We start from the raw sequence: 140,180 nt of genomic DNA on the forward strand, positions 1-140,180 counted from the left end.
TTGAGACTGAGGTGGTGCTTTCTGAGTGAGGCCACCAGGGCAGTTGTCGTGTCTCCTTTAGTCACTTTAACTTGTGTTGTCATTTTTCTGAGTGAGTGGCAGAGAGGAGGAGCTGGGAGTGCGCAGAAGGGATGGTTAGAACACTGGACGGTTAAGCTGCAGGAGGCAGGAGAGAGACATCAAGGATCAAAGGACAAAGGGTGATGAGAAGAAAGGACTAGGTCTCACGCAAGGTCCAGAGGAGGGAGCTAGAAAGATGGGTGTGGGCTCTGAAACAGAAATTAGGGAGGGGTGCAGTTGTTGAGGATGACAAAGTCTGGGGGGACCCTGGGCATCAGTGGCTGAGGTTGGGTGAAGGACGAGATAGTGGGAGGCAGGAAGATCAAGGACTCACAGACCAGGAATTAGAGGGATCATCCACGTGGAGGGTAAAACCACCCAGAATTTAGGTGTGTGTTGGACAAAGTGACAGTGAGCCGAAGCTGACGTCTTCAAGAAATAAATAATCAGGACTTCCTTGCTGGCTCGCTTGGAGCTTAGAAGCAGAGCATTCTAGAGAAGAGAGGGAGAATGATTGGGAAGTGGCCACAGGAATCAAAGAGGGGCACCTCATCCTGCCTAGAGGTCTGAAAGAAAGAGCCCCTACCTGACAGGGCTGCTGGGGAAGCGCAGTCCACAGGAATCTGTCGTCAGTGTTAGAAGGAGTGGGTGCCAGAAGACATGAGAGAATGACAAGGGAAAAGGGTGGGAGGGGGCTGGGGAGAGGAGACCCAAAGGGGCCCTGAACAGGACAGCCAGGCTGGCCCTCAGGGCAGTCAGGGATGCTGGTGAAGGGTGGGGCTGGGGACCAGGGATGGGCATGGCTGGGTAGGAGCTGGGCACCCTGTCCTTACCCCTCAGAGCCCCTCTAATCAAATAGGACAGCCAGCTGTGGTGTGGAACAAGATCACTGCTCCTCACCGCCCCCCCCACCCCGGAGCACATGGAGCTGAGACCTGATGCCAGCCACAAGGAGAATGTGCCCCCCAGGCCGGCAACCTCCCTGAGGCCAGGCAAGAGGTTCAATGAGTCTGGATCAGAGGTGGAAAGAGCAGGGGCCCCCTTGGGTAGCAGCCCAGAGCCCCTTTCACAGACAGGCCAGCCCAAGGCCTTGTTAATTCCTGAGATTAGCTGTTTGAGGTCAACTGGACCAAGACAAAGTCTTCCAGTCCAGGCTCCAAGGGAGGATCAGGAAGTCAGGACGTGAGGTGAAGAAGGGGGAAACAGGAGCCCCAGAGCTAGGTCTCTGCAGTGGTGGCTGAGGAACCCCCCTGCTCAGGTGCCTGTGGCTTCCAGAAGGCCACAGATCTGTGCAGCCAAGAGTGGGAGCAACCCAAGAACCAGTTCAGATTCCAATTCACAGGCCAGTTTCTCTGTGTTCTAGCTGTGTGACCATAGGCCAAGATACTTAACCTCTCTGAACTTTAGTTCCTGTCTGCAAACTTTCATGGCCCACTCTACGTGCCAGGCCTTCCGAGGCATCTCACCAGCACCCAAGAGGCTGGGTGGAAGGGAGGCGGGCTGGGGAGACTGGTGGCGGTGGAGCGGGGTTGCGGGGTGGTGGCTGTGGGGGGGAGGGCTCTAAGCCCCACACCCTTGGTCCCCAGAGCAGCTCCCTTTTAACTTTAATGTGTTGGGTCTTGCTTTCACTCCAGCTGTGAGCCACCCCTCACCTAGCACCTCTGCTCAAGCTGGACACCAGGGAGTCGTTCTTGATGCTTCTTTCCCCTTCACCCTCTTTCACGCCTTCACCTTCTCAGCAGATCTGATCTGCCTCCTCTCCACCCTCCTACTGCCCCCATCTCAGCCCCATCACCTCTCACCTGGGAACCCCCTCAGCAGCCTCCCTACTCTCTCCCTGCTTCCCGCTGCCCTCCTCTGAGCCCCTGCCCCATCCCCACTCTGAGTCCCTGCACTGATGCCAGGGGTGGATCCTGGCATCCATCGGTCCACTGCTTTTGGGGTGTATCCATCGGTCCACCCGGGACAATAGGTGACACAGACCTCTGGACTCTGGGCTCCCTCCCCGTCCCTCCCAAGCACTGACCACAGAGTCCTCCCCCAGTGCATAACTGTCTGTCCTTTCTTTAGAGCCACGGAGACTCCGGAAGAGCCTGGGTGTTGGCCTGGCCAGTAGACATGGCCGGTGGGTGACCGTGGGCCCAGCTGAGAGGGGAGGGCCTGCTGCCACGCCGTGCCCGGGGACAGCACTGCACCAGGAGCCTTGCCGAGTCCAGAGCAACCTGGCCAGCCCCAGCCCCAGCCCCAGCCTGGGCCTCGTCCTGAGGGACACGACCAGCCAGCTGACCAACTCAAGCTTCCAGCAGCAGGTCAACCTGCAGCCCTTGGTTGGGAGACCCCAAGACTTTGCGATCCAGCAAAGTAACTTGTGCACCAGGAAGACCCACAGGGCTGAGTGTGGATGTCTCACCAGCCCCCAGCTCTGGTCAGAGCCTCAGAAGAGCTTCTGGCCCCACCTGATGCCCCAGGGAAGCCCCCTATCCCGAGGGCCACTGGCTCACCCATCCTCCAGTCTGAGGCGGTCCTGGCTGCTGGCCACAGATACCTCTTGCCCAGACATCAGGCTTACTACACAGCTGGCTCCACTCAAAGGGCCCACATGGTCAGATCCCAGATCCCAGTGTGGCCGGGGGGGCTGGACCTCCAGGCTCGTGGGGGAACCCCTGACCCTGAAAGACCTGGCTGTCCCTACCCAGAGCCCGCCTCAGGCCCCATCCCAAGCTGCCATTCACCAGCTGCTGGTCTGTGTGCAACGCCTGGAGTGCGAGGCAGTGCGGCTCAGGTGCCGGGCATCCCGGGAACCCCCAGGCCCTGTGCTGCAGGAGCCCTGGACCAGAGCTGGCCAGACACTCCCTGTCTGCTCCCGGCCCAGCCAGCCTGTTCTTGATTCCTGGGATGAGAGGAGGAGACACTCCCGAAGCCTCAGGGGAACTCCGGGTTTCCCAGAGACACAGGAGGCCCAGGAGGGTCTCTCAGACTCTCAGGCAAGCAGCAAGCATGCATCACTGAGGACCACTCTGGAGATGCTGCCTGGGGATGCCCTTGACCCTGAGCAGGTGGTCCTTTCTGCCTGCCCACTAAGGCAAGGAGAGCAGTGCTCCCCAGGGACTACACACGGCTGGGGGCAGAGGGAGGACCCCCTGCTCCCTCCAGAGGCGGACAGCAGGGAGGCCAGATTCTGTTCTCCAACCTCGTCCAGTTCAGCCAGGGGCATCCTCCCTGGGCGGGAAGGAGGGAACAGGGCCTCAAGGGAGCGGATCGGCAGGGAGAAAGAAAGGCCAGCTTCCAGGCTGCCACACACAGCCTCCGCGAGGAGTGCCCTGCAGGTAAGGGCCAGAGGAGTCTGGGAGTTAGGGGACCCTGGGTTGGGGGCTGCCCTCCCTTCCAGGAATTCTCAGTCCAAGCTGGCTGTCACTACCCTGTCACCCTCCTTCCAAAGGGAGGCCTTGGGGAGGCAGGTTTAGCAGGGGGTATCTAGTCCTGCTTGCTTCTCGGCCTGAGAGTGTGTTGTGTTCTTTTATTTTCCAAGAACAAAGCCAGAAACACTGTGAACCTGGAGCCTGAGTTAGGCCGGTGAGGATATGTGCTGTGGCGTGGGGACCGAGGCCACGCTCTGAGAACAGCTCCTGTCCCACTTGCCTGCAGATTCGGGCCTGATGGCACTAAGGCCCGGCTGGCAAATCCCTGCAGAATTTAAGGGGGAGGGAACCTCCCAGGCCCCTAAGGACAGGAATGTGGGAGCTGCTGCTTCCTGGGATCTGAAACTTGTTAGGCTGCCCTGCACTCTTGGCAGTCAAACAGGGCATTCCCCTGCCTCCAGGAGCCCTTTTTTATGGGATTTCCAAGGCTAGCCCTCTGCAGAGGAAAGGCCTCCCGGTGTCCAGCCAGCCCTCCTGCCTCAGGGTGGAGCATCACCCTCCATGCTGGAAAGGCCATGTGGGTGGTGCTGAGCCCCCAGCTGCTCCCTGGGGCTGGGGCGCCAGGCCCACCCCTGGTCAGCCTCGTCTGTCCCCAGCTGGCAGTGGCTGTCCAGATGTTTCAGAGCATGGTGGCACTGGGCACAGCGGCGGCGGGCAGTGGCGGCGGCTGTGGCGCTGGGCCGGCGGCAGCGGTTACGCAGGGGTCTGCGGGCACTGCGGTGGGCACTGTGGCTCCGGGAGGCCCAGCTGGAGGCGGCGTGGGAGCGACACATGCAGACCCTGCTGGCCCGGACCTTCCAGAAGGTTAGGAACCTCTAGATTGGGGCATGGGGAGGTGATGAAACACTTGTGTGTCTGGGGAGGAGGCTCTCTTGGGGCACAGGTTGTTCCCCCTGAGTGATTAGCAGTAGAGCGGGCAGGCATCAGTCCAGACACGTGACTGAACTCTGCTCAAGTTCAAATCCTATTTCCACCACTTTCCTTTCCTCCACATTTTCTCACTGTGTGATCTTGGGGAAGTTACTTGACCTCTTTGTGCCTTAGTCTCTTTAGCTCTGAAATCCACTCACAATAGCACATACCTCTCAAGGTTGTTGTGAGGTTGTGCTGTGCTTATTTGCTCAGTCGTGTCTGACTCTCTGCAATCCCTCTGTCCATGGGAATTCTCCAGGCAAGAATACTGGCGTGGGTTGCCATGTCCTCCTCCAGTGGATCTTCCCATCCCAGGGATGGAACCCAGGCCTCCCACATTGCAAGTGGATTCTTTACCAGCTGAGCTACAAGGGAAGCCCCGTTGTGAGGTTAAATTAATAAATATAAGGAACTCAGAATCCTGCTTAGCACATAGCAAGCCCTCTGCTATTTAAGTGGTTGCTTTTGTTTTTTTTAAAGTAGGGGCTTCCCTGGTGGGTCAGCAGTAAAGAATCTGCCCGCCAGTGCAGGAGATGCAGTTTCGATCCCTGGGTCAGGAAGACCCCTTGGAGAAGGAAATGGCAACCCACCCCAATATTTTTGCCTGGGAAATCTTATGGACAGAGAAGCCTGGTGGGCTACAGTCCATGCTGTAGAAAGAGTTGGACACAAGTTAGCGATTAAACAACAATTTTTTACTAGAGGTTTGCTAGCCAGGACTGGGAGGGCATTTCAGTGTTTGTCCCTCCTTAGGAAAAGTGTTTTGAGAGGGTCTAGCTCCAGGTTTTGTCTCCCAAGGAAAACCTTGCCTCTTGGGCTCCATTTCTCCATCCATCCATCCATCTATCCATTCATTCCCAAAAAGGCAGGGCCATCTAATTGGTTAAGACCAGTGTCTGACTTTGTCTCTGCCCTTCCCACTCAGGGCATACTTAAGCCATCAGCCAACGTCCCTCTTCCCCTTCTCTCTTGACCTAGTGGAGACACTTGATTCAGCAGCACAAACAAGGGCAGTCTCACGTCCAGGCCGGGCCAAGACCCCTGTCCTCCAGGGTAGACCAGGACCAAGGCCCCTCAGGAAGGAAGCCAGTGATGGATGGTGCCTGGAGAAGCAGGTAGTCTGGGACACCCCAGGTTGGTCAGTGTGACCTGGACAGTGCTTGTGGCCTTGAAAACTTCAAAACAGCCTAACTATCCAACATCAAGTGAGAAAATTGTAATTTAACCATGTGATAAACATTTGGCAACCGTTCAATATGATGTTTATCAAGATTTCAAAAATTCCTCCTCATTCTTTTTTTATTTTTTGTTTCCATATCTTTATTGGTGTTTTTTCCTATTATGATAATCATAATAGGAATGCATGCTTGATTTGAAAAAACACTCAAGATAGTTGCAAGTATTTCAGTTAATTCAAAAGTTTCATCTCCCTCCTTATGTATCTTATCCTCCTTCCTAGAAGTAGCTTTATGGGTATTTGCATATGGGTATTTTTAATGGTGGGAGAGAAAAAAGAGGGTTAAAAAAACAGTACCTAATGGGCTTCCCTGGTGGCTCAGTGGTGAAGAATCCACCTGCCAATGCAGGAGACATGGGTTCAATCCCTGATTGGGAAGATCCCACCTGCTGCGGAGCAACTAAGCCTGTGTGCCACAGGTACTGAACCTCTTCTCTAGAGCCCAGGGAATCACAACTACTGAGCCCCTATGCCACAACATTGAAGCCTGTGTGCTCTGGAACCCATGCTCCACAACAAGAGAAGCCACTGCAATGAGAAGCCCGCTCAAATGCAACTAGAGAGTAGTTGCATTTAGTTGCAACTAGAACTTGCCAGAACTAGAAAAGAGCCCATGCACCAATGAAGACCCAGCACAGCTCCCCCCACCAAAATAGTACCTAAGAAGGAATTCCCCAGCAGTCCAGTGGTTAGGATTCTGCGCTTTTTTTTTTAATCTATTTTTAATTGGAGGATAGTTGCTTTACAGTATTGTGTCAGTTTCTGCCCTACATCAACATGAATCAGCCATAGGTATACATATGTCTCCTCCCTCTTGAGCCTCCCTTCCCATCCCACCCCTCTAGGTTGTCACAGAGTACCAGGTTTGAGCTCCCTGCATCATATAGCAAACTGAGACATAAGCATTACTATATGTAAAATAGACAGCCAGTGGGAATTTGCTGCAGGACTCTGCTTTCATGCCAAGGGCCTGGGTTCACTCCCTGGTTGGGGAGATTCCACAAACTGTGTGGCAAAAAAAAAGAAAAAATAGTACCCAAGATGGGCTTCCCTGATAGCTTAGTTGGTAAAGAATCCACCTGCAATGCAGGAGACCCCGGTTCGATTCCTGGGTTGGGAAGATCCCCTGGAGAAGGGATAGGCTACCCACTCCAGTATTCTTGGGCTTCCCTTGTGGCTCCGCTGGTAAAATATAATATAAAATTATATTTTATATTATAAAATATAATATAATATTTTAATATAAAATATTTAAATGTTGCATAACAATGTGAATTAGTTAACACCACTGAACTGTTCACTTAAAATGGTTATGTGTTTAAAATATTTATTTTAAAACAATTGTGTTTAAAATATTTACTTAAAATGGTTAAGATGGTAAATTTTATGTGTATTTTAATTACCACTGTTAAAACTAAAAATAAATAAATAAATCTCATTTCCCTCTGCCCCCCCAAAAATGCTAAAATGGAAATAATGGTCATTTCTGGAGCAGTGAGGTTTAAGATGGTTATTTTCAGTTCCTCAGTTTTCCATCCCAACAATGTATTGTTTTTGTTCTTTTTTTCATTTTTTTAAATTTTATTGATTTATTTGAGGCTCTGCTGGGTCTTTGTTACTGTTTGCAGGCTGTCGCTAGTTGCAGGGAGTGGGGGCTCAGGCCTCTCATTGTGGCGCTTCTCTTGTTGTGGAGCACAGGCTCTAGGCTCATGGGCTTTAGTCGTTGTGGCTCTCGGGCTCTAGAGGACAGGTTTAGTAGTCATATGCACAGGCTTAGTTGCTCCATGGCACGTGGGAGCTTCCCAGACCAGGGATTGAACCCATGTGCCCTGTTGGCAGGTGGATTCTTAACCACTGGACAGACCATCAGGGAAGTCCCATTCTTATTTTTAAACAATTGTGTTTAAAATATTTATTTAAGTAATATTTATTTTAATGCATGTTTGTCGTAAAAAAAACCCAAATGGTATTAAAGAGAATACAGCAAAAGCAGAACCCTCCCCACAGATTACTCACATATCAGGAACAGAATGTACTGTCTGGAATAGAACAGGCGGGTGGCTCAGCGCACCTTTGCTCCTGCCAGCAAATGGTCCTTCAGGACTGGGGTGGATGGGTTGGGACTGGGTGCCCTCCCTAGGCTGGGGAGGACATCAGTTTCTATCTGGGCAACTTCACTCTCAGTCCAGGGAGTCTGAGAGAGGAGGCGGGAGCCCAGCCGATTCCGTTGTGTTCTGGGCCAAGGCCAGATGGAGGAGACAGGGGAGTCCCAATCCTGCAGGCTCTGCAACATCTGGCTGGTGAGACGTGGGGTTCTGGGGAAAGGGGAAGATGGATCCAGGCAGGGCAGGGCCCGAGTCCCTTCACTGGGCAGACAGAGCCAGGCAGGGTAGGCCCAGGCCCCCACACTGGGCAGGGCAGGGGGGCAGGGGCTCCTCAGTGAGTAAGTGAGTGCTTATTGAGTATCTACCCTGGCAACTTCCCAGACAAGATCTCATTTAAGTCTCATGGTGACCTTGGCAAGGCATTGTTCCCATTTTACTGATGGGGAACTGAGGCACAGGGAAATTAAGTGACCAGCTCAAGGACACATAGTATAAGAGGGGCACATCCCGCATTTGTGTGCCGTGGAAGATGGATACAAGCCAGACAGAAGCTTGTATATTAGAACTGGGAAGTCCTTAGACATGACTCACTCATGGGGAAACTGAGGCCCAGAGATGGAGAGTGACTGACTGGTCCAAGGCCACTCAGCCTGGCATCCCAGGACTCAGTGGTCCCTCCTGACCCTGTTGCTCCCCTCCACTCACCCTCTCTTCCCACCTTCTTCCCTCCCTTAGTCTTCCTCTTGTGGTGCCATCAGAAGGAATGGGGCAGGCAGGAGAAGGGGGTCCAGGAAGAGGCCTCCCAGGCTATGCTGAGGACTCAGAGGATGGTGAGGCCCCCCCACGCCTGGCGCTCTCCTGCTGCAGGTGCAGCCTGGGTGGCCCTACGGGACCCTCAGCATTGGAGAACCTGGCTCTGCAGGTAGGGGGAAGAGAGAATGGGGACCACCTTCCCTGAAGCAGAGGGTGGGATGCAGCTGGGAGAGGCCCTTTAAATCAATTTTTTACAAAATATCTATTTATTTGGCTTCACTGGGTCTTAATCGCGGCAAGAAGGATCTTTAGTTGCAGCATGTGGGATCTAGTTCCCTGATCAGGGATCAAACCCAGGCCGCTGCACGGCAGTGTGGAGTCTTAACCACTGGACCACCAGGGAAGCCCCTTAAGTCAATTCTTGACTCCTGGTGTTGAGAGAACAATGAAAATAAGAAATCAATACATCCACCATTTAGTGAGACACTAAGACCTGCCAGATGCCACCCAGGGGCTGGGATTTAGTTATGCATGCGTGCTCAGTTGCTGAGTCCTGTCTGACTCTTTGTGACCCCATGAACTACATAGTTCATCGGGCTCCTCTGTCCATGGGATTTTCCAGGCAAGTGGAGTGGGTTGCCATTTCCTCCTCCAGAGGATCTTCCTGACTCAGGGATCAAAACACATCTCCTGTGTCTCCTGTGTTGGGAGGTGGATTCTTTTTTTTTTTTTTTAATTGGAGGATAATTACTTTACAATACTGTGATGGTTTTTGCCATACATACCGGCCACAAGTATACATGTGTTCCCCTCATTCTACCCGCCCCCACCTCCATCCTCACCCCATCTCTCCAGGTTGTCCCAGAGCACCGGTTTTGGGTACCCTGCTTCATGCATTGAACTTGCCCTGGTCATCTATTTTACGTATGGGCAATGTACATGTTTCAGTGCTATTCTCTCATATCATTCCACCCTCACATTCTCCCACTGAGTCCAAAAATCTGTTCTTTACATCTGTGTCTCCTTTGCTGCCCTGCATGTAGGATCATCAGTACTGTCTTTCTAAATTCCATAAATATGCATTAATATATAGCATTTGTCTTTCTCTTTCTGACATACTTCACTCTGTATAATAGGCTCCAGGTTCATCCACCTCATTAGAACTGACTCAAATGCATCCCTTTTTATAGCTGAGTAATATTCCATTGTGTATATGTACCATGGATTCTTTACCACTGAGCCACCTGGGAAGCCAGGGATTCAATTATAAGCAGAGCTTAAAGCCCATGGAACCCATGACTCAGTGCAGGGACAGAGAGGAAGGAAATTAACAATCACAAAGGATGTGTGCGTATGAATACCACCCAAGTTAAGTGTTGTGAAGTGAAGGAACACAGAACTACATGAAGATTTTTTTTCCCTGTTAACTATTTTATTGGAACATTTTTATCTTACACAAAAGTAGGGAAACAGAATAAACAGCTTCAATGTATCCATCAAGAAAATCACCTCCTGAGAAAACTTGTTTCATCTGTACCCTAGCTACTTCCCCCACAAAAACCCCAGGCATCGTATCATTTCATATGTAAATATTTCTGCAGCATCTCTAAAACAGAGTCTTTTAAACAACAGAGCCACCATACCATGGGCTTTCCCAGGTGGTGTTAGTGGTGAAGAACCCTCCTGCCAATGCAGGAGACACCAGAGACACCGGTTCAATCCTTGGGCTGGGAAGATCCCCTGGAGGAGGAAATGGCAACTCACTCCAGTACTCCTGCCTGGAGAATCCCAAGGACAGAGGAGCCTGGCGGGCGGCCGTCCATGGGGTCAGACAGGACTGAAGCAACTGAGCATGCGCGTACCACCATACCATGACCACACCTAAAATATGAATAATTCCTTAACACCAAGAAATAGTTGGTCAACATTCAAATTTCCGCTTCTACTATGTGTTGTTATCATCTGTTTGAATCGGGATCTAAATAAGGCCCATGTGCTGCCATGGTTGAGGAACTGTCAAAGTCTTTTCAGTCTGTGGCATTCCCTGTGAGTTTTTTGTTGTTTCTTCCTCTCAATGATCTGTTGAATAAACCAGGTTGCTTGTCTGATAGTTTCCCACAGTCTGCATTCTGTTGATTGCATCCCCTGATAGAGTTTTCTGTGAGAACTTTTTTTGCTGCATGAGTCTTCGTTGCTGCGAGGGCTTTCTCTAGTTGTGGTGAGCGGGGGCTACTCTCCAGTTGCCGTGTGTGGGTTTCTCACTCCAGTGGCTTCTCTTGTTGCGGAGCACTGACTCTAGAGGTCCCGGACTCAATAGTTGTTACACACGGGCTTAGTTGCCCCATGGCATGTGGGATCTTCCCGGACCAGAGGTTGAACCTGTGTCCCTGGCATTGGCAGGTGGATTCTTAACCACTGGACCACTAGGGAATTTCTCTGTGAGTACGTCTAACAAAGGGAGCTGACCTCAACCCGAGTTCAGCAGAGATGGGAAGGATGCATGGTTGACTGGTAGAGGGAGAGCAGACAAGAGCGCCGGGCAGAAGGAACAGCATGTTCAAAAGCCTCTGACGGGGGAACATGGGGAATTCAAAGAAGGACGGTCAAGTTGGAACCCTGTTAGTACAGGGATGGAGGCCAGGGTGGTCTGAGATGAAGTTGGAAAGGTGTGCAGTGGTGTTGGGGGGCAGATCATCAGAGAGGGCCTTGTTGGCAGTGGGGAGCAGTTGAAATTTTCATCAGAGCAGGGAGACTACTACTGGAGGATTTTTGCAAGAGAGTAAGATGCCTGCAATGCAGAAGACGCAGGTTCCATCCCTGGGTCAGGAAGAGCTTCTGGAGAAGGGAATGGCTACCCACCCTAGTATTCTTGCCTGGGAAATCCCATGGACAGAAGAGCCTGGTGGACTATAGTCTATCAGGGTCACAGAGTCAGACACAGTAGAGCGACTGCTGCTGCTGCTGCTAAGTCGCTTCAGTCGTATCCGACTCTATGCGACCCATAGACTGGACTATGCAGCCCACCAGGCTCCGTCGTCCCTGGGATTCTCCAGACAAGAACACTGGAGTGGGTTGCCATTTCCTTCTCCAATATAGGAAAGTGAAAAGTGAAAGTGAAGTTGCTCAGTCGTGTCCAACTCTTAGCGACCCCATGGATTGCAGCGCACCAGGCTCCCCCGTCCATGAGATTTTCCAGGCAGGAGTACTGGAGTGGGGTGCCATTGCCTTCTCCTAACACTTGAAAAATATTTCTCTAGGGATTTCCCTGGGGGTCCAGTGGTTAGGGCTCCACACTTTCACTGCAGGAGGTACGGGTTTGATCCCTGGTCGGGGAACTAAGATCCTATAAGCCTTGAGGCACGGCCAAAAAATAAAAATACAATTTTTTAAAAAAGAAAGAAAAATATGACTCTGGTTATGCTATAGACACTGACCAGAGGGGTGGGGGCAACAGTGGATGCGGGAGGCCAGGTAGGAGGCAGCAAAGAACTGCCAGGCACCCAGAAGTGATGGTGGTGCGGCTTGAGCAGATGGCATGCCTCACTATCCTTACAGCAGCCCCATTTTACAGATGAGAAAGCCAAGGCTCAGTGAGGCGAGTGGGTCACCCAGGGCCTCAGTGGTGTATCTGGCACATGGCAGGTGGCCTAGCTGCTGTCATTACGATGAACACCAGCACTTTCTCTTGGCTGTCCAGGTGCTTTGGGGCCTGGCAGCGTTTCGTGCAAAGAGGGACCCGGTATCGGGACTACGTGGCCAACCGCCAAGCAGGGACCCTGAGGACGTGCTTGCAGCAGTGGGTGAAGATGAAGCAGCTCCGGGCCTCAGACGGGGCGAAGGTGGCCCAGCTGTCCCTTTGTTGGCAGAAGGCAGGTGAGTGAGCGGCTGGCCAAAGGGCTTCCCCTCCCCGCACCCAGCAAACAGCGCCACTTCAGCTCCTGCAGTTGCCCTAGTTGACTTACAGATTCTCGGGATGGGAGGTGATGAGATTGGGAGCTTTCTCAAGGGTGCAGCCTGGCAGACCTGGGAGGGCAGGAGGCCTGGAGCAGCAGGCCTTGGTGGGCCCCATCCTGGCCGCTGTCATGAGCTCCTCTAGAGAAGAAACCCATTCCATCCTCTACCTCGAAGGGCTGTGTAGCGCCTATTCCTGGGAAGCCCCACATCTAAGGGGGACACACAGCCCCTGCACCTGAGACCAAATAGGATCTTTGAGGTGTCCTGATCGGGGAGGGTTTGGAGGTGGTGGGAGGGGGCAGTGCCCATGAGGAGAGAGGTCCTAAGGGACTGAGGCAGTGACCACCAATGGCTTTGAGCAGAGAGAGGTCACTGATTCATCTCTTGTCTACTTCTTAGGGAACATGGCTCTCTTCAGCTCAGTCCCTGGAGGGGCCACAGCCCATGGGCTGAGGCTGATGGCTGCGGCCCGGGTGCTGCCTCAGGAGCAAGGCCAGGGCTCCCTGCAAGAAGCCTGCCGGAAGCTGGCCCTCCAGCGGGTGCTGTTGCTCTGGAGGACACGGCTGTCCCAGCGCCAGCGGGCAGAGTAGGTGACCACAAGCTTGTGACCTGGGGTAGGGTCTGGGGGAACCTAGGGTGGGCGTGTGAGCAGTGCTCAGCACAGGATGGAGCATGCCATAAGGAACAGGTGGCATCCTGTTCCTCCCTGTAGTCTCAGCCTGGGGCCTGGCACCCAATGGTGCCCAGAGGGTATGGGGCTGTGGGAGGTGATCCAGGGACACTGAGACAGTGGCTTAGCAGAGAGCTGGTGGCAGGGGGTGGGGAGGGTGGGCAGGGCGTGCTAGGGGCACAGACGTGGAATCCCAGCAGGATGGCTGGAACATGATGGGAGGTTGGTTTAATGCTCAACTCCCTCCTCAGAACCTGAACCCACCTCTCACCCATCTCCTGGTTAAGTGGGAAACCATGTCTGTCTCCTCACCAATGCCCCCCAGTATTTTGCAGGTGCCTGGACTGCCTGTATGCACAGAGTAGATACTCTAAATGAATAAAAGCGAGCCACTTTTCCCTGCCCCCAGTTGCCTTACTGGGGCTTCCCTGGTGGCCCAGTGGTTAAGAATCCGCCTGCCAATGCAGGAGACGCAGATTTGAGCCCTGGGTTGGGAAGATCCCCCAAAGTAGAAAGTGGAAACTCACTCCAGTATTCTTGCCTGGAGAATCCCATGGACAGAGGAACCTGGTAGGCTACAGTCCATGGGGTTGAAAAGAGTCGGACACGACTGAACGACTAAGACACAACACAGTTGCCTTATTACACAGCTAGAGAAACAGGATCAGAGGGGTCAAGCACCGTGCTCTAAATCACACTGTGACTCTTTGGCAAGAAAGTCCCTATAGTGAGATCTTCTTCATGATGCTTTTATACAAGACAGGATGCTGGGATTCAGGGCCCAGGCTGATGGTTGTGGGTGAGGGGGCTGGTGGAGGTCAGGAGGGGTCAGCTTCACTAATGGGATGTCAGGAGGAATGAAAACTAGCTGTTAAGGATTCTGTCCTTAAAAGTTGTATACCTGGCATCCATCAGCCCCACACCCACTTGGTCCACTTGGACACTCAGTCTCTTTTAATGCTGGAACTCCAGGGAAACTCAATTCACCATGATCCTTCAGAATGTAGCCCTCCCTCTGCCAGGCTGTCCTCTGGCATTTGGGTACCAGGGCATGACCCATATCTCCCTGCGACATGTCTGGGGTTCCCTGTAGCCTGAGACCAGTGCTAGGATCCCAGGTCTAACACTGTTTGGCGTTTGAGGAAATGACCTTTCCTCCAGCCTCCGTTTCCCTACCTTTGTAACCAAGTGGAGGCAGAAATACTGGTGTGGGCTCTTGAGTCTTGGGTCTGTGGGCCTGGGCCTGGCTCCACCCCCCTTCCCAGGGAGTGTGGTGAGAATCAAGCAGGTGATCAGGCAGGTAGAGCTGTGCTCTTGGCCTCAGCTGCTCATGAAGGTCACCCTGGTACTTTGGGAAGCCCAGGCGGCACCCACACCATTAAAGCAGAATCTAAAGGGGTGGGGCCCCAGTGGACCCAAGTGGACATCGGTATCTCTTAGAGCCCTGGCTGGTCCCAGGGTGCAGCCAGTCTGGTGGCGCCCAGCTCTGCGCCCTTCCAGCACCCCCAGCCACGGGTGAGGTGCGACCCCGGCACTCCCCTGCCTCCTCCTATAGCTCCTTCTTCGAGGGCGTGCAGTGGCGGGCACTGCGGCACATCCTGAGGGGCTGGCGCCTGAGAGTACGGGATCCAGGCAGCGCCAGGATCGCCTCGGCCCCAGATCTGCTGGGCGGCGCCCTGGGAGGGGAGGCCCCGCCAGGCTGCAGCACACACCGGAGAAGCGCCCAGGACAAGGTGAGGGGCAGAGGGTGGGGAGGAGAACGGGGGAGGAGATGGTGGCAGGCCAGGGCACCCAGGACCCTACACCTCCTTCCCCAGGCTTCCAGGGCCCCTGCCCTCCTGAAGATGCTCCGATTGAGTTTTCTGTGGGCAGTGGGTCGGCGACAGCAGGGGCGATGTCTTCTGCTCTGGCGGGCCCGGGCCCAGCAGTCCCGGGACGCAGCGAGGTGGCACCAGAGCACGCTTCAGAGGCGGTAAGGACCCCTCCCAGGACGGGAGCCGTGCTGCCCGCCCCCACTGTGGATTTACTGTTTCCCAGCAATCCTTGCCATTCCATCTGCATCCCCTTGGGGTCTGCATCCCAGAGGGCCCCCCTCACTCCCCAGACTCAGGTACTGCCCTCCTACCCTGCCCTGCTGCGAGGCATGAGGGGGAGGGTAGGGATCATGTGAGGCAGGGTATTCATTTCTCCCAGAAATTTCATGGTTGTGGTCCACTCAGCTTTGCCCCACACTGGCTGCGTGATCTCGGGCAAGTTGCTTAACCTCTCTGTGCCTCTATCTCCCCATTTGTATGGGGTTCATACTAGGGCTCTCACTGGTGGGACTCAATGAGGTAGGGGCACGCACATCCCCTAGCAAGCACAGTGCCTGGCATTCGCAAGCACTCAGTTCACAGTGCTGTTCATCACAGCATTTGGCATCAGGGGTCTCGGGTCCCATTGTATCCTGACCACCTGTCAGCATGACCCTCAGGGTAGTGTTGAAGCCCTCCAGCCCCCAGCACCCCCCTCCTCCTCCATGATGGAAACAGGAGGAAGGGTCACCCAAGCGCCTCCTTGCTGCTGAGGGGAGGGGAGGGCAGGGCCAGGCTGGCCCAGGGTGGGAGTGACCACCTGAGGGTGGACACTCCCCTTCCCAGGACCCTCCTTGACTGGAGCCACTGGGCAACAGCCCAAGGGGCCCAGAGAAAGCTGGCTGCCCGCTGGGCCTGGGATCGGAGGGCCAGGGCTGCCCTGGGCCTGTGGCGACAGCGGCTGGTACAGCGCCAGGAGGTGGAGCGGCGGGCCCGGGAACAGGGCCAGAGACTGCAGCGACATGCCCTGAGCCAGTGGCACTGCTACTGGCAGAGTGAGCTGGGGACTGGGATGGGGCACCAGGGGTGAGGGAGGGGCCAAGATCCCGCAGGGACATCCAGGATTCAGGTCCTCTAGCACAGAGTCCAGTGATGGACTGGGTGACAGATTGGGACCGGGGTTGGGGGGGACGGGGTGTGGTGTGTGTGTGTGTGGATGCTGTTTGCTTGGGTTCACACTCCACACTCTTCCATTCCCTTGTATGGACTTTAAACAAGCTACTTAACCTGAGTCTCAGCTTATTCATCCATAAAATGGGGACAGTGGTACCCACCTGCTAGGGTAGTGGTGGGGATTCTATGAGACAATCCACATGAAGTGCTTGGCTCCGAACCCAGCTCCTTGTGGGTGTTACCATCATCATCACCATCTTCAACTGCATCCTCATCATCCTCGCCTGGCCTTTAGGAGTCAGGTGGTCCTCAGAGCCCAGCACAGAAAGCAGGGGTCAGTGGGGCCGTTTTAGAAGCTTCTCACTCCTCCAATGTCATATCAGTGGGCTGGCAGGTGGAGACTTCGCTGTTTAGAAAGTTTGTGTCCTGTCCACTGGGGACAGCAGCTTCTCTGACCCAATTGTTGCCCAGGGATATTGACCCAGTGTTGCCAGACTTCTGTTTTTACAGAAAAGCTGGAAATCTATATTTTTGTGTGAATTCTCCTGATTCCTAAACATCATCAAGAAATTAAAAAAGAACTCTATGAGTTGGTTGGCTTAGTCACCAGTAGAACACCTATAATGGGAGAATTTTAACCCAGTTAGCCATTCTCACTTGGGTAGAGGGTTGAGGCTGGCAAAGCAGGGGCCCATGGTTCCCCAGGGTCCAGGGTGAGGCTGGAATGAGCACTCAGAGGCACCTCAGCATCTCTCTGGCCATAGGACAGGCGTTCCTGCAGGAGAAGTGCCAGCGGTGGATGCAGGCCCGCCTCCAGGGCCTGCAGAGGGCCATGTTCTGGGGCTGGCAGCAGGCAGCATCTCGCCGGAGACCCGTGGTGGCCAGTCCAGAGCAGCTCCTACTGCAGAGGTGGGTGCGCGAGGGTCATCCCCACCCCAGAAGCAGCAGGGAGAGAGCCTAGGGATGGGAGGCTGGGTGGCCTCTGCAGCTTGAGAGACAGGCCAGGCTGGAGACCTGGCATCCAGGCAACAGGAGCATGAAGGGAGACCCCAGCCTGGAGTCAAAACCACCAAGCTTCCATTCTCCATGCTGTTCAGGAGGTGGGGGACGGTAAGCCCCTAACCTCTTCCAATGCCCTGACAAGCCCTGGGTCTCCACCTCCTGGCTGGGTCAGCCCTTTGGTTTCAAAGCTCACAGCTAAGATGCGGGAACCAACTCCTCAAACAGCCACTGGAACGTGTGTTCCAACTCCACGTCTTATTTAATGAATCACAGCACAGAATACCATAGTCAAAGAAGAGAGCGAAATCTGAAATAGAGATGGTCTAATGACACACGTATACAGATCATAGATGCATGTGGTTTTTGAAAAAATTATCTTTGGCCACACCCCACAGCCTGTGGGATCCTAGTTCCCCAACTAGGGATTGAACCCAGGGCCCTTGACAATGAAAGCATGGAGATCTAACCACTGGACCACCAGGGAATTACCTGGATGTGTGTTTTCCCAGGGTTGGTTCTATACAAACTCAGAGGCGTTCTCAGTGCTCCCACAGAAGCAGTGAACATTCACTGCAGAGTAGCTGGTGTTTTCTTGGCCCCTCTGACCACAGTCCCTTCACTGACCTCCTGCCCTAGAGTTGCCGTGTGAGGGTAGACGGGGTGTGTGGCTGTTCCCGATGTAGGGGACCTGGACCCACACCACCAGGCTCCCACACCGTCCCAGGCAGCCTGCCCTCAGCAGCCAGGGTGCACGCATGCCGAGGCCCCTAAATGAAAGCCAGGGCTTTCACCTGTCACACGTCAGTCCACACTTCCTTTTTTTCCTTTAAAAAAAAAAGTATTGATTTTTTTTGTTTTGGCCATGCTGCATAGCATCACATGTGGGATCTTAGTTCCCTAACCAGGAATTGAACCCAAGCCCCCTGCAGTGAGTGGAAGGCAGAGTCTTAACCACTGGACCTCCAGGGAAGTCTGGTCCAGATGTTCTTAAGGCACCGAGGCTGTGTATACAAAACTGTGTATAACCTGTGATGGTTTGTGGATGAGTTTCGGGCTTTGAATACCTGGACTGGAGTACTGCAGTCCATGGGGTTGCAGAGTTGGACACGACTGATGATTGAACTGAACTTTGAATAAATGAGACTTCTGACTGGGAAGCCACCTAGGCCCCTCCTCTGCCCCTGTTTTGCAGCCACTTCCAGGCCTGGTTTGGAGTTGTGAAAGCCTCCTGGGCCAAGCGTCCAGCCTTCCAAGATGGTCTGAGGAGACGGACACCTGGGGCCACATTTGCCAGTGAGGCCCCAGTGGTCACAGCCCAGCCTCAGGAGCTGCATGTGGCCCAGGCCTCCTGCTGGAAAAGCCGAGAGCAGGGGTGCCAGGCAGACAGGCAGCTGAGGAGGACCTGGGCCCAGCAGGCCTTCGTTGCAAGGCGAGTGGCCCCCGGCCAGTGTTGCAAGGCCCGTCGGCAGGCAAGAGAACGCTCCAGGGCCCAGGCCCTTTGCTGGATGCTGTGGGCACGTGAGACCTGCCAGCACCGGGTCATTCGAGACCATGCTGTCCTGACTCTGAGCGCCAGGTGGGTGCCCTTGACCTGAGGGCAGTCCCGTACCGTGTGGGGCCAGCTTAGACCTTGAACTTGTTTAGGGTCAGGGTACAGGGTATTTGGTGGCTAGTGGTGGGGCTCAGGGGGCTGGGGTGATAGGATAGGACATCCTGGTCATTGCAACTAGTCCTGGGGTCAAATGCCAGCTCTGTACTCTCCAGCCATGCCACTCCCTCCTTGGGCAAGTCTGACTTTGAAAGTCAAAGTAAGATAACAGCCCTGCCTTGCAGGGTGGCCCCAGGGTTATCGTGGGCATGCTCTCAGTTCAGCTCAGGCCAGACGCACACCAGGTGGGGAAAATATACAGCAGTGCTTGTGGGGGGATGGGAACAAAGGAGCAGTGGGCAGGCCTGCTTTCTCTCTGTCCCCATGTCTAATATTCTGCCGGTCTCCGTGCCCATTTGAACCTGATTTCAGCAGAAGAGGGATGAGGGAGGGGAGCATAGGCATGGGGCTTTGCCTGGACCCGCTGGAGGGTCCTGGCCCTGATAACTTCGGTGTGGGCTCCTCCTTCCCCTCAGGGTCCAAGAGACCTGGACCAAATCAGCGACTCAGGGCCATGTCCAGCGAAGTGCCGTCACCCATGTCCAGCAGGCTGGGCCCAGGTGCTTCCTGCGAACCCACTGGTCCCAGTGGCGGACAGCGCTGTTCAGAGTATGGCTAGAACCACAGGTGGAGGTCCAGGAGGCCAGCAGAGCCCACCCGGCCAGGCCCAGGGCCAGCCTCCGGCGCTGGCCTGGGCCGACCACCAGAGGGCGCCTCCTGGTGCTGATGAACCCTCCAGCCCCGAAGAGGCAGGTGAGGCCGGGCCCAGGTGGGGTGGGAGGTCCCAAATGACCCGAGGGCCAGTTGCTTCAGAATCAGCTTGATTCAGCCCAGGTGGCAAGGGTGGCTGGATGCTTCTCGAGGATCCCAGTGGCCTTGTGGACACCACCCCTACGGGTTCTTGGACAGCCTCTGGTCTGGAAGTCAGCCAACTGTGGGACCATCAGCAAACATTTACTGAGCACCAGGCCAGTGCAGTCTGCTACAAGGACACACCCTGGGTGGCAACTGTTAAGGAGCAGATGCCTGAACTCCCAAGTCAAGGTGCAGCCTAGGATCAAGACAGGTGATTGAGTTCAGTAGAAATGGTGACAAAGAGCCAGGTGGCCTAACGGGAGGGGAGAAGCCACGAGTGCATCACTCCAGGCACCAGGAGTGCCACTGCACAGCAGTCTAGGGACACCTCATTGCAGGACACACACTATTCCTCTAGATGACTGGCAGCATCAAGAATCCTATTCTAGGTTGCAGAATCTGCATTTTCACCTATGTGGGGCTATGGCAACTGCAGATTTTGAGGTCTCTGGGTATTTTCTTTCTAGATCTGTGTTTCAAGACAACTTTATTTTCAGAGTATGTTTATAAACACTTCCATTCCTGTCAGCAAAGGCAGGCAGGGATCCCTGCCTACTGATGGAGAAACTGAGGCTTGTAGAAACAAAATACAGTTAAGTGCCAGGAATGGTCAGTTGTACTAGGGTGAATTCCAGGCCTCCCCCCCCCTTTTCTACCGCATGCACACACGTGCCCAGGCAGACCTTACCTAACGAGGACAGGCTTTATGTCATCTCTTGGTGGCACAGGCTCCCTTCGAGAGCCCCCGCCTGTACAGAGCAGTCGCTGGGGGCTCCAGCCCTGGAGTCAGACCACTCTGGAGAGGTGGGGCCTCAAACGACCAACCTTTGTCACTAAGTAGGGAGAGAAATGCCCACCTCACAGGCCATACCTGACCCAGGCAGGCTCTGAGCGGTAGCTATTATTGGTCCACTCGCCTTCTGGAGTCTCCAGCCACGCGGGAGGATGGGGGAAGAGGCAGTGGCATGTACCAACGGCCACATTACTCTTGGCCCTTTTCTGTCCCCTCTGGAAGCCTTACAGGAGAACCTGAGGCAATGTGAACCATCCCACTTGTGCACACACAAACAGGAAGTCCCCTGACTGGCTGGGGTAGGACAGAAAAGGAATCCTGCCAGGTCACTGGGGTTCAGGTTTTTCTTTGTTCCTTCAGACCCACAGCTGCAGGCCATGGGCCATGGGGCCAAGCCCAACCCAGCACCGCAGCCCCGGTGGACCGATGCAGGGAGAAGCGTCCTGGGCTCAGAGTAAGGAGACCCTCCCTCTGGGGATAAACGAGGTCTGAAGTGCAGCGGTGAGTCGGTTACCAGCCATCACAGGCCTGGAAATCAGCATCAAGCTCTCTGCGAACCTGTCTTATGTATTTACTGTCTTCCCCACCCATCTCCTCTTCTGGAACATTTCCCAATGCTGGGAAAACAATGACAACTTCTCCCACCCCACCCGGTTCCTTCTCTTTTGGGCCACAGGAGACTTGGGCAGCTGTGGTGGAAGCAGGGACACTGGCTTCATTTGCTCAACACCATTTCTTATTCACCCTTCTCTTAACAGTCCAACCTCCAGAAGCATCGGGGTGGGTAAGTCTACTTCCCTGAGTGATGTGTTAGCCCCTTCCAACTCCCCTTTCCAGGTGACAGCCAGCCTTCCCTCAGCCCCACCTCCCAGCTCCAGCTGCAGGGACCCAGGTGCACCTGCTGGGCCCAGGACGAGTACCCTGCGCGGCCAGACTACAGCTCTGAAACCAGAGACCTCGAGGGCAAGACAAGGCATCTGGGGTAGGAGCAGAGGGTGTGCGTAGAGGGAGAGGTGAGGATGGGGGCCGGGCTGAAGGGTTTGCCTGATCCGTGGCCAGAGCTGGCACTCCCCGGCCAGTGCTTGTCCCACAGGATCCCAGGCCCAGGCCTGAGGCTCTGCCCTTTATCCTGACCATGAGGAAGTCATAATGGCTGTCAGGACCCACCAGGGCCTCTCCCCTCAGGAGGAAGTACCTGCAGTGCTGGCGACTTGAGGCCCGGCTGCACCAGCTACAGAGCTCCCAGCAGGCCAGGCTCCGGGCAGCCATGTGGCAGCGCTGGGTAGATGCTCAGGGAGTGGAGAGGCTGGCACGGACACTGGTGAGTAGGGGGGAACCTTCCCAACCTCACGCTGATTGCCCATCCCGTCCCTTTCCCAGCCCTAACCCCTGGACACGCTCTCTCTCCAAGTTTGGTCTTTGAACCTACCAAGCCTGAAACCTTGGGAACAGGCCCAGGGACCTGCACTGTTAGCACATCTCAGATGACATCCCCTTGTCACAGCCCCTTCCCCCGAGCTGGGGCTTTTGGCCTGGAGCAGAGGGAAGGGCCCCTCTACCCTCAGGGCTGCAGGTGGGGAGAGGCAGCAGAGAGGCTGGGGGCTGCCGGAGACAGCGGTGGCCCAGCTCAGGGCCTCCTAGCAACTGTCCCCACAGCTCAGGCAGTGGCACCTGAGATGGGCCTGGCGACTGTGGCGGCGGCGCATCCTGCGGTTGCAGGTGGCTCAGCGGTTACAGAGTCAGGAGGACGGCTGGGTCCTTTCCCAGGTACCAGCGGGCAGCCCCATCTCCTGCAGGCCCTTCCCAACAGGGCCACACCTGCACATTCCTTAGCCGCACCCTCCCTGGCAGCTGTCCCCAGAGCCTCTCCATTTTCAGGGAGGGATCAATTCAGTTAGGAGAAAACAGCCTGGATTCAGCTGGTGAGGAAGGGATCCGCCCAGTCCTAGTTACTGGTTGGAGGACAAGGCTTGGCCCGCGACACAGCTGTTGTTCACACCAGCCCATGATGGCTGTGGGTTGCTGAGCGTCACCCCTTCCTGACATGCAGAGCTCAGCTTCCCTGGTCACAAATCACATGTATCCTGAGCCAGGGCTTTTGGCCTGGGGCAGAGGGAAGGGCTCTCTCTTCCCTCAGGGACGGAAGGATCTGGGCCCAGTACTGACCACACAGACCTGGAAGGGAGCCACAGAGCTCCTCCCTCCCTGATTCCAGGCCTTTAAGAAGTGGCACCAGTGTCTGGCAGCCAGAGGCCTGAGGGCCAGAGCCAGCAGCAGCATGAGGCCCTGCAGCAAGGCAGGCCTCAGGAGGCCTGGAAGCAGGCCGGAAGCTGCCAGAGCCCCAGCACTGGGTGGACCTGGGGCGGAGAAGGGGGCCCAGCTGCAGCTGTGACTTGTTCTCATGGAAAGGAAAATAGATCGGAGCTCCACCCATCTGCGGAGCGCAGGCTCAGGCCACAGAACGCCCAGGCCAAGAGCTGTGAAGGACAATAAAACGCCCTCCTCAACCCCAGCCGCTTCTCTGTCTCTCCCCTGCCGGCCAGTCCCTGGGATCCATTTCCTCTGCCATCAGGCTGCCCTGTGGACACTCGCCCCCTCTCCTGCCCCTGAGCTGGTGAAGACTCACAAGAGGGACTGGGACAGGGACCAGCCTGTGTGCTTGTGGCAAGTCACAGCCCCTGGGCAGCGGGAAGCAGTGCCAGGCAGACAGTTTCCTAGACAGGGTGCTCCGAGGGGAGGAAGTAGCTGGCAGGAGGGGGTTCTGCCTGAAAAATAAGTCAGGAAGAAGTCAGTCAGGCTCGGCCAACCTCATCTTCACCCCGATGGTAACAGGCAGGGTATCCTTTCACCCTTCAGGGCCAGGGGAGAAATGGGAAGGCCAAGGGTACAAGGGTTCAAACACCTTTAACCCTTAAGAGGCAGTTTCTCGAGTCATGGGGATAAGTCTTTCAAACAGCAGCACTGTAGAAAGGGGAGGAACCCAGTTGAGCTCTCTGCTAAAAGGAGGCCAAAACTATTAGATTTCAGTCCAAGGTCGTCCAGGGGCCGCTGCCTGACGGGGCAGTTGGCAGGCAGGGCAGTGGCTGCCTCTTCATTTCCAAATGGGTGGCACCCGGCTGCCAATGCCTGGGTGGTGGAAGGATGAGACGTTATGACCTTGTCTCCTCTGCAGTCCCACAGGGCCTGCTGCACTGTTCACTTTGCCTGTTCTCCTGGCGCCCCAGGAGCGAGGTCACTGGCAGTCCCAGGCTGGCCCCAAGGGGCTCCGTTAGCAACAGCCCTTCTCAGGGTAGATGGCGTTTTGCCCATGGGGTCCTTGTGGAAGGGGCTGCTCCCCACCAGAGCACAGACTCCCAGATGAGCTGGAACACCAGGTTCCCATGTGGGGCGGACTCAAGTCCAGCCAGAGCCTGGGAACCTCACACCAGTCTAGCTGCCATCATTGTATCAGAGGGTGGAGGCCAGGGCTGGGGAGAAATGAAAAATAGGGGTCTCCCAGAGAGCTAGGATGGAGATGAGGAAGGCGGGACACAGTGGCCTCAAACTAAGGTTGTCAGGGTGCAGGGTCACAGCGCCTCTGTCTCCCTCTCGTCTTGGGGGGGCCTGCTGAGAAGCTCAAACGTGTCTTCCACCACCTGCCACAGGCAGTTGTCCAGCGGAAACTCGTTGTCCACCAGGTTGACCAGGAAGTAGTTGTCGTGGATGTACTGGATGATCATGCGGGAGGGGGACTCCTCCTCGTACAGCTTGCCCCACTGCTCAATCCACAGCGCGAAGGCCTCATCCTGCACGTGTGCACATGCGAGCACACAGGCACACACACAGACACATACACAGACACACACGGAGTCGCAGGCACACACGCAGAGAGAGGCAGAGGTACGCACAGTCGCACACAGAGACAGACACACGGAGACACAGGCAAACATACAGGAAAGCACAGGTACACACAGTCGCACATACAGAAACACACACACACACAGACGCAGGCACACAGGCACAGGTACACACAGTCCCACATACAGACAGACAGAGATACACAGACACAACAGCCTGGTTAACAGAGTTGCCCCTACGTTGGGGCTCCATGCTCAGCATCCCAAGGGCTTCTGCTGCTGCCCAACAGGACATATTCCAAGAACTCAGCATAGCCCATTGCCAGTACCACCCCCCTCCCCAGGCAAGAGGTAATACACTGTGAGTCAGAGTCAGGGTGCTGCCAGCCCCGGGGGTGTGGCCTCCAGCCACCTACCCAGGACCTGGTGACACCGCCCGCCCAAGGCTCTGGAGGTGGGCAGGGCAGGCCTGCTCCTGGCCCCCTTACCTTCCAGAACATGAAGCTGACCGGGTCCACCACTGTGGGCTGGATGATCTCTCGGCCAGGGAAGATGCCCCAGGTGACCGCGTTGGGCTGCAGCTCGGGGGCGTTGGTGATATTTTCACCCTGGGGGAGGTGGGCAGGAGCAGACTTGGGGTGCAGACAGCTGCAGTCCTCTCACCTAGAGCGCGCACCCCTGTTCCCCTCTCCGCCCCCCAGCTCTGCAACTCTGTGACCAGCCACAAGCCTGAAAGTCAGAAGTCATCCTGGCCTTTTCTGCCCTCCGCCCGAAGTGCCAATCAGCTCTTCTTTCAGTGGTCTGCTTACTTCCTCTGATGTTTCACCTGGTCAGGCCTCTCTTTGCTACTTAGACCACCAGGCCTGGGGACTCTTGTCTGCCCAGCCCTGTTATTCGCACAGCTGTCCACTGGGACCTGCCTCCAATCAAACACAGGGCCAAGGCTATCTCTTGCCTATAAGGGAAACCTCAAATGCCAAGCAGGACAATTGAGACCCCTAAGGACCTGGGCCTGGCTAACACTTCAGCCTCCCTCTGACCCCATTCAGCAGTGAGGCCTTTGCACACCCTCAGCCCTTTCTCCTTTCCCTTTACTCCTCATCCTTAAAGATTCAGGTTACACAAGATCCCTCCCATCGCCTCCTCTGACCTCTCAAGTTAGACATCCCTCTCGCATCTCCAGCTTCCTCTGCTGAAATTCACGGTTACAAAGTGCAGCTGCTTGCACCCATTCATAATTATCCACTGATGGCCTCCTCGCTAGGCTGGGAGCTCTGGGAGAGTGAGGCCTGGCTCTGTCTGCTAATTCACTTGGCATAATGCCTGGCCCAGTCGGGTGCTCTGTGATTGCTGAATGGCAGAGTAAATGTGGTGCCCCTGGCCCTGGGGCTCTGGCCCTGTCAGACACCCTTCGAGCCAGGGCTGGCCTACCTTCACATCCACGATGTGGTAATTCACCCGGAGCTCATACTTCTTCAGCACCTGCAGAAGCGCCTCCACCGTCTCTCGGGAAGTAAAGAACTCTAAGTAGGCCTGCGGGAGGGAGACGGGCACTGTCACGTAACCTGCAGGCCTCGCTGGACACCTTCCATGGGCGCTGCTGAGCGAGCTCTGTGCTCTGAAACACGGGACGCTTGTCCTGCTGACCGTGCTGGGGAGGCATTCATGAGGACACATGTGGCAGGACACTTAAGGTGTCGGGATGAACAGTGGCCACTAGCTGGAGTTAGCAAATACATGAATGACAGGGAGGGGAGCAGGTATGTGCAGTTTCTTGGTCTTGACGGGTCTGAGGGCTATCTGGCACCCTTCCATCCAGTGGAGAAAGTGTCCACAGAGAAACCATTTCAAAAGCCATACACGGAGCCCAGTTTGGCAAGAGAGGCCTGACACACGCTATCCCTTGTCTGCTGGGTGGAGGGCTTTTCCAGCACTACCTGGCCATCAGGAATTAAGCTGGGTTTATTTATTTATTTAAATTTTGGCCACACCATATGGCATGTGGGATCTTAGGTCCCTGACTGAGGGATCTAACCCATCCACCTGCATTGGAAGTGTGGAGTCTTAATCACTGGATGCCAGGGAACCCCGAAGCTGGGTTTATCTAAATTCACTTGCTATAATACTCATAAAACTGCAAGGTCGGGGCTGTTAGCTCCATTTTACAGATGAGGAAACTTAGGTTCAGGGAAGGTAAGGAACTTGTCTGCACTGACTGTACACAGCAGAGCTGGTATTCAAACGCAAGCCTGTCTAACCCCTGAGCCTTCAGGCTTTAGTTTAGAATGTAATTTTGACTCTAGCAGCCCCTGGAGAAAGGGATCCACAGGGAACAGTAATAACAGCTCCCATTTAGGGGACGTTTCCACGTGCTAAGCACTTTACGTGCTTTGTTGTGGTTCATTCCCAGAACACCTGGCATATCCCCATTTTACAGAAGGGAAAGCTGAGGCTCAGAGCGGCCAAGTGACCATTCTACCCAGGTCTGTCCGACTCCAAGCCTGAGCTCCCGTCCACTTTGATTCACTGCTGCTCAGAATAAAAAGTCCCCGAGAGGAAGGCCACTCTGTCCTCAGCCCCGGAGAACCCCTGCATGCAGGTCAAGGGGTAGGTAGCTCTGTGGGTCCCTGCCACACCTTCTGGAAGACATAGCCCCCACTGGGGCCCCAGCCCACGATGGGGTCAGAAGACGGCTTCCCGTTGATGTTGGGCTGGGAGTTGATGGTGAGGATGCCCCGCCGGTTCACTCTCAGCAGCTCCTCCTTCATCAGGCTGGTCTCGGCCGCCAGGGGCTCATCATTCCAGGGCAGGCAAGTCACCTGAGGAGGGTGAGCCCAGCTGGGGCAACAACCCGACCTGGCACCCTGGGTCCCTCCCTGTTACAGTCCCCATCAGAGACCTAGCCTGTCTCTGCCTCTGTAAGCCCCTTCCAGGCACCCCACATGGGGACCCCGACTCACCTCCTCCCTTGGCCAAGGTGCCACATCCGGACACGGTGACAAGACTCAGGGTAGGGCGTCTGGCCCACGGGACGAGGGGCAGTACCCGGGGATCCCACCCCAGCCGCACTCACTTTGTAGCCGTTCTGGTTGGGCTCTCCCGAGAGGTAGTGGGCAAAGACTTGGAAGACACTTTCCTCACTGGTCAGCTCCTCCCCCCACATCTTCAGCAGCTCTTCCTTCGGGGACTTGCTCTTTAGGTAGAAGAGGTAGTAGTCCTTCAGCTCCCCAAAGGCCGGAGAGGAGGAATTGCCCCTGGTGGAGGAGGTGCCCTAGGTCAAGTCGAACTCCTGACCTTGGGCTCCAGACGGCCAATGGCCTCCACCTGCCCCTGGGGCGGTGCATTCCTGTGAATTGTCCGAAGGGCTCCTCCACACTCAGACTCCCTCCTCCTCCAGGTAAACAGAACCCCACTCACCAGCGGCCGTTGGGGAACTCGTCCCACTCCTGCGTGCGGTAAATGTAACTCTTTGGTCTTGAGGCCCAGAAGATGGGCCGGACATCCTCCACCCGGCGCTTGGGGTGGGCACTGAGGGCCCAGGGCAGGGGACGCCTGGGTGAGAATGGAGACAGAAAGGGTCAAGGACTGGACAGAGGGAGGGAGGGAGGCAACACTGAGCCCAGGTTCTTCCACTGAACTCAAACATCAAGCTAGACAGGCAGTTCCGGCTGAGACTGGAGCTCTAAGACACTAGACTCTGCACAACCCTCTGTGCCTCATGGAGGCTGGCACACCTAGGGTGCGCACTTTCTGGGACTTCTGACTTCCTGACCCACTCTCCTCTGTGGCTCCCAAGCCTGAATTCAGGGCCTCTGGCCTCACCTGGGGTCCTCGATCCAAAGCCCCAGGCGCTTCAGCACCTCGATGGTGGCCACCTCTCGGTTGAGGGTGTAGAAGTGGAGGCCTGGCACCAAGCCACTGGCCAGCAGCTCCTGGCACAGGCTCACGGCCTGCTCAATGCCATAGTTGCGGATGGCAGCGTCATTGTCTTTGATGGGCTCGATCACATCCTTGATCTGCTGCGGCACCTCCAGTTTGGATAGCTTCACCAGCTGCCGGAGGGAGTGGTAGCCCTGCCCAAGACATGAGGGGCTGCAGGTGCCATCTCCCGGCTCGTCTCTCACCCCACATACTCATCCCCCCACCGGGTCTCCTGGCCTCTGTAATGCGACACAGGGTGACCCAGGACAGTCAGGCCATACAGCACAAGCACCCTTGCCTACTGCAGCTTTTTCTCCTCTGCAGATTAGAGAGCTGCCCACAACATCCCTTGGGCTTCCCTGGTGGCTCAGGTGGTAAAGAATCTGCCTGCAACGAGGGAGACCCGGATACGATCCCGGGGTTGGGAAGATCCCCTGGAGAAAGGAATGGCAACCCACTCCAGTATTCTTGCCTGGAGAATGCCATGGACAGAAGTGCTGGACGGGCTACAGTTCATGGGGTCACAAAAATCAGACGTGACTAACACTTTCATACTTTATAGCATCTCCGCCACAGGCCTGAGGCAGCCCTTTGGCCCCTAGATGGATCTATTGATAGCACGGTGGTCATTTAAGCCAGTGGTTCCCAAGCCTCACCAGTCACCAGAATCGCCCACCACATTAAGAAGCAATGGACAGATTCCCAGGCCCCACCTCAGATCTACTGAACCAGAACTTCAAGGCACGGGGTCTGGAAATCTACCCTTTGAGAAAGCTCATTAAATGATTCTGGTGACAGTGAAGTTTAGAAACCATTAACCAAAATTTATAATGAGAGTAATAACCCCTTTTAGTGACACTTATCAGCAAGCCTCTTCAACAGGTACTACTGCTATTTGAGACGACATCACGGGTGTGAAGTGGCTGGCAAGATAGCATTTTGCAAAGACTGAGCATCCGTTTAATGAAAATCTAATGAGCATCAGGAAGAACTTGAGCCTGAACTTGGCACTTCACTCCAGAGCCCTGGCTAAGGGGGAAGTGCTAGGATGAGCAGGGACAGTGGTGGGAGTCCATTAGCCCTCCTGGGACCCTCACCTGAATAGGGAAGATGCCAGGGAGGATGGGGCAGGTTATGCCTATCTCGGAGCAAGCCTTCACAAAGCGGAAGAACGTGTCAGCCTCAAAGAACAGCTGGGTGATGATGAAATCAGCTCCCGCAGCCACCTTCTCCTTCAGGTGCTTCAGATCGGCCTCAAAGCTCTCTCCTTCGGGGTGGCCTTTGGGGTAACCTGCCAACAGGGACACCGTAGAAAGAGGCTGGCTACACCTGCTCAAGGTGAGTGACGAAGAAACCAGAGAGCCGGCAGTGGACAGCTCCGGACCCATACCTTCTAGCCTCTCAGCACGGACAGGCTGAAGTGGTGATGACTGAGCTGCTCAGATGGGCCCCGCTCCCCGAAGGTGACTCTTGGTGAGAGCTGGCTTAGAGTCAGCACCGCTCCCCTCCAAGAGTGGGGGTGGACTGCCCTCAAATTCCCACACTGTCCTGCTTCATGGTCCATGCACACACAGTCAGGCCAAGCTGACCTGGATTTGGTGGCCACAGAAAAGAGAAAATGCTATATTCACACTGGCTGGGCAGCTTGGGAGGCTGGGCTTGACTCTAGGTACCGGATGAAAACAGTGCTTTTAATTTCACATCAAAATCACTCAGTGGTTCCAGACGGTACAGTCAGAACCACGTTACACAAGGAAGAAGTGAAGAGAGCGGAGAGGTTCTGCTTGAAGAAAAGAATGGAGAGAACATCGTAATTATTCCTAAATGCCCACAGGTCTGTCACCAGGAAAACAGAATAACCTTAGTTCCTTATTCACCATATCCTGTGCTGCTTCTGATGGCAGAATTAGAATCAGTTTCAGAGAGCTGCCTGACAGTGGAAAGAGCAGCCCCACAAAAGAACAAACTCCCAGAGTGTGAAAACGCAGGGCGGGCGGGGGCGGGGGGGCAGCGGAGTGGGGAATGGATGTCCACATGCTGCGATGGCAGGGATGTCTGGGAGGCATGGCCAGACCTCCCCAAGGCACATCTAGATCCAGGAACAGTATACCTCACCCCACCCCACCCCACCCCATTTCCCTAAAGGACTAAACTCACTCGAGGCTCTGCCTGCACTGAAAGACCAGAGGACCTAATGAACTACAAGCAGAGCACGGGCTTCCTCAGCCTGAGGCCAGGGCAAGACCCTGAGGAAGTGACAGGCCTGAACCCAGGCTGTTGGGCAGCCAGGCTGCTTTGCTGCGACAAGGCAGTTTCATTCTTAAGAAAGCCCGAGTCATCAAAAATGGATAGAAGAACTACTGTTTCAGGGATAAGGGGGTGGGAGGATTAAACACCAGACTGTTACACTTTTCAATAACAAGGCTATTTTTCCAGCAGGAATTTCAGAAACAGAGGTTTTAACAGCCGAAACTCTAGAAAACCTCAACAGCACCCAAGAGATCCAGCAGTTGCTGACATTTGGGTTTTGCTACATTCTTATTCTATGGTGGCCAGCTGGGTGCTTCCTAATCCACCCGTCCGCCTTCTCATTCACTTCACCATGAGCAAGGCACCAAACCACTCGGCAACTGTATGCTCACAGCTCTGCTGGTTTCTACTTGTGACCATCCAATGCCCACCACACGTAGGCACATTCCCCAATCAACCAACTGTCTTGTGACCCCGTGAGCAAGGACACTTGAATTCCCAATCCCTCATCAGGGCCTCCCACACTCATCCACCTCAACAGCCTATCCTGAACACTGAGAACAGTGGGCCTGTACACTGGGGGCCTGGGAACACAGCCCAAAGCCCTCACAAGAAGTCATTTCCTTGAAGTCACATGGCTTACTTTTTAAAGTTCAGATCACTCTGATGTTCCACTCCATAACATACCTGGGTTCATTTTAATAAGACTGATAGAATTTTCTCCAAAATATCTGAAAAAAATCATCATGCCAAGATGATGCATCAAATGAATCCCTGGACTTCCAGTGTGTCTGGCACACACTGCCTCATCATATCTAAGCCCCTATTCGAGAAGCTTAAGGCCCAGACAAGAGTGTGGGCAAGAGGGAAGGCTACGCCCTCTTTCTAGCAGGTGAACCTCACTTCCCGGCTGTAGCTAAAGAAACTAGAGTTGAAACTAGAGTTCTCTCTCCTGAGATCTGGATTTATCACTGAGGCCTGTAGGTCAGTCTTGGCTACACTCAGGAGCAAGCAGTGGGTCACGTGTGTCCCATACATATCAGAGACAGGGAAAGTGTACCTATCAGATCTACTGGATGAAGCATGGAGCAGTGGAAGGCAGAGACGGGGCTCTGTGGCCCCAGCGAGGATGAGGGAGGGCTGGGGATTCCAGGGCTTAGTGAGGTCTGATGCCATTTCCTGACCTTATTCTGAGAGTCCCTGCCCTCGGAATCTTAATAAATATATTTCTTTTGTTTGAGGAGGAATAGAGCTGGGGAACAGGCTAATACCAAGAAAAGGCAGAGGAACAAAACTTTACAGTATGAAGGGATACGAGGTGGGGGAAAATCCTTGGTTCTGATTCATGTTCACCTTGAGTAAATAAAACCTCACTTTGAAACTGTTCACACCTCCCTAATACAGTTAAAAATAACGTGGCCCTTTTCCCTTTCACATGAAAACATAACATCCTTTTGTCATTGGGTCAAGAATACATACATATCTTCCTTGGAAGTCTGGGTGGTTAGATTTGGGCCACCAGGAGTTGAAGAAGGGGAGAGGAAGGGGGTCGCAACGGTGGGCTCAGGTGTAAGGACAGAGGAGCCCTGGCCATAGGACACTGGCTCGTGCTGCATGAACAGAGACTCAAGTTCAGTTTTGGAACTTTTCTTTCCACTGTATTCAGTGGTATAGTACTTTCAAATTCAAAATGAAAAGAAAAGCTGCTCTGTATCAAAACATCTGAGCGATGTTACATTTTTTAAAACAGGACGGAGGACTTCCCTGGTGGTCCAGTGGTTAAGAATCTGCCTGCCAATGCAGGGGACACAGGTTCAGTCCCTGGTCTGGGAAGATCCCACATGCTGTGGGGCAACTAAGCCCGTGTGCCGCAGCTAATGAGCCCACGTGCGCTAGAGCCCACTTTCCACGACAAGAGAAGCCACTGCAGTGAGAAGCCCGAGCACCACTAGAGAGCAGGCACCACTCACCGCGACTAGAGAAAGCCCTGGTGTAGCAGTGAAGACCCAGCACAGCCAAAAATCAATAAATGTTTTTTTAAAATAAAACTGGAAAAAAAAATTAGGGGATGGTGACACTCCCAGGAGTGTGGTATATGAGAGGAGAAGGAAAAGGCAGAAGACATGGTCTGTCCAAGCACCTCTACACCTCCATCACTCCATTCCATCACAGCATAGGCCTCCCCCAACAAGTGCAGGAAGGCCCCCATGGTGCAGTGAACCTTCGGGGTCCTCATCTGTGCCTCTCCTTCCTTCCTCTCAGGCTCCACCCACTGGGATGCCCCAGCCCCTCACCTGCCACACAGACGTCAAAGTAGTCACCAAACTCGTTTCGGATGTGCTTCACCAAGTCCGTAGCATAGTTGAAGCCTCCTTCCTCCTCTTCCCACTGGTCACCTATGGGGTCTGCAGGGTTGGAGGTCACAGTACTGGGTCTCACCCCACCTCCAGGAACCTCTCTGTTCCTTCTCCCCACGCCCACACCCAGGGCCAACAGAATCTCGAAGGCAGAGCCTTCCTATTACTGAAGTTGGTGTCTGTGCTTTCCACTGTAGCACTTGGTAACAGTGGGAAGGATGACAGCAGCCAAGCCAGCAAACAGTCGCCAGGCACAGATGCAGGCGGCGACTGGCAGAGAACAGCTGCCGCTCTGCATTCAGCCCGGAGCACCTGAGATCCCCCCACCTGCTCACACCTAGGTGTGTCCAGGCACCTCGCCCAAGCCCACTGTTCGCTCTCCCACTCCCTGGGAACCCTTGCCTCCTGGGAGAAGCTTCCACTCATCTCAGGTGAGACATGGTCTTTGGGGATAGGGAGCATGAGGCCACAAGGGCCCACCCAGCAGACTGCCGCTTCCCACACTTGTGTGCCCCAATGACAGCCCGGGCCAGAGGCATAACCAGCTACTCTCACTCCTGGGACACAGGTCAGAGCGGAATTCTGTGTCTGGGTCAAAAGCTGGGAACAGGAAGGGATCAATTCAGTGGTGTACATCACAACAGCGGGTTATCAGGCACCGGCTGTGGTCCTGACTGAATTCCTATTGAGAGGTCAAAAGGTCAAAAAGTGGCTCCGTGTGTTGCCCATGGTCCTCTTGACCCACACCACCTACTAATGCTACTGGCAGGAATGGGACCTGGAAAAAAGAAAAGGACCGCTGCAGGGACAGAAGAGGTCCTCCAGAAAGCAAGACCCAGAGAGCAGGCCGCTGGCTCCACACCTCCCCTCAGCGCGAGGATGTTCTTCAGGCCCAGCTGCTTGGCTTTGTGCAGGTGGCCCGTGATCTCTTCCCGGCTCTGATGGCAGCAGGTCATGTGCAGGATGGTCTCGAGGCCACAGTAATTCACGGCAGTGCTGGCAATCACCATGGACGAGGTCTCCTTGTCAGAGCCAGGATCCCCAGCTGGATGCCAGGTCACGTCTACAAAGAGGGGGCCACCTGCTCCCATCCGGTCAAACCTGTAGGGAATTTCTTTCTGAGGAGGGGCTCCTGGGGGTGCACCACCCGTCACCACGTTCCCATGGGGTCTTGGACTTAGAGAAGCCTCATCTGCAGGTTGCCATCAGACTGACCTGCATTTACATCCTGGCTCTGCTACTCACCAACTGTGCGATCTTGGGAGAATTACTTAAACTCTCTGCGCCTCACTTTTCTCATTTCTACAGTGTGGCAGGGGACAGTGCCTACTTTTTAATAACATTCTGAGGGTATCATGACAGATGGCTCCATGACTCAAGAACAGTGCCGGGTATGCAGTGAAGAAGCAATCACTGTGCTGCTATTATGATTACTCTTATTGCAAAGGTAACAACAATAAAGCCATTTTCTGTGAGAGCAGCACTTTGGCGTTTTCAAAGTGCTTGGATATTTACCATCTCGGGTGAATTAAGACATTTTGATGGATAAGGGTTCAGAGCACTCCTCAAGAGTGGCAAGCAAGGTCTTATTCTAGGGAAAAAGAGGGTCAGCAGACACAAGTTTCTTCCACACTACCTGCCTCCGCCACCCCCCAGCCCCCCACCACTGCCCAGTCCTGGCAGCAGCCAAGAGTCCTGCAGAGTACGGCCACATTACCAGGACTAGTATCAAGAGCCACATGGATGCTGTGTTATAAGCTGTGAAAAAGTGAAAGTGTTAGTCGCTCAGTTGTGTCCAACTCTTTGTGACCCCATGAACTGTAGCCTGCCAGGCTCCTCTGTCCATGGAATTCTCTAGGCAAGAATACTTGAGTGGGTAGCCATTCCCTTCTCCAGGGGATCTTCCTGACCCCAGGATTGAACCCAGATCACCTGCATTGCAGGCAGATTCTCTACCATCTGAACCACCGAAGAAGCCCATTATAAGCTATGGTGCATTTGCACATTTTTGTGCCTTCAAATTTGACAACCATGGGAATGACACATAAGTGCAAGCAATACAAAGCATAAACTTTACAAAAAGAACTGCGATTCATAAAGTACTAATGTAATCCAGTTGGCATTTCTTGATTTCAAGGGCATAATCCAAATGCCAAACTTGCTAAAAATGTTCTCCAAGCTACTGTTTTTTAACTTTCTAAACTCTACTCATGATCTAGCCACAAACTCCATCAAAAAGTGTTGTCTGGGAGAATGAACATTTTTAACTCATGGAAGACTGTGAATAAAAATTCCACGTGCCCAGAGAGACTTTTACAGACCAGAAAGTGGCAAGTTGCGTATCAAAGCATCTCTCCTGGCTTGGTTTCTTTCCACCCCTTGGAGCTACCTTTTTTCTGCTGGATCAAACTGCAGCCCAGCCACAGGGCACAGTTCACCTATTCACCTTGCCTCCACTCCCCAGTTGTACTCCTTATCTTACACCAACTCACCTGGAGATGAGATTGACAGCACCCTGGGCAGTTCGGGGAGGGAAGAACTCTAGGGAGAACCACTTGTCACCAGAGTCCATCCTCCGCTTCATCTTCTCCCGGAGTCTCTCACATCGCTCGGGGTCCAAGCCTGGCGTGGAGCACCTTGAACTGTCCTTGGAGCTCTCGCTGCCGCTGCTGCTGCCCTCCCAGCGGGGGCCAGGGCCTCCGTTCCCTCTGGGTTCGTTCACCATGGCCGAGATCCTGCTGCACGGGGCGAGGGCAGGGGGCGTGAGACTGCAGGGCAGGTGGCCGAGCCCCAGCGTGGCAGGGTCAGGTGAGAGATGCTGCATTTTCACGCAGGAAGAAGGCTGGTGAGGGTCTGGGTGACAAGGCCCCCACCCAGCGACTCTGCAGTAAGGACTGTCTGCGCTGCCTCGCTCCAACCTTGGCCCTCCGCTGCTGCCTGACTCCAGGGACGTCAGCCCCCGCCCGGCACATGCTCCTCAGCCCCTGGGTCTTCTGTGACCACTACCTGATGGAGGGTGGCACCGAGAGCCTTCCGCTGCCAGCCTCCAAGGCTCTCATTCCCAGGGAGGGGCAGCAGTGCCCCACTGGGAAGACCTTGGGTTTTGGACGCTCCATCTCTGCCAGGGTAAACTCAGACCCCGGACCTCTGAGTTCCTGAGAAAGGAGGAACCCTCCTCAGCGGGTGTGCCTGACTGGGCGGAGCCGTGACAAAGGAAGAGCTTAAAGCTGTGGCTGGGGCCAGCGCGAGGGGGCGGGCACAGAATTCCAGGCCAGAGGGAGGGCTGAAGCACTAAGCCTTGAAGATGGATGGGGGAGGGGGACGTGGGGCTGCAGACCGCAGCGTTTGGGTGGAGATGAGGTCAACAGATGTTCGGAGCAACTGGAGCACTCGCCAAGAATCAACAGTTCGGCCCTGGAAACCTCCTGGGACTGGGAACAGTTTGTGTGCACGCAGGATGGAAGGGCTTAGGGCTTGACAAAGCTGCCAGATTTCTCCCAAGTTTGTGCTTCTCTGACAAGACCATGTTGTGGGTTAGAGGTTGACATTGGCTGGGTTCCAAAAGTAGCCAGATCCAAGCTCTGTAAGGACATGGATTTATGTCCAACTTGGAACAAAGACTGTCCAGTCTGTGCATGCCTTCCAAGCTGTTGTCCTTACACACATCAGTGAAGTCAGTTCAAGAAACTGCACAGCCACCACAGCTGAAGCCCTGAACCATGGCAACCACAGGCAGGCCAGGCTGACAGAGGGCACAGGGCCATGGGGGCAGTTTGGTGGGAAACATGGACACACTACTCATATACCGCAAGAGTATCCAGTGTGTGGCAACGCAGAACATCAGAGGAACAACCAGGCCAAGATCATGTGTTGCAGGGAATGCCTACTGCCAAGCCCATGTTCTTAACTAGTTTGGGGTCCCAGACTCATGAGAAACTGATGAGATCCAATGCTCCCTAAAACATACGCAAGTGTCCTCAGTACATCCAGGGTCAAGGAGTTGACTCCAGACTGTGCTTTCCATCCTGAGGGATGCCCGTTTTGATTCTGACCTAAAGCTCTAGTTTCTCTGAAAGGGATGAACACGAAGAGTAAGAAAGGGGAGTGTGTCAAGATCAGCCGAGTCTGGCCTCTCCTCAGAAAGCAAGCGAGTGCATCGTTAATCATCTGCCGGACCAAAACAGGAGCGGGGGAAGAGGTTGAACCACCTACAAACTAACTGCTCCTTCCTTTGTTCGTGAAGACTTCCTAGCTCTGACCAGGCACTAAACTTGTTTCAGCATTTTTTCACGTGCTACCACTTTTCACTTTAAGCTAGGACCCCAAAGAACCCTGCTGTAGCTGTGGATTCACATGTTTATCTCCCCTCTTCCCAGTTCCCTGAGACCAGGGCCAAGTATTCTACCTATGGTATCCCAATGCCTGGCATCCGGCATTAACAACTGGCACTCACTGGGCACCAACAGGCCAGGTCACACCGTTCTCAAAACAACCCTCCACCAATGGATGTGCGTGCTCAGTCACTCAGTGTGTACAACTCTTTGTGACTCCATGTAGCCTGCCAGACTCCCGTGAACATGGGATTTCCCAGGTAAAAATACTGGATTGGGTCGTCCTTTCCTTCCCTAGGGGATCTTCCGGACCCAAGGATCACACCGGTGTCTCCTTCACTGGCAGGCGGGTCCTTTACCACTCAGCCACCTGGGAAGCCCCTTTGCCATTTGATGCACACTTACTAAATCGGTGCCAGGCACCCGGAACAGTGGGAAAATACTGGAGTCCACCACTCTTGGAGGGGCCCGGGTGGGCACTTGTGTGCAGCCCGATGAAGCGGGCGTCGGGGACAGCAGTGCCAGCGGCGCTCGGCTCTTCTCAAGGTGTTCAGCCGCTCTGGCGCGCTGCGAACAGAATCACCGCGTCACTGGGTCACTGGGCGGGGGCGGAAACCAAGGCCCAAGTCCGGTCCCAGGGCACGGGGTCACCACCACACCTCAGGGCCGCCTCAGCCCTGAAGTCCTTCCGTCCAGGTTGGGGGCCTAAACTGAGTCTCTGCTCCAGGGTTGGTGGGGTCGGAGGGCAGTTAGTGGGGGCTAAATTAGTCTCATCGAGAGCGCGCGCGCAGAGGGGGCTGGCCAGCCTCCACCGCTCCCCGCGGCCCCCGCAAGAGCCCGCCCCCGGGTGGGTGGCCCCCAAGGCCCGGGTCTCCCCTGCGGGCGACATATGCCTCGCCGTCACTCACCCTCTGGTCACTGATGACTCAGAGCTCGCGGCCTCCGCAGCGCCGTGGCAGCTAATGAGGCTCCGGCGGAGGGGGCGGGGCTCGGGAGGAGGCGAGGCGCGGGAGTCAGGTTGCTAAGGGAGGCGGGAGCAGAGGACGGAAACCGCCCTCGCGGACCCCCGGAAGCCCCGCCCCCAACATGCCCGCGCCCAGAAGTCTCGCTGGAAGCCGGCCCTCCGCCGTCATGTGACGCGAGCCCTCGCCCCACCCGTCTGCAGCCACTCCCCGTCTCCATCCTCAAGCTCGAGAGGGCCACGTGACACTCCCGGGACCAGTCACGTGAGGCACGGATCCTGGGTGGGAGGGAGGTTGGCAGAGGGGTCCAGAGTGGCAGTAAAGGAGGAAGATGGCGGGATGCAGGGGGTCCCTCTGCTGCTGTTGCAGGTGGTGCTGCTGCTGCGGTGACCGTGAGACCCGCACCCCGGAGGAGCTGGTAAGGAGCGGGTGGAGTCGGGCTGAGGAGGGGGCGGTTGCTAAGGGACTGCGAGAGGCGTTGCCGGAGGTGGGGCCGGGTCGAGCTAGGCCCGCAGGTGGCTGCGGATGGGGCCTGGGCTCCGCACCCCGGGCTCTCGAAGCATCTGCCCGGCTTCACGTGCCCAAGTCTGGGGTCTTTTATCATAAGCCCTCCCTGGAATCGGAGGGAAGATCTAGGCCAGCTCCAGTCAATCTCATCCATATTAATTTTTTAGTTTCCACCTAAAAGGAGTTTTGAATGAAATGAGCATTTTCAGAATGAGCCCCTTCACTGGACTTTGCATATCATGCCGCTGGCATAGTTTTTCCAGCGCTCTGTCACTGTATCCTTCACCCTTTCTGGGTCACTGATAATCCAGCTTCCCTCTGCAAAGCACCCTGGGAAAACTTGAGTTGTATCCTCAGAGTTGACAAGTCTCTCCTGATGTAAGACTCCACGTGTTGTCAGAAGGAACCTGAATTCTTTCCCTCTTAAGCTGGCAGGTGACATCTTTGAAGTGTCCTGAAGATGAGTGGTGATTTGAAGAATGTATGGTAGGAGTGAAGAGCTCAGCTGATGACTGTATACCCTCACCACATCACCCCCATCCCAAAATGGTTTTTTTGTTTGTTTTAGGTGTTCCCATTTGATGATAATGGCTACAGAAGATTTAGAAATTAGTATCTGATTTCAGTAAATATTTCTGCCTCTTTCCACTTTTAAAAACATTGAAAGGGTCTCCCTTCTCTGGATTTGTTTTTCTAGACCATCCTTGGAGAAACACAGGAGGAAGAGGATGAGATCCTTCCAAGGAAAGACTATGAGGTAAGATTCTTAGATGCTGTCTTGGGTAACAGAAGAAGTGAGTGACCAGCTCACTTCAGACTGAAGCATTAGGATTCCAACCAGAGATGCTCTATGACCTTCTCCCAGGGAGTGAGTAGGTAAGAGATAACTTCTTTGTCAGAAGGGGCTGTTTAAGAAGCCCTTCTCTCATCTTAGCCTCAAAGCAGGGTCTGAGTGTGTCTCCAGGCTTTCATCAATCTATTGCACCTTAACCTGGTTAGAGCGTGTGTTTGCCTTTAGACTGTTTGTTTTTGTAACTTGTAGAGACCCAGAGTCAAAGCCACTGACAGCATTTGCTTGTAAACGGGTGTGAGCCTGGAAGCCTTGCTTTTCTTCTAAGAGAACTGAGTTTTCAGATGATTGTTTCCTGCCCAAGCAGCTTCTCTTGGAAAGGTCTTATAGTTCCTGACTTCATGCACGGGACTCAGAGACAGAGAGTGTGTATGTGTTTTGTGTGGTGGGGAGCACTAAGGCCAGTGCTGCTAGAGTATACCTTTTATTATTTAGTCAGCTTATAGTGACATTACTATGACTTTTGAAATGGCAAAGACAAGCCATGGTTGTGATAGAGGATTTTCATATGATTTGCAAAAAGAAGCTAGGGAAAAATCTACAATCCTGTTCATGAAAAGATGACTATTCATTTTACTAAACATCCTTTTCCATGCCTTCTTTTAAATAAAGTGAAATTCTACTAGATACACTATTTTAACATGGTTTTCCCTCCCAGTTTATAACAAATTTTTGTTTATCAATAGATACTTTTCTGTAATTCATTTTTAAATGGGGAAATAGTATTTCATTATCTATGAAATAAGATAACGTTTTTTATCTGACTTTTCTGTTATGAATTGCATGTGGTGACCATCCTTTCTTGTTTATCTTTAATTGCTTTCTTAGAACTAATTCCCAAAGTGAGATTAATCGTGTCTGTACTTAATGACTTAAAAAAAAAATACCATGTACTTAAACAATTCAGTATTCTAGAGCAGTAACATACCCAGACTAATTTTCTTTCTATATTTTATCTACTCTTGCTGTAGAATTTAGCGTATCATTTATGATTTGTAGCTTCTCATGGAACTTTAAGTAGACAAAATGGGCAGAATAGTACACTGAAAACCCCCTGTACTCATCAGACAGCATCGTTCAGTCATGCCTAACCTTGTTTCATGTGTGCACCCATCCACTTCCCTGTTCCCATATTATCTTGAAGGAAAGTCTATACATCATATCATTTCACCCATAAATAATTCAGTTCAAGTCTCTAGTGGATAAGGACACTTTTTTCCCTATCATAAGCCAGTGCCATTTTCACACCTAAGAAACTCACAGTAAGTCCTTGATGTCAAACAACCAGTGTTTGGGTTTTCCAATTGTCTTATAAATACTTATAAAGTATTTATATAAGTACTTATAAAGTCATAAGTACTTTTTCATAGTTTGTTTGAATTGGGTTCCAAGTAAGGTCCTAATGTTGCGCTTGTTTGATACATCTTTTAAGTCAAATAGGTTTGAGATGAAGTAGATTCCACCTTTATCTTTGTTTTGTTTTGTTTCATCTTTTTTCCCCCTTGCAATTGACTCAACAAAATAATTTTAAGAGTCTAAAATTTGCCAACTGTACCGCAGTGGTATAATGTATTACTCTGATGTGAGTGCTTTTAATCAATCAAAAAGCACTATATCCAGTGATGTATGGTCTCATATTTCTTCTTAAAAATAATTAATTTTATTTATTTGGCTGCGCCAGGTCTTAGTTGCAGCAAGCGGGACCTTGAATCTTTGTCAAGGAATGCAAACTCTTAGTTGCAGCATGTGGGATCTAGTTCCCTGACCAGGGATGGAACCTTGGCCCCCTGCTTTGGGAGCATGGAGTCTTAGTTCCTGGACCATCAAGGAAGTCCCATAACTCTTAAATACGTGCTTGCTTGTGCACCGTAGAAAGATCTGGAAGAATTAGTATGACGATCCATTTCGTGCTGTCACCTTGCCATCCCCCCTTGGTGATATTCTGATGGTTACAACTGACGCTGTCCCAGCCTTTATTCTCCTCCTGGGATCTCAGCACTGCATGTCTCCTCCATTGATCTTCTGTCCCTTCACTCTTTTTGCTAAATTGCACTCATCAGTAATACATTTCCTCTCACCTGGTACGCATATTTGTGTAAATTTTATGGGTTAATGTTCTTCCATGTGAGTCATTAATATTTCTCAGTTAACCATCTTCTTGAGAGCATCTGCTGTAAGAGCAAGTTTAGTTAGGCATTGACTCAGAAAAGCCAGCTCAGATTTTATTTATGAGGGATCAACTAGAAAACCCTTCTACCAAAGATCTTTCTAAAATGTGCTCCTTCCTGCCTTAGTGGGCTTCCCTGGTAGCTCAGCTGGTAAAGAATCTGCCTGCAGTGCAGGAGACCTGGGTTCAATCCCTGGGTTGGGAAGATCCCCTGGAGAAGGGAATGGCTACCCACCCTGGTGTTCTTGGCCTAGAGAATTCCATGGATAGAGGAGCCTGGCAGGCTACAGTCCATGGGGTCGCAAAGAGTTGGACACAAGCAAGTGACTAACACACACAGTTCCTGCCTTAGTAAGAGTTCATTGTATGTACTTGACTTTTTCTTTAATAAGTTGGGGATCTTACAAGATGTTCGAATCCCCCTTTTGACATCCATTCTCATTATAGATGGTTTGAATAGTATCAACTTCCTGTTTGTGGGATGAGACCATTCCCGAGGAGTATTGTTTTTCTGCATGTCACAGAACCTATAGTGCCCTTTTGAGGTAAAGAAAGGCACCCCCTCAGAGCTGAGGACTTAGAATAACAGGCCTCCCCTCTCTGAGTCATTTCAACGCCAATACCCCTGCTAAAGGCCCACCGAAGGTGCTCTTTGTGTGAGCCCTAAGATGCCTTCTTGAGTGAATTTGGGCTACACCTCAGTCCCCATTTGCACCCTATAGCCGGATGCCATGTTTGCTTGTAACCATGGACATCAACCCTGCAGCCTACCTATACAAGTTTTATTTTTAAAGAATTTAATTTAAAGAAGTTGTTAGTTTCCTAAACCAAAGAGTAACATATACAGCAGAAATAAAAGAAAATTCGTCATGGCAAAGGAGAAGTAATTATCTGGTTTTAATAACAGATCATACAGTTCATGGGTACATGTTTACCAAGTGTCAAATTTTCAAAACTTTTAAAAAAAGTTTGGTGTTCTTGTATTACAGTTCTTTCTAAATGTCTCTTTTAATAGCCTTATTGAGCTATAATTCACATTCTGTACAATTTACTCATTTAAATTGTACATGCAGTGGTTTTTAGTATATTCACAGAGTTGCATAACTATCATCAAATCAATTTCCAAATATTTTCATCACCCAGAGAGAAAACATGCATCTGTTAGCAGTCACTGTCCACTCTTCTTGCCCCTGACCATAGGCAAGCACTAATCTCCTTTCTGTAGCTATACCTTTGCCTGTTGTGGACGTCTGCAAACCTTTTCAATGTTTATAGAACCTAAGTGTTATTAGAACCATCAAGCAAATAAGTGCTAATGATTTTTATACATGTTGGGCATGAAGGACATCATATTTTTCAACATGTTAATCTTTTCCCATTTGTTCCTGGAATGTGATGTCCTTAATTGATTGAAACGTGGGTATATACACACACACATATATGTATATGTGCGTGGACATACGGGTAACCCTTGAACAGCATGAGTTTAAAGTGCTCAGGTCCACTTATATGCAAGTTTTTTTTTTTTTCAGTAAATACTGTATTTTCATTTTACAGATCTTTAAGTGTGGGGAAAAATTTGTATTCCATTAGAGATCACAATGTGTGGAATCTAAAGAACTAGGGTTGAGTCCTGATTCTATCCACATTATTTCAGCTTCTTGTCCTTGGTTGAGCCATTTATCAAATTCTTCATTTTTGAGAGAGAAATAGCAAAATGTGGATTTTTACCTGTGTGGAAAGTTGCTTTCCCTAACCTCTTTGTTGTTCAAGGGTTTACTGTATGTGTGTGCGTGTGTGTGTGTGTGTGTGTGTGTGTGTGTAAAGTATATATGTGTATATATATTATCACTAGATAAACATATGTTTAATCATGCACTGATGGGTCTAGTTTCCCAGCAGAAATATTGTTTACTGGTTGGTTTTTTTTCCTGATTGTTTTTTTTTTGTTTGTTTTATAATCAGGCAGACAATTTTGTTTCTAATATCAAAAAATGTTCACCATATTTGCCAGGAGAATTTTAAGTAATATCCAGATGTGAGTGCCTACTGAAATACCACCTCAGAGTTAACCATTGTGAACGGTTTTCCCAAATGTTTTCTATTGTATGCTGACGTACAAATCTTTGTTTAATCAAAATAGGATGCTATTACACCATTTAATCTGCATTTGCCTTTATTTATTTATTTTGCATCTTGCTTTTTTTACTTAATCTTTGTACATTGGCCACATCTGTCCTTGAAAACCTGTCCAAATTCTTTTAATGGCTACATGAATGTGTGCGTGCTAAGTCACTTCAGTCGTGTCCAACTCTGTGCAACCCTATAGACTGTAGCCTGCCAGGCTCCTCTGTCCATGGGATTCTCCAGGCAAGAACACTGAAGTGGGTTGCCATGCCCTCCTGCAGGGAATCTTCCCAACCCGAGTCTCTTACGTCCCCTGTATTGCCAAGCGGGTTCTTTACCGCTAGTATCACCTGGGAAGCCCTATGACTACATAGTTTTCCATACTGGGTGGATAAAAGTTGATTTGATCAGTCACCTGCTGCTACTCCAGGACCCTTTTGGAAAAGGAATTTGGACTTTGGGTAGTCACAGAAATGGAATGAACTGTCACACGTCACACCTGCGTTGGTTTAGCGGCAGACTCTGAACTCCTCTGTGGGAGTGTGGCCACCGGGCCAGTGTCCAAGTTTGTTCACTAGCTGATGTGTAGGCAGCAACAGGTTACGAGGAGAGAGCACACAGCAGACTGTTTTCCTTTGGTGCCAGACTGTTGCTGCTTGTGCATGATGTAGAAATGAAATCAGTTCCTTTGAATTGTTCCTCAGAAATGCCCCTGGCACACCTGCAGATCGTTTGCAGAACTGCTGTGTTCTGTGAAGTTTAAGGACCTGTGTTAGGAGCCAGGCTGGATCTGTGCCTCTTCCTAACATAAACTGGAAGTTGTTTTTTAAAACAGTCTCCACGTTTGTCTCGTGACTCACCTTTTTCACAGATGCTAACTGCAGAAGATACTTAAAATTAGACTTGCTAAATTAATTTGGTTCTGGTTAATGGAAGCATTTGTTTGTTAGTGGAGTAAGTTGGGTAGCACCAGTGAGGGCATGAGGTCTTTTAGTGTTTGGCAGAAACAGGGGACTTAAAAATATGTAGTTTAAAACTTCCTAAAGCATAAAGTATTTACCTACAGGGGTGCTGCTGAAACGTCCATGTAAGTGATTTTGATTAAGAAGGACCTGAGGGGGTCCAAGAGTCTGTGTTTCTAACAAGCCCCTCCTGGGTGCAGCTCTGGCCATCAGTGCTTTGAGTGGTGGGAACTGGAAGGTTTATCCTTCCCAGGTTATGGTAATTCTTCCTATCTGCTTATGACTTTTTCTTTACTCACACATCCCTCTTTCAGAGTTTGGATTATGATCGCTGTATCAATGACCCTTATCTGGAAGTTTTGGAGACTATGGATAATAAGGTGAGTTCCTTATTGATCTTTTGGGACCAAGTAGCTTTTATGACAGCCTCTTTTTCTTTTTTAAATTTATTTATTTTAATTGGAGACTAATTACTTTACAATATTGTAGTGGTTTTTGCCATACATTGACATGAATCAGCCATGGGTGTACATGTGTTCCCCATCCTGAATCCCCCTCCCACATCCCTCCCCATCCCACCCTTGAGCACTCTGTCTCATGCATTGAACCTGGACTGGCGATCTGTTTCACATATGATAATATACATATTTCAATGCTATTCTCTCAAATCATCCCACCCTCACCTTTTCCCGCACAGTCCAAAAGACTTTTCTATACATCTGTGTCTCTTTTGGACAGCCTCTTTTTTGTTCTAAATACTTTAGTGATTTTCCTAAACTTTTGGACTCTTAACCCTTTTCATGGGATATCTATTAATACCATCTATTAACTAAATTAAATCTATTAATTCCTTAGTCCTTCAGCCTGCCAGCCAGCATGTCCACTGTCAGTGCACCTGGCCTGGCCCTTCGCATTCTTCATTCTTGAATTGTAAAGCTTACCTGTCACACCAGACATCATCTCTCTGCTTGCTGTCCATGTGGAAGTTAGTCTGACACTGGTTGGCCAAGATGTAGTCCCTCCTTGCTGCCATCATAACCCTGAGTCATTCTTTTCCTTTGTAAACAGAAAGGTCGCAAGTATGAGGCAGTCAAATGGATGATGGTGTTTGCCATTGGAGTCTGCACTGGTCTGGTGAGCAGGCGGGGAGATCGTGGGCCAAGGGGCAGTGGAGGGCAGAGGGCATGCGCCAGTCTGGCAGATAAGTCATTTGTCCTTATAACAGAGAATGCCTTTTTTCTTTCTTTCTTTTTTAAGTATAATCCTGATACTTTTTTATACTTTTCAATTTATGAAATGAAAGTGAGCCATGCAACGCTGATGCCCTTTAAAGCACTCGAAGTCTTGCTCAAGACCTGTCCTTTGTTATGTGGTCCCATTAGGTAGATGGCAGAGTGGGGAGAGTGCTTAGTGGATGCTGAGGTCACTCTGCAGGGAGAAAGCAACATGATGAGAACAAAAGTGTTGCTATTATGCTCTTTGCTCAAGCACAGCATGCCAGTAAACAGGACATCGCGGATCTCCGTGAACTCATTACGCTGTCCCTCTTCCCTGAACACTGCTCATTTTACCTAGAAGGTAGAGCTGGCAGTTGTGGGTAGAGGAATACGCCTGAGTGCACAGGGTTCTGGGTCAGCACGTTCACAGATGAATCCCAGACGAGAAGAAATCATGAAACATCGCCAAAGATTGTCATAGCAAAAGTCTGGAACCATAACTGCTGACTCACTGTGCTTCAACCCGGAGCAGAGAAGCTGGAAGAGTTTATAATCCAAATGATAAATGTCAAATCTGATTTTTGTCAATACGTTGTTAGAAAAGGGGATTGTCTTCATCCATCCAGACTGCTATAGCAAAAGTACCATGAACTGAGGGGTTTAAACAACAGGCGTTTACTTTTCACCATTCTGGGGTGTGGAATGTCCAGGCCAACAGATCTGGTGTCTGGTGAGGGCCCAATTCATCATTCACACATGGGCATCTTTTTGCTGTGTCTTCAGGTGGCAGGAGAGGCAAGGGAGCTCTCTGGGGTCTCTTATATAAGGACACTAATCCTATTCATGACCTAATTACCTACAGAGGCCCCCCCACCTCCTAATTAGAGGAGGTTAGCATTTCAACATATGAGTTTGGGAGTGGGCAGGGGAGACCACAAACAGCCCATAACACTGTATATGTATTCTTAAGCAGTAGCCTGTTCATCACCTTTCTCTAGAATTAACCACAGGTTTCAAACTTAATTCTACATAACATACCCATTTAGTATAAATACTTATGTAAACATAACATAGCCACAAGAACTGACCACAGGTTTTAATTTCAGATTTTTACTGCAGTAAATTCAGAGATCAAGGAACATCTTGCTATTTAAGATTAATAGCATTCAGGAGGCCTCTTTGATAATGTTCTGCCATTGTGGCAGATGGCACCGTGGGCTGATGTAATTGTTTTATTTTGCTATGTAGTTTCCTGGTTGCAGATTACCCTGTAATAAGCATAGTCACTAGCCATACAGGTGTTAGTCTTTCTGCAACTGTCATGTCAAACTCTAGCAACTCTACGAACACCCTCCTGTTGTGGGAAAGCAGACCTGCCTTAATGATGTAGCAACCATCTCCTCTTGCTGCTGGCTCTCTTCTCCTTTGATCTGTCACTGTTTATTGTTTCAGTATTTAAAAGCCCCCAAGCACTGGTTTGTGGGAAGACCAGAGTTAAAGGCACAAAGCCTTTGATCCTGAATTCACATGGTCAGAAGTCTTCCCAGTTCTCTGTTAAGTCCTGAGCATGCACTTTAGAGAGTGAGCTAGTGGAACAGGAGTGGTTTTCTCTTATTCACCAGGCTAGCCATCGGCTATACAATGGTTATAAATCGAAGTCATGACTTATAAAATGGTAATAACCGAGTGCCAAAGAATCGATGCTTTTGAATTGTGGTGGAGAGGACTCTGGAGAGTCGCTTGAAATGCAAGGAGATCAAACCAGTCAATCCTAAAGGAAATCAGTCCTGAATATACTTTGGCCACCTGATGCAAAGAGCCGACCCATTGGAAAAGTCCTGATGCTGGGAAAGATTGAGGGCAGAAGGAGAAGTGGGTGACAGAGGATGAGATGGTTGGATGGCATCATCAATGGACAAGAACGTGAACAAACTCTGAGAGATAGTGGAGGACAGGAGCCTGTCATGCTGCAGTCAAGTTGGTTGCAAAAACTTGGACATAACTTAGCGAATGAATAATAACAGACGTGCAAGAGCCGTATACTACTCCTGAGTAGGTACTGGCTTTCAAAGTAATATTCTGATACCCTAATCCTTTCTACACTTATCCAGGTAAGGATCACTGAAAATGTTTTTGGATTTCTTCTTTTGACCCTGCTTTTGGAAGAGCAGAGCAGGCCCTCACACGCCTCTGTGCTGTTTCTAAGCACTCTCAGTCTTCCTTGGTCTTAGGTTCTTTTTTTATTCTTATCCCTATGTGTTGTAACTCTCCTTCTGACAACTTAGCTCCACCCCTTCTTTTGTCCTCAGAAGGGCTGTGGGACCAGACTCAGATGGGGCACTCCTTGACTAAGGAAAGGCCTGTTCACACATGGCCTGTCGGTAGCATGGGTGCGTGTGACCAACAAGAACAAGTGGTGGGGGGTGGGAGGCTGTGTTTCCAGGAGAGTGCCTATGACAGCGTGGAAACTCAGGTGACAGCTCTTGTCCTCTCGCCAGGTGGGTCTCTTCGTGGACTTCTTTGCTCGGCTCTTCACGCAGCTCAAGTTTGGAGTGGTGCAGGCGTGTATCCTTTACAGGGGTCCCAGTGTTCCCCAACATGTGTGGTTGCTCACCCTGCTTTCCCATTCAGAAATGAGTTTACAGATGTGATCTTTGAAGAGCTACTTATTGGCCACTTGGGTTTAAAGTTTTTCATTATTATCAAAGGACACAGAGGAAGACTTGAATAGAAAGATGCTCGTGGTCATGGTAGTAACACAGGAAGCCCAGATACCTGTTTTTTCTCATCAGTTTGTGAACTGATTGTGGTTCCAAGGAAAGTCTCACTAGAATTGTTCATGGAACTTGAAAATTCTCCTCCTAAATTTGTGTGGAATCATAAAGAGCCCAAAGTATCTGAGACAGCTTTGAACAGCAGATGGGACTGGCCATCCTAGATGTCAAGATTTACATAATTTAAGATAGAGTAGTTAACCCAGTGTCATATTGGTACGAGAACACCCAATTAGACCAGTGGAAAGTAATAGAGAAGCAGAAACTGGCCCACACACATACAGCAATGCAGTGAGTGAGAGAGTTAATATTATAAATCAGTGAGAAAGGATGGGTTTGTTAATAAAAGATGCTGGGAGATTGGTTACCCATCTGGAAAAATTCAAAATTAGATTCTTACTTTGTACTATACATTAATTCTAGATGGATTAAAGATGTAAATAGGCAAAACAAAATTTGAAGAGACTAATATCAAGACCAGGGAGTAATTTCTAAGAACTCCAGAAGGCATGAAGATCAGGAAACTTGATGACATCAAAGTAAACATTTTGTTTATACACACACCAAAAAAAAAAAAAAACTCAGACAATAAAACCCCATAAACTGAAAAACAAGTTTACAGCTTAGGAGAAGTGATTCTCTGTGCATTTAAGAGACAAATAATTAGTATCCATAATAGAGGGAGAACGGCAACTCAGTTAAGAAAAAAGCCGAAACAGCTCAGTAGAAAAACATACAGAGGATGTGAGCAGACATTTCTCAGAAGAGGAAAATTACCTGTGGAAGAGTGCTTACCTCACCACCAGCAGGGAAGTGAAACTTAAATACACAGGAAGGTGGCACCCCTGACTCCTGTGTTTGTGTTCTAGGTGTGGCCCTCAGACATGCACAGAGATGTTCATTGCATCTCTGGGATTGCAAAACACTGCTGTCACACCAGATGGGAGAGTGGGCCAGTTGTAATTCAGATGGTATAATTTTAATTTCACATAGAAGTTAAATTGAACCAGAGCTTTTAGATCAACATGTCTAATTCTCGAAAAGTGTTGAGGGAGAGAAGGCAAGGGTAAAAGGTGCATCAACCTCAACGCCACTGTTTCAATTTCAGAAACACTCAGAACAGTGTGGATGCACATGGACATGTTCCAGGGAGGGTGTGCAAGGGTTCAGGTTAGGGGTTTCTTCCAGGAGAGAGGGAAACACAAGGGGTTTTGTTGCTGTTTTGAATGGTATCTAGTGTTTTAATTTTCAAAAAGCACCTGGAGCAGATGTGGCTTAACACTGAGATTTGTTAAGGCTCTGAGGGTATAGATGTTTGTATGTCTTGTAATGTTTGAAGTATTTCACGATTTTAAAATGGTTCCTACTGTAGGAGACAAAGGCTTCCCAGGTGGCTCAACGCCTGCCCATGCAGGAGTCGCGGTTTCTACCCCTGGGTTGAAAACATCCCCTGGAGAAGGAAATGGAGACCCACTCCAGTATTCTTGCCTGGGAAATCCCTTGGACAGAGGAGCCCAGCAGGCTACAGTCCATGGGGTTGTGAAGGAGTCAGATGTGACTTAATGACTGAAAACACCACTGAGAAGACATCTTAAAACAGTTGTGTTTTTGTGAAATTTATATGTGGAAAACAGGAAGAAGTGCAGTAAGCAGCCCCCATGCTTCAGGGGAAGAGAAACTGCTTCATATCTAGTGGTGGCAGGACCGCCCCTGCTGGCAGGCTCCTTTTCCTTAACCCCATGTCTGCAGCGGTGGAGGAGTGCAGCCAGAAAGGCTGTCTTGCGCTGTCCCTCCTGGAACTCTTGGGTTTCAACTTGACGTTTGTCTTCTTCGCAAGCCTTCTTGTCCTAATTGAGGTGAGGTGTGATGGGGATGAGGCAGTGGGGGTCTTGCCTCTTGCTCATGAGGTTGTTGGGGACTCCATTTTTCTCCATCTCCATTTCCAAAATGTCAAGACACTGATTTAGTCATAAGAGTATAGATTCCTGGAGAAAAAGTGATCTCTCTTTCACTTAGGTTTTCTGAAAGTGGTTTCAGGCTCTGGGGAGATTAAAGGGGAACAATCTAGACTAGAAGGTTGCTTCTCAACCTTGGCAGCACATTAGAAGAAACGTGGGGAACTGTGAAAACACCTTAAAATAACAAATGCTTTAAACCTTAAAGAACTTTAAAAGTGACCAATACCCAGCTTAGACAAATGAGGTAAGAATCTCTGGAAATAAAGGGCAACATTTGACCACCTGATGAGAAGAGCTGACTCATTTGAAAAGACCCTGATGCTGGGAAAGATTGAGGGCAGGAGGAGAAGGAGACGACAGAGGATGAGATGGTTGGATGGCATCACCGACTTGATGGACATGGGTTTGGGTAGACTCCGGGAGTTGGTGATGGACAGGGAGGCCTGGCATGCTGCGGTTCATGGGGTCGCAAAGAGTCGGACACAACTGAGCGACTGAACTGAACTGACTGATTGTTGAAAAGCCTCCCCTCTCAAGAGATGTTAAATCACCAGGAACTTGTTAGAAATGCATCAGGCCGACTGAGTGTGGTGCTGTCCAGGATGAGCCCAGTGGGTTCTGAGTTTCTTGGTATGCCTTCTCTCCCCCTCAGCCAGTGGCAGCCGGTTCTGGGATCCCCGAGATCAAATGCTATCTGAATGGTGTGAAAGTGCCTGGAATCGTGCGTCTCCGAACCCTGCTCTGCAAAGTCTTTGGAGTGCTGTTCAGTGTGGCTGGAGGTCAGGAGGGTCTTTCTTTCTTCCTTTTTTTTCTTTTTTAAAAGTATTTATTTATTTATTTATTTGGCTATGCTGGGTCTTATTTGGGGTGTGCAAGCATCCTCAGTCGTGTCCAACTCTTTGTGACCCTGTGGACTGTAGCCTAACAGGCTCCTCTGTCTCTGGGATTCTCCAAGCAGGGATATTGGAGTGGGTTGCCATTTCTTCCTCTAGGGGATCTTCCCAACACAGGGATCAAGCCCACATCTCCTACATTTCCTGTGTTAGCAGGCGCCATTTCTTTATTGCACCACCTCAGAAGCCCTGTTATTTGCAGCACACAGGATCTTTTTGGTTGTAGCATGTGGATTCTATTTCCTTGACCAGGGATCAAGCCCAGGTCCCCTGCATTGGGAGCTTGGAGTCTTAGCCAGCGGACCACCAGGGAAGTCATAAAAGCGTCTTCCTGACCTTTATCCTTCAAGCCTTCCAAGGCTGAAGGCGACAAGAATCATTACGGGTGTACATTAAGCAGATGTGGCCTTGAAGTTTCTGCCCTCAAACAGATCTCTGCACTTTTTGTTGATGAGTTAGTTTTTAAATGTAAACGCTGTTAATAAGTTACCATTCAGAGCTGTCTGACCAGCGCACCATTGAGTTTCAAAGTAGAGCGTCTGTCTAGTTCGTTTGTGGAGTTGGCTTTTAGCAAAGTCAGCAAGATTTTTGTGCCAGATGGTAAATATTTTAGGCTTTGTGGGCCAAGTGGCAAAAAGGAGCTATTATGTAGGTGCTTAAACTTACATAACCACTTCAAATGTATCCATTCGAGAATGTAAAAAACCATTCTGAGCTCTTGGGCTGTATAAAAATAGGCAGCAAGCCTGTCTTGGCCCACAGGCTATGATTTGCTGACCCCCAATTTAGAATTTCAAGGTTACTTTCTCTTATTTGATAGGGATTTGACTCACTCTTACTGTTAGCAAGTCGCTTGATCACCTCTGTTTTATAGTTGTCAAGAGAAAGGTCTGTGTAACAAAGATTGTTCTGTGCTGATAGATTGTCTTGCCTTTTTCCACCTGTTCCCAGGGCTCTTTGTGGGGAAGGAAGGCCCCATGATCCACAGTGGAGCAGTGGTGGGGGCTGGCCTCCCACAGGTAAGGGTTGATGGGCTATCGGGGACGAATTGGCCTTCAGAGTGGGCCTCCTGGGCAGGGGTGTGTCCGTGGTTAAAATTGGGAAAAAAATTCATCAAGAGCACCCTAATGTGGCCTTGGGATCCATTATCAGTTTGGGTTGATGAGAAACTATAAGGTCTATCTCCCAGGAGAGCAGGTAGCTGGTACCTGGAGGTTGTACTGGGGCCCTGTGGGGTCCTTGGAGCAGAAATGGAACAGAGAGAAAGTTCAAACGAAAGTTACCCGGTGCTCCCACAGCCGTTGCCAAGCACGTGCACACAGGGTGGCTTGCAGAGCGTCCCAAGAGAGGCTGGAAGCCTTGGCTGATGGTTTCAGGCAGAGGCCAATGCTGATACCATTGGATGCAGCAAGGGAATAACAGCTGCTGTTCATCAGGTGCCATCTGGGCCAGACTCTCTTGTCCCATCTCCTCTCTTCTTTAAAGCCACTTCAGGGACTTCCCTGGTGAGTCCAGTGGCTAGGACTCTCAGCTTCCACTGCCATGGGCCCGGGTCCCATCCCCGGTTGGGGAACTAAGATCCCACAAGCCATGTGGCCCAACCAGAAAAAAGCCCCCTCGGGTTTAGTTGTCCTCATCATCATCATTCCTAGATGAGGAGCTGAGGCTCAGGGAGGCCAAGGTGCTCACTCGGGACTCCCAGACTCCCCTTCTCACAGGCTGGTCCACAGAGGAAAGTCTCAGTTCCTTGTGAACTGTCACTTGTAAACAGTTTATGTCTCACATTCTAAGGGGAGGGATTTGGCTGTGGTCATTGTGTTGTCCAGGAGAAGGAGAGAAGTCCCAGTCATCCAGAGCCCATCTTTTGATCTCTCTTGTTACTGCCTCATCTCATCTCCATGCACTGGCCTCTAGGAAGTAAGCTGAGAGGTAGAAGGAGGCCAGGCCAGGATGGGGCAGTAGTCTGAGATTTTGTCAGGCAGTTACTTGGCTCTTCCCTGGTGACTGCCCTGAGCAGAGCTCACGTTGTCTTCTGTAGCAGCTTTCCGTTTCTCTCCACCCTTCACCCTGCTGTTTTCCCTTTTCCTTTCAGACTTGTTGACTATGTACAAAATGCAGCTTCTGAAGAGCCTAGGAATCCGGGGGTAGGAAAGAAGTTCCTCTTCAAAGTCACCTCTTTTAGCAGCTGCTGTCCTAGACTCTTCTCCTTGTGGCTCCTGCCCAGGAGCGGTCAGGCTGCGGGGACTCTCAGTGCTGTGGCTTCCTGCAGCCTCGGGCCCCTCCCTAACTCTGTTTTCTCCCATTCTAGTTTCAGAGCATCTCCTTACGAAAGATCCAGTTTAATTTCCCCTATTTTCGAAGTGACAGGTATGGAAAGGTTAGAAATTGGGGTGTTTTTGTTTTTTTAAAAAATAAGCTGTTCGTTTATTGCCACTAAGATCTTGTACTTGCTCTAACTGGGCTCACAGTCTCCCCAGCTTGGGTAGGCTGCATGCAGAACCCGACCGTCAGGAAGGAGGTGGGCTTTGAATTATTTTTCTGAAGATTAGTAGCACAAGGGGTAAGCAGGTATCACAGCTTCTGTTTTGCCATAACCTGGGGCCTAGAAGCATCTCTGGCAACAAAGAACATGGTCCAAATCAAAAATACAACCGAGAAAGTCCATTGGCATATTATCAAGATTGGAGTTTATTTACTTGGTCCGCCACTTCAGGCTTGGAAGGTCTCTGCACCCTGTGTGATTTGCAGGTGTTACTGACCTGCATGCCTGGCAAGGCCCTTGCAGTCAGGGGCTCACACCCGGGTTGGGGCCCACCTTCTCACCTTCCGGCCAGGCACTGTCACCTGTCCTTCTGCTTGCAGCCACACTTGGCCATTTTCTCTGGTATTGGGCTTTCTGGAAGGAAGGTCTAGGGAGCCGGTGGCTCAGTGGTGACACCGGAAATCTTTGACTTGCCTTCTGAGAGTTCATGCTTGGAGTTGACTAACATCAGGGAACCCCTCGCCTGGCGGAGTTCAGTGGGGGAGAGCATCTGGCTGGTTAGTGAACTGTGTTCAGTGCCGAGTCACTTCGGCAGAAACCGAAGCCCTTTGTGAGGCCTGACTGTTCTTGGGTCTCAAGATAATAAAATGTCGGTGCATAAGGAAGTGAGAAAACTGCCCTTTGCAGCCTGAGGACTGTTTCTCAGATAAACCATCTCTCTCTCCACCCCTCAGAGACAAGCGGGACTTTGTATCAGCAGGGGCAGCTGCCGGAGTTGCTGCGGCTTTTGGGGCCCCCATTGGGGGTACCCTGTTCAGTCTGGAGGAGGGTTCGTCCTTCTGGAACCAAGGGCTCACATGGAGAGTGGTAAGGAGGGCCTTCCCCAAGCTTAACTACCCACCCCCACCCCAGGTTTCATCTGGACAACTCTTACTCGATACATTTACCAGGAGTTTTTTTTTCTCCTCTTTTGCTGTTTACCACAGACATACTTTATGTACCGTCATAAATGTCTGAAAATAAAAGGAACAGAAAAGGTAGACCATGTCAGTGCTAACCAAAATAAGGCTGCTGAAGGTGGTTCCATGGTAGAGTCCACCCCCAGTGCAGGAGACTTGGATTCAGTCCCTGGCTCGGGAAGACCCTCTGGAGAAGGAAATGGCAACCCACTCCAGTATTCTTGCCTGGGAAATCCCATAGACAGGGGAGCCTGATGGGCTGCAGCCCATGGGGTTGCAAGAGAGTCACACAACTGAGCAACTCAACAACAAAAAGTAGTTTATTAGTGTTAAAGGAGACTTTGAGACAAGGGGAATTACCAAAGTGAATAAGGGACGTATCCCAGTGGTAAAAGCCTCGATTTAATGGATAGTTTCAGGTTAACCTGTAGTTTTGATGAGGCCAGACTGACTGCTTTGCTCTAGATGCCTGTATCCTCCTATGGACTGTTCTCTACTTCCCATATTAACATTCTTCCCGTCCCCAGTGAGACGTTACCCTCTGATGACAAACTATATGGCTGGGAAGGTGAGACCAGCTGTGGTCCTGACTGAGCTCCCATCTGCTCGCTCGGGGAACACGTTCTGCCTCTGGTGTTTACTGTTCCTCTTTTAGCCTAGGGTCTGGTGCACCACAGACTTTAAATAGTCTAGAAAGGCTGAATGGAAACTCCCACTAGCCCGATTTCCAGCTTTTCACACTTGAGGTGAACTTACAGCCGTGGTCACCAGAGCCCCATGTCCAGACCTGGAGTTGGAGGTCTCTGTGTGGAGCAGTAGGCTTGTGGGACGCATCCGGGAGGAAGTAGGACTTGTGGCTTTCAGCTGTTTTTGTTATTGTCACCTGTTTCCCAGCTCTTCTGCTCCATGTCTGCCACCTTCACCCTCAACTTCTTTCGTTCTGGAATTCAGTTTGGAAGTTGGGGTTCCTTCCAGCTCCCTGGGCTGCTGAACTTCGGCGAGTTTAAGGTATGTTTTGTCCTTGCCCTCAGAATTCCTTTTTTGGCACGTGACAACTGCTCTTAAGTAAAGTATCAGCGAGAAGCTGGCAGAGAGGTAGGTGCGCTTGGGCACTGTAGTCTCCTGCACGCGTATGCTCAGTGTGGGCAGGATTCCAGCACCGCTTAGCCTCTCGTCTCTGTCTTCTCTGCTCCTGCCCCTTCCTGTTCTCACGGGCACTCTGGTTTTTCTCTCTCCCTCCCCTGCCCTTTCTCTCAGTGCTCTGACTCTGATAAAAAATGTCATCTCTGGACAGCTATGGACTTGGGTTTCTTCATCGCGATGGGGGTCATTGGGGGCCTCCTGGGAGCCACGTTCAACTGTCTGAACAAGAGGCTTGCAAAGTACCGTATGCGAAACGTGCACCCGAAACCTAAGCTCGTCAGGTACCCTTGCAGTCGCCTCCCCCACCTGCTGCGGCTCCCGGGCCCCATGTGGACTGGGCCATCTCTCCTGAGGAATAGACCCCACTTCCCACGCCAGCTTCCAGGTCACGTCTAAGACTGAGAACATAAATGTGTTTATCAGACAGACCAAGAGACTGTGGCTGAGCTTAACTTATATTAGAGCCACTCTGGCTCCCGGCCTCTCTGGACTTGGCCACGGGGACACATGACAGAGTCAGTATCGGCCCTGCCAAGGGGTGCGCTGTCATGAGACTCTCACCCTGGGACTTAAAGTGGGAGGCCATTCATTCCTTGGAGAGAGATGACGTGGCCGCAGCAGCCTCACCACTAACCACCTGTACAGATTTGTACATAGAGATTGCTGGAACACAGCAAGCCAATGATACATTCTGCACGTGTGCTGACTGCCCAGGGGCAGCTGTGCATGCTCTGGGGGCAGGGAGGGTTGGGGGTAGGCAGTTTCAAGTTCCCAAGACCAGATAGCTTTTTAATTCATGCTAACAGCTGTGTTTTGCCTCCTAGAGTCTTGGAGAGCCTCTTGGTGTCCCTGGTGACCACCGTGGTAGTGTTTGTGGCCTCCATGGTGTTGGGAGAATGCCGCCAGGTGACTTCTGCGGCTCAAGTTGGGAATGACTCCATCCCACTCCAGGTAACCCCCTGTGCACCTGCTGCCCTTGTCCTGTGTCCACAAAGACGAAGCATCCAGAATGTATGACGTGCCTCTGTTTAGAGCCAGTATATGCGTTGGTTCACTGTTCCACACCTGAGTCAGATTGCTGGGTGGGGGATGGGGTGGGGCTGGGCTTCGTAGCTGTCATTTTACCTAAGAGAGGATGTTCACCAAACTGGCTCTTCTTCACTTTTGTGAACAGTCCTGGTCACCATAGAGGGGACTGCTCTCTCTCCCCTGACCCCCACAGGGAGGTAGGCATTGGAGCTCAGTTTACAACATGTGTTGGATCTGAGAGTGGACCCTAGGGTGGAGGCTGGAGGTTCTCTCAGTACATGTCTTAATGGCCCCTGGGGAGCTACTGCAGTCCCTCCGAGCCCCTTTGGGCTTTTGTCTAGAACGGCTGCATCTTCCGTGTCCCCAGGAACACTAAATAGCTAGAATGTACTCAATCAGAGATCAGCAAACTGTGGTCCATGGACCACATCTAGCCCTTGACAGCTGCTTGTTGCTGTTTGCCCCCGAGCTAAAAATGGTCTTTACAGTTCTAAGAGTTGGGAAAAGAGAGCCAGAAGAACATGCACTAGAGACTGTATGTGGCTTGCAAAGCCTAAAATAGTTACTCTCTGACTCTTCACAGGAAAAATCTGTCGATCCCTGTTACTGGTTATTCCCCAAGGCCACCTCCTTACTAGGCCAGTACTTTCCAAAGTGAGTTCTAAGGAGCATTTATACACATGATTCAAGAGCAAACAAACGGAAACAGATTCTATGGTCAGATGAGATAACCAGGCCTAAGTAGGTTTCTTGAACACAGGACTTCTCAGGGCCTTTAAAGTTCCAGTAAGTGTTAGGAATGTTTGGTGTGTTCTTTGTGTGCCAGGCGCTCCACTAAGCACTCTACGTACATGACCTCACTTAGTTTTTACCATGGCTACTCTGGCTAGTATTGTCCCCATTTGACACATGAGAAAACTGAGGCAAACTGAGGTCTTGCCCAAGACCAGTCAGCTAGTAATAGGTAGCCTGAGATAGGTGTCATTCCCACGTTATAGATGAGGAGACGGAAGCTTCACGAAATGGAGTACCTTTCCCGAGGTCACAGGAGGGTGACGGTGCGAGTTGGGTCTGTCTGATCATGGAGCCTGTTCCCTGCTTGTTGCAGGCACACTGATTTCCAGCAAGTGCAGTGATGCTCCTCTATGCACTTGACCACAGGACTCTTTACAGTGCACCTTCAGCACTGGGTTCCTCCAGCCCTAAGTTGGGGAAACATTGCGTTGTTGGTTATTAAGCTGTTTCCTCAGCTTGTCCACCCTCGACAGCTGTGCACACACATCCCGGTTGCCCGCTCTTCCCTGCCAGGTTCTGCCCATAGGGGGCGCTCCCTTGTTTCCTGCAGTAGCCTTCATCTGGCTGTGTTGCCCAGCCAGGCGCACCTCGTAGGATTATACTAACCCATGGCCTGCTATCGTTACAGTGTCCATGTAAGGGCATCTCTACAGTGTCACTGATGGAATGGGATCCAGGAACAATCCGTCTTCTCAGTTAGCTTTGCAGTAACACCCATTAGTTGTTTGCCCAGGGACAGGTATGAGGTTCACCCCCCTGTGCTGCTGAACACCAGCAGCCAGAAAACAAACACCCCTCTGATGAGTCTAGCAGTGCCAGGCTCTCATCTGCTCACACAAGATGATGAAGAGGGTAAGAGGACTGGGGTGTGAAGAAATCTCGTCTCTTCCCATCTTGGGTTTTGTTCAGCCAGGTGAGGGATGGGCAGCCAGGAGCAAGGTATCTGCAGCAGGCCTCATATACACAGGTTTCTCCTGCAGCAAACTCGGGGCAGAGGCTTTTTCCACTTGGAACAAAGCTGGGCTTAGGTCCGCAGTGCCCTGGACTCTCCTCTGCAGACACCTTACCACTCTGGGCCTCTTGTCAGGCCTCTACCTCGTCCTCCATGGTCCGTGGTCCCTGGAGGCCAGGCTTCCCCCAGCGCCTCTGGCAGAAGTAGCACTGAGCCAGACCCACAGTGAATTATGGGTGTGGTTATATTTTTGTTGCAAATGTGCATGAATAAGGGCCGTCATCCTGATTCTTTCTCAAAATGTGAGGAATACAGTATCAGAGTTGGCTGCTTTCGGATCTCGATCTGTTTTTGCTACCTGTTGTATTATGAGTAAAGTTTGCACGCCAGGCTTGCTGCAACCTCGCTGGAGACGTCCCACTTGAAATCTCAAGTGCCCTGGTCAGGGACCTGTGTTTGACTTTTTGATTCTTGCTTCTCAGGTCACATCAGAAGATGTGAATTCAAGTATCAAGACCTTTTTTTGTCCCAACGAGACCTACAATGACATGGCCACCCTCTTCTTCAATCCCCAGGAGTCTGCCATCCTTGAGCTTTTCCACCAGGATAGTGAGTCTCAGGGGTTGGGCTTTGGGGCAGAAACAAATGATTATTCACCCGCCCTTTCCTTTTACCCTCAGACACAGCTGGGCTTACCCCTAATTCTGAGCAAGAATAGGGCTTTTCGTTGGTGACATCACCCAGACAAAGATAGGCTTTCTGCCTCCAGCACTGGAGGTGAACCAGACAGGATACCAGTTCACCTGGTAGGACCTGGTGGGAGCCGGGTAGTCTGGGAGGCCTTGGTAAGCATCTTAGTGGGACTCAGGTCAGTCTGCTCTTGCTTCACAGGTACATTTAGCCCCGTCACTTTGGCCTTGTTCTTCGTCCTCTATTTCTCACTTGCGTGTTGGACTTACGGCATTTCTGTTCCAAGTGGCCTTTTTGTGCCTTCTCTGCTGTGTGGAGCTGCTTTTGGACGTTTAGTTGCCAATGTCCTCAAAAGGTACTCTGTGCGTGCGTGTGTGTGTGTGTGTGTGCGTGTGTGCGTGCGTGCGTGTGTGTGTGTGTGTGCGTGCGTGCGTGTGTGCGTACGTGTGTGTGTGTGTGCACATACCCTTATGCACATGTGTGGGAATCATAGCTTCCTACCCAACCTCACAGGCTTCCCCGGAGGCTCAGCAGTAAAGAATCCACCTGCAATGCAGGAGACCTGGGTTTGATCCCTGGGTCGGGAAGATCCCCTGGAGAAGGAAATGGCAACCCACTCCAGTATTCTCGCCTGGGAAATGCCTTGGACAGAAGCGCCTGGCGGACCGTAGTCTGTAGGATCTCAATAGTCCGACATGTCTTAGCAACGAAACTACCCTCTCCCCACCACACACTGTATGATTCTGAGCCATATTTTTGGTCTCTTTCTTCACCAGCTACATTGGATTGGGCCATATCTACTCCGGGACCTTTGCCCTGATTGGTGCTGCGGCTTTCTTGGGTGGGGTCGTCCGCATGACCATCAGTCTCACGGTCATCTTGATTGAGTCTACCAACGAGATCACTTACGGCCTTCCCATTATGATCACCCTGATGGTGAGCACGCCCCTTCTAGGCCTCGTTCAGATTCAGGGCCCAGTTCCCCCGACAGCAGCCTATTTTCAAGCCTTTCCTTTGTATTTCAGGTGGCCAAATGGACAGGGGACTTTTTCAATAAAGGCATTTATGACATCCACGTGGGCCTGCGAGGCGTGCCGCTGCTAGAATGGGAGACAGAGGTGGAAATGGACAAGTAAGGCCAGGATTTCTCTTTGTGTCTTAGTTCCAGAATTTATGAAGTCTAGGGCCCAGGAACTTTTGTATTAGGGGGTAGTAGTACAGATTCTTGGGTTGGAAGAAGCTAAGTAACAGTAGCAAGCACGTTTGTCCCCAAGTGTTTTCAGGAGAGTGGAGTGGCCCCGTGGGCTGGAGGCTGGGGTGGGCAGGGTCGCTTCATGGACTATTCAGCCACTATGGCATTCTGGTAAAACAGGAAGTGTTATGATTGAATGTTTAAGCGTCCAGTCGTTGTGAGTGACAGCAAGCTGCCTCGTGTGCCCAGTGAAGAGTTGTCTATCAGTGGTGACTCCTCTGGGCATAAACACGAGCTTATCCATCAGGCCTCTCATGTCTGGAATCATGCAAGGTGCTTAGAGTCTGTCCTGTAGGAGTCAGCCAGCTTCCAGAAAGGACTAGCCAGTCAATATTTCCAACATTGCAGGCTATGTGGTCTCTATCACAGTTATCCAGCTCTACCATATTAGTGCAGAAGCACCTGTGGACAACATGTAAATGAGCAAGCATGACCAGATTGGACCTGTGGGTGATAGTTGCCATCCCTGGTCTAAAGGGACACCCAAAGATTTTCATTTTAATTCCCGTGTCATTAGCAGTTCAATGGTGATACATGGCATGTGCCATGGAGTGCTGAGGAGGGATGGCTGAAACCCTGGGCAAGCGGATGGGGTTCATGGTGAGGGGGCATTTGTGTTGAGATGAGGGTCTTGGCCCACCCACCTGACAAGGCAGGGAAGAGTATATTCCAGGCACAGGGAACAGTGCATGTGAAGGGGATGGGAGTACCAAGGAACACGTGTGTTCAAAGATCGGTTGGAGGTGGTTCAAAAGAGGGACCCTGGTGGTCCAGGCAGTATGGAGAGGGAGCGCGGCCATGTCACAGCTGCTCCCGGTGCCACGGGCTCCGTCATGAGGCTGGACCACTTCTCTCCCTCCCCCAGACTGCGAGCCAGCGACATCATGGAGCCCAATCTGACCTACGTCTACCCGCACACCCGCATCCAGTCCCTGGTCAGCATCCTACGCACCACTGTCCACCACGCCTTCCCGGTGGTCACAGAGAACCGGGGCAACGAGAGGGAGTTCATGAAGGGCAACCAGCTCATCAGTAACAACATCAAATTCAAGGTAAAGAAAGGGACCCTGGAGGAGGGGTGGACCATGGACAAGTGGTTCCCTGACACTCACACTGACCCCATGCTTGTTGCACCCTGTAGACAGGGTGGCCCTGGTTTGCTGTTGTGAAAGTCAGCACCTTTGTCATCATACGCGACAGTGAGTAAGGACTTCATTAGGCCATCAGGATGTGTGTGCATTCTCACTCCAGCAAGCCTGAGGATAAGTGGTGATTTTAATCAGCCTGCCAGGCTCCTCAGTCCATGGGATTTTCCAGGCAAGAATACTGGAGTAGGTAGCCATTCCCTTCTCCAGGGGATCTTCCTGACGGAGGGATCGAACCTGGCTCTCCCGCATTGCAGGCAGATTCTTTACCATCTGAGCCACCAGGGAAGCCCAGTTTTAATCAGCAGTGGTTAGCATTCAGTGCAGGTTGTCCCAGAGAGGGTTCTGAATTGCTAACAGTGGGAGTTGACCTACTTAAGAAAGAAGTCCGTAGGAAGCTGTGGGATGGACAGGGAAGCTGAGGAACCAGGCGCGGTGCACCCTGGGTGAGCAGGTGGCTGGCGGCTCCTCTATGGGTACCAGGAGGCAACAGCGTTGAGGGAGGGTCCCGCTGCCTCACTTGGGCTGTGTCCCCACCCTTGGCTTTGGAGGTTGGGGCACGTCAGTTGAGAGGCCCGCAGAGCTATGACGTGGGAACACTGCTTTGCTGTCCCCACATCAAAGGAGTCGGGCCGTGGGGCCAGCAGAAACCTTGGGCTCCGAGAGGCTCCTTGAATAACAAGTCTCTGAGCCACCATGCAGGTTTCTTGACGTTTTGGCATGGGCCTGTGCCTTTTGACCCTCAGGGTGACCCACCTCCTCCCGAGTGGATGCTGGCCTGCCCTCGAGCAGCCGTCTGTTATCACTGCCCCTTCCTATTCTCAGAAGTCCAGCATCCTCACCCGCGCCGGCGAGCAGCGCCGGCGAAGCCAGTCCATGAAGTCCTACCCATCCAGCGAGCTGCGCAACATGTGCGACGAGCACGTGACCTCTGAGGAGCCGGGTGAGAAGGAGGATCTCCTGCAGCAGATGCTGGAGCGGAGGTGAGGGGGCCCCTCGCTCGGGGCCGTCCCTGGGAGAGCGGACGGGGCTCGGGGCCGTGGACGGGACGCAGTCCTGCTGAGGGTGTCCTAGGCAGCGTCTGGTTTTTGTATAACAGATACACCCCCTACCCCAACCTATACCCTGACCAGTCCCCGAGCGAAGACTGGACCATGGAGGAACGCTTCCGCCCACTGACCTTCCACGGCCTGATCCTGCGCTCGCAGCTCGTCACCCTGCTAGTCCGAGGAGTCTGTTACTCTGAAAGCCAGTCGGTGAGTCTCCCTTCTTGTCTGCACTGGGCCTCTGGAAAGCATGAGGGCGCTCGGAACCCAGTCCCCACACCTGCTGTCGAGCAGTGCGTGCAATCCCTGCTGCCCTGATGCTGAGCAGGGCTCAGAGTCCCTCCAGGGTCTCTGCACCTATTGTTAAGTGTCCTTCTGCCCAGTAGCCTTTTAATATAACTTCTACGCTTTAATATCTGTCATGTGTGCACTTTGTTACATGTGTTATCCAGAGAAATACCTTTGTTCTTGTTCATTTCCCTGTAGTCTTTTTCTCTCTTTGGTTTATGTGTGTTCAAAGTGGTCCATATAGGGACCTGCAACCACTCACCCCTTCAGATGGAGCCTGAAAAACTCACACAGAGACCTAGTTCCCAAACTAATTTTCCTTTGGGTCTTGCCCGTGGGCAGCCAGCCTGAGGTCACCCGTGGTCTGATTAGCCTGCAAAAGAGCCCCTCACATGGGCAGGACAGGAAGGACCGCGGATGGAGTTGCTCAGGCTTGGGGGTATTGCCTGTGGGAGGCCCAACCTCACTGGAATGGCCCAAAGGACGAGAGTTGGAGGAATGAAGCAGGCCAGACTACACAGGGCGTCGCCTGCAGACGGAAGCCACCAGTGCTGGCCTGAGGAAGCCCTGGGGGTCAGCGGCGAACAGCAAAGACCGTGGGCCGAGGGGAGCGAAGGGGAGGAAGATTGGGGAGGAGTGGTGACCGGCCTGAGAGCTGATGGTGGTGGCCTTGGTGCCCTGTGACAGTCAGCAGCCTTGAGAGCTGAGGGAAAGTCCAGAAGACTCAGGATGCAGGAATAGTGGCAAAGCTCCCTTGTGACTTTTCTGGGCTGACTTTCCTGGGGCTGCTGTTTCCAGTTACCGCAAACTGGGCAAAATCCCACAGGCGGGCCCCTCAGATGCTTCCAGCAACAGCAGTGTGTCCTTGCTCGGTTTTGAAGGCCCTGGGACAGAACGCCCGGTCGGCTGGGCTGTGCTTCCTCTAAAGGCTCTAGGAGAGGACTCGTGCTGCCCTCATTTGTGGTGGGTGCCCTCGGCCTGCCCTGGCTGAAGGCACATCACTCGTGTCTGCCTCTTTGTTACCCGGCCCTCCCTCTGTGCCCTGTCCTGTTTTAGCAGGACACTAGTCCCTGGGTTTGGGGCCCACCCTCCTCCATGTGACCTCCTCTTACCTTGACTACATCCGCAAAGGCCTCTTTTCCAAGAAGGCCATGTTCACAGGTTCTAGGCATTAAAATGCAGATGAATCTTGTAGGGGACCTAAGTCACCCCAGCTACAGCTACTGTTACCACTTTTTTTATTGAAACTGTAGAACAGCTCACATCTGTTGTACAGATGAAAGGGATGTTCACAGAAGTTAGGAGACCAGCCTAGGGGACACAGCTAGGGAATTGGCTAAGAAATGGCTTTGGAGCAGGAGGTTTCACTCCAGAGCACCTGTCCTGGCCCTGCGCTGCCTGCCCGGCTCTGAGACCTTGCGGGAGGGTCCCCTAAACATGGCTCCTCCAGTGGCCACATCTGGTGTGAGGACAGTGTCTGGGTTCGGATTGCAGAGTGCCAGCCAGCCACGCCTCTCCTACGCCGAAATGGCTGAGGATTACCCGAGGTACCCCGACATCCACGACCTGGACCTGACCCTGCTGAACCCGCGCATGATCGTGGTGAGCAGGGCTTCCCTGGGGGCCGGGGCTGGGTGAGGAGGCTGAGGGCCCATCCTGCACGGCCTGCTCCTCGTCTGTGTGGCCAGCGTCACATCCTGGCTGGGCAGGACTGGCTGCGGGTCACCGTGTTGGCTCCTTTGCAGGACGTCACCCCGTACATGAACCCTGCACCCTTCACTGTCTCGCCCAACACCCACGTCTCCCAAGTGTTCAACCTGTTCAGGACAATGGGCCTGCGGCATCTGCCAGTGGTGAATGCAGTGGGCGAGGTGAGTCGGAAGCTGTGAGGCTGCGTCTCCCGGAGGGGAGCCTCTAAGCTCAGCGCTGTAGGAGGAGCAGCAGAACCCCACAGGGGTGCCCCTCAAACTCAACCTGCTCTGCGCTCCCCCAGCAGAAGTGAGGGGCAGAGGGGTGGGCGGGAGAGAGGCGGCTTCGGAGACCCTCCCCTTTGGCCTCCTGGGTGTTGCCTACATGCGGTCTCCTGTGTGGCTGGCAGGTGGAGCCAGTGTCGCACTGGTCCCCTTTCTGTGGAGCAGGAAAGCTTAGGCCTGGAGCTTCCCTGGGGGTCAGCGGTAAAGGATCCGTCTGCCAATGCAGGCAACTCGAGTTCAATCCCTGAGTCAGATCCCCTGGAGAGGGAAATGGCAACCCACTCCAGTATTCTTGCCTGGAGAATCCCATGGACAGAGGAGCCTGGCAGGCTAGAGCCCATGGACTCACAAAAGAGCCGGACACAGCTTAGCAACTAAACAACAAACCTCTCTGTATCCTAAAATCTTTCTCTTCTTGTTGGACTTGGTGGTGCCTTCTTATGGGAAGGGGATCACTTCTCTACCTGTTATGGGAATTTGTAACACTAAATGAGAGAATTTCAGACAAACTACTCAAGAGAGTGTGAAAAGATAAACTACCTAATTATTATTACAGATTTTTCCATTTTTTTCTTCTTAGAACATTTTTTTTCTTACTAGAGCAACATTGGTATTTGATTGTAGAAAAGTGTGAAACTATAGATTAAAAAAAAAAGAGATGGCAAGCCGTTATCTGTATAGAGGCAGCCATGTTAACTTTTTAAAGTATCTCTTGTTTTTTCCTCTGCATCCAGGAGTAAGAGACTTTATATGTCAAGTTTCAGTGAAAATGTTACCACTGCCTGTACTGTTTTATATCTTAATTTTTCAATGAATCTATGGGAAATGACCTTCCATGGCAAAAAGTATTTCTTTAGGACATTTTAATGGCTCAAGAGCATTCTGTTGCACAGCTGCCTGGTCACTTACTCATTTCGCTGTGGTAGATATTTAGTTAAATTTCACTGTGAAAGTGAAAATGTGAGTATGTTACTTATTCAGTCATGTTCGACTCTTTGTGACCCCATGGACTGTAGCCTGCCAGGCTCCTCTGTCCATGGGATTTCCCAGGCAAGAATACTGGAGTGGATTGCCATTTCCTTCTCTAGGGGATCTTCCCAACCCAGGGCTCGCACCCAGATTTCCTGCCCCGTGTCTCCAGCATTGCAGGCAGATTTTTTTTTTTTTATGGTCACTTTAATGGTCACCTTTCTGAGGCTTTCAGTCAGTGCCCCCTAGCTGCCTTACGGGAAATGATGCTTCTCCAAAATGAGGGCTACCCAGCAGAACCCCGATAGCATGCATGCCCTTCCTTACATGTGGTTAGTGGCTGGAGGTGGAATTGTGCTCCTTGGAACACAGCTGTGCTGACAGTTCTGGGACACCCACCCCAGTGAGATGTGAGTCACTGCAGTGACTGTGGGAACCCCCTGGTTTTCTGGACTCTCCTCTGCTGAGCTTCTTTCGCTGGTGTGGGGTGGAGGGTGAGTTCCCTACACAAAGCAGTTCTCTGGATACCAGCTGGGTGTCCTCAACTCAGTTCAGTCCTGACACTGTCTACCTGGGGATGGTATCATGTCCCTTGGGTTAAGGGCTCAGCCCCACAAGACAGTTCACCCTTCCCCCTCCCCCACCTCAGTTCTCAATCGAAAGTCTAGGTTGTCACCTGTGCTTCTAACTGACTGGCCATGACCCCCTGCTCGAAGAATTCAGAGACACTCATATCCTTTCATTAATTTCTTTCTTCATTCAGTCATTTATTTACTCATTCACTCATTCATTCATTATTTATTGATTTATTGGCTGTGCTGAGTCTTGTTGCTGCACAGGCTTTTCTCTGTGGTGAGCGGGGGCTACTCTCTCATTGTGGTGCATGGGCTTCTCATTACAGTGGCTTCTCTTGTGCAGAATACAGGCTCTAGGCAGGTGGGATTCAGTGGTTGCAGCTTCTGGGCTCTAAGGCCACATGTTCAGTGGTTGTGGTTCACGGGCTTAGCTGATCCATGGCATGTGGGATCTTCCCAGACCAGGGATTGAACCCATGTCTCCTGCACTGGCAGGCAGATTCTTTACCACGGAGCCACCAGGGAAGCCCCCCCTCATATTCTTTTATAATAAATTGTAGTCCATAACCTGAGAAGGAAATGGCAACCCACTCCAGTATTCTTGCCTGGAGAATCCCAGGGATGGGGGAGCCTGGTGGGCTGCCATCTCTGGGGTCACACAGAGTCAGACACGACTGAAGTGACTTAGCAGCAGCAGCAGCAGCAGACCATAACCTGGAATGGGCAGATGGAAGAGATACACAGGGCAGGGGATGGGGGATGGGAGGCTGAGCCCTGCCTCCTCTCTGGCAGGCTGGGCACCCTGCTATCACCTCACAGGTTCACCAGCCTGGACGCTCTCCAAACCCTGTGGTTCAGGTTTAATAGAGGCTTCGTGTCACAGGTGTGGTTGATTACATCTATGGCCATTGGCGATGGGTTCAACATTTCCCACTGCCCCCCACCCCCACCCCACTGGGTAGCTAGGGCTGACAGCTCCAATCCTCTAGTCATACACTTGGTTCCCTGGGAAGCCAGCCTCCATCCTTAAAGGCTTCCCAGAAGTGACATCATTAGCATAAACTCAGCTGTGGTTGAAAGGGGCTTGTTATGAATAACAAGACACCCTTATTTTTTACCACTCAGGAAGTGCTGAGAGTTTTAAAGAGCTGTGTGCCAGAAACTAGGGTGATGACCAAATATATTTTTCTTACTATGAATCCAATATCACAGTGACTCAGGTAGTTCTGAATGGTGAAGCCGGCTGGGTGTGGTGGCTGTGAAGCTACAGACCATGAGCTCTGCTTAAGAAGACATTCGTGTCCAGATTGCAGCTGGCCCAGCTCAAATCTCTGCAGCTGGATTTGTCCCATTGGCCTCCAGCTTGCGATCCCGAGCTTTCTCTGTATCTCGTTTCCATCTAGCAATGAGGTGCCCTTCAGAACAAGCGTCCTGATCCTGTTGTCAGGTCCGCCCTGGCCCTTCCGGGACCTGATTCTGGCCCTGCCACCTGAGACAGGCCGGGCAAGCTCTGTTCACTCCTGTCAGTTCCCTTCCCAGTGGGTTTCACTCTGCAGGTGACTTGGGTCTTCTCTTCCTGGTCCTAGATCGTGGGGGTCATCACACGACACAACCTGACGCACGAGTTTCTGCAGGCCCGGCTGCGGCAGCACTACCAGACCCTCTGACAGCCGGGCTCGGGCTCAGCCTCACCGCCGCGTGCCGGCTGTCCTTGCCGGAAGCCGCCTTGGGGGGGTAGCAGCTCTGGCTTCGCCACCACGGCTGGCCGGACTGTTCCTGGGCACAGAAGATCCCCAGTCACCCACTCGCTTGGAAAGCCTACAGTCATCGAACACTTTGCCGTCAGAGATCCTGGGGGTGGTATGGGACCATCAGAGCCTGGAGTTGTCTGACTGCTCAGCAAGTATCTTCCTGTTTTCTGCTCCCTACGTTCCTCCATCCAGTGCCAACCTAGGCCCCAGCCCCACTCCCCGCTAGCACCAGGACCAGAGGGGAGTCAGGCCTCGCCCGCTGGAGGGTGACCCTCAGAGCAGGTGTCCTGCCTCCTCTTTGCCACTTCCCTAGGGAACCCAGCTGTTGCCTTAAAGCATCATGGGAGGTGCTTTGGCCGAGGCAAACACGGGTTGGGAGGATATGCCAGTTGCAGAATTCAGTGAACGAGGAATTGGGCCCTGAGAAAACCACCCAAGTTTCAGAGAGCACCCCCCCACACAACTCATTGGGACTCAAGTTGACACCATCACTAGTTCATTTTAAGGGAAGTTCTTCTGGGTGTGAGGTGGGGCCCCTGTGGTGTGAACCTCCCTGGAACCACCAGCTCCAGAAGCACAAAGCGTTTAAATCCTGCTCGTGCTCCCTGAACTTTATCATAAAGCTGATGACAGGGTCAGATTTCCACCTGTCCCAGCTTTGAGCATTTCGGCTTTCTCTCTAATTTCCCGATTACCCATGGTCTCCTTGTACCACCTTTTCACCCCGGTCCTTCTCCTCTCCATCAGATTACTAAACTTCACTCAAGTTCTACCTGCCTTTTCGTGGTGAAGCAGCCACAGCCCAGAGGACCTTGCATCACCCCTAAAAGCAGGGCTCCCTTAGATAAAACTGCTTCACTTGACCCTGGGGAACAGTGCCGTTATTCATAAGACGGGAGGGAGTGAATCCTGAACCAGGAATGTGGATGGATCCGTGATGTGGCTGGGAAAGCCAGAGTGTGACTGCACAGCAGATATTCATTCGAGGAAGAGGGTGTCTGCCCTTCATAAGCATCTCGCACTTGCCTGCTGCTGGCCGTCCCCACCATCCCGAGGGGCTCAGCAGCGGCAGCCTCAGGAGGGGTCAGCAGTGGGTAGGGGGAGGTGCTTCCTGCTCATGCCCTAAGGTTTTAGCATCAGACATAGGAAGCCTCCCTCTCTGTTTCTGTGACTCAGTTTCCGTCCCAGCTGTTTGGTCATCTCTGAACAGGCACCCAGAATGAGCATCTGGGTGTCAGGCATTTGCGCTTACTTTCCTCTTTGTTCTCTCCTACATTCAGCAGCATCTTTTTTTCTTTTTTAAATTGGAAGATAATTACTTTATAAGGTTGTGTTGGTCTCTGCCATACAAGAGCACGAATCAGTCATAACTATATACATATACACACAGCCCCCTCTCTGGAGCCTCCCTCCCTCCCATCGCATTAGACAGCCCCACAGCAAATGTGCTTGAAGACTCAAGATGGCATCTGTTTGCGTTTAGTTCCCTTTTTTTTTTTTTAATCATGGAAGTTGCCAGAGGGCATCAGTGCCAGGCCAGGCCACGGCAAGGCTATTCTCTCCCCTGAGCCCCCCAGCTTTGTTGCCAAGACTGCTGCTCAGCCTGGGGACAAGGACTCGCCCTGCCTTACCAGCTCTGGTCCTGTGCTCCACGCACTCTAGGGAACAACCCCTGCACCCAGGGGCCGTTTCCACATAGTCCCCAGTGAGTAGGGCCCCTCTGTTCTTCCTGTTTTCTCATCTCTTTGATCAACATGACTTTCACATAAATTTTTTGACTCCCTTGGGTGCACTTGACTTATGAAACAAAGATGAACGTTCCAGAAAGTAATTGAGGAACGCACCAGGACCAAAAGAGCAAGCCCTCCAAAGTGTGATGGTATTCAGCCAGCTGCCACTGTTCTCAGGCAGCATCTGGAACTGGAACCTACTCCCCTCTTGCTGCCACTCTCCCCTTCCTGAAATTGACAGGACTGAGGTCCTCCCAGCTTCAGGGGGCGGGGTCACACAGCTGGCTGGGAGGCTGCCTTGGATGAGTGGTGTTGGAATTTATCCCTCCCACACTCCATGTTGTGCTTAAGTCACCTGATATTTTGTTCCTATCGGTGCAGCCCAGAAATAGACAGCAGAATGCAGACGCTTCCCTCCCCCTGAACAGATGCATCAGACCGAAACCCAGCCCCTCTGGAGTGGCACGTCATTTTCTGTCCTGGTGTCTGCCCTTTCCAGACAAGCCCAAAGACTAGCACAGCTCCACTTGTAACACAGTTAACTGTCAGCCTCATTCCTTTGATTTCTGTTAGTTAGAAATCCGCGTTTCAACATTTTGCCTGTTCCCAGCACAGTCACCTCCCAGGGATGTGGCCCCTCAATAGATTCTCAGGGGCCAAGCTTGGGATTGGCTAGAGGTGATTTCATGTTCCCCAGCTGAGGTGTCAGAGGAGGGAGCAAGTCCCACCCAACTGTGGGACCTTCGTGCTCTGGGAAATAACTGCTCATGACCACAGAGAATGAGATGTTTAAATAGCATCACCAACTCAATGGACGTGCATCTGAGCAAACTGGGAAATAGTGAAGGACAGGGAAGCCTGGTGTGCTGCAGTCCATGGTGGCATAAAGGGTCAGACACAACTCAGCGACTAAACAATAAAAACGGCTATGTTTCATTAACGGTTCCTGGCTGGAATGGATGCCTGCTTGACCCAGGTGACCATATGACATTTCTGAGGCAAAGTCACACACTGACATGGCTCTCGGGGATGAAGAAGCCTGCAGGAAGGCTAGCAGCACCCTGGCGGCCCCACAGTATTGATGTGCAGTGTTACGCCACAGCTTGTGGACCTTGGTCATCTCGTCAGAAGCAGCTTCCTTCTTTCTGTTTGCACTGTTTGTTTATACAGTAACATTAGCTAATTCTATGGTGTATATAAATTGTATTTTTTTTTAACTTGTAAAGTTCTATTTTTATTTGAATGCTTGGAACTTGGAGGTTCTCATTGTAACCGTAACGTGTCACTATTTTTATTTGAATGCTTGGAACTTGGAGGTTCATTGTAACTGTAACGTGTCAGAATAAAACGTCTCCATCCATCTCCATCATCCTTTCGTCTGCACAGTGCCCTTTTTTTTTAGCGTGGTGAGGACTTGTTTTCATTTCATTCTTCCCCCTCTCTAACATGTACAGATTGCAAAGCTGGAGAGGGGTGTATAGCCTCAGGTCTCCTGAAGCTCTCCCAGCAGGACTCTTCATCCTCAGGGGGCCACTTGGCACCTTAACATAAGAACCACTTAGTCCTACGGATATCAGCAAAAACCACAGCAGTCACCCTGCTCTGTCCCCCCTTCAGATCAATACTGTTGGGCTTGTTCACAGATCCTTTCCACCTATAAAATCACCTGTCCTCACAGGCACTCTCTCACACAGCAGCTGGTGGAGAATCCATTCACTTCCTGCCAGTGCTTCATTTAGGATACAGCCCCGCAGGCAGATTCCCCCAGTGTCCAACCAGAAGAAATGGACCCAGTGCTGGGCCTAAGGACTTTCAGACCTTGGTGCCAGCCTCCATCACTGCCACCTCTCAGGGCTTTTGGGTCACATTTTGTTTTGCCTGAAATGTGATTTCTTGGTCTCTGGGTGATCTGCTTCGAGTTGCTGTCCCCCAGTGGCAGAAACACTGGCTGGGCTTTCCTGGTGGCTCAGATGGTAAAGAATCTGCCTGTGGTGCAGGAGACCTGGGTTCAACCCCTGGGTTGGGATGATCCCCTGGAGGATGGCATGGCAACCCACTCCAGTATTCTTGCCTGGAGAAACCCATGAACAGGGGAGTCTGGCAGGCTACAATCCATGGGGTCGCAGAGTCGGCCAGGACTGAGCGACTAAGCACAGTGGCAGAAGCAGCCTCGGTCTACTCAGGCCCCTTCATGCATCCTCCCTCACCCATCACCCCTTCACCCATCCCTGGTTCAACCTGTCCCTCCTGCAACTCATCACCCCTTCCACCCACCCCCCAGTGTCCTCTAAGTTCCAGGGGCGTCTCGTATTTGGCACGTTCAGTCAATCCCATCTGTGAGAACCTGCTGTGTCACTGTGACACCTTGGCAGTGAGCCCAGCTCCCCTCTCCTTCCCTGCCAGCAGCCCCTGCTCCTCAAGTCCCAGACCTTCCTTTCTCTCCACCCTCCTGGTCCTTAGTTTTCCACCTGGTCCTCCTTGGTTTTCCACCCTCTGCATTCAAAATCCACACAAGGAACATCTCTTTCAGAAGCAGTTACCCTAGAGTTCTTTCCCTACCTCCCTGCCTAACCATCAATTCTCTGCTGGCCTCCCCCTCACTCTACACAGAGCATATTACTACTTTACTTCGTCTTCTCTCAGTTTCTGTACAATATGATCAACTATATGTAGGGTGCCCGCTGTGCCACGTGCTGCAGTGTTTGCTGAAGGGGTGTTTACCTCCAGGAGCTTGCAGATCAGGGACACAGACCCAGTTGCATACCCAGGCATGTTGTGGTGACTGGTAATAGTTATAAAATGCTGCCAGTGAAGAGCTTGATCTGTCCTGGGCATGTGGTATCCTGGAAGGTTTCAGGGAAGAAGTGAGCTTAAGAAATGAGTAAAATGCTTGGGAGAGGTGGGGAGCTCCGGATTAAGGGCATCTACGTGGAAGGAACAGCATGAATAAAGGCATAGGGAAGTGAAGGTGTAGGGGTGTTGGAGGAATGTCATAAAATCCGACACGGGGAGTGTGGTGTCAGGGGTAATGGGTGGGGAGGTGGCTCGGAGCCCTGCTCCCTGGTGCAGGTAAACCGGGGCAACACCCTTTTCAGAAGTAGATACAAAGAAACTACCTCTTCAGCAGCTCAATTTTGCTGTGAACCTAAAACTGCCCCCCCAAACCTGTTAATTCCTTTAAAAAAAGAACGAAAAAGGAACTGAGAATTCTTCTCTCCAACAAAAGGTAAAATGACAAGGAATATCAGGCTGAACTCCCTTCCGGAAATAAATCACACCAACCCGAGCCTACTGCTTCTGTCCATGGTGCTGAAGTTTATTCATTTTCAAACTGATGTTGGTAACAGGTGATTAAAACTTAACACATGGGTGGGAGAGGTGGAGAAGCCACAGTTAAATCACTTTGTCTACATTTAGCATAAAATGTGAGAAATGTTGACAGGAAGCTGATGCTTGAATAGAACACTTGTCACAACTCAACTTGATGGCAACCAGATGCGACAAAGTTGAGTGAGAGACCCCAGGGGATTCTCTTGAAGACTGCCCGGGGCCTGGCCTGCCTTTTCCTCCCTGGCCGTTATCTTCAATACTACAAGAGAGCAGAGACATGTTTGGTTTGGTGACCTGACTCCACCGGAAAAGTCAGCTTCATCAGACTGTGCTCCCTTCCCACCAGCCTCCACTCCAGCCTGACGACCCTCTGACTTCTGTAAACTGGTAAACAAATTGCCCATTAGGAGCTAGTAAAGTCAGTCCTGCCCAATTTCAATCCTTTGGAATCTGATGATTCTGCAAAGGACATGAACTACCAATCAGCAGAGCACAGGTGATTTGGCCCCATGAACAATTGGTCCCCAGTGCTTGTGGCAGTAAAGTCTTTTTTTCTTAGCATTTTCTCAGCAAACTGTACCTGAGGTTGATATCATTGTCCTGAGACTCAGAGCACACCCCCCTCCCCGCCAATTTGGGGCAGAAATTTCAAAGGAGTTGCTTCTATGCTGTCCCTTTCCTACTGAAGGCATTCCCTGATGGTGTTCTTTCACAAGGTTTGAACTTCAATGAAACCACAATTTCCTTCCTCCCCATCCCACTTCCATCCTCAGGTCCTCTTACCCGGAAGCTGTTGCAGCCCAATCCACTCTGGGCTCCAATCCTGTCCATCCTTCCCCCGAAGCAGCTGGACCTCCGCAGGCTCCGAGGGGCAGTGAGCAGTGCCCTCAGCTTGCTCTTCAGGAGGGCAGATCTATCGGAGGATTCCCAGGGGCCCCTCCCGAGGGCACCCCCATCTCTCTGGGCTGCGTTGACCTCCCCCATCCAGGGAGGCACCTCTGAAAGAGGGCTGAGAGGGGCCCCAGCTTCTTCATTCTGCTCACTTAATACTTGTGAGGGCACAGCCTCATCTTCTAAAGGCATCTTGTCCTCCAAACGGTCCAGCAAATTCTTTACAAAAGGAAAACAGGGAAAGGGAGAGGTCTCGCTGCCTGGCACAATGTCACAACCCCCTTCACCCCAGACCATGCCGCTTTCCTGGCCCTACCTTGAAATCCATCAGGTCTGCATTGGACACAGAGCCGTACACGGGATTTGCTCCTGTTTGCCCTGGGAGCTGAAATGCCAGAAAGAGGAGGAAGCTCGTGGTGATGGCGGAGGAGCCCATGCTGGCGTCGGTCAAGGAATGGTCGGTCTGGTGCTTGCTGCCTCCTCTGGCTTCTTTGGCCCTTCACTGTTGGCCTTTGTCTGTCTCTGTCTCCCAGCTGCCGTGAGCCTCCTCTTTTTATAGCCCCCTGGCTCTCTGGGAGCTCATCCGGGAGAGGGACGGAACCCTCCCCATTCTGTCACTTGCAGTGATAAAGCAGCTGAGTGAGGAAGCAGCAGAAGATGCCCTTTTAAAGTTATCAGTCCAGCCTGCTTGTCACAGCCCCTCTGCCTTGAGCAGCCCCGACAACCCCCAGGACCCTCAGCTGCAGGAGCCACATTCTTGTTGATTTGCCTCAAGAGGTTCCCACTTCAAAGGTGTGAGAAGAGCAAAAAAGAGTCCTTGGTTATCTCACAATGATGCCTCCGGCTTCTTTCTCCTCGGCAACGGGACTCATGCGGGGAAGCAGAGGGTGACGGTTGGCGGGCGCCCAGCTCCCCTGTTGGTTTGCTGCTCAGCTGTCAGGGCTCCAAATAAGGGCGGGAGGGGAGGATGTGGCAGGCAGCCGGCTGCTCGGCTCAGGACAAATTAGTCCAGATGCTGGAGCTGGCCTCACACCTGACTCATCGGCAGTGGCGAGGGCAGAACCCGCCCCCCGCAGGGCTACCCCCACCCCTGACTGTCCCTCAGTGTCCAGGTGAAGAGAAAGTAGTTTTCTAGAGTCCTAAGTCAGCCAGAACCAAATGGGACCAATGTCCCAAGAACTCCACTCCCCAAAAGAAACACAAGACAAGTTTGGGGAACACGATCATTCCTGTGCAAAGACTGCCCTCCTTCACTGCATGGCTCCCTCAAAGGTGTGGGGGGAACTTGACACTAGGAGGATGCTGATATTTTCATTTATGGAAGCTTGCTGCTTCTAGAAACTCAGACTCGGACTCAGCTGAAGTTTGTAATGCCTCGCACCTTCCTAGGAACACTCCCAAGGTGAAGTTGGCTGATGGAGGCAGCTGTGACCCATGCAGTTTCCCTTAAAGTCTTTCGTGTCCTCTAAGGCCCAGCAAGTGATGAGGTCTCTGTGTTCCTGGCCCCCCAAAGAGAAACACCAGGCAGTGAGCCTCTCTATCTGCAATGAATGGCCTCCTTTGGTGGTTGTTGCTCAGTTGTTCAGTTGCTAAGTTGTGCCCAACTCTGTGACCCCATGGACTGCAGCCTGCCAGGTTTTCCTGTTTTCCATCTCCTGGAGTTTGCTCAAACTCTTGTCCATTGAGCCAGTGATGCTATCTTGCCCACCTCTTCAGCTGCTGTCCCCTTCTCCTTTTGCCCTCAATCTTTCCCAGCATCAGGGCCTTTTCCAATGAGTCAGCTCTTCCCATCAAGTGGTCAAAGTATTAGAGCTTCAGTTTCAGCATCAGTCCTTCCAATGAATATTCAAGGTTGACTTCCTTTAGAATTCACTGGTTTGATCTCTGCAGTCCAAGAGACTCTCAAGAGTCTTCTCCAGCACCACAATTCGAAAACATCAATTCTTTGGTGCTCAGCCTTCTTTCTGGTCCAACTCTCACATCCATACATGACAACTGGAGAAAATGTACAGCACTGGCCTCCATTTACTAAGTGCCAGACCCAACGCTATATACTCTCCAGTGCAATGTATCCAGAGGGGAAACACTACACTGAAGAAATGAGAACCCTGCATTGCAGCCCAAAGCAGTTAAATTGCGTGCATCTTTGGGGCCTTCTTTTCCTCATCTGTGAGCCTTAAAAGAACTGTTACTGTATAAACGCATTTTGAAGTGTGAACTGACTCACTGGAAAAGACCCTGATGCTGCAAAAGATTGAGTCAGGAGGAGAAGGGGACAACAGAGGATGAGATGGTTAGATGGCATCACTGACTCAAAGGACATGAGTTTGAGCAAGCTCCAGGAGTTGGTGATGGACAGGGAAGCTGGTGTGCTGCAATCCATGGGGTTGCAGAGTCAGACATGACTGAGCGATTGAGCTGATCTGAAGTGTGAACTGCCGTATAACTGCATGATACTCATAATGGTTATCTTTATTGTTTGGTTGGAATATGCGAGACATGGTGCTGAGAGCTTTATGTGGATTCTTCCCTTTTCATCACCAGCCCCAGGAGGTGGGTATTGTCCCCATTCACGGAGGGACAGAACTGAGCCTGGGAGCATCTGTCACTTGCCCAATGTCACTCAGCAGGATCAGGACATGAACCCCAGATCTGATGCCAAAGCCTGTAATCTCAGCCCACTTCTCAGATGCTGCTGCTTCTTAGCACAAAGTTTCCTTAACAATCCTTTTAGTCTCAGTTCCTGATTAAACACTGCTCTAGTCTCAGTCCTTTAGATTGCCTCTGAGCACCTCCTTGCCTTCCCCCTGCCCTGGGGCTGTAGCTTTGCATGCTTGGCAAGTCTGTGAGTATGTGGACTGTCTCAGGAAATCAGCATACCCAAGCCCCATTGACTTTGGATGCACACAGCAGCAAGTGGTATCTTGCAGTAAGCAGCAGTAGTGAGCTGGAATCCAGACCTTAGTTCCCTGACCAGGAATCCTAACCATTAGACCAGAGAGGCCAGCAGCTAGGGCCTAAATCCCTCTTCCTTGCCTACTGAGGTAAAAGGAATTCTGATGAGGAGGTAGAAGGTAAAGAGAAAAGTAAAACGTTTATTGGAAAGGCAGAGTGCATGCAGAAAGACGCATGGGTGAACTCTGTGAGAGCTGTCTCCAGAGTCACACCTTTGGAAAGTTAAATCCGTTATAAAGGGCCAGTTTTCCAGGTCTTTGTCTCCCCTCTGGCCAATAGTCTTGTTTTGCCCCTCCTGGCTGGTTTGTCTCAGGACCCTCCCCTCCCAACCAAATAGATTTCAACACAAAGACATCCGGGAGGAAAGAAGCAAGACTCATTATGACCTGGCATCCCCTGACTTTTGACCCCCAAGGAGACTTTCTGCACTTGTGTAGTGTCTCCCTTGTCCCAAGGAGGGGGAATATGTGATTTCTTGTTCACTCAAACAAGGTTTAGCCCTTCTCTGTTCTTGCCATGATTGTTATCTTAAGGTGTGCATAAGAGACAAAGCCTAGCTATTTACCCCGTTTCTATTGTTACTTTCATTTCAGAGGGTAAACAGGAGTGAGAGAGTGCGTCGTGCTCAAACAAGTCCAGAGGGGAAACACTACACCGAAGGGGTGAGAACCCTGCATTGCAGCCCCAAGCAGTCAAATTGCGTGTGTCTTTGGGGCCTTATTTGTGACCCCATGGCCTGTAGCTCACCAGGCTCCTCTGTCCGTGGAATTTTCCAGGCAAGAATATTGGAGTGGGTTGCCATTTCCTCCTCCAGGGGATCTTCCCGACCCAGGGATCGAACCTGTGTCTCCTGCATCTCCTGTATTGTCAGGTAGATTCTTTTCCCACTAAGCCACCAGGAAAGTTCTAACCTGGAGCCCACCTATGTCTTGTCTCAGGCAATGTAAACAGGAGGCTAGTTGTACAGGCCCAGCCTGAAGCCCCCTTTTTCTTGCCCCAAGAAATGTAAACAAGAAGCTAGCTATGAATGCCTAAACTGGAGCCCATCTATCTCCTGCCTTACCGTGACCTATTTACACACCTAACTTGTTTCAGTCTACCCTCTAGAACCTCAGCAAGCGCAAATGGAATGACAGCTCTGTCCTAGCCAGACCCTCTTCCACCTACGCTCAGTCCTTGGCTGGTCAGATGGAGAGGCTGTTACACAGCAAGAGGACAGGATATCAGGGCAGTACACGAGAGAGGACACGAGAGACATCCGGGGTAGTTTTATTCTAAAGGAGAAAGCAAACCCCTTTACTAATTTGGATTGGCCAAACTCAACTTCAAATCCAAAATGAGTGCAATTCTGAGTAGGGAGGCGTCTGGGAGGAAAGAAATAAGACTCATTATGGCCTGGTATCCCTTGACTTTTGACCCTCAAGGAGACTTTCTGCACATATATATCTCTGGGGGCCAAGAACCACCATATCCTGACGTATCCTGGAATGCGCTCACAGCTTAATTGCTCAGGTAGCAGGGTTATTATTAGCAGAGGATTCAGAGAGCAGCCACCCTGGGAGAACTGATGCTCCTCGAGTGTGCGTCACAAGGGCTGACTCCTGGAGATGCCTTTTGAGATAGGCCTTTGATGCAGGCAAGATTCCGGAAGGGCACCATGGTGGGTGGCCTCTGCTGTGGCTCAGCCTCTGAGGGCTGATGCTGCTCTTGCATCCAGCGCCTCTTCTGAAGTCTATCAGTGGCCCAAGGAAAAGTGAAAGAACCATGCAAGTTTCCAGAAGCAGAATTTAGAACTTTCTTCAGTTTACTTTTATTATTAAAACTTTTCCCCTTTCAGAGTGAATCTGGAGTGGAGGCACGAGTGTCATCTTTTGAGTTTCTTCTTTTGTCTCTGTTTTTTTTCTTTGTCTTTTTTTTTGCAGAAGGTGGGTGGCAAGAAAAGAATACTTAGTTTTTGCCCTGAGGACTTTGTACGGAACACCATCTCCTGCACTAACAGAGCCCAGGGAAAACAGACAGTCCCCAATATACTCATTACCCCAGTGCTATGAAAGCCTTTGATTTGAGCCTGAAATGGAAAATGACTTGATGTACAGTTTCTCTTCCTTTCCATGTCCCTGATCCACCTCAGGATATGTGTGTGAAAGAGTTAATATTTAATGGGGTGTTTAGAAGCCAGCCTGTGGGAGTGAAAAGCAAAAGACACAGACGACCAGATCCACCCCCCACCCCCACCTCTTCAACTAGATGAAAAATCAAAAGCCTTTATTTCCTTATCACTGGAAAGAAGTTATCTTAGTCATGTGATGGAATGAAGGTTGCAAATGGCTGGGAGAATCCAGAATTGGGGCATCTCCAGTCTCTAGCTGAGTTTGGTTTCATGATCCTCCAGGGGAATGCTGTGGGCCGCTTCAGGGAGCCATGAGTGCCCAGAGAGGTTACACATGTGCAGAACTAGTGTGAAAAACCCATCACATTCCTGGCATGACTCTGTCAGACCTATATAGCCTAAAGCAGGAGCCCCAGTTGGGAGAAATTGGTAGGACACTGGTCCATATTTAGGAATGATTGCTTTAGACTTTGAAAATGATGTTCTGTTTCTTTGGTGCAAATTGGAGGTCACTGAAACTGGAATTTGGGAGCAGGTTGCCCAGGGGAAAAGGCCCAAGGCAAGTGTATTTGCTAAAGCTTTTGGGGCTTCTACTTCAAGTGAAATAAGAGTGAGGGGAAAAGGGAAGTATTAGTCAACTATTGCTGTGTGACAAATTACCCACCTCTTAGCAACCTTTTGTTTCTCCAGCTTCAATGGCTCTTCGTTGCTGTGCACGGGCTTTCTCCAGTTGCAGTGAGCGGGGTCTACTCTCTAGTTATGGTATGCTTGCTTCTCATTGCAGTGTCTTCTCTTGTTGCAGAGTATGAGCTCTAAGGTGTGTGGGCGTCAGTAGTTGCAGTGCGATGGCTCAGCAGTTGTGGCACACAGGCTTAGTTGCCCTCAGCATGTGGGATCTTAGTTCCCAGACCAGGGACAGAACTTGTGTCCCCTGCATTGACAGATGGATTCTTAATCAGTGGACCATCAAGGAAGTCCCTACCTAAGCAACTTTAATCAACACATATATATTATCTAACAGTTTCTGTGGACCAGGGATCTGGCTCTGCTTAACTGGGTACCAACTTGCTCAGAGCTTGCACTGGCTACAGTTAAGATGTTGGCCAGGGCTATGGTCATTTCAAGGCTTGGCTGGGGGCCTGTTTTCAAGGTCACTCATGTGTCTTTTGGCAAGCCTTGGGTCCTCACTGACTGTTGCCTGGAGATGTCATTTCCTTATGACATGGACTCTCCATAGAGATGCAGCTGACTTCTTTTAGGTAGAGAGAAAAGCAATAGGTAAACTGCCATCTTTCTGTAACCTAATCTTGGAAGTGGTATCCCATCATTTTTGTTGTCCTCTGTTCATTAGAAGTGAGTCACTAAGTCCATCCCGTACTCAAATGGAGGTGATTACCAAGGGCATGAATACTAGGAGATGAGCATCACTGCAGACCATCTCAGAGGCTGCCCACTACAGGTAAGGAAAGAGAAAGAGCAAATACACAGTGATATGTTACCAAGTTGGTCACAGCTTTGAGAAAACAATTTAGTGGTAAGTTGATTGGTAATTGGTTGATTGGTTGTTGGTTGGTTGGTCATGGTGCACATCTCCAGAGAATTTCAGGGGACCCAGCATCTTGGAACAGTCTGTGAGGAAATAAAAGGATGAGAGCACTGCATCAAATCCTTTGGGCTGCTGTAACAAAGTACTACAAACTGGGTATCTTAAAACAACAGGACTGTATTGTCTCACAGTTCTGAAGGCTAGAGTCCAAAATCAAGGAGTCATCAGGGCCACGTTCCCTCTAAAACCTGTACGGTAGGATCCTTCCTTGTCTCTTGCAGCTTCTGGTAGCTGCCAGCAGCCTTTGGCATTCCTTGGTTACAGATGCATCTCTCTGATCTTAATCTCTTCCTTCTTGGGTTTCTCTCTTTTTTTCTTGTAAGGACACCAGTCAGACTGAATTGGGCTTCCCTGGTTGCTCAGACTATAAAGAATCTGCCTGCCAATGCAGGAGGCCCAGGTTCCATCCCTGGATCTGGAAGATCCTCTGGAGAAGGGAATGGCAACCCACCCCATTCTCCTTGCCTGGAGAATTCCATGGACAGAGGAGAATGGTGGACAACAGTCCATGGGGTCGAAAAGAGTCAGACACGACTGAGTAACTAACACTCACTCACTTACATTGAATCAGGATCCCACCCTACTCCAGTATGACTTCATCTTAATTTCCTCCGCAGTAACCTGATTCACCACACCCCCTCCAGCACACCACCCATGGACATACCTGGGTGTATGCCCTCCAAGGAGTACATGCCCTCCTTGGGGGCCTCACAGAGAGGAGGAGTCTCCCTTTGGCTAAAGCGTGAGGGTTCTGCTTTCTCCCCCTGACATAGGAAGAACCAAGTAGGGAAGCCTGGAGCGGGGGTGGGGGGGGGCAGTTAGGAAGCTGGTGTACCAATATGGGCATGAGTGGTGAGGGAAAGAAGGAGGAATGGACATGGTACCTGCCTGGGTGGTCCAGTCAAAGAACGAAGTCAAGGAAGATTCCAAGGGCTGAAGTCATCAAGGGTGGGGAGCCCTGGAAGAAGGTTTACTCATTCGGGAGTGTCTTAGTTTAGGTTCTCCTGAGCCTGAGACATGTATTCAAGCAAAGTTTATTTTCGAGACAATCCCAGGAAATATTGGCAGGAGACTGGGGAAGTGACCAGGGAGAGGGGTTTAGTGATCACCATGGGCAGCTGCAGCTTAATACCCACTCGCTGGAGAGAAATCTGGGGACCAGGAAAAGATGCACGCCACCTGTGAACCGAAGGCACTACTCTGTATGGGTTGAGTGCTGCTCCTGGTCCATGTCAATTTCCCAGAACTTCCTGCCTGCCCCCAGGAAGTGGGCTCTGGCTGCCAGAGAAAGTCTGGGAGCAGGAAAGTGGGATGCTTCCAGATGGAAGTAGGGCTGGTGTGCACTGTGAGGGCAAGGATTGTGTTTGGCAGTGTCAGAGACACAATACTGGGGGCAAAAGAGTGGGAGCCACTGTCCCAGGGCTGAAATGCTATAGAATGCCCACACAGTTCCATGAGGCCCGGCTCTTTATCCCATGAGAGAAACAGGCCTCTTAGTGGAAATGCACTGAATTCGTGAAAAATTCTACAGAGACAAAGATAGCTGAGAACTGCAAGATGAACAAGACAAATGGTCAAGTTCATGACTTCGTGCTTAGACGTGGTTCGGGGCCGGGGCGGGGTGCGGAGAGGATGCATTCTTTTTGTGCCACAAATCATTCTCAGGAAGGTCAAAGCTGCCCCAGAAATGATGGAGGGGGGAGTGTAAAATCGGTGACAAGAGATGAAGAGTTCAGGTCCAACACTGTCCTAACTTCAGTAGCTTCAACACTGGAGACCCAGCAGAGCAGGCTCACCCTCTACTGAAGCTCCTTTTAGCTGCAAAGCTGTGGGCTATGAAGCATGGGTCTGTGTCCACCAACATGTTTTTCTGGGTAGGTTACAGTGACAAGCATCCATGTGAGGTTGATCATAGGTAAGGACAAGGAGATTATAGGACAAGGTTGATCATAGGACAAGGTTGATCATAGGTAAGTCAGGGAGATTAAGGCCATGGCTGTAGCTCCATGGGGATGTGTTTGAAGGGGCCAGGGCCACAGGTCAGGGAGGGCTGGTTTTAAAGGGCATCCTTAGACGTGCGTGGGCCATTTCACTGCTGACAAACACCAAACACAGGAGGAGCTTGCTGAGATGTCATTCCGTTGGGTACATCAGACCAGCAACTCCCCACCGTCCAGAAGTCACATTTGGCTCTTTGGTTTGTTTTAGAGTCCTTTTTCCTGGACCTTGGCTTAGGTGAAAATCCTCAAGTAACAGATGTATCTGTATCATGCACAGACTCTATCACCGGAGCCCTATTTATGGAAGAACTGGACTTACCTGGAAGACTTCTGAAGTGCTGGCTGGGTTTGTAATGTGGGTGTTCTGGGAGGAGTCTGTCTTCATCATCTGAGCAGGGGAGGGAAGTTGACAACAGGCAGCGGCCCCAGATGTTGAACTGACTGATGCCATTACAAGGGAACCATCCATCCCACCAGCAAGCCTAATTCACTGGCCTGGGAAGGGGTGGATTGGTCAGTGATTAGGTGTATGGATGTTGGGCCAGCCTGTGTGGGCTTGAATCCTGGCTCTGCCACTTTACCAACTGAGAGACCCTGAGCAAGACATATCACCTTTCTGTGCTTCAGTTTGTAAAATGTATGATAATAAGAGTTCTTCCTGCATAGCTGTTGTGAGGGCTGATATGAGTTCACGGAACTGTGCCTGGACATTATAAGTTCTTTATAAATATTAACTATGCTAATTACTCATTACCACCCAGGGTCAAAACATTAGGCAGAGATGACTCACAGGTTTTTTTTGTTTGTTTGTTTTGAGAATAAATTGGTCCTAAAACCTTATTTTCAAAACTATAATCTCATTAGATATCTATCACCTCAGATGCAAACTGGGTTAAAATGAGAAATAAAGCAAAGATCCACCAATTCCCGTTCCCCCTCACTCAAAGAAACATCAGATGAGGACAGCAGGAAAGTCATGAGTGCAGTTAAAGGTCTGGAGCTCAGGGAAAGAGTACAGGCTCCAGATTCACAAGGATCCCTGCTCAAATTCTAGCTCTGGAACTTAGCAGCTGTATGCTTTCAGGTAAGATGCTTCCCTTTTCTTGGTCTCAGTTTTCTCGTCCATAAAATGGGGATACTTATAGTCCTGTTCTCCTGCTGAGCTGGTACCATAAAAGGCATTCTTGGCAAAGGAAATTGCATAGGCTGAAAGCAAGAGCAAGTTCCATCACATGACGTGGGATGCCTGGAACCCAAGATGCAGGGGGAGGGGCATCCTGACAGGAGAGGGCAGTGACCCCCTACTAGGACTCCCAGCTGATTAAAGCAGCACAGTAGGGTTCTGGGGCTTGTCTCTTTTCCTGCCTTAGAATAAAAATCTTTCCTCTCTAGGGCAGAGAAGAAGTAAAAATGTGAGACCCCAAGGGAAGGGCACTCTGAAATGCTGGGCCTCTTTCAGGCACTTCTATGCTTGTGGGCTCAGGAAATGAAAATGGTATTAAACTCAGGGTTTTGAAGTCACCTTTCCAGGATGACATCAGGAATTGAAGGTTTGAACCTGAGGTTGGAGGCAGGAGGGAGAACTCACATTCATAAGGAATGCAAATAAGCCAGCGTCCTTCTCTCTCTCTCTGATACACACACACACACACACACACACACTGCCCTCAATCTCTGAGAGCTTCTGGAAACAACAAATATACAGAGAGTACCTCCAGTCACAGAATTCTAGGCAGAAGGAAGGCTATTGTCAAGGGGCAAATACCCTGCCACACATCCTCATGAAGCAGGAATACATCAGGGTCCATTTAGCTCCCACAGAGAAACTGTCAGACTTTCAAAAGTAGTTTCTGGAAAGTGTCTCAAGTGTCTGAGGTGTTTAGAGACATTTCAGAACAAGAAAAAAAACTTTCAAGAAAAGTAGTCCCCCTCCCACCAACTGCTTGATCATCAGCCCTTGAAGCCATGTGGAGACGCCCCACCATTAAATGGACACCTTTGGGATTTGCAAGAAAACACAGAGTTGTTTTTTTTTAAAATGATGTTATTTTTTAAAACACTGAGACAAATGAATTTCAAAAGGAAAAAGCTATAATACTGACTTTATTTCATCGTGGAAAATTTGTGTCCGAAGATAAGAACCATTTTATATAAAACAACCAAATAAATAAATAAATAAAAATAAATAGGAGTTGCTTCCAAGGGGATCAGGAGTTGATGGAGAATCAGATGCAGCCATATCTGCAGCCAGGACCTCCTCTTAGTACCTCCTTAGCACTGTGGGGGGAAAAGAGAGGGTGATGATGACTTTGGGGTGGGAGACAAGAAGGATCTGAGCTTTCCCTCACCCTGTGCCACCCCTGCCACCCACCTCTTCAGTTCATCTGCATGTTTGGGGCTTTGGAATAACCCATCTCCCTGGACCTCCCCTTCCTCCTTGTAAACCAGGGATTACCATCCCCCTGGTGACCCTCCCCTCTCCCTTTGCAGCTTTAGACAGTTCAGGGGAAACCAGGAGGAAAAATGTTTACTCTTTCTGCTCCAAGGAGGGCCTGCTGAACAGTGACTGAATTACATCCTAAAGATTCTTCCCCTTTCAGAGGCAGGAGGTGGATAGAAGGGGCTCCCAGACATGATAATGAATGTTGTCCAAATTTAATATTCCCAGAGAGGCATGCCTTGGCCCTGAGGACTGCCAGCAAAGAAGAATGATGTTCTTTGTTCAAAATTTGGTCCCCTGAGACATCGGATCCAGAAGTGGCTCTGATGGTGGTGTGCAGTGGGAATGGGGCTAGGCGCTCACCGTTGCAGCCCAGGCCGCTGAGGGAGCCGATCCGGTCCAGCCTCCGTCCAAAGCAGCCCGAGTCGCGCATCATCTTGGGGCCCCGCAGGGCCCGGAGGAGGCTGTGGTGGGGCCCAAGGAACCCCGCGGGGGCTGCCGCCGGGGAGTCCCAGGTTTCTTCCAGGCCCTGGCCCTGCTGGAGGGGCTCCACGCGCAGCTGCTCCGCCTGCAGCTCCGAGACCCTGTCTCGTAGACCGTCCAGCAGCTCCTGCAATGCACAGCGGGGGAGCCGGAGCTTCAGAAACCCGCACCTGGGCCCAGCCGCCCTCGACGGCGGCAAAGCGATCCAACCGCGCTGGGTACCGGCTTCCCGCACCCAGTCTCTCCATTTTCTAATTCCCTTTCTGATTCTCATATCACTAATTCCCAAGGGAGGGTGGGGACCTCTTGGGATGTAAGTGGAGGGTGGGGGGATGGGGACCCGTTAATTGCTGCTGTCCGCGCCCTCCTGGCGAACCGGGTTTACGCAGTTCAGCAGCGCTCACCTGTAACCCAGGCAGTTCCGAGGCCGAGCCGGGGCCACCCAGCGGGTGGGAACGACATCCTAGCAGCGACAGGTGCAAGAAGAGGAGAAGCAGGAGCGCCCGGGACAGCGCCGTCTGGGGGTCCATGTCGCTGGCGGAGCGGATAGAGGTTGCGGCCGCGGCTGCTTCGCTGGGTTGCGCCTCACGTCTCACCTTCTAGTGCCCGGTGGGCGCTCTCCCGGATCCTTGGGCAACAGCGGCCTTTTATCCCTGGTCCTGGGAGCTGGGCCGGCCCTGCCTCTCTGGGTTATCTCTGATTTATCGGCCGCATTCCGGCCCGACCCGCTGAGCTCAGGGCGGGGGAATGCACCTCTCCGCGCCGAGGGGGTGGAGGCTGGGGAGAGCAGGCCTTGTATAGAAATGGGCCTGACCGGGAGCTGGAACGCGCGCCCGGGGTGGGGGGCGGGGGGGTTTGGAGGGGTGGGGTGCGGGAGTGGGGGCGTAGGCAGGGAGAGGTAGACACCAATAGTCCTTCGTCTCTCTCTCGGCTTCCTTTCCTGCAAAACCGCCGGGGGCATTAGCGTGGATTTTTTCCTTTCCTCCCCACTCCCTTTCCTGAATTGAGAAGAGAGAACCCCAGCGATCAGAGACTCGACGCAAATGCCGGGCGCACGAGGTGACTCACAAATAACAGCCCCAGCCAACACCCCATCACTGCAGCGCGTCTTCCCTCCCCGCCTGGAACTCGGCACCCCGCCTGGAAGAGCGCAAGCCTGCAACCCTGCCCTGCGCCAGACCGCCGGTCCCTCGGGCGCGCTGACCGCTGTCCGTGGTTCTGATCACGCTGAGCCACCAACGCAAGAGTTCTTGCTCTCCTCAACTCTGGTGTTGCCAGAAAGACAAGCCCGGGGCAGGGGCCAAGAGATGCCTGAGACCCCCTCCCTGCCCTCTCACGACCTCCTGCACTAGGATGCTAATTCTCCAGTGTCACCTGATTAAAAGTCTGGGTATGACAAGGAACTTCTGGAATGCTGACCCTTCTTCCGTCCCTTAAAGGGTAGAGCTGATTTGACAGGAATTTTGAGAGGCAAAGCCCAGAGATGAAGTCATTCAGGAATGCCTTCTATCACATCTCCTCCAGGTGCCAACACCTCCTCTCCCCCACCAAGTCAGCATAACGGAAAAAGCAAGGATGACTGCAAGATGGTTATCTATTTAGTGGGACGGTAGGGGTGTGAGGAAGTGTCTTCTGCAGTGCCTCCTTCAACTGGTCGTCCAGGATCTCATTCCCATTTGCAGATCTGGTCTGCAATTTGCAGGTCTGGGCCTCCTGCCTGTGATTGCAAAGGGGGCTCCAAGGGGAAAATGGCCCTGGGAAGAGACACAGCAGATTAAATCCCCCTTAAAGTGTGCATGACTGATGTCACTGCTCCTTCCAGATAACTTGTGTTGGCAAGCATCAGGATGAAGCAGAAGGGTTGTTCAGGAAAGGAAAGGTATTATGACAGAAGTGGAGAGAGGGGCAGATTCTGGGACCACTAAGCAAATCTTGCCTGAAAAATAGCACCTCCCAGGTATTGAATGAGAAAATTGTCATTATTGTTCTTCACTTTTTTGGATAAGGAAACTGAGCCCAGAAAAATTAATGTACTTTTTCTTTTCTTTTTTACAGCAAAATTGATTTTTTACTTTAATCAAGGTACAATTGATTTACTTAGTTTCAGGTGTATAACATAGTGATTCCATATTTTTATAGATTATACTCCATTTAAATTTATAAAATATTAGGTATATTCCATATACCATATATTACATCCTTGTATCATATCATTTTATACCTAGTAGTATATCTCTTAATACCCTACTCTTATTTTGCACCTCCCCCATCCCACTCCCTAGTGGCAGCCACTGGTTTGTTCTCTGTAGCTCTGGATCTATTTCTATTTTGCCATATCATTCACTTGTTTTATTTTTTTAGATTCTACATAGAAATAAAAACATATAGTATTTGTCTTTCGTGGCTGTACCAGTTTACATTCCCACTGACAGTGCATCAAAGTTCCCTTTTCTCCACATTCTTGCCAACATTTTTTATTTGTGGTCTTTTTGATGATAGCCATTCTGACAGGTGTGAGGTGATATATTATTGTGGTTTTGATTTGCATTTCTCCACTGACTAATGCTGTTGAACATCTTTTCATGTGCCTCTCGGCCATCTGTATGCCTTCTTTAGGAAAAAATCAAATCAGATCTTCTCACCATTTTTCCATCAGGTTTTTAAAATATTGACTTGTATGAGGTGTTTGTTTGTTTTGGATATGAACCTCTTATCAGACACATCATTTGCAAATATTTTCTCCCATTCAGTATCATGAATCGTGAAGCCTCTCAGTCATGTCCGACTCTTCGTGACCCCATGGACTGTGGCCCACCAGGCTCCTCCATCCATGGGATTTTTAGGTTGTCTTAATCTATTTTCTTAAGATCACACAATTGACAAGTGCTAAAACCTGGATTCTAGCCTAGGCAGTCTGATTTTTAGACCTGAAGCTCTTAATCACTGCCAGGGTGATTGTTAGGTGTTTCTACTGAAGAAAAATTAGATTACCCTATGGTCATTTCTAAAGTTACAGAAAGCTGTGCAGTGAAGTATGTTTAAGTCTGGTCCCTGACACAAGGGGAAGGAGGTCAAGCAGAGGCAAGTTCAGCATTTTACAGATAAAGATGGGGGAGAGGTAAGGGCTGTGTAAAGATGTCAGTCAGTCCTGGAAAGATTCTGGGAGCTGGAACAGTGTGTGCCTGTGTGTGTGTGCACGTGCACAAATGCACACCAAAGGAATAATATCCAAAAATTAAATGGCAGACAGACAGCCAAGAGCAGAGCTGAGACTTAAGGCTGGGGCTGCTGAGGGTGTAGAGAATCCCTAGAGCTGGAAGTCATGAAGATTAAGGGTTAGGAGCAAGACAGAGTCCATCAACCAGTACCTTTCAAGAACTGATTCTGTATCTAGCCTGAGCCTTGCTTTACTCTTCTGCAAAATGGGCATATGCTCCCTCCTTTCACAGTCTAAAAGGGAGAAAAAAGTGTCTTTGAAAGTCAATAGCAGTGTGAAAAGAGCCAAAGAATTTAGAAGACATATGAGAGTTCTTCTTTGCTTCAAAGGAGATTCTGTCTCAATGGGGAGACAGAGCCATTCCAGGGGAAAATGATAAAGTGCTGAGCACTCTGACCGAACCTCTATCTTCTCCCAGTGGAGGGGATTGTGGGAGAAGACTTCAGGGCAGACACAAGACTGAATACACACTCCAGGGACTTCTGCCCAGGGAAGGACAGCTCTTCCACCAGATCATCTCCATCAGCATTTATTGAATGCTTACACTGTGTCGTGCACTTTTCTACCTCTATTTAATGGAGCTATGTCATAGCACTACCACCCAAAGATTAAATGAGATGGATATCTGGTAAGCTGAATAAGAGCTTCCCTGAGATGTATATATCAAAATTCTCAAATCCCTATGCCTTTGAGGAGCATACAGTGTAGGGAGAGAAACAGACAGTCACAGGCCCCCAGGGTAAGGTGGTGACTGATCCAACATTGAGACCTGAGTGCTCTGGGAACATGGTAGGAACACTCAGTTGAGGAGGCAGCTTCCTGGAGAAGGTGATTCTCAGCTAATACTTGAAGAATAAGAATGGGTCAGCCATGAGAGAGGAGATGAGGAGGGTTCTGGGCAGAACTGGGAGGCTGGTTAAGTGTTCAACTACCTCTCCTAGCATCTTAGTTCATTCAGTCTGCTGTATGAACTAGGAATACCATAGATTCGGTGGATTAAACAGCAGAAATTTATTTCTCTTAGTTCTGGAGACTGGGAAATACAAGAATCAAGGTGTGGGCAGAAATACAAGAATCTCACCAGTGTCTGGCGAGAGCCCATAAGTTGTCTTCATTGAAACTCTACATGACAAAAGGGGTGAAGGAGATACATGGGGTTTCTTTTAAAGATTTTTTGATGTGGACCATTTTTAAAGTCTTTATTGAGTTTGTTACAATATTGCTTTCACTTTAAGTTTCATTTTTTGACAAAGAGACATTTGGGATCCTAGATCCTGGATCAGGAATCGAACCCACACCCCGTGCATTGAAAGGCAAAGTCCCAATCACTGGGCCACCAGGAAAGTCCCAGCAGGGTCTTTTTTATAGATCCCATTCATGAGGGCTCCACCCTCATGTCTTAATCACTTCCTCAAACCCTACCTCCTAACACCATCACATTGCAGGTTAAGTTTCAACATATGAACTTCAGTTCAGTTCAGTCATTCAGTCATGTCTGACTCTGCGACCCCATGAACTGCAGCATGCCAGGCCTCCCTGTCCATCACCAACTCCCGGAGTTCACTCAAACTCACGTCCATCGAGTCAGTGATGCCATCCAGCCATCTCATCCTCTGTCATCCCCTTCTCCTCCTGCTCCCAATCCCTCCCAGCATCAGAGTCTTTTCCAATGAGCCAACTCTTCACATGAGGTGGCCAGTATTGGAGTTTCAGCTTTAGCATCAGTCCTTCCAAAGAACACACAGGACTGAGCTCCTTTAGAATGGACTGGTTGGATCTCCTTGCAGTCCAAGGGATTCTCAAGAGTCTTCTCCAACACCACAGTTCAAAAGCGTCAATTCTTCGGTGCTCAGCTTTCTTCACAGTCCAACTCTCACATCCATACATGACTACTGGGAAAACCTATAGCCTTGACTAGACGGACCTTTGTTGGCAAAGTAATGTTTCTGCTTTAGAAGGATACAAACATTCGGTCTATAGTACCTAGGCTCTTGGCAGAAGGAAAAAGATGCAAGAAAGAAAGGTTTGGGATAGCTGATCCCATCAGGGAGTGTGGCTTGGCTGTATTATGCTGAGTTACTTCCCTACAGCTTCTCTTCACATCCTACTTTCAGCCCAGCCCTGGGCAGCTATGGGGCAGCATAAGAGCAGTGGGCACCCAGGGACAGGGGAAGGCGGGGCAAGGAGCACTGCCCCAGGATTCAGCAGTTGGCGAGCCTCTGCCTACTGCTGTCTCACTGAATAGTGTTATGCAAGTCCTTTCTATGCGCTGGGATTCTGTTTCCCCTTGTGCAGAAAGAAGGAATTAGACAAAAACGTTATTATAGTCAACTGCCCCTACCTAGTTCTTGGTTAGTTCTACTTGCCCACTCCCAGCCCCCAGCAAAACCTCCATCCTCTATGACCCTTAGACTTTCTCCAAAAGCCAGAAACCACCCACAGAGGGGCTGTCAGATCCTTCACAGCAGTGGCAGCCCTGTGTATGTGTGTGTGTGCTGAAGGTGCTTTAGAAACCAATCTGAGTGTGTAGATTGTCTCTGCTCTTGGAGTGAACTTCTAGACTTATGGTTAGCAGAGGAAGGTCTGAGTTTGGTAGCCTGGAAGAAAATAGCTATTAACTCTTCCCACTCCATGTCTAGCTTCCCAGGTGGTACAGTGGTAAAGAATCTGCCTGCCAATGCAGGAGACAAAAGAAACATAGGTTTGATCCCTGGGTCAGGAAGATCCCCTGGAGAAGGAAATGGCAACCCACTCCAGTATTCTTACCTGCAGAATGCCATGGACAGAGGAACCTGGCTGGTTACAGTCCATGCAGTCACAAAAGAGTCACGTACAACTGAGCACGCATCCCAAGTCCAGCTTCAACAACAATACTCAAAGCATCTGACTATGGTTGCCTGTGTGTTGCAGGGTAATAGTCTCTCTCTCTCCCGTTTTCTCCCTGTCTCTCCTTTCTTCCCCTCTCTTTCTCATTGTTATAACCTCAAAAGGAAAAAAAGAATTCTGAACGGGTCACCTTATCCTTCCCCTCACCTCCAAAAAGGGTTGTATTCATTCTTTGTCCCCATAGCTGACATTCTAGTGACATCATTGGGGCCCCTGGACTCAGCAAATCTTGAAGTCAATTTACTTTCAACCAATAAATATACCCCTCCTTTGCCTAGACCAATTTAAATTAAATTTCTATCACTTCTGTCTCAAAAATTCCTAACTGACACAGTCCCCAAAAGAAACTGCAAATTTTTTTCTTAGAAGTGTATCTGGAGAACAAGCTATCTCAGCCCTGGGTAACAGCCCAAGGTCTAGAGCCTGTGCAGACTAAAGTGCTGAGCAATGTCCAATTTAAGTCCCTCCTCTTGTAATGTGAGTTAATCCCCATGGTCAGACAGAAAGCAGAAAACACATTCAATAACTTTCCAAAAGGCTGGAAAGTCTGAGCTGTCTCAGCAGGTGGGAGGGATACAGAAGGAAGGATGAGAGGTACACCCCAGAATCCACACCCTATAAGAGTTTTGTTCTGGCACAGTGGGGAGAGATGAAGGAATTAGAAGGTCCAAAGACTGCCTTCAAGTTGCCTACAGTCTTAACAGGCAGACAGACTTCCCCCTTCAGCAGGTTGAGGAGGGGTCCTTAAGAAGAAGGACTGAGGATGTACATGTTGACCCCCACTGACCAGCTGGACATTTGTGCATCTTGTGATGCTGAGCCAGAGACACCATGCGAAAGACGTCCCTCTGCCTCCTAAGGCGGTTCCCTCCCAAGGTTGTCTTGGTCCAGGAATCTCACCTCCTTACCACAGGAAACAAGACCAAGGATTATCTCAGCTCAGAGCCGGGAGCCTGGAAGTGGGTGTGACAACCGTTCTCTGGCCCTGCTAATCCAGGAGGGACATGGGGTCTGCACCCAGTGCACTCAGTGTTCTCTGCTTTCTGTTTGACCACGGGGATCAACTCACATTACAAGAGGAGAAAATTAAATTGGACAGTGCTCAGCAATTTTGTCTGCAAAGGTTCTAGACCTTGGGCTGTTACCAAAGGCTGAGATACCTTGTTCTCAAGATACATTTCTAAGAAAAGGTAGGCAGTTTCTTTTGGGAACTGCGTCAGTTAGGAATCTTTGAGAGAGAAGTGATAGAAATTTAACTTAAATTGGCCTAGGGGATGCGGCTCTTAACCTCTGAGGGTGGTGGCAGGGCATTGGCTTCACCCAGCCTGTCTGGTTTGAAGGCTCAAGGTCACCAGTTAAAGGACTGGCTTTGGCTTCAGGGGAAAAAGCCATATCGGGGAGCCCCGGGAGAGATGCTCCACGGCCCAAGCAGCTGACCTCACTGGGTCAGGAGCTGACCATGGACAAGCTTGTGCCCTGTCTCTAGGTGGGAGAGTCTGTTCCCAGACCTGGGACTCCCTGATGAAACAAACATCTCCTCCTATCTAGACTGGCTGGGATAGAGAACATTAGTGAGCTGAAGAAATGGCAACCCACTCCAGTACTCTTGCCTGGAAAATCCCATGGACAGAGGAGCCTGGTAGGTTACAGTCCATGGGGTCACAAAAAGTTGGACATGATTGAGCGACTTCACTTTTTTTCACTTTTTTTAATGAGCTGAGCCCAAGAGCTCACTCCTCCAGTACTCTTTCAGGAGGGGAATTCCTGGGGGGCACAGCTCAGCCCAGTAAACTGGGGCTTCTTTACCCTAAAATATTAGTCCCGTGTTGTCTGACACTCAAACTTAACTGGACGTCCTATATCAATCTGGCAACAGGACACGTGGAGAGGAGAGTGGGGCTTGGGGGCTGCTCTCTTACCCAGGTTCTTCTGTCTGCAGATAGTGGATGTGGGAATCAAGACAAAGGGGAGTTCTCCAATTTTCATCAGCATCCCCAGCCGGTTCTACCTCACTGTTCTTGGATATCCACTGCCGGCCTTTACTGTGAGGGTCTCCAGCTGCCTGTCCTCAAGAGCGCTGACATCCTGGGTCTGACCACCTCACCGCCATCTGGGGCGAGACAGTGCAGCCCTTGGCTGAGAGGGTGGAGAGGATTCTGCTGCATGACAGCACCGACCCCCAGCCCAGGGGGCTAACTACAGGACCGGACCTCTGCAGCTGCAGCAGGCCAGGGTGCCTTCCCAGCTCATGGCCATCATCGGTCAATCGGCAGGCTCCTTGCACCCCACCCCTCCTCCAGTATCAGGAGAAAGAGCACAGGCTCACAAGCCCCCTTCCCATCCTTACACCATCAGCCCTGCCTGGTCATTGAGCTTCCGGCTCTGTGCAAGCCGCATCCCCTTGGGGCCTCAGTCTCCTCATCCACCCTTTGGAGGTGGGGCAGAGGGATGGGCAAGATTCCAGCACCCTTGGTGTCAAGAGCTGTGCCACCTCAGGAAAGTCATAGACTTCTCGGCACTGCTGTTTTCCCATCCATGAAATAGGAACAGTGTGGTCTTGCGTGAGGATTAAGGGGCTTCCATGGCAGCTCAGTGGTTAAAAAATACACCTGTAACACAGGAGATGCAGGAGACACAGGTTCCATCCCTGAATCGGGAAGATCCCCCAGAGGGGAAATGGCAACACTCTCCAGTATTCTTGCCTGGAGAATCCCATGAACAGAGAAGCCTGGCAGGCCACAGTCCATGGGGTCAAAATGAGTCGGACACGACCAAAGGGACTGAGTACCCGTGTGTGCACGTGAGGATGAAAGGAGAATGCCAAGCGGATACAATCTTTCAGAAACCTTGGCTGCTGTGCTGGCTGTTTTCCAATCCCTGCTCTCTGCGTGTCCCCACAGTGCCATCTTAGACAACGGTTTTTGGAACTTCCATCCTGTCCTTGCAGGAAAGACCATGGAATCTTTCCCTAGAGATCTTTCATGTTATGACTAAGCATCGTCATTTTTCATACTAACTGTGTTTGGCTTATGTTAGGCTCTTGGTCTTGAGTGGTCCTTTTGCGAGTGAGCATTCTCTAAAATCCCCATAGTCAAACAGCTTAGTTTCTTCTTGGAACTTGGTGCCCTTTCTGCTCGGCATCAGATCAAGGTAGAGTTTGCTTTTCCTGCACATTTAGTTCATCGTCACCTTCTTGCTTGGGACAGAGTTCCACTCCCACTAGGCAGAGAAAGCATCTTAGGTAAGAGCGGAATAAAGAACAGGATGGAATTTAAGTTCATCCTTCCTTTAAAATCCAGCCCAGGTCAGGTCACAGGGCTTCCTTGTTGGCTCAGATAGTAAAGAATCCACCAGCAACGCAGGCGACCTGGATTTGCTCCCTGAGTCGGGAAGATCCCCTGGAGAAGGGAATGGCTACCCACTCCAGTTTTCTTGCCTGAAAAATCCCATCAACAGAGGAGCCTGAAAGGCTACAGTGCATGGGGTTGCAGAGTTGGACATGACTGAATGACTAACACACACACACACACATCAGGTCAGGTCAGTCCCAAAGAACCAGGAGCTGTTGCTGCTGCCACTGCAGGGAAACTCTAAGCACCCCCTCCCTCCAGCTCTTTTCCTCCTCCTCCTCCTTTCCCCAGTGCATCTCCACTCTTGCCCTGGAAAATGCAGCCACTGGTTCCTCTCCTCATTTTACAGATAGGAAAACAGAGGCCCAGAAAGACAAAAGTCCCTGTCCAAGGTCACAGAGGAAGGCAGTGATTCAACTGATTCAACCACAAGATGGACATGAGGCCAGTATCTGCCCTGCACGGAGGCTGTAGGAACCCATGGACCAGTCTATACAAAGGACACATCATCCCGGTGATGTCCACACTCTCAGTGTACTGAAGGCTTTCTAGGGCCAGTTGCTTTTTATTTTGAACTAATTTCCAACCTATAAGGAAGTTCCAAGAATAACTGAGAGAAGTTCCATATACCCCTTACTCGGATAAAACCATTCTTTAATATTTTGCCACATATGTTTCGTCACTCTAGGATCAGGTAAAATAGGATAACTAACACACAGGCAACTGAAGGAAAAAAATAGATAAGTTAGACTTCATCAAAATCTTAAAATTTTGTGCATCAAAGACACTATCAAGAACATGAAGACAGCCCATATTTGAAAATAATTGTGGATCACATATTTAAATGTCCAGAATATATTTTCAAAACTCTTAAAATACAGCAACAAAAACACTAATAACCCATTTTTCAAATGGGCAAAGGATTTGAATACATATTTCTGCAAAGAAGATGTACAAATGGCCAATAAACACATGAAAAGTTGCTCAGTGTCATTAGCCATTAAGAAAATGCAAATCAAATCCACGGCGCGATATCACTTTATACACTAAGATGCCTCTAATTTTTTTTAACAAAAAAAGAAGATAGTAAGGGTTGACAAGGATGTGCAGATATTAGAACTCTCGTATGTGGCTAATGGGAATGGAAAATGATGCAGCTCTTTTGGAAAGCACTTTAGTGGTTCCTCAAAAAGTTTAATAAACAGTTATCATGTGATAAATGCTATACTGTTTAATATAGACTTACCACGTGAGAAACTCTGTACCATTTAATATAGACTTACCACGTGAGAAACTCTGTACCTTTTTTTTTTTTTTTTGGCTCAAAAGGTAAAGTAAGAGAGCTAAACAGCAGGCATGTGAGGATGTTTTGGCTAACACAGTCTCTCCCCCAGAGTCATTCCCTAGCCTTGGTCTTGCCTCCCAAATTCCAGCCAGACAAGTGGAATCAGAATCTAAATGAACACCAGAGTATCACCCAGATTTCAAGTTCCCTTAAGAAAGAGGCTGATTAAGAGGAATGGAGAGGATCAGAGAAGTTAAATTCTACCAACAGCTATATACCATTTAATATAGAATTACCATGTGATAAATGCTATACCGTTTAGTATAGAATTACCATGTAATAAACTCTATACCATTTAATATAGAGATACCATATGATAAAATTTATGCCATTTAATATAGAGCTGTCATGTGACCCAGTAAATCTACTCCAATCAATACACTCTGGAAAAATGAAAATATGTCCACACAAAAACTTGTGTACAAATGTTTATATTATAGCAGCTTTATTTATCATAACTAAAGAGTGGAAGCAATTCACATGTCCATCAACTGATGAATGGATAAACAAACATAGCCTAGCCATACAATGGGATATTGCTTAGCCGTAAAAGAATGATAAGGATTCTTGCTACAATATAAACGAACCTTGAAAATAATCACACTAAATGAAAGAAGCAGAAACAAAAGACCATATATTATGTGATTCAGTTTCTATGAAATGTTCAGAATAGGCAAATCCATGGAGACAGGGAGGAGATTAGTGGTTGCCAGAGACTGGAAGGAGAGGAGCAATGGGGACTAGCTGCTAATGGGTACAGGGTTTCTTTCCAGGGTGATGAAAATGTTCTGGAACTAGTCATGACGGCTGCACATCCTTGTGAGTATTCTCAATGTGTGGCTAAAAGATGGGGTGTGAATTGTATCAGTAAAAACATGTGAAATTGCCCTTAATTTTCTGTATTCTGAAACAATGCAACAGTGGGGTTATTTTGACTCTAAAGCTGAGGTAGGATTTCCCCCATGAAATCATATGGGACTGGGTTTTTTCTGTTGTTGTTGCTTTTTGTTTGTTTGTTTGTTTTTGGTGTTTTGGTCTTTTTGCAGGAGTAGTTTTCTGCCTCTTCTATGGAAATAGGTTTATCTATAAGTTCATTTTACCTCAGTCACACTGATTTTGGAAAACCACATTCCTTAATAATTTATCTATTTCATCTAGGTTTTCATATTAATGTGTATTGAAATGTACAAAGTAGTGTCTTTTGACACTTAAACTTTCTCTCTGTTGATAGGTACTATTCTTCCAATCATACCCCCAATATTTTGTAGTTTTTGCTCTGCAAATAAATATATTAAATGCTCACCAACAACCTTTTAACCTAGGTTTCCCCAATTGCCTCTTGGTTGGATCCAACTCATCACCTAGTTTTGTTGTTGTTTAATCATTAAGTCATGTGACTCTTTCGTAACCCCATGGACTAAGCCCTCCAGGCTCCTCTGTCCACGAGATTTCCCAGGCAAGAAGACTGGAGTGGGTTGCCATTCCCTTCTCCAGGGGATTTTCCTACCCCAGAGATCAGACCCACATCTGCAGTGCCTGCCTGCATCTGCAGGCATATTCTTTACCACTGAGCCGCCAAGAAAGCCCCCAGGACAGAGAGTTCATAAAAAACACGATTACAGGCACATTCCAGGCTGACTGTGCTGTCCTGACTATTGCTGCTGGTGTTGGTAAATTTAAAGCGGGTGTTTCTGAGAACAGGCAGACCCACGGGCATGCCCTTCTAGCTTACACACTGGGTGTGAAACAGCTAATCGTTGGAGGTAACAAATGGATTCCACTGTGCCACCCACCCTACAGCCAGGAGATTTCTCTGAAAGGATGCCTGTGAACTATATTCTTTGAGATCTTCAACCTTTGATACTTGAAGGACAATTTAACTAGATAGAAAGTTTTTACTTCACACTTTATTTCCTTGGCGCTTCCCTGGTAGCTCAGACGGTAAAGCATCTGCCTACAATGCAGGAGACCTGGGTTCAATCCCTTGGTCAGAAAGATCCCCTGGAGGAGGGAATGGCAACCCACTCCAGTATTCTTGCCTGGAGAATTTCATAGACAGAGGAACCTGGCAAGCTATAGTCCGTGGGGTCTCAAAGAGTCAGGCACGACTGAGCAACTAGCACTAACTAGCACTTATTTCCTTAGTCTCTTGAAAATGTTGCTCTGTCTGTTGTTGCCTTGCTTTGTATGTTGCTCTTGCAATGTCTGATCATAGCCTAATTTATTATCCTCATAAAATAATTCAGTATATTCTTTTAGCCTGGGTGACCTGATCATATTTTCTAATAATTTTTGTCAGTGTATATCTTGGAGTTGATAGCCTCAGGTCAATTTCTCCATTTTCTGGGAATTTGTATATATATATTTTTAAATCTTTGTATTTTATATTGGAGTATTGCCAATTAACAAAGTTGTGATAATTTCAGGTGGACAGCAAAGGGACTCAGCCATACATGTACATGTGTCCATTCTTCTCCAAACTCTCTTCTCAACCATCCAGGTTGCTATATAACATTGAGCAGAGTTCCCTGTGCTATACAGTAGGACCTTGTTGGTTATTCACTTTAAATACAGCAGTATGTACATGTCCATCCCAAACTTCTTAACTATCCGTTCCCCCCATCTTTCTCCCCAGCAACCATAAGTTCACCCTCTAAGTCTGTGAGTCTGTTTCTGTTTTGTAAATAAGTTCATTTGTATCATTTCTTTTTAGATTCCACATATAAGGATGATGTTTTTCCTTCACTGTCTGACTTACTTCACTCAGCATGACAGTCTCTTAAGTCCATCTATCTTGCTGCAAATGGCATTATTTCATTCTTTTTAATGGCTGAGTAGTCCATGGGGTCGATAAGAGTCGGACACGACTGAGCGACTTCACTTTCACTTTTCACTTTCATGCTTTACTTTCATGCCTTGGAGAAGGAAATGGCAACCCACTCCAGTGCTCTTGCCTTGAGAATCCCAGGGACGGGGGAGCCTGGTGGGCTGCCATCTATGGGGTCGCACAGAGTTGGACACGACTGAAGCGGCTTAGCAGCAGCAGCAGCATAATCCATTGTGTGTATGTGCCACTTCTTTATCCATTTCTCTGTTGATGGACATTTACTCGCTTCCATGTCTTGGCTGTTATAAACAGTGCTTGTGTACAGGACTTAGTATTCCATGTCTACTCTTTCATAAACAGCCCCTTTTTTTAAACCTCCTTGAATTATTCTAAGTCTGCTTCTTTCTGCTTCCACCCTCACCAATACCTTTTATCATCACTGTCATCACCATCACATAATGTTTTTGACCTTGAGTGTTTATTCCTCCTTGTTATGGCTGCTGTGTCTGCTCTTCAGACAAGTCCCATGGTTTGTCCAGGTTCTGTCTGGTTGAGATGAGCCCTCTGTGTGAGGGAGAGGAAGGCACCCCAGGCCTGAAAATGAAACAGAAGAAGGCAGGACAGTCACAAGGCCCTGCTGCCAGGGATTTATCTGAAGGCAGCCCTCTGGCCTGTCACCTGCTCTCAGCCACCCTCTCCCACTAGGTTTTTAGGATCTGAAGGTGGGAGGGCGACAGGTAACACACATGCATTGTACCAAGCTCTCCTCCCTGGCCTGGCAGGCTCTGGCCAGCGTCCCCCAGGAAACCACACCCTCTTCCTGATTAGATGGGGCCAGAGGGGGCTTGGAGGCTCTAGATGGCCGCAGGTCAGGAGTGACTGGCCAGTCTCCAGTTCTGCCCAGGACAGAACAACCTCAGCAGCCCGCTTCCTGCCAGGGGCGGGGAGGGCAGGCCAGGCCATTCAGACATGAGGAGCCATGTGCTCTCTTTTTATAGCACCTACATTTGAACTGGGCAAGGTTCTAACTCATTCATTCAACAAACATTCATGGAATGCTTACTCTCGTCAAGGTGTTCAGGGTATAGCAGTGAACAAAACAGACAAAGCCTTATATTTGGGAAACTTATGTTCTAATAGAAGGAGATAGACCTGTAAAATGAAGTAACTAAAATATATAGTATACTGTGTGTGTGCTCAGTTGCTCAGTCATGTCCAACTCTTTGTGACCCCATGGACTATATAGCTCGCCAGGTTCCTCTGTCCATGGGAGTCTGCCAGCAAGAACACTGGAGTGAGTTACCATTTCCTCCTCTGGGAGATCTTCCTGACCCAGGGGTCAAACCCACGTCTCCTGCAATGGCAGGTAGAATCTTTGCTGCTATCACCACCTGGGAAGCCCCATTTAATATTTTAGAAAGTGATCACTCTAAAATAAAGCAGAGAAGAGGGAGCGCTGTGTTAACGGTTGTTGAGTTGTTGGCAGGAAGCTCAGGAAGAACTCACCAGGGAGGTGATATTGGAGCAAAGATTTGAAGGAGGTAAGGAGGTTGCCTCAATGGTTTTAGGGGAAGAGGGAGCCAGGCAACACTACAGTGTGTTGCAACATGCAAGAATGGCAGAGAGGTCAGCATTAGGGAGTGAGTGAGTGAGACCAGAGAGAGAGGCAATGGGATCAGAGAGGTGGTGAGGGCTGAACAGAGAAGAGCCTTCCAGTTCAGGCTTGGGCTAACTTTACTCCAAGTAAAATGGGGCCATCAGAGTTTAAGGCCAAAGGTGGATATGATCTGATTCATGACCTAACACTCAGCGTGTCCATGTCTGGTCTGAAGAGCTGGCCCCAAGGACTCTTCTGCTTCTTCTCCATCCTCCTCAGAGTTCTGGATCTCAGCCCCATGGGGCCCCTCCCCCAAGCTTCTAAGTTTTAACCAATTCCAGGGCAGCACAGTTTCTTCTTTTGGTATCTCCCTCCTTGACACCTATTTTTAACCAACTCCGGGGGGCACAGCTTCTTCATTCAGTGTCTCCCTCCTTGACATATAGAGTTCTCGTGATTTTTCAGGTTTTCATGGCTAATTAACAATTTTAGGGGCTTCCCTGGAAGTTCAGTGGTTAAGACTCCACACTTCTGCTGCAGGGGCCAATGGATTTGATCTCTGGTAGGACTTCCCTGGTGGCTCAGATGGTAAAGCATCTGCTTACAATGCGGGAGACCTGGCTTCAATCTCTGGGTCAGGAAGATCTCCTGGAGAAGGAAATGGCAACCCACTCCAGTATTCTTGCCTGGAAAATCCCATAGACAGAAGAGCCTGGTAGGCTACAGGCCATGGGGTCGCAAAGAATCGGGCACAACTGAGCGACTTCACCTCACTCACTTCACTGGGGAACTAAGATACCAAATGACACACATATAATTATATATAATATTCATTTCTTAAATAATTTTAATATACTTCTCTATGTTGCTAAAGCCACCAGGGCTTCCCTAGTAGCTCAGAAGGTAAAGAATCCGCCTGCAGTGAGGGAAACCCAGGTTCAATCCCTGGGTCGGGAGGATCCCAGAGAAGGCAACGGCAACCCACTCCAGTATTCTTGCCTGGAGAATTCCATGGACAGAGGAGCCTGATGGACTACAGTCCATAGCGTCGCAAAGAGTCGAACACAACTGAGCGACTAAGCACAACATGTTGCTAAAGGGCTGTCATATTTATCCTTTTAAATGGCTATTTTATAGCTCACTGGATTTAATATTCTTAATATAATTAACTGTTCTAATTTGATAGTGCCTAGATTTTTCTTATTAGTTTAATTAATGCTACTATAAAAATCTTTAACTATGTAGACTTTTTGTCCTTTTAAATCAATTTTCCTCAGCCTCAGCCCTATAGACAATTTGGGGTCAGACAATCTTCTGTAGGAGTCAGGGGGCTGTCCTGTGTGTTGCAGGGTAGTTGACAGCATTCTGGTTCTCTAGCTCCTTACCCAAATTGTGACCAAAAGTATCTCCAGACATTGCAAAAATGCACCTGACTGAGAGCCATGGTCTTAGATATTTCACTCAAGATAAACTCCCAAGGGGACTTCTCTGATGGTCCAGTGGTTAAAACTCTGCTCTTTCACTGCAGGGGGTGCGGGTACAATCCCTGGTAGGTGAATGAAGATCCTGCATGCTGTGTGGTGTGGCCAAAAACATTAAATATATAAAATAACAAATGCCCAAGAATGAGATTCACTGATAGAGGCTACGAGTCTGTTCATGGGTCTCGATGCCAACCAGTGGCCAACCATCCAGGGATGGCAGCAGTTCACAGCCTCATCACAAGGGTCAGGAGAAGGGGATGAAGGATCCTCGTGGACGCCTATGAAAGGGCAGACCTCACCAAGACTGCCTGCCCACTGCTGCTCACACACTTGCAGGGGGCGCCTTTCACAGGGCAGCCCCTGGAAGGTGTCCTAGACCGATGTCATTCATTCGGAGTACAATGCATGATGTGAACGCAGAGCCTCTAGCTCGAAGTCAAGAGGAAGCACACGGTGGCTTAGATCCTGCAAGTTCTCTGCAAATAGAGCAGAGGAGGCCGGGAAAGAGCAGAGAACAGAGAGAGGGCACGGGAGAGGAGAGGGAGCCAGCCCCGCCTGGAGAGCAACACTCATGAATGGTGGAGTGGGGGACACACGTGAGGACGGGCGCATGAATGGCTGGCCCAGAACGTCCACATGAGGGATATTAATAGAGCCATTCCAGGAGAGGACACCCTGTGCTGGGCAGGGTCAGACACAGGAGCAGGCCCGGGTGTGCGGGAACCAGGCCCCATGAGAGTCCCACCATGGGAAGTGGGGGAGGTGCTGGCAGGGTTCTGATGTCACCCTGGTTGGCTCTTTCCCCTGACACTACTCCCCAGGGAAGGCAGCCACCCCTACAAGGGCTAGCCACATCCTCCTTGATGGCCTGGACCTGGAGCTGTGCTCCCCCATTTGAATAGCTGTGTGGAGTGATGAGAAGGACTGGAAAGTAACTAGATGTGACTGGAAAATCAGAAAGGGGCATTGTACTGGGCTGAGCTGTGTCCCCTAAAACTCACACCATCCAGAACCTCAGAATGCAACCTTATTTGGAAATAGGATCTTCGCCAATGTCATTAGTTAAGATAAGATCATACTGGAACAGGAAGGGCCTTAAATCCAACATGACTGGTGTCCTCATAAAAAGAGGAGACAGGAACTTCCCTGGTGGTCCAGTACTTGAGAATCTGCCTTTCAGTGCAGGGGACTTGGGTTCAATCTCTGGTCAGGGAACTAAGACTCTACATGCTTCAGGACTTACATGCACAGGAACTACTGAGCCCATGCACTCTGGAGCCCATAGAGAGAAGTCTGCACCACAACAAAGATCCCGCCTGCCATAACTAAGACCCAATGCAGCCAAAAATAAATACATAAATAAATGAAGAGGAGACACACAGACACAGACAGAATGTAAGGAGAAAGCCATATAAAATCAGAGTCCGAGATTAGAGCCACATGTCTACAAGCCAAGGAACACCAAGGAATTCGTGAAACCACCAGAAACTGGAAGATGCAAGGAAGGATCCTTACTTTGAGCCTTTGGAGAGAGCATGGCTCTGCCAACACCTTGGTCTGACTTCCAGCTTTTAGAACTGTGATAGCATGAATCTCTCTTGTTTTAAGCCACCCAGTTTGTGGTGCTTTGTTGCAGCAGCCTCAAGAAAGGACAGGGATATCTAGTACTTGCAAAGGATCTTTGATCTGAACTTCTATATCCTTTTGTTTATGCCTTAGGTCTCTGGGGGACTTAGCCTTTATGGGGCAACACAGTACAGAAAGGCAGAGTTTGGGGTCCAGGAGTCAGCCTGTTGGCATTCAGATTTCAGTCCCTCCTGTCACTAGTGTGACAGATTGAACCGTCAAAGAGGGCTGCAGGATCTCCCACCCTCCATGCTCTTCCTACAATGGGACTTGACTCTCCTCCCATTGAAAAGGGGGTCCATGTTCCCTCCTCTTGAATCTGGACAGGCTTGTGAATAAGGCAGAAGTAAAGCCCTGTGACTTCTCTGGCTGGGTCATAAAAGGTGGAGGTGCTTCTGTTTAGCTTGCCCAGCGGAACACTTGTACTGAAGTCCTGAGCTGTCATATAAAGAGTGCAACAGCCTCGAAACTGCCATGCTGTAAGGAAGCGCAAGCTAACCCACCTGTCCTGAGGCCACATGGAGAAGGATGTTCCCCACCTATACCTGCTCCACCACCATCTGACTTCTGGGAAAAAAGACCTTGAACTAGCCCTCCTCATATTCCTGACCCACAGAAATTGTAAGAGAGAAGAAAACATTTTTAAGCCCCCAAGTTTCAGGGTGATTTGTCATGCAGCAATTGATAACCAGATGCTAGCTGTATTCCAGGGAAAGCTACTGCAGCCTCTCTTTGCCTATTGATAATACTACCTGACTCGTGAGGCAGTGGAATGTTTAAATGAAATATGTAGGGTGCTTATCACAGGGCCTGGCACAAAGTTAAGTACTCAATACAAATTAGCAATTGTGCCCATTATTATTATGATTACTATATATAACTGCTTTATACACAGTTACTGTATATACTTTCCACCAAGAAACCAGGTATGTAGAGAAAGACAAACATCACATGATACATGTGGAGTCTTTTTTAAAATGGTACAAATGAAGCTATTTACAAAACAGAAATAAATTCACAGATGTAGAATACAGACTTACAGTTACCAGGGTATAAGGGGGACTGAGGTGAAGTGAAAGTCGCTCGGTCATGTCCGACTCTTTGCGACTCCATGGACTATATATACTGGGGTCAAACCCAAGTCTCCCGCACTGCAGGCGGACTCTTTACCAGCTGAGCCACAAGGGAAGATAAATTGGGAGACTGAGACTGACACATCAGTCCAGTTCAGTCACTCAGTCGTGTCTGACTCTTTGCAACTCCGTGAATCACAGCACGCCAGGCCTCCCTGTCCATCACCAACTCCCGGAGTCCACTCAGACTCGCGTCCATCGAGTCCGTGATGCCATCCAGCCATCTCATCCTCTGTCGTCCCCTTCTTCTCCTGCCCCCAACCCCTCCCAGCATCAAAGTCTTTTCCAATGAGTCAACTCTTCGCATGAGGTGGCCAAAGTACTGGAGTTTCAGCTTTAGCATCATTCCTTCCAAAGAAATCCCAGGGTTGATCTCCTTCAGAATGGACTGGTTGGATCTCCTTGCAGTCCAAGGGACACTCAAGAGTCTTCTCCAACACCACAGTTCAAAAGCATCAATTCTTCGGCACTCAGCCTTCTTCACAGTCCAACTCTCACATCCATACATGACTACTGGAAAAACCATAGCCTTGACTAGACTGACCTTAGTAGGCAAAGTAATGTCTCTGCTTTTGAATATGCTATCTAGACTGACACATACATACTACTATATATAAAATAAGGATTCTCACGTGGTGCTAGTGGTAAAGAACCTGCCTGCCAATGCAGAGTATGTAAGAGATGAAAGTTCGATCTCTGAGTTGGGAAGATCTCCTGGAGAAGGGAATGGCAGCTCACTCCCGTATTCTTGCCTGATGAATCCCATGGATGGAGGAACATTGTGGGCTACAGTCCATATGGTCGCAAAAAGTCAGACACAAATGAAATGACTTAGCATGCACGTACTGCTGCTGCTGCTAAGTCTCTTCAGTCGTGTCCGACTCTGTGCGACCCCATAGACGGCACCCACCAGGCTTCCCTGTCCCTGGGATTCTCCAGGCAAGAACACTGGAGTGGGTTGCCATTTCCTTCTCCAATGCATGAAAGTGAAAAGTGAAAGTGAACCCACACACATATATAAATTAGATAACTAGTAAGAACCTACTGTAGAGCACAGGGATCTCTACTCAATACTTGTAATGATCTATATGGGAAAATAACCTAAAAAAGAGTGGATATATGTATATGTATAACTGATTCACTTTGTTGTACAGCAGAAACTAACATAACATTGTAAATCACTATACTCCAATAAAAATTAATTAATAAAAATCAGTTGTACCTATTCTGGGGAGCAGGAACTGATCTTCCAGCTCCAGTTAAGCCTGCAGACATTGCAGCCCCTGTTGACATCCTGGCGGTGACCACACGAGAGATGGGCCAGAACCACCCAGATTCCTGATCCACAGAACTTGTGGGATTATAAATGTTTATTTTGCAAGTCATTGCATGCATGCTTAGTTGCTTCAGTCATGTCCGATTTCTTTGTGACCCTATGGACTGTAGCCCACCAGGATACTCTGTTAGGGTTCATTTGTTATGCAGCAGTAGATAACTAATACAGGCAGGTATTGCTCTATTTTATAGATGAGGAAAGCATGGCATTCATTCACCCCTCCAACAACTACATGTTGGGTGTCTACTGTATGCCAAACACTGTCTAACTTTTGGGACCTAACAGACAACAAGGAGCTCCCCTCCTCACCTAACATTGGACACATGCAGGTTAAGTAATGTAGTCTCAAGTCACAGTGAAATGACACAACCAGGATTCAGCTTCAATCTACCTGTCTCTAATTCTGTGACCCCAACACCCAGGGCTTTCCTCACCTCACAAATTAATTTCTTGAGGGCTGATGAGCTCATCTCCCACTGCCCAGCCCCCTAGAGTAGCCTAGAGAGAGACTTCCCAGTAGAGGTACAGATCTATGCGGGGTGCAACTGGTGAAGAGGGCAGGTGGTGTGCCCTCCCTTGACCCCTACTCTCAGAGCTCTGCTGGGTGCTGGCAAGTCAGGCAATTGGGCCCCAGAAGAAACTCTGGGGAGGGGAAGAGAGTGGCAGGAATGTCCCCAGGATGGAGCACTCAGGGAATAAAACCAACCAACTATAATGTCCCTTCTCAGCAATCAACTTACTAAGATCATTTTTTTTACATGAATGCAAGGTAGTTTTTGGATAGACTCCCACACCTTTTAAAGATCATTTAAAATAATCTTTGTTCATGGCCAACAACAGATGACGCCTACTCTCGGGGTCCACTGGTCTGTTTCAATCTGTCTGGCTTGGAGGTGAGGCTCATAATCTTTTCTTCTAGAACCACACAGTCCCCACGTCTTCACCCCATCACCAGCATTGAACTAAATCTCGGTTCTTCAGCGGTGTATGCTTGTGTGAGAGTGGGGTAGGACCCACACCTGGCTGAGTGGGTTTAAGTTTCACTGGACTCCTGATCTGCTGTGTGTGTGAGGAGTCCAACAGCCCTGAGACTGCCAGGCTGTCAGGAAGCCCAAACTAGCCTGATACCAGTCAGGGTTCTTGACCTTCCCCAGTCAATAGAAATTGATAAGAAACCAGACAAGAAATGCAGGCAAGGCTTTACTGGTTCTTGCTGCGGCAGGGGGGAGCAAAAACAGGTAACAGGTTCCCTTGCTCATTCCCCAAAGTGAGGTGAGCTGGTTCCTTATATAGGGTAAGGTAGGGATATGTTTAAAGAGCTTCTTGACCAGGGTGAAAGAGAAGAGTGAAAAAAGCTGGCTTGAAACTCAACATTCAGAAAACTAAGATCATGGCATCCAGTCCCATGACTTCATGGCAAATAGAAGAGGAAAAAGTAGAAGCAGCGAGGTTTTATTTTCTTGGGCTCTAAAATCACTGCGGACGGTGATTATGGCCATTAAATTAAAAGACGCTTGCTCCTTAGAAGGAAAGCTATGACAAACCTAGAAAGTGAAAGTGAAGGTGTTAGTCCCTCAGTTGTGTCCAACTCTTTGCAATCCCATGGGCTATAGCCCACCAGGCTCCTCTGTCCATGGGATTCTCCAGGCAAAAATACTGGAATGGGTAGCCATTTCCTTCTCCAGAGGATCTTCCCAACCCAGAGATTGAACCCAGGTCTTCTTCAATGCAGTAGATTCTTTAGGACAAACATAGACAGTGTATTATAAAGCAGAGACATCACTTCACCCACAAAGGTTGCTATAATCAAAGCTCTGATTTTTCCTAGTGGTCATGTTCTAATGTGAGAGTTGGACCATAAAGAAGGCTGAGCACTGAAGAATTGATACTTTTGAATTGTAATGCTGGAGAAGATTTTCAAGAGTCCCTTGGACTGCAAGGAGATCAAACCAGTTAATCCTAAAGGAAATCCATCCTAAATATTCATTAGCAGGACTGATGCTGAAGCTGAAGCTCCAATACTTTGGCCACCTGATGTGAAAAGCCAGCTCACTGGAAAAGACCCTGATGCTGGGAAAGATTGAAGGCAAAAGGAGAAGGGAGGGGCAGAGGATGAGATGGTTAGATAGCATCACTGACTCAATGGACATGAATGAGAGCAAACTCCAGGAGATAGTGGTAGACAGAGGAGCCTGGCGTGCTGTGGTCCACGGGCTTGCAAAAAGCTGGATACGACTTAACAACTGAACAACAACGATAGGGATGTGTCTAAGGGTGGGGCTGGAGGGGTAGCTTAGGTGGTCTGCCCACCTCTTTGGTGATATGTGCAGTGGGCATGCACAGCACCCTGCTTTTGCTCCCAACACCCTATTTTTGCTCCCAGCTCTTCAGAAGTGGCAGTTGAAATTTTTTTGTTCATTTGGTATCTTGTTGTCCATAATTTGCCCCCAACTGCTTAGGCACACAGTTATTTTTAGTCCCTTACAATTTGTTTGTATTTTGTTGCTCCAGGAGAGCTTGTCCACGTGCAACCATGCAGCAAAGGGTCCCAGGTCCCAGCCTGTCTCAAGCCCACCTGGAAAAGCCCTGAGCCCACCTGAAGAGAGAGAAATGCCCCTAGCTTAGCCCCTGTTGCTAAGACAGCTCAGCTGCTGTAGGCCTTAAAAACAAACAAACAAGAATGAAGTGGACTTTTAAAAATCATCCATTTTTCATCCTCTTGTTTAAACAGAGAAAGAACCGAGGCCCAGAGAGGGGAAGCTAGTGTCCAGGACACAGAGCCAGCTTCCTGCCTCTGTTCCCCGCTTACCTCCTGTGCTCAGACACACGCCCCAGGAGCCTTGAGAGCCCCGTAAACTAGTCAACATTGATTGAGCACGTTCCGGGGCCCTGTGACCATGGGATGCATCTCACTTATGGGAGGAGAAAGTGAGCAGAGCCCGGCTCTGCAGGGCAGGTGAGGGGTGGGAGAAGGAGTTCAGATTTCATTCCTAGTGCATCATCTTCCCCACCTCTTCCCTCGTTCACTTCCTCCCATCTCTCTCTAATGGGCCCCAATTACACCCCACTCGTTTTTAAATAATTCAACTTGTTTCAGTAAAGAGCCATCAGCTTTGAAATTGTACACACATTTTTAAGTCTGTGAAGGCAAGAAAAGTGGGGAACAAAGCAAGCCTCTCTCATCATCTCTTTCTTTTCCTCCTTCTCCGCCCCATCCTCTCCTCTACGGTCCTGGCAGCGTGCACCTCCCGCCCTGTAGCAGGAAGCCAGGATTCTGAGCAGAAGTTGTGCTCCACCGCCCGCCAGGCTCCTGGCTGTCAGCACCCATGGCCAGCAGGATTGTTGCAAACTCTGTCACTCTAACGGCTGATAAAGACCCACAAACCGCTCGCCTGCAGCCTGGGCTCCTGGTCCTGATAAGTTGGGCCTGTCAGCACCGCGTCCACACCTTCTCCTGGCTCAGCCTCCCCAGGCCCATCCCTGCTCTGGGCTTCCTGTTGCCTGTTTACAGCCAAGCCCTGGCCATCGTGCCTAGGCCAGGCCACAATCACCTTGAGATGACCCTAGGGAGCCAGGCTTGCAGCAGCAGTTTGGGAAGGACAATTTGCTCCGGATATGGAGGGGGTCCAACTGTGATGGACACTTTCTGCCCCAAGTACTGTTCAGGCCCCTATTTCCAGACTGGGCCATGTGGGATTCTGACTGTCTGAGGCAGTTCAGCACCCTCCTAGCCCTTCCTAAGGCAGCCAACTAGACCAGGGCTATGATCTTGACCCCAGGCAGACTTAACCACAGCTTCCCTGGTGGCTCGGCTGGTAAAGAATCCACCTGCAATGCAGAAGAACTGGGTTTGATTCCTGGGTTGGAAAGATCCCCTGGAGAAGGGAACAGCTACCCACTCCAGCATTCTGGCCTGGAGAATTCCACAGACTATATAGTCCACGAGGTCGCAAAGAGTCGGACATGACCGAGTGACTTCCACACGCACACAAGACAGTACTGGTAGTTGTAACTATGGAAGGGGTACCATCTGCTTCTAGTGGGTAGAGGCCAGGGATGCTGCAAAGCACAGGACAGCCCTATGACAAAGAATTGTCTGGCCCCAGGCTTCCCTGGTGGCTCAGTGGTAAAGAATCCACCCCGTGATGCAGGAGACATGGGTTTGGTTCCTGATCCGGGAAGATCCCCACATGCTGAGAAGCAACTAAGCCCATGTGCCACAACTATTAAGCCTGTGCTCTAGAGCCTGGGAGCTGCAACTGCTGAGCCCACGTGCCACATCTACTGAAGCCCAGATGCCTAGAGCCTTTATTCAGCAGCAAGAGAAGCCACCACAATGAGAAACCATCGCATTGCAACTAGAGAGTAGCCCCCGCTCGCTGCAACTAGAGAAAAGCCCGAGCAGCAAGGAAGACCCAGCACAGCCAAAAAAAGAAAGAATGACCTGGCCCCAAATGACAACAGTGTCAAGACTGAGAAGCCCTGAGCTGGACACCATAGAGGGCAAAGCCTGAAAGTGGGGTCTGCAAATGCTTCATCCACAGATGCAGAAGCCAAGCCCAGGCACTGCCTGGGAGCCAGGCAGAGCCCTGTCCTCAGGTACCAAATAACTTGGGACAAGTTAGACTAAGGCAGCATCTTCCCAAGACTGGCCCCACCAGGTCCTGTCCTTCCCTCAGCCATCATATTCAGGTACATCCTGACCTTGCAGCCTCTTATCTGAGCTCATCCTAGGAAGGACATAGGAAATAATAGCAGCTGTTTTCCTGAGCTCCAACTATGATGCGGGCACTGGGCCAGGCATTTTATTTCCTCTAATGTTTCTACAAGGGGCTTCCCTGGTGGCTCAGATAGTAGAGAATCTGCCTGCAATGTGAGAGACCTGGGTCCAATCCCTGGGTCAGGAAGATCCCCTGAAGAAGGAAATGACTACCCACTCCAGTTTCTACACAACAACTCCAGGAGGGAGGGGTTATTACTTACCAACCCCTTATAACAGACAAGGAAACTGAGGCTCAGAGCTGTTACCTGATTTACCCGAGGTCACTCTTATGGACATATTGAAACCCCAAACCCTAGTGCTTGAGAATTACCTTATTTGGAGGTAAGGTCTCTGTGGATGCATGCTAGTCACTTCAGTCATTACCCCCATGGACTGTAGCCCGCCAGACTCCCCTGTCCATGGGATTCTCCAGGCAAGAATACTAGAGGGGGTTGCCATTTCCTCCTCCAGGGGGTCTTCCCGACCCGGAGATCAGATATGTGTGTCTTATGTCTCCTGCACTGGCAGGTGGGTTCTCTACCACTACGGAAGCCCCAGAGTCTCTGTAGAGGTGAGCAGATGTAAATAAGGTCTTTGGGGTGGGTCCTGACCCCATAAGATTGACCTCCTCATAGAAGGGGGAAATTGGACAGAAATGTGCACACACGCAGACCTAAAGGCAGACATCGGGGTGATGCACCTGCAAGTCGAGGAACACCAAGATTGCCAGGAAACCACCAACAGCCAGGGCGACACGAGAGATTCCCTCCCAACCTGCTGACACTGTGATCTTGGGCTTCTGGCCTCCAAAACTGTGAGACAAGAAACTTCTGTTGCTTCAGTCCCCCAGTCTGTGGTGTTTTGTACAATAGCCCTCAGGGGACTAATACAGTCACACAGCTGCTAGGGGTGGGCCCCTGGTGGAGCTCTGAACTGTCCAACTAAAGGCAGCCTCTGACCATGTTTCTATTATTCCTTCTGGGCCAGGTGCCCCAGCACCCAGCAGGTCCTTTAAAGCAAGACTTTGGCTGACAAAGGTCCATCTAGTCAAGGCTATGTTTTTTCCAATGGTCATGTACGGGTGTGAAAGTTGCACCATAAAGATCGCGTGCCAAAGAATTCACGCTTTTGAACTGTGGTGCTGGAGAAGACTCTTGAGAGTCCCTCAAGACCCTCCTTGGGGCAAGGAGATCAAACCAGTCAGTCCTAAAGGAAATCAATATTCCCTGAATATTCATTGGAAGGATTGATGCTTCAGCATCAGCCACCTGATGTGAAGAGCTTACTCATTGGAAAGGACCCTAATGCTGGGAAAGATTGAAGGAAAAACGAGAAGGGGGCGACAGAGGATGAGATGGTTAAATAGCATCACTGACTCAACGGGCACGAATTTGAACAAACTCCAGAAGATAGTGGAGGACAGAGGAGCCTGGAGTGCTACAGTCATGGAGTTGCAAACAGCTGGACATGACTTAGCAACCGAATAACAACAAATTCTGATTATTACTGTGGTATGACTCTGTCTTATGGTCCCAGGAAGACGGAGGGTCGGGCTATTGACGATGATGAAATATCGTCTCTGGGCCCCCGTGCCCTGTTTCCCAGCACCTCATCATGCTTCTCAGAGGTGGGAAAAAGAGGACCTTGGAGATTCACCATTGGGATGCTGAGGCTTGCCCGGCAGACTTTCCTTCACACGGTTCCCTGAGGAAGTCACGTGGTTGATCACACGCAGAGCATCAAGTGCTATCAGCAGCTCTGCCACGTTCCAGGGATTCTTCAGCCCTGTGTGGGACCCAGGGGAGTGTGCAGTCTGATGAGAGCCTGGCCTGCCATCACACAAGATGGCTTTGCACCCCACCCACCTCCCATGCAGAATAACCTACCCCCATGTGGGCACATCATTCTCGAATCCTACATCCCAGCAAGTACCCTTGCCAGGCCCAGGGCTGCTCCCTCCAGAACCTGCTGCCAGATGGAGCATGTTTGCCTCCTAGTAGGAGGGCAGGGCAGCTCAGGATGGTCACCTCTAAGATGTCCTCCCAGCCTCCTTCTTCCGGGAGACAGATCAGGTCCTCCTCCATCCCTGGGACTCAGTAAACATCGGTCAACACCCACCACGATCTTGACACTGTTGTAAATGAGCCCCCAGATGTCCCTGATTTCAGGGAATTTGTAGTCAAGAAAGAGAACGACCAATTTATTTCTTGTGGCCAGATCTCACAAATTTTCTGGCCAAAATCCAGAAATAAGTGATAGAAAAATAACCAAGGAGGGACTTCCTTAGCAGTCCAGTGGTTACAAATCTCCTTTGTCATGCAAGGGATGTGGGTTTGATCCCTGGTTAGGGAGCTAAGATCCCATATGCCACAAAGCAACTACTGAGAACACACACGCACTCTGGAGCCCGGGTGCTGCAACTAGAGAGTCGGTGTGCTGCAATAGATAAATAAACATTAAGACAAAAAAATGAAAAACAACCAAGAAGAACTCCCTATACCATAAAATCAAAACTAGAAACACAGACTTCAGGGAGGGGCTGGATTGGGTGAGGAGTGGCATGTGACCAGCCTTTTGTTTTCTTTAAGTTTATTGTTTGAGAAAAAGTAACACATGCTCACTGTGATAGGTAAGAAAATCAGGATAACTAGTGGGAACCTACTGTATGCACAAGGAGCCCAGCCTGGCGCTCTGTGCTGACCTAGAGGGGTAGGATGGTGGGGGCAGGAGGGAGGGGACATATGTACGCCTATGGCTGATTCATGTTGTTATATGGAAGAAGTAAATGTGTATGTGTTAGTCACTCAGCTGTGTCTCCTTGCGACCCTATGAACTGGAGCCCACCTGACTCCTCTGTCCATAGAATTCTCCAGGCAAGAATACTGGAATGCGTTGCTATGCCCTCCTCCAGAGGATCTTTCCGACCCAGGGATTGAATCCATGCCTCTTACATCTACCTGCATTGGCTAGTGGGTTTTTACCACTAGCGCCACCTGAGAAGCCCAAATTATTAAGCTAGTCGATTAGTAAATTAAATTACTGGGCTTCGCAGGTGGCACTAGTGGTAAAGAACCCGCCCGCCAATGCAGGAGATGTTAAGAGATGCAAGTTCAATCCTGAGTTGGGAAGATCCCCTGGAGGAGAGCATGGCAACCCACTCCAGTATTCTTGCCTAGAGAATCCCATGGACAGAGGAGTCTGGTGGGCTATAGTCCACAGAGTCACAAACAGACGTGACTGAAGTGACTTAGCGCTTATAGACCTAATGGCATAATCATGCAACATAAAGTCCACATCAGGACGCTTTTGAGCATGAAACTTGGTGGAGTTAAGCCAGATGGTGGACGCTGACTGGAGAGCCTGGACAGCCTGGACACCATGTCTTAGAAGGAGTCATGAGAGGGGACCAGCTAAAGCTGAGCTGGATAGAGATCAACAACCAAACACATCTTTCTGAGTGTTTCATGTATTTCCAAGCAGGTGATGGGAGGCCTGAGGCTGGGAGACACCTCAGTTCAGGCTCTGAGCTCCCCCAAGCTCTGAGCCATCAGCCTTCACATCTGAGCGATTCATGGGGTTCAGAGGGGACCAAGTTCCCAGGCTGTGGGGAAGACTCAAGCATCCCTCTCAAGATTGTCTCCTAGTTTTGCTTTGAAAATTCCAGCAGGACCCTGAGCAGTGATTCAAGCTCCATCTGCTTGTTTGTTCTGGTCTTAGAGATTCTCCAGAAATCCAGGCTATAGAGCAAGGACAGGGCTAGGAAGGCCAGGTGGGCTGGCCGGTAGGAGACGAGCCATCCCTGTGAGTGAGCCCAGCAGAAGCTGCACGCTGCCCCACTCCAACTGTACCCTCCCCCACATCCCCTTTCGGCCTCCCTCATGGCCTCCATCCTCCTTTACCCGAGCAGCCAGTCTGCAGAGGGATATAACCAGTTCCCCAGCTTCCAGGATCCTGCTGTCCAAGAGCGACCAGGGCACTGCCCTCTCAGGTTCCACATCAGCTCGACTACAGGTGTTTCAAGCACCTACTCTGCGTTGGATGCTGGAATCACAGCAGCAGCAGCAGCGGTACTATAGCCCAGTTTACCTGGGCTTCCATCCCCGTGGGGACCACAGGCAATGGGTGTGATGAGTGTTAGCAAAAGAGAGAGGGTCACAGAGAGAAAGGAGCCTTGAGCTAGTATCAGGCTTTTCTGAGGAAGTAACGTTGAAATGGAATGCTTGAGGCTTAGTGGGGCAAGGAGGAGAGATGAGCCGGTGACAGGCCCCATGGAAGGAACTCAGGGAGTTGGAGAACGGGAAAGAGGCTGTGAGCTTGGGTATGGGGTGAGAGGTAGGTGGGGCTGGACCTTGTGGGCCTTCTAGACTGTATGCCAAGAAATGTGGGTGTGTGCTCCATTGCTCAGTCTGACTCTTTGCAACCCCACAGACTATAGCCCGCCAGGCTCTGCTGTCCAAGGGATTTTTCAGGCGAGAATACTGGAGTGGGTTCCTCCTCCAAGGGATCGCATCTCTTGTGTCTCCTGCATTGGCAGGCAGATTCTTTCCTTCTGCGCCACCCGGGATAGGGCAAGAACCACGAGCAATCGTTAAAGGAATTCAGACAGGTGTTGAGATAAGATCTAATCTGCCACCTTCCCTGCCCTAGAAAACAGCTTGGGACCAGAGCAAATGCAGGTGACAAAGTCCTGTATCCCAGGCCAGGGCACTGGGGAGGGGGTGAGAGGAGCCATCTCAGAGCCTGGGGCCCACTAGAATCCATCCCTGGCTTGTTTAGCAGCCATATCACTTAGGGTTGGAGTGAAGCCTCAGGACTGAGGGAGGAGACAAGGAAAGAAAGCTCAGAGTATGGGCTTCCCTGACCTGCAGGCCCAGGCCCTGCATTGGCTTATATTCCCCGTCCAGGCCTGGGAGCCCCAGCTCAAAGACGGTCACTTCTGAGCACTCCCCAGAAGGCTCCCCTCAACACACCCCCCGAGGATGGAGCAGAAAGAATGCACTGGAGGCAAAGAGACAGTCAAAAAAGGAAAAATGCAGCCAGATGGCGCCGGGACTGGGCGGTTTTGCCCCCCTCGCCTTCCCGTGCGTGCGCTGGGTGCAGACAGGAAGCAGCTGGAACCAGCTCCAGAATTTTGCAGGCGGGGTGGGTGGGGGAGAGATGCCCGTGACCACCGGCCATCGGGCGGTGCCGTTGGTCCTGCGGACTGACCTCACTGCCCAGGCCCGCGGAGCCCCTCCTGAGGTCACATTCCGCGCTGGAGAGCCCCTCTCCAAGGCCTTGGATGGCGCCAATATCTTTTTAGGAACCAAGGGTCTAATTTTAGTGTCCCAGCCTTCGACACCTTCCTGAAATAGCTCCCTGTTTTCCCTCCCTGCCCTGCCCCTTCCTTGGAGAAGGTGAACCCCCTGCATCCCCGTGATCCGGGCTGGTGAGCGCGGGCCCACGGCCTTGTATGGGTCTTGGTAGAGGGACTCGTGTCTCTGTAGTCTGTTCTTGTTGACCCGACCCAGAGGGCTCTACTAGGGAGGGCAGCTCAGTGCCCACCAGGCCAGGGGTCCCACGGAGCTCACCCCTGCCCTCTCCCTGTCCACTGGCCATACTCAGGCATGTCACAGGTGTATGGGGCCCAAGTTCAGGTCCCCAGCCCCTGGAAATCAAGCCTGCTGAGCCCCAGCCTCTGCCTGTGGAAACAGTGGGTCAGCAGACACCTTGACCCAGCAGAGCTTCTGTTTTTCATTCAGTATGTTCTGTGCCACCCTTGTATCAATAACTCTTAGTAGTAGCATTTTCTGAGCACTTACTAGGGTGTCAAGTGCTTCTCATGCATGATGTCATTTAATCCTCTCAACCACCCTATGAGGTAGGTACTGTTACTGTCCCCAAGGTATGGAGACAAGTTGTAGGGGTGCACCTGAGATTGCAACTCAGGAGATCTGACCTCCAGCCCCCTGCTTCATTGTTCACATGGCATCTCCACCCAAACACCTCCTTGGACCCTCACAACAGCCCTCTCTCCCCTGCCTTTGTCCCAGGCCCTTCCCTGGAGTACTCCATTCAGATTCTTCTAGGCTTCCTAAGCAAGCCAGAGAGGTCATCTTGCCTGTGGGAAGTCACACAGCATACTAGTGGTGGATGAAGATTCAACCTCCAAATTCTAAGAATAACAGGGCGTTTCCCAAAGGAGGCTGCAGCTCCACTAAGACCTACAGATGAGTTAGCCACATCTGGACAAACAAGGTAGTCCCAGTAACCGCTGGGTGTGCGCGTCTGGGCCGGGATGTTTTCACCAACAGCCCACTCCCTAAAAGGCCCATGTGCTCATCTGCAGAAAAGCTTCCTACAGGGGCCACCAGCAGGCTGAATGATGGGTGGCCAGGAAGCATGATTCAGCAGGCATCCAGGGACACGACCCTGGGGACCTATCATCCTGCTGGGAAGTGGACACATCAAAGGAGAAAAGCCAGAGTGGCTTTCCCAGGCCTCCTCTTGCTGCAGTCAGAACCCAAACCCCACACCCACAGGTGTCTGTGAGTGGCAGCAACTCCCTCCTGGGGCCTCGAGGCCCGGCTCTCTCCACGGGCTCCCGCCTGCATGCTGACCAGGCTCAGCAGTGACCAGGGTTGGGTGGAGGGAAGCAGCAGTGCAGTGAGTCAGGCAAGATGAGCTGCTCCCACCCAGGAGAGCACGTCAGGGCCTTGGGAAGTGAGAAGCACCTTCAAACCCCACACCATCCGGCTTTGTCCAAGAAGGCTTTGTCAGAATAGGAAATGCAATTATTGTCTGAGTGGATAAAGAGTCACCCTTCTGAAACCAACAACTCTCCTTACATGCTGCCACCCCCAGAGTCAGGGCTAGGGCCTGGCAGGTGGACACACTTGCAGGGGGCAATGGAAGAAGGGGGCTGTTGCTCACCTGCCAGACTTTGAAATGTCCAGAGGGACTAATGATCAAACACTTGTAAGTGGGTGATGTAAGGGGCATACGTAACAAGCCAGGTGACAAATAGGACCTGACCTTTGAGCTAGGTGCTGAGGATGTAACAGGGCACGTGGAGGACTGTGGGGGCCTTGTCTGAAGGAGAAGCTCAGTGCGCCTGAGTGCTGTCTTGGGGGCGAACACCTCTATCATCCTGATGCAAAGAGCCAACTCATTGGAAAAGACCCTGATGCTGGGAAAGATTGAGAACAAGAGGAGAAGAGGGTGACCCAGGATGAGATGGTTGGATGGCATCACCAATTCAATGGACATGAACTTGGGCAAACCCTGGGAGATGGTAAGGGACAGGAAACCCTGTCACTGGCAGTCCATGGGGTCACGAAGAGTCGGACATGACTTGGTGACAGCAACAACAATAACAAGCTCTATTTTCAGGTGAGGAAGTAAATTCAAAGTCGTCTGAAAAATCTGATTTTTAAAAATCTTGGCCAACATAATACCGGTAAATTGTTTAATATTTATCATATCATTAATAAATAGTATATGATAAAGTATTATTATATTTTATTTATTTTTAATTGGAGGATAATTGCTTTACAATGTTGTGTTAGTATACGTATATATATTCCTCTCCCTCCCGAGTCTCCCTCCCACCCCTCTAGGTTGTCACAGAGCACTAAGCTGAGCTCCGTGTTATACAGCAGTTTCTCAGTAGCTATGTATTCTACACATGGTAGCGTATAAATTATTATTACATTTATTTTACTATATTATTAGTATTTATTTGTAATGATCCCTGAAAGTGTTAGTCGCTCAGTCATGTCGCACTCTTTTCGACCCCATGGACTATAGCCCGTCAGGCTCCTCTGTCCACAGGACTTTCCAGGCAGGAGTACTGGCATGGGTTGCCATGCTCTTCTCCCGGGGAGCTTCCCAACCCAGGGATCAAACCTGGGTCTCCCGCATTGCAGGCAGATTCTTTACCATCTGAGCCACGAGGGAAGCCCATTAGTAATGATAAGAAATTATTATTGTCATTACCATTATTACCACTGAGAGTTTCTACCAAAAAGTGTCTGCAGCCCTGGAGAGGTCTGGGGAGACAACCTTTGCTGTGAAATTATGCTTTTCTTGTTTACAAAATACATTGTCTGGTGTAACTGTCACCCCAAGCCTGGGAGCAGCCTGGAAACACCTGTTGTGCCGACCTGACAGATTAGGGAAACCAAGGCCCAAGAACCAAGTGGCAAAGCAGACACTTCGACTCAGGTCTCTGATTCCCAGAGGGTGAAGTCTGTGTACTAAGGGAAGGTAGTGGGGCTGCCCGTAGAAAGGGGGCCACTGCCTGCACTTTCGCACCGGCAGAGCTGACCCCACTGGGATACCTGAACTCCCGGCTCCCTGCTCTCAGCACCCCGAGAAAAGCTAAGGGTGGAGATACGGTGGCCGAGCTGCCGATGCGCCATGTGACACGCAGATTTTTGCAGCTCCAAAGCCAGCCCCCACCCTCCCCGTCTGGCCGGAGGAATGCAGACGAGAAGGTCAGGTGATGGACAGGGCGTCCATGATGGGCAGATTCCAGTGTCAATCCCAGGGGCTCCGGGCTGCGACCTGTCTCACTTTCGAGGCCACCTCTCCACTTGTGCATTTCCTGTGTCTGACCAGCCCTGGCTCCTCAGCCTCCAAAGGGTCCTTGCATCACTGGGGCTAGCCTGCCTCTTGTGGTCCCACAGTTCTGAGGTCCCAGATGTCTCCCACTGGACTCATCTGTCCTCTACAGCAGGAGCAGAAAGCTCGCTGTGAATCCTGCCTTCGAGACCAGATGGCATTACTGATGTCCGAAAGGAGACCCCAGAGAAGCTACTTGGAATCCCACCAACTCAACCCATCGATGCGGGAGACTCCAGCCTCAGAACATCCAGGGCATAGATATTCCTCTGAAACACCTGTCTAGCAGTTTCCCTGGCTCTCTGCCCATCCTCCCTAGTGTAATCACTCACTGCTGTTCCCTGGGCGGGCAAACGTCTGTCCCAAGTGGATGGAACGCTGACTGGCCCCGGACATTCTTTTGCCCCTGCTCAGAAGCAAGCCCCAAGCCCCATGGTTTACTAGTGGGCCAAATGCAGCCTTTTCAAGGGAGTGGAACTGAACCCCCATCTCTAGGATTGTTGTTTTTTCAGAAATCCCTCATCTTTTAACTTCATATATTACCACTATGATGTTTGCCTTAAAACATCAAGGATTTTTTTTTTCTAGAAAGCAATGATTTTTTAAGTAGAGTTTTCCCCTCCAACTTGCTGTAAGAGAAGCAAGAGTTATTGAATGGGACTTCACTGTTGGTCCAGGGGTTAAGACTCTGTGTTTCTACCACAGGAGTCACAGGTTCAATCCCTGGTCTGGGAACTAAGATCCTGCATACTGCATGAGCAAAAAAAAAAAAAAAAAAAAGGGGTATGGAAGAGTTATTGGAAAATCAGGGTGATGCACCACCCAGGTCTCCCAAAGTGGGGACAGACATGAGTGTGGCCAGTAGTGGGCTTGAGGAAGCAGTTTCTGGGACTTTCCTTGCTTGGCCCTTCCGTTCCATCTTACCAGGAGCTCAATTCTATCCTTGCTCAGGGAACGGCATAGAGTACCAAGTATATAGGCCCCATCCTGGGCTCTGGCTGCTCAAGGGCCACCAACATGAGGCCTAGGAATGGAGAGAGAACCAGCTGACCACTTATTAGGATTTGGTGCTTTTGCATCCTGACCCATTTAATCCTGACACTAACCTGAGCATTACCTCCATTCTGGTCTTCCCAGGTGGTGCTAGTGGTTAAGAACCTGCCTGTCAATGCAGGAGATGTAAGAGAGTGGGTTCAGTCTCTGGGTTGGGAAGATGCCCTGGAGGAGGGCCTGGCAACCCACTCCAGTATTCTTGCCTAGAGAATCCCATGGACAGAGGAGTCTGGCTGGCTGTGGTCCAAAGGGTCGCAGAGAGTTGGACACGACTGAAGGGACTTAGCACGCACACACCCCCATTTTACTGGAGAAAACTGAGGCTCAGAAAGATGAAGCAAGTTGCCCACAGTCACAGAGCCCATAAAATCAGAATTTTGGGGATTTGAACTGAGGTCTATGTAACTACAAGCTCTCTGCCCTTTCAAGGCACCAGGCATGACTCTCAGGGGAGACAGAATGAGATTGGTTTTGACTACTGTGCAGCTGATCCCAGACCAGAAGAGAGATGGGGCCTCCTGAACTGTCTAGGAACTCCCACAAAAGATCTAAGATCTATCTCGTTTTATATCTATTTTATTTTATTTATTTGGCTGTGTTGTGGCACATGGGATCTTTTAATCGTGGCATGTGGGAACTTGTTCCCTGACCAGGGATCAAACCTGGGCTTCCTGCACTGGAGGCGTGGAGTCTTAGCTGCTGGACCACCAGGGAAGTCCCTAAAATCTCTTGTGAGTTTCCCTACTCGGCCGGCCTTTGGCCGGCCTTGGACGGAGCCACTGCTCTGTATTTCTACCATCTGGCGGGCCTGCTCCTTCCCAAGGTGAGGACCAAATGAGCAGGTGAACAGAGAGCCTTCAGCGCCACCTGCTGGAGATACAGTAGCAGCATCTCTAGTGGGCCCTGCATCCCCAGAACACGTCATCCCTGGCCACTGAGGAAACTGGGGTTGGGGAGGTATGATGGACAGCAGGGAGCAGGGCAAGACTGCCTCTCAGGAGATTAGTCCTATACTTGATCTTATAAATGGGTATGGGTTCCTCCTGCCAGAAACTTAGAAAGCTGCATCTGGCGCTCAAAATACACCTGATGTTGCAAATACAGATGGCTGGATGGAGGCATGTCAGCTGCTGAGGGCCAGGCTAGGAGGAAGGCTAGATAATTGCTATATCATGGAAACAAGGCAATTTTAGGCAATTTTCTGCACAATGCCCTGGCTGTTTAAGTAAAGAGATGACTGAAGAGGCCAGCTGGAGACTCATGTCAACTCTATTTCTGATCAGCCTGAAATTTTCACAACAGTCATGACTATTAATGAGCCTGTGGCTGCTGCCACCATAAACCTCCCCTATCTTTCCTCTCCCAGGCTGAGTGTCTACAGCATCCACTGAGCAGGAGGCTGGGGTGATTGGCCCCAGGAACCCGGGAGAAGCAAGCCACTCAGCCCCAGGGAGGGAAGGGAAGAGATCCAGGCTGTTCCCCACAGCTAACATCTCTCAGGTGTGTCCTTTGTGTCAAATCATGTGCCTACACACTACACACCGGGTCTCATTGACTGTGGCTGTGACCAGTGAAGAAGGGAGGTTCATACCCAGAGGTATCCACACTAGTCTCTGTCTAGATGGAGGTCCCCATGACCCAGTCCTGCTGACCGCTTTCTGCTGTTCAAGCCACAAAGAAGGAAGCATGATGGCGTGGTCAGGAGGCAGCTTCTGGAGCCAGATGCCAGTCCTGGTCCTCATCGACCAGCACTGTGATCTTGACCAGTTACTTGACTTCTCTGAGCCCCACATTCTCTGCCTGTGATATAGAGGTTGTAACAGCACCTACCCAGGTCTCCTTATTCCCTAGCTGGCACAGCTGGTGTCAGTTCTGACTGGTGACTCTGCCATATAGTTGTCACATTGTTTTTTATTAATTATTATTTATTTATTGACTGTACTGGGTCCTCACTGCTGCACAGGCTTTCTCTAGTTGTGGTGAGCAGGGGCTCCTCTGGAATTGTGATGTGCAGACTTCTCATTGCAGTGGCTTCTCTTGTTGAAAAGCAAGGGCTCTAGGCGTGCAGGATACAGTGGTTATATTACAACTCCCAGGGTATAGAAGACAGGCCTAGTGTCTGTGGCTCATGGGCTTAGTTGCTCCATGGCCTGTGGGATCTTCCTGGGTCAGCGATCAAACCTGTGTCTCCTGCATTGGCAGGTAGATTCTTTAGCACTGATCCACCAGGGAAGCCCTTCATCCCACATTTGATGTGTTAATTTTATTAGCATTGAGACTGCTAAATAATTCTTAGTTTCCCTCTTGATTTCTTCTTTGGACCATGGGTTATTTAGAAGGATATTGTTTAATTATCAAATATTTAGGGCTTTTCTAGACTTCAAATTTAATTCTCTTGGGGTCAGACAACATATTCTCTAAGATTTTAGTGTTCTTCCTTTAATTCTGTCAGTTTTTGCTTCATTGCACTTTGAAAGTCTATTATTAAATAATCATTTAGGATTGTTATGCCTTCCTAATAAATTGACACTTTTATCATTATGAAATATCTCACTTATCTCTGATAACTTTCCGTGCCCTAAAATATACATTGCTTCATATTACTACAATCATACAAACTTTATAATACCTGCTAAGTCACTTCAGTCGTGTCCGACTCTGTGTGACCCCATAGACGGCAGCCCACCAGGCTCCTCCGTCCCTGGTATTCTCCAGGCAAGAACATTGGAGTGGGTTGCCATTTCCTTCTCCAATGCATGAAAGTGAAAAGTGAAAGTGAAGCCACTCAGTTGTGTCCGACCCTCAGCGATCCCATGGACTGCAGCCTTCTAGGCTCCTCTGTCCATAGGATTTTCCAGGCAAGAGTACTGGAGTGGGGTGCCATTGCCTTCTCCTTATAATACCTACTAATGCATAATTTTCCATCCTTTTAGTTTCAACTATCTGAGTCCTTACATTTTAAATGTATTACTTACAGCAGCAACAAGCTGAGTCTTATTGTCTTCATCCTATTGGATAACCTCTGGCCTTTCCTTGGAAGATTTCATTCATTTAAATTTAATGTGATCACTGGGGGGAGTGAAACCAACGCCTGCCTCCGAGCAGCATCTGCGCCGCGGCCACCGAGGGTTTCTCTGGCCAGTGTTGCCCCCACCGGTGTGCAGCATGGGGAATATCTTTGCAAACCTCTTCAAGGGCCTTTTTGGCAAATAAGAAATGCGCATTCTCATGGTGGGCCTAGATGCTGCGGAAAAGACCACCATCCTGTACAAACTGAAGCTGGGTGAAATTGTGACCACCATTCCCACTATTGGCTTCAATGTGGAGTCCGTGGAGTACAAGAACATTAGCTTCACTGTGTGGGATGTGGGCAGCCAGGACAAGATCCGGCCTCTGTGACGCCACTACTTTCAAAACACACAAGGTCTCATCTTTGTGGTTGACAGCAATGACAGAGAGCGTGTGAATGAGGCCTGCGAGGAGCTCATGAGGATGTTGGCAGAAGACAAGCTCAGGGACGCCGTTCTGCTCGTGTTTGCTAACAAACAGGACCTCCCTAATGCCATGAACGCAGCCGAGATCACGGACAAGCTGGGCCTACACTCTCTGCGCCACAGGAACTGGTACATACAGGCCACCTGTGCCACCAGCGGGGACGGGCTTTACAAGGGACTGGACTGGCTGTCCAGTCAGCTCCAGAACCAGAAATGAGCTGCAATCCTCTCTCCTCCCCTCTCACTCCCTCCTTCTACCCTCGCTTTACTCTCATGTGGCAAACGTGCCCCTGTGGTGTGAGTGCCAGAAGCTGTCTCCATGGTCGGTCACAGTGTGCTTCACCATGCTGTAAATGTGCAGACGCAGCCTGCAACTGGGTTTTTATTTAATGTAAATAGTTTTCGTTTCCAATGAGGCAGTTTCTGGTACTCCTATGCAATATTACTCAGCTTTTTTTATTGTAAAAAGAAAATCAACCTACTGTTTAGTACTGAGAAGGGATTTTAGGCACACGGGTCATCCAGGAGTTGTGTGTCAGACGAGCCCAATACTCCTCCTCTGGGCTTTAGATCTGTGTTGAGATCCATTTTGGTGGTTGGTTTTTAACCCAAACTCAGTGCATTTTTTAAAATAGTTACAAATACAAAATAAGGAGAACACTTGAACACACAGAAGGGAGAAATGTGCCTAACGTAAGTTCTGCGGTAATGGCCTGAGTCCAGTCCACCGGTGGTCTGTTTCCCGTTGGGAACATGAAACGGGCAGAGCCAGCCATGATGCCCATTCTGCATGGTCACAGTAGGGTCCCTGTGATTTGCTGTCTCGGGTCCTCCCACACCCCATAGCGTTTGTGCTTGTATTTGTGCATCCGTGGCCGCCCAGGAGATGGGGTGGAGGCTGCAGCCACCGTTCTCAGACCCCTTGGAAGAACCCCGGCCTTTTCTCGGGTCAGCATGGGCACTTCGGTTGGAATGCCCTGGCTGGGGCGGGAGCCCTGCAGCCCCCCTGCTTGCCTGCTCCGGGCTCTCTGGGGTCTCATCAGCAGGAGTACAGGTGGTCATCCTTGAGCCCCAGCCCCTCAGAGCCCCTGTCTACATGTGCTTTCACTCCCTCAGCCTGCAAGGGTCAGATTTGCCATTGAAAATGATAACCTCTACTTTTTTCTTTTGTATTTTGATAAACACTGAAGAAGATGGAGCTGTTAAACTTTATCTTGGGGAAAACCTCAGAGCTGGTTTATTTGGTGTCGTGGAACCTCTTACTGCTTTCAATACACAATTAGTAATCAACTGTTTTGTATACTTGTTTTCAGTTTTCATTTCGACAAACAAGCACTGTAATTACAGCTATTAGAATAAAATCTCTTAACTATTAAAAAAAATAAATTTAATGTGATCACTGGTATGGTTGGGTTTAAGTATAGCATCTTACTATTTGTTTTCTATTTAGTCTACTTCTTTGTTACTCTTTCCTTGACTTCTTTTAGGCTAATTGAATAATTTTATATTCCACTTTATTTCTTTTACTATTTTTTAGCTATACCTTTTTATATTGCTCTAGTGAATCTATTATGCATTATTGATTTCCCAGAATGTACCTAGAATTAATATTTTAGTACTTCAGGTAAAAGGTAAATACTTTAAAACAGTATAATTCCGTTTAACCTCTTCCTTTGTGCTCTCAGTTTTATATATTTCACTTCTAAATATGTTACAAACTCCCAAAAACAAAATCACTAGTTTTGTTTTAAACAATTGCCTTTTTAACAGATTAAAGTCATGAAAGATAGTTTTATGTTTGGCCCTATGTTTACCTTTTCTGGTGCATTCTTCCATGAACATCAGTGTCCAAGTCATTCCTTTCAGTTTGAAGTACTTACTTAGCACATCTTGTCATGCAGTTCTGCTGGAGAAAGATTTTTCTCAACTCTTTCCTTGTGTGTCTGAAATAGTCTTTATTTCACCCCCAAAGTTGAAGGATATCTTAGCTGGATACAGAATTTTGCATTCACAACTTTTTTTCTTTCAACACTTTAAAGTGTCTTCGAGGCTCTTTTTTTTTTTTTTTTTTGATAAGTCCCCAGTTATCTCCAAAATGACTTCTTATCATTAACTAGCTCAAATCACGGAGAAGGCAATGGCAACCCACTTCAGCACTCTTGCCTGAAAAATCTCATAGGTGGAGGAGCCTGGTAGGCTGCAGTCCATGGGGTCACTGGGAGTCAGACACGACTGAGCAATTTCACTTTCATGCATTGGAGAAGGAAATGGCAACCCACTCCAGTGTTCTTGCTTGGAGAATCCCAGGGACGGGGAGCCTGGTGGGCTGCCATCTATGGGGTCACACAGAGTCGGACACGACTGAAGTGACTTAGCAGCAGCAGTTCAAATCAAGATCCAAAAAGGACACTCATATTGCATTTTGTCATTATGGGGGTTCTTTTCTCCCTTTTAATCTGAACAGCTTTGCTTCCCAACACTGTGTGTGTGTGTGTCTGTAATTTTTGAAGGACTGGATCATTGTCCTAAGGAATGTCCTCATCATGAATTTGTCTGAATTTTTCCCTCATGGTAGGTATTTCTCCCTCCAAATTTAATTTGTTCCTGTATCCTCTAAGCTTCTTGTAGACTGGACCTCAGATCTGTAAGATTCTAGACCTGACTAGATTCAAGTTTGTCATTTATATTTTATATTGTCTGACATTAAATATATTGAACAACCTCTCTCCATCTGCCTCATAAGGTTGGCAGGGGGATTAAAGGATCATAAAGCATTTCTCAGCACCTAGCTTAGAGCAAGTGCACATAAATGCTAGCTAATGTCATTATTATCATTCAGTTAGTTATGCCACTGGGTATGCTGCTAGCAGCCCACTGATTAAATGCTGACTACAGATGTATCTGGTCTTACTTTTTAGTTTTGAATTAATTCTCAATTTTTTTAAGTGCTGGAAATTTTAAATCAAATTCTAAATTTATAGCGTCTCTGGAAAAATGAGAAATAGCAACACTGGGTCCCTCTTTCTTCATAGCCTTGATCAGTTCGGTTCAGTTCAGTTCAGTCACTCAGTCATGTCAAACTCTTTGCGAGCCCATGAACCACAGCACACCAGGCCTCCCTGTCCATAAGTATTGGAGTTTCAGCTTCAGCATCAGTCCTTCCAATGAACACCCAGGACTGATTTCCTTTAGAATGGACTGGTTGGATCTCCTTGCAGTCCAAGGGACACTCAAGAGTCTTCTCCAACACCACAGTTCAAAAGCATCAATTCTTCGACGCTCAGCTTTGTTTATAGTCCAACTCTCACATCCATACATGACCACTGGAAAAACCATAGCCTTGACTAGACGGACCTTTGTTGGCAAAGTAATGTCTCTGCTTTTTAATATGCTGTCTAGGTTGGTCATAACTTTCCTTCCAAGGAACAAGCGTCTTTTAATTTCATGGCTGCAATCACCATCTGCCGTGATTTTGGAGCCCAGAAAAATAAAGTCAGCCACTGTTTCCCCATCTATTTGCCATGAAATGATGGGACCGGATGCCATGATCTTAGTTTTCTGAATGTTGAGCTTTAAGCCAACTTTTCCACTCTCCTCTTTCACTTTCATCAAGAGGCTCTTTAGTTCTTCTTCACTTTCTGCCATAAGGGTGGTGTCATCTGCATATCTGAGGTTATTGATATTTCTCCCGGCAATCTCGATTTCAGCTTCTGCTTCCTCCAGCCCAGCGTTTCTCATGATGTACTCTGCATGTAAGTTAAATAAGCAGGGTGACAATATACAGCCTTGACGTACTCCTTTTCCTATTTGGAACCAGTCTGCTGTTCCATGTCCAGTTCTAACTGTTGCTTCCTGACCTGTATACAGATTTCTCAAGAGGCAGGTCAGGTGGTCTGGGATTCCCATCTCTTTCAGAATTTTCCACAGCTTATTGTGATCCACACAGTCAAATGTTTTGGCATAGTCAATAAAGCAGAAATAGATGTTTTTTTCTGGAACTCTTTTGCCTTTTCTATGATCCACCAGATGTTGGCAGTTTGATCTCTGGTTCTTCTACCTTTTATAAAACCAGCTTGAACATCTGGAAGTTCATGGTTCACATATTGCTGAAGTCTGGCTTGGAGAATTTTGAGCATTACTTTGCTAGCATGTGAGATGAGTACAATTGTGTGGTAGTCTGAGCATTCTTTGGCATTGCCTTTCTTTGGGATTGGAATGAAAACTGACCTTTTCCCGTCCTGTGGCCACTGCTGAGTTTTCCAACTTTGCTGACATATTGCGTGCAGCACTTTCACAGCATCTGGACCTAAACTATGAGTGTGACTCTCAGAGAGGGCTCATTTACTCCAGGTGACATTCATTGCCTCTAAGTCTATGAAGGCTTGTAATTCCTGGTCCAGGCTCATCCCGTTTCTTGTCTGAAGAGCTGGGACCATTTCTGAGGTCCTTCTCCTATTGTTTCAGTACTCCAATCTTCAGGAAGGCTGTGACTGCCACTGCTGAGAGAAGTTCCATTTCAATTCAGCAAATGTTCATTGAATCCTTTAACCAAGCAATTAAAATAATTAAAAGCCATTCTCAGCAACCATATTGTCAATATTCCAGGGCTTTCCAAAGGTTACTATCAAGGGCCAAGTGAAATAACCCCTGGGGAAAAAAAAATTAACCCTATCAGTAAAGTATTCCATCTCATGCTAAAAAAAAAATAGACAAAACTACCAGTTGACCAAAGGTGGGAAAATAGGAAGGACTTGCTATGATTTGTAGAATTTATTCTTTGTATAAAATAAGACCAAGACAGAAGTGGCATCAGCATCGTGATGGAGTGAGATGCACTCTTTGTCTCTCGCCTTCAATGCACAACAAGTAAAACATTCACAGCTCAGCAGAGATGTCTCTGCCCAGCTCACCTGAGAGTTCCACACATTCGTACATCTAACAGGGATGGACTGGAGTGCACAGAGGTGGAACTAGGGGACGGTAGAGGTGGCACCTGCCATCCCAGACTCCCAGTTGGGACGGCTGAATCTGCAGCCCCAGAGAATCCAGGAGCAGTAGAGGGGGTGGTATACACAACTCCCGCCTCCTGGCCCTATATGGCAACTCCCGTGGCATCCCTCCAGCTGTAGAGGCATCCACGACTCTGGTCCCCTGTCCCCACCCCTAGAGGTGAAGCTTAAACCTGACTGTATGACAAGGTGTGTGTGTGTATGTGTGTGTTAGCCGCTCAGTGATGTCTGACTCTGTGTGACCTCGGGCTCCTTTGTCCATGGAATTCTCCAGGCAAGAATACTGCAGTGGGTTGCCATTTCTGTCACCAGATGATCTTCCTGACCCAGGGATCGAACCCAGGTCTCCTTCATTACAGGCAGATCTTGTGTTGCAGGCAGATTTTGAGCCACCAGGGAAGCCCTAGACACATGCGTGATGAGGTGTACACACCCACAATCTGGGTTCCCCCCATCCTTCCCCTTTCAAATGCAGTGGGGCCTGACTCAGTGCCCACCATCCCGTGTCCCAGTGATGCCAGCGACATCAGCAGCAGCAAGGCACCAGCAGCCTCTAGAGGCACAAGCAGTGATAATGATGGCGCTGGATACAGAGGCAGTGGAGGATGGAAAGTGCTGACTCTCAAGTATAACCTGAGAGAGTGAAGTGAGTGAAAGTCGCTCAGTCGTGTCTGACTCTCTGCGACCCCATGGACTGTACAGTCCATAGAATTCTCCAGGCCAGAATACTGGAGTGAGTAGCCTTTCCCTTCGCCAGGGCATCTTCACAACCCAGGGATCGAACCCAGGTCTCCCGCATTGTGGGCAGATTCTTTACCAGCTGAGCCACCAAGGAAGCCCGAGGGAGAGCAGCTAACAAAACTAAAAAAAAAAATAAAATAAAATAGTGCTACAGCGCCACCTGCTGCTGCTACTAAGTCGCTTCAGTCGTGTCCGACTCTATGCGACCCCATAGACGGGGCCCACCAGGCTCCCCCATCCCTGGGATTCTCCAAGCAAGAACACTGGAATGGGGTGCCATTTCCTTCTCCAATGCATGAAAGTGAAAAGTGAAAGGGAAGTCGCTCAGTCGTGTCCGACTCTTAGTGACCCCATGGACTGCAGCCTACCAGGCTCCTCCGTCCATGGGTTTTTCCAGGCAAGAGTACCGGGTTGGGTTGCCATTGCCTTCTCCGATAGCGCCACCTACTGTAAAACAAAAGAAAGAAAGTGAAGTCGCTCGGTCGTGTCCGACTCTGCAACCCCTTGGACTGTAGCCTACCAGGCTCCTCCATCCATGGGATTCTCCAGGCAAGAATACTGGAGTGGGTCGCCATTTTCTTCTCCAGTAAAACAAAAGAAAGCCCTCTAATTTCTAATCTGTTCAATTGTTAGAATGATATTTTTTTAAAAAGCTTTATGGGAGTTCCTTGGCAGTCCAGTGGTTAAGACTCTGCACGTCCACTGCAGGTGAGAAGTTCAATCCCTGATTGGGGAACTAAATCCCACCAGTAGTGTGGTGCGGCCAAAAAAGTAAAAAGAAAAGAAAGAGAGATTGAAATGCTGTAAGAGAACCAAACAGAAATACTGGAGTTGAAGAGCTCAATAAACGAGATAAAGAATGCATTAGAAAGCATCAGAGATGAAGAAAGCGTTGGAAAGCAATTTAAATAGAGCAGACCATATGGAAGAGAGAATTAATGAGCTCAAACATGGAAATCTAGAAGCGACACAAGTAGAAGAAAAAGTAGGCCCACCACAGAGGGGATGTTGAATAACATCCTCTGAACTGAAGAGGAACTTTGAGACTGAAAAACAGAGCAGGCAACTCCATAAAGTGCAATTATGACGTTTATTGTAGGTAACTGACACCCAGGCAGGAGATTACCTGGAGGCATTTGTAAATACACTTTGCACCAACAAAAGGGGTACAGGGGGATTAGAAGAGGCCAAAGCTAAAAATAGAACCATGTCTAAAATAAATAAAAATAAACATCTAAAAATAGAAACACGTCTGCATAGGGAGGACCCAGGAACGATTGCTCCCTCCCCACCCCCACCCAGCCCCCTCCCCCTCGGCTGGGGATCTTGTGACCATTATTCCTTAAGGGCCATTAACTATCTGCATCAGTAAAAGGCATTCTTCCAGTTTCCTATCAGATAAAGACAAGGATTAAAGTTGGTGAGGAGCTTATCTGACCTAGATGCATTCCTGGTGAGTAAGCGAAAGATCAGTCTTGCAGAAATGGGTCTGTGGTTCTATTAATAAGGTGGAGCTGACAAAATGGAGTGAGAGTAGTTCAGCCACACAGATAGCCACCAGCCATCTGGAGTGAAGGGCCAAGGGGGCTGGCCACCAGTAGCATGCTGGCCTTCAGGCTGACAGTAAGGCAAGGCTGCCCCTAGACCAGGGCCAGGGGAGGGAAGGGTTGGCTTTTGCCCTCCAGGAAGCCTGAAGTTGCTCAGAAACTGCCAATGTATAGCCAAAGTGGGTGGTACTGTGGTACCTGGGTTCCTCCCCACCTTGGAAGCAGCTGCCAGGCCTAGAGTAGGAACATCAGGGTCACCAGAGCTGTGAGGGATTCCTTCAGGGTCTTCCAGGAGCTTAAGCAGCTCAGGAATGATGCCTGAGAAAGGCAAGTTGGGCTCAGGAGCTGTCAGGAGCCAAGGACACATTGGTGGGGGGCGGGGGGACAGTCCCTGCTGCCATAACCACTTGTTGCTCACAGACTAAGTCTGATTATCCCCCACCCCAGACATGGTGGGCTCACACCCTCCCAGCTCCACCTGACAGAGGCCTCCATCCTCTGGGCATCCACCTGCCCAGAACCAGGGCTCAGCATCGCCCAGGAGGTCCCAGCAGCAGAGGACCTGCTCTGCTTGGAGGAAGCAGATCACCAAGGCTCAGAGAACAGGCCTGCAGGACAGAGTCCCCAGTGGCCTGGTCCATGGCTGCCTTTGGCCCAGGCTATTCTTCAAGTCCTCAGTTTCAAGATGACAGCCCCCCCACCAAGGTCACTGGAGAAACTACATCGCTGGCCAGAATCCACATCTGACTGGCTCCAGGGATGAACAGGAGGCACCTGAGGATAGAAAACATCACTGAGATGCCCAGGGATGGGCTGCTGGATACTTCAATGAGGCCAGAGAGCCAGGAGTGGAAGAAGGAGAAGCTAATGATTTTATAGTATTTTCCAGGGAGGGCAAGGATGTATGGAAAAGTCAGGAACCCACATGAGAGTCAGCAAAGGTCACAGATCCAGGACTATATCCAACGTGATGGCCCTGACCAAGTGACATTTCCTCATCTGCAAATCCCTAATGATGGTAGCATTTATCCCATTAAGTTGTGAGAAGAAAGGAAAGGATATGCGCCATGGGAGTGGCTCAATAAATGGGAGTCTGTAGATTACGATTGAGAGAGGGCAGTGTCATGGTTAGGGGATGGACTCTAGGAGTCTCCTGGATTCACATCCAGCTCTGCTACTTACCACCTGTGGGCTTTCACCACTGTGAGCCAGTTTCCTCATTTGTAAAGTGAGGATGGTACTAATGGTACCAAACTCATAGGGTTAGTTTAAGGATTAAAAGAGTTAAAAGAAGTCAGGATAATTAACACTCACGTGGTCATCCGAGTGTCAACTCATTCTCTCTTGATCTGAGGGTGGGAAGTTACCAGCAGCAAATTTCTTTTCTTTTTTTTCCCTAATATTTACTTATTTTACTGAATCGAGTCTTAGTCGCCCTCAAGATCAGCACGTTGCAGCACGCGGGCTTCTCTCTAGCTGTGGCACATGGGCTCAATGGTTGCAGAGCCCCGAGACATGTGAGATCTTCGCTCCATTGACCAGGGATCAAACCCGTGTCTCCCACGTCTCCCGCTGATTCCAGATTCTTAACCACTAGGGAAGTCTCCCAGCAGCAAATTTCTACTAGACCCTCCCTCTCTTAAGCCATCTTCTGAGAAATGAAGAGGAATTCTCTTATCTCTGAGTAAACCAAATATAAATAGGAAACTAAACTACTACAGGGTTACAGCATGCACTCCCAAGCCAAGGCAAAGCGGTTTAAGTTCCTTGAGGTTTTTGTTCTGCCCGCTCTGTCAGTATGGGTGATGGAAAGTGAACTGGGTTAGTAGGTGGGAGCTGGGGTGGGCAGGGAGTAGGGAAGCAGTGAAGTGGGAGGAAGCCGCCTTCCCCTGGATGCCCAGGGTCAAAGTCAGACTAAGAGAAGCCAGGTGGAGCTGCAGAAGAAGCGGCCCCCTCTCCCCTCCCCACAGCAACAGCACAAGGTTCAGGCCAGAGACTTGAACTCTGCAGATTTCCCACCCTTAACCAGGTTTTTTCCTGATTATGAAAATAACTTGGACTTCCCTGGTGGTCCAGTGGTAAAGAATCCACCTGCCAATGCAGGGGACAGTTCCATCCCTGGTCTGAGAAGATTTCACTTGCCGAGGGGGCAACTAAGCCCTTGGGTTACCACTACTGAGCCTGCACTCTTGTGCTGTGTTGTGCTTAGTCGCCTCTGACTCTTTGCAACCCCATGGGCTGTAGTCGGCCAGACTCTTCTGTCCATGGAGATTCTCCAGGCAAGAATACTGGAGTGGGTTGTCATGCCCTCCTTCAGGGGATCTTCCCACCCCAAGGATCGAACTCAGGTCTACAGCATTGCAGGCGGATTCTTTACCATCTGAGCCACCAGGGAGGACCAAACTCTAGAGCCCCAGAGTTGCAACTACTGAGCCCCGACGTGCTGCAAGTACTGAAGCCCATGAGCCTAAAGCTTGTGTTCCGTAACAAGAGAAGACACCACAGCGAGAAGCTCAAGCACTACAACGAAGGGCAGCCTCCCACTCGCTGCAACTGCGGACAGCCTGTGAGCAGCAATGAAGATCCAGCACAGCCAAAAATAAAATAAAATTAATTAAAACAACTCTTACTTATCGCCGGAGAAGGCAATGGCAACCCACTCCAGTACTCTTGCCTGGAAAATCCCATGGACGGAGGAGCCTGGTGGGCTGCCGTCTATGGGGTCGCACAGAGTCGGACAAAACTGAAGCGACTTAGCAGCAGCAGCAGCAGCAGCTTATTTATCGCTAGGAATAAATTGTTTATTATTAACATTTTAATGTTTATTCTCAAGCCATTCATATACACACACATCTTTTTTCTACCTAACTGGAATATACTTTTACATCTTTCTTTTTAACCGAAAAAATGGTAAATATATTCATATATTATATATTCTTTGGAGAAAAACATTTTAGTGGCTTCAGAATGGTGCATTTTATTGACCTACCACAATTTAGTTAATTGCCTATTGCTAGCTGTTCATGTGATTTCAGATTTTACTTTCATTGTATAAAGTACACTTTTTCCCCAGGTATGATTTTCTATATTTGATCATTTGGGTCCATTTTTAAAATACTTTTGGTTGGCAAAAATGATAAACAGAAAATATTCTATGGACAGAGGAGCCTGGCGGGGTACAATCCACGGGGTCGTAAAGAGTGAAACACGACTGAACGCGCATACCCCACCCCACCCCCGCTTCACACCTAAAACAGTCTTTTTGTAGCTGAATCAGGCTCAGGTCTCTAACCTTCTAAGTCTCGCCTCGGCTCTGCCCTCTGGTGGTGGTCTCTGTCCCGCACAAGAGGAATGAACTATTTGAGGAATTTCCGGAAACAGGGGCGTGACGACTGAGAGTCATATTTGCATACCCACAATGCACTGCACCTAGGACAAATTTTCGATCTAAAAATGGCTATATTCTTCTTTTTATTTGAACTATTTTCCCCAAAAAGTGAGAATACTTTCATACAATTGTCTGAAAAAAGAAAGATACGAATGGCTCTGTAAGTTAAATAATCACTCTTACTGTGTTAGGAGTAACAGTTACCTGAGCAATGCGTGCCCCGAACTTGAGGCATACTCTGGTTTCTCTTCAGATCGTATAAATCTTTCGCCTTTTACTAAAGATTTCCGTGGAGAGGAACAATTCTGAGTTTTTACTCAATTTTTTGAGGCCTTGTTTTTACAAGGCTACTTATGGTGTTAAAAAAATAGACTGAACTTGTTTAGTTTTGACAATAAATTGGATAACTGAAATTAAATATGTTGAAAATAAATCTAAAAAATTTAGGTAGGCAGCGCAGTGAGGTTTATTCAGTCGGTGATACTTTTCCAGCCATCCCCAAACCGATATAGTACCGCTGGTAAATCACTTTAGTTGTGTGCAGCCCCGTAAATCGCAACCCACCAAGCTCTGCCAAGTCCCTGAGATTACTACAGGCAAGAACACCGGAGTGGGTTGCCATTTCCTTCTCCAATGCATGAAGCAGAAAAGTGAAAATGAAGTTCTCTCAGTCGTGTTCGACTCCTAGCGACCCCCTGGACTGCAGTCTACCAGACACTCCTTCGTCCATGGGAGTTTCCCGGCAAGAGTACTGGACAGACAGATATGGGTGCGTTTAAAATTAAATTTTAAAAACTGTAAACTCATTGCTTTTCCTGTAGTATATTTGTCGGTTTTTAATGATGAGATAGTTTCGTTTTAAAACTGGGAGACGAAATTTTAAACCTATTTGTTTAAATTTAGGCGTCAAAAAAGAATTTTTTGACGGTGCTCATAATAGATTTAACAAAACACGGCAGGAAGTAAGTTTTTTAACCTATCTCATTGGCCAGAACTGAGCTTCCTGTCACAGCTTAGCTGCAAGGTAGGCTGGGAAATGTAGTCTTTCCCCTAGGCAGCCATGAGCTTTGAGAGATTTGCGCTGGCGGTAATAAACACGCCGGCAAACGCACGAGACTTAAGAGACACGTATGGATACCTGGGTCACGAAAATCCCCTGAAGAAAGGCTTGGTAACCCATTCCAGTAGTCTTGCGTGGAGAATCCCATGAACAGAGCAACCTGGTGGGCTACAAGTCCATAGGGTCCCAAAGAGTCCGACATAACCCAATTGGCCTAGCACGCGCACAGGAGAAAGAGAGAGAATGTTCAGTCGCTAAATGGTGTCTGACTCTGTGACACCCTTCCCGCGTCCCGCCCCCCTTGCCCCGCCATGACTGCAGGATGCCAGGCTTCCCTGTCTTTCACTGCTGCTGCTAAGTCACTTCAGTCGTGTCCGACTCTGTGCGACCCCATAGACGGCAGCCCACAGGCTCCCCTGTCCCGGGGTTCTCCAGGCAAGAACACTGGAGTGGGTTGCCATTTCCTTCTCCAATGCATGAAAGTGAAAAGTGAAAGTGAAGTCGCTCAGTCGTGTTCGATTGTTCGAAACCCCATGGACTGCAGCCTACGAGGCTCCTCCGTCCATGGGATTTTCCAGGCAAGAGTACTGGAGTGGGGTGCCATTGCCTTCTCCATGTCTTTCACTATCTCCCAGGAATTTGCTCAGATTCATGACTCAACTCAGATTGAGTTGGTGGTACTGTTAAACCATGTCGTCCTCTGTTCCCCTTTCTCCTCCTGCCCTCAGTCTTTCCCAGCATCAAGGTGTTTTTCCAATGAGTCAGCTCTTTGCATCTGGTGGCCAAAATATTGGAGCTTCAGCAACAGTCCTTCCAATGAATATTTAGGGACGATTTCCTCTAGAATTGACTAGTTTGATGCCACTGCAATCCAAGGGACTCTCAAGAGTCTTCACCACCGCAATTTGAAAGCATCAGTTCTTTGGAAATCAGCCTTCTTTATGGTCCAACGCTCACATCCATACATGACTACTGGAAAAACCATAGCTTTGACCAGACAAACCTTTGTTGAAAAGTAATGTCTCTGCTTTTTAATATGCTGTCTAGGTTGGTCATAGCTTTTCTTCCAAGGAGCAAGCGTCTTATAATTTCATGGCTGCAATCACCATCTGCAGTGATTTTGGAGCCCAAGAAAATAAAGTCTGTCGCTGCTTCTGCTTCCCCCCCTTTTATTTGCCATAAAGTGATGAGACAGGATGCCACGACCTTAGTTTTTTTAAATGTCGAGTTTTAAGCCAGCTCTTTCACTCTCTCTCCTCTTTCAGTCTCATCAAGAGGCTCTTTAGTTCCTCTACTTTCTGCCATTAGAGTGGTATCATCTTAGAGAGTGAATACTGGAGAAGAAGACCAGCCGTGTCTGCCCCAGTAAAGAAGGGAGAGAATCCATCCCTAAGTTCATTCCTTGGGCTCCATTCCTTTGCTTTCCAGGCTCCTCCATGTGGTCATGTTTCAGCTGAGGCTGAAACAGGGTTGTGGGGATTACCCCTTCCCAGGGCCTTTTGATATTCTTTTGTAGAGAACCAGGACACCAAGTACAGGGAGCCTAAGGGAACTGCCCACAGTCTAGCCCTGCTCCACTGTGGAGGGTAACTTACTTTCCTCTCCCTTAGACAAACTGCTCATCTCACAACCAAATCTGTTTAAGTAGAACTAAATGCTGCTGGCCAGTGATTTCTTGGGCTCCAAAGGCTGGGTGTCTACCTAACACGGGGATTTTGACTTGCTTGTTCAACTTTGGCAAAACAAACGAACAAAAAAACCCTGTTGTAATGAGCGCTTCTAGCACCCAGACTGCATTCTCCAAACACCATTCTCGATTGAAAGCTGTCTCCTTGGAGAAATGGCCGTTTGGTTCTTGGGAACCTCTTCAACATGCTATGTTTCCTGGCTCATGGCTGGAGTCAGCCATGCCCAGACAGATCTAGACAATCAGCTGCTAAGGTCAGAGAAAGAGAGAACTAGATATTCTATGCCCCCAGGTTAAAGAGCGTTCTGCTCCCATTAAGTAATCTTGCCAGGAAAAATTGAAGTTGAATCTGATCAAGACTAGATCTGACTACCAATTAACAGAAGAGCAGAGCACAGTGGAGCTTTCCTGCAGCACTGGGGGCGATGGATGCAACCAGCAAAGTCCTGACTGCAAGGAGCTGTTTGGAGCAAACCACCAGATTTCTTCAACGAATAAATTGCAAGGAGAGAGAGAGAAGAAAGGGAAACTTATATGTTAAAAGAGAGTTAAAAGCAACCTGTCTCACTGTGCAGAACTTAATGGGATCCTGGTTAAAACAAACAGTATTTTCAAAATTTATTATATTTGTGAGATGTCTTTGTTTTTTAATCTTAGTGGGTCTTTGATGATTTTAAGGAATTATTGGAGGATTTTGGATATGATTATCATATTGTGGTTACGGTTTTTGTTGTAACCTCCTTAGAAGTACATACAGAAATATCTACAGATGAAATGAAATTACTATATCTTGGGTTTGCTTCAAAATTATAGGACTGCAAAAAATGTGCCCCACAAAAATATTATTTATGAAAAAGGTAATAATGTGAGTGGGAGAGAAGCAGTTGATGGTTGTTGGACTTGATGATGGGCACACAGCTGCTTAGTCACTTCAGTCGTGTCCAACTCTGGGGGAACATATGGACTGTAGCTTGCCAGGCTCCTCTGTCCATGAGGACTCTCCAGGCAAGAGTACTCAAGTGGGTTGCCATGTCCTCCTCCAAGGGATCTTCCCAACGCAGGGATCGAACCCCGGTCTCCTGCACTGCAGGCAGATTCTTTACCACTGAGCCACCAGGGCACACAGAGTTTCTTTATTCTATTAGGTCTACTTATATGTATGTTAAACATGATTCATAATTTTAAAGGTTTGAGTAGATTTTTTAAAACAAATTTGTGATTGGTAACACATGTGCTTCTGTATTAATAGATGAAATACTGAAATCTAGAGGCAAATCTCATGACTACCATAATTTCAAAGTCCATAATGAACATGAACAATATTTCAAGATGCTTGCCACCCCTGGGCGTGTCATGAATGTGTCTGTGATTACCGACAATGATGCAAATGCCAAAGTTATTCATGGAAGGAAAGGCTGAATTTCAGTTAGAACTTAGTGAAAATATTTTTTTTTCAATCCAGCTTTGCAGATCTCCTGAATGCTTTCCCTGGAGCCCATGTTTAGAAGCCCTGATTTACATTCCCTTGTCTCCAGGTACACTATACAAACGATTCCCCCTTGGGTATGGAGAAGGTTTCTAATTTATCAAAACACTTTCACATAGTCATTTATTTCGTGGGAATTCCTAACCGTCTTCCAAAGCTGGAAGGTTTATTAGACCCATTTTACAGGTGGGAACCTAAAGTGTATATACTTAACTCACTTGTTGAAAGTTACACAATGATAATGACAGACCTGGAGACGGAACGCAGGTCCCTTAACTCCCAGCCCACTCGCTACTTTTCCCACATCCAGTGCCCACCCCCCAAAATGCTGCTTAGTTGCTTTTTCTCAAAGTTTTCCTTTGAGAGAAGCCACAGCTTTTCTCTCCTGAACTCACCCACTCACTCTCATCTGTCTGGTCATCTCTCAGGAGTGTTCCCCCACTCAGCCCCACCCCATCCCACCCTGCC

General features: G+C 49.8%; 5 protein-coding genes, 1 non-coding gene and 1 pseudogene across 11 annotated transcripts; 4 read left to right on the forward strand and 3 right to left on the reverse strand.

Annotated features, from left to right (window-relative positions):
* The first annotated feature begins 982 nt into the window (after positions 1-982).
* Positions 983-22,766, forward strand: CUNH1orf167 (chromosome unknown C1orf167 homolog). The gene is made up of 19 exons (XM_040262834.1): positions 983-1,052; positions 2,131-3,386; positions 3,590-3,633; positions 4,076-4,283; positions 5,370-5,506; positions 7,873-7,928; positions 8,469-8,655; positions 12,184-12,359; positions 12,840-13,026; positions 14,666-14,843; positions 14,928-15,082; positions 15,750-15,958; positions 16,841-16,985; positions 18,271-18,654; positions 19,203-19,495; positions 21,212-21,356; positions 21,560-21,695; positions 22,036-22,141; positions 22,582-22,766. Exons 1-19 carry the CDS (start codon positions 983-985, stop codon positions 22,764-22,766), a joined length of 4,257 nt encoding a protein of 1,418 aa, XP_040118768.1.
* MTHFR (methylenetetrahydrofolate reductase) lies at positions 17,319-38,037 on the reverse strand. Of its 4 annotated transcripts, none has more exons than XM_040263446.1 (13): positions 37,978-38,037; positions 37,475-37,636; positions 35,231-35,476; positions 33,601-33,839; positions 32,676-32,786; positions 29,229-29,422; positions 28,033-28,283; positions 27,628-27,762; positions 27,284-27,464; positions 26,847-27,029; positions 25,642-25,743; positions 24,699-24,818; positions 17,319-24,159 (listed from the first exon to the last, which is right to left on the reverse strand). In XM_040263446.1, the coding sequence occupies exons 3-13, from the start codon at positions 35,461-35,463 to the stop codon at positions 23,941-23,943; spliced, it is 1,968 nt and encodes a 655-aa protein (XP_040119380.1). In that variant the 5' UTR covers positions 35,464-35,476; positions 37,475-37,636; positions 37,978-38,037; the 3' UTR covers positions 17,319-23,940. The 4 variants fall into 4 exon arrangements, with proteins under 4 accessions (XP_040119380.1, XP_040119381.1, XP_040119379.1 ...); XM_040263447.1 differs by lacking the exon at positions 37,978-38,037 and adding an exon at positions 37,729-37,868; XM_040263445.1 differs by lacking the exons at positions 37,475-37,636; positions 37,978-38,037 and adding an exon at positions 35,745-37,298.
* A 123-nt stretch (positions 38,038-38,160) lies between these two features.
* On the forward strand, positions 38,161-71,482 carry CLCN6 (chloride voltage-gated channel 6). Of its 3 annotated transcripts, XM_040263449.1 has the most exons (23): positions 38,161-38,449; positions 39,236-39,295; positions 44,959-45,024; positions 45,713-45,778; positions 48,360-48,426; positions 50,385-50,491; positions 51,246-51,372; positions 52,438-52,505; positions 53,795-53,853; positions 54,703-54,835; positions 55,822-55,935; positions 56,185-56,351; positions 56,895-57,021; positions 59,329-59,455; positions 59,738-59,891; positions 60,313-60,472; positions 60,562-60,668; positions 61,654-61,840; positions 62,759-62,916; positions 63,033-63,189; positions 64,762-64,869; positions 65,013-65,138; positions 68,371-71,482. In XM_040263449.1, the coding sequence occupies exons 1-23, from the start codon at positions 38,363-38,365 to the stop codon at positions 68,449-68,451; spliced, it is 2,613 nt and encodes an 870-aa protein (XP_040119383.1). In that variant the 5' UTR covers positions 38,161-38,362; the 3' UTR covers positions 68,452-71,482. The 3 variants fall into 3 exon arrangements, 1 of the variants encoding a protein (XP_040119383.1); XR_005724985.1 differs by having other exon boundaries at positions 63,067-64,869; positions 68,371-68,953; XR_005724986.1 differs by lacking the exons at positions 65,013-65,138; positions 68,371-71,482 and having other exon boundaries at positions 63,067-63,189; positions 64,762-64,850.
* A 2,043-nt stretch (positions 71,483-73,525) lies between these two features.
* On the reverse strand, positions 73,526-74,997 carry NPPA (natriuretic peptide A). Its single transcript, XM_040263450.1, has 3 exons — positions 74,803-74,997; positions 74,379-74,705; positions 73,526-73,854 (listed from the first exon to the last, which is right to left on the reverse strand). Exons 1-3 carry the CDS (start codon positions 74,920-74,922, stop codon positions 73,849-73,851), a joined length of 453 nt encoding a protein of 150 aa, XP_040119384.1. The 5' UTR covers positions 74,923-74,997; the 3' UTR covers positions 73,526-73,848.
* Positions 74,998-85,417: 10,420 nt separating this feature from the next.
* NPPB (natriuretic peptide B) lies at positions 85,418-86,640 on the reverse strand. Its single transcript, XM_040262835.1, has 3 exons — positions 86,485-86,640; positions 85,961-86,207; positions 85,418-85,434 (listed from the first exon to the last, which is right to left on the reverse strand). Exons 1-3 carry the CDS (start codon positions 86,608-86,610, stop codon positions 85,418-85,420), a joined length of 390 nt encoding a protein of 129 aa, XP_040118769.1. The 5' UTR covers positions 86,611-86,640.
* A 37,735-nt stretch (positions 86,641-124,375) lies between these two features.
* LOC120880231 lies at positions 124,376-126,176 on the forward strand (annotated as a pseudogene).
* Positions 126,177-135,712: 9,536 nt separating this feature from the next.
* LOC120880698 lies at positions 135,713-135,828 on the forward strand. Its single transcript, XR_005725100.1, has one exon. It is a non-coding gene; the product is annotated as a U5 spliceosomal RNA (small nuclear RNA).
* The last annotated feature ends 4,352 nt before the right edge of the window (positions 135,829-140,180 follow it).

Source organism: Oryx dammah, unplaced genomic scaffold (genome assembly GCF_014754425.2).
Source record: "Oryx dammah isolate SB20612 unplaced genomic scaffold, SCBI_Odam_1.1 HiC_scaffold_21, whole genome shotgun sequence".
Lineage (NCBI taxonomy): Eukaryota > Metazoa > Chordata > Mammalia > Artiodactyla > Bovidae > Oryx > Oryx dammah.

Excerpts from the sequence above, each read along its gene's own strand:
- NPPA (XM_040263450.1), bottom strand. The coding sequence starts at position 74,922 with ATGGGCTCCTCCGCCATCACCACGAGCTTCCTCCTCTTTCTGGCATTT. Across the intron at positions 74,706-74,802 it reads CAGACCTGATGGATTTCAAG|AATTTGCTGGACCGTTTGGA; the intron begins GTAGGGCCAGGA and ends CCTTTTGTAAAG.
- NPPB (XM_040262835.1), bottom strand. The coding sequence starts at position 86,610 with ATGGACCCCCAGACGGCGCTGTCCCGGGCGCTCCTGCTTCTCCTCTTC. Across the intron at positions 86,208-86,484 it reads CGGAACTGCCTGGGTTACAG|GAGCTGCTGGACGGTCTACG; the intron begins GTGAGCGCTGCT and ends TGTGCATTGCAG.
- MTHFR (XM_040263445.1), bottom strand. The coding sequence starts at position 35,854 with ATGGAGCGTCCAAAACCCAAGGTCTTCCCAGTGGGGCACTGCTGCCCC. Across the intron at positions 28,284-29,228 it reads CTGGCATCTTCCCTATTCAG|GGCTACCACTCCCTCCGGCA; the intron begins GTGAGGGTCCCA and ends TGTCTTGGGCAG. Across the intron at positions 25,744-26,846 it reads GGGGCTATGTCTTCCAGAAG|GCCTACTTAGAGTTCTTTAC; the intron begins GTGTGGCAGGGA and ends TCCCTCCCGCAG.
- CUNH1orf167 (XM_040262834.1), top strand. The coding sequence starts at position 983 with ATGGAGCTGAGACCTGATGCCAGCCACAAGGAGAATGTGCCCCCCAGG. Across the intron at positions 5,507-7,872 it reads GATGGTGCCTGGAGAAGCAG|GCCAGATGGAGGAGACAGGG; the intron begins GTAGTCTGGGAC and ends TTCTGGGCCAAG. Across the intron at positions 21,357-21,559 it reads GGCAAGACAAGGCATCTGGG|GAGGAAGTACCTGCAGTGCT; the intron begins GTAGGAGCAGAG and ends CTCTCCCCTCAG.
- CLCN6 (XM_040263449.1), top strand. The coding sequence starts at position 38,363 with ATGGCGGGATGCAGGGGGTCCCTCTGCTGCTGTTGCAGGTGGTGCTGC. Across the intron at positions 39,296-44,958 it reads TTCCAAGGAAAGACTATGAG|AGTTTGGATTATGATCGCTG; the intron begins GTAAGATTCTTA and ends TCCCTCTTTCAG. Across the intron at positions 62,917-63,032 it reads CAGCAGATGCTGGAGCGGAG|ATACACCCCCTACCCCAACC; the intron begins GTGAGGGGGCCC and ends TTTGTATAACAG.